We start from the raw sequence: 144,179 nt of genomic DNA, 5'->3' as shown, positions 1-144,179 counted from the left end.
GTAGGCTCTCTCTTCACATTGCTGATAGTTTCCTTTGCTGAGAGAAAGCTTTTTAGTTTGAATCTATCCCAGTTGTTGATTCTTGCTTTTATTTCTTGTGCTATGGGAGTCCTGTTAAGGAAGTCTGATCCTAAGCCAACAAGTTGAAGATTGGGACCTACTTTTTCTTCTATAAGATGCAGGGTCTCTGGTCTGATTCCGAGGTCCTTGATCCATTTTGAGTTGAGTTTTGTGCAGGGTGAGAGATAGGGGTTTAATTTCATTCTGTTGCATATGGTTTTCCAGTTTTCCCAGCACCATTTGTTGAAGAGGCTATCTTTTCTCCATTGCATATTTTTGGAACCTTTGTCTAGTATGAGAAAATTGTATTTATTTGGGTTTGTGTCCATGTCCTCTATTCTGTACCATTGATCTACCTGTCTATTTTGGTACCAATATCATGCCGTTTTTGTTACTGTTGCTTTGTAGTAGAGTTGATGATCTGGTATTGCAATACCCCCTGCTTCGTTGTTGCTACTTAGGATTGCTTTAGCTATTCTAGGTTTTTTATTCTTCCAGATGAATTTCATAATTGCATGCTCTATTTCTGCAAGGTACATCATTGGGATTTTAATTGGAATTGCATTGAATCTGTATAGCACTTTAGGTAGTATGGCCATTTTGACAATATTAATTCTGCCTATCCAGGAACATGGGAGATCTTTCCATCTTCTAAGGTTTTCTTGAATTTCTTTCTTTAGTGTTCTGTAGTTCTCATTGTAGAGGTCTTTCACCTCTTTTGTGAGATTGATTCCCAAGTATTTTATTTTTTTTGAAGCTATTGTGAATGGGGTAGCTTTCCTAATTTCTCTTTCTGAAGATTCACTTATGTATAAAAATGCATTGGATTTATGAGCATTGATCTTGTAACCTGCTACTTTACTGAATTCACTTATGAGTTCTAAAAGTTTTCTGGTGGAATTTCCAGATTCCTCTAAATATATAATCATGTCGTCAGTGAACAGGGATAGTTTGAGTTCTTCTTTTCCAATTCGTATCCCTTCAATTTCTTTGGTTTGTCTAATTGCTCTGGCTAGAGTCTCAAGGACAATGTTGAATAGAAGTGGTGAAAGAGGGCATCCCTGCCTTGTTCCAGTTTTTAGGGGGAACGCTTTCAGTTTTTCACCATTTAGAATGATATTAGCCATGGGCTTAGCGTAGATGGCCTTTATAATGTTAAGGAATGTTCCCACTACCCCAATTTTTTCTAGTGTTTTGAGCATGAAGGGATGCTGTATTTTATCGAATGCTTTTTCTGCATCTATTGAAATAATCATGTGATTCTTAACTTGAAGTCTGTTGATACGGTGAATGACATTTTTTGATTTCCGGATGTTGAACCAACCTTGCATCCCTGGGATAAAGCCCACTTGATCGTGGTGCAATATCTTTTTAATATATATTTGTATGCGATTTGCTAAAATTTTGTTGAGAATTTTTGCGTCGATGTTCATTAAGGATATTGGTCTGAAATTTTCTTTCCTCGATGTGTCTCTGTCTGGTTTAGGTATCAGGGTGATATTGGCTTCATAGAATGAGTTTGGGAGAGTTCCCTCCTCTTCTATTTCATGGAATACTTTGAGGAGTATTGGAATGAGCTCTTCTTTAAAGGTTTTGTAGAACTCGGCTGAGAACCCATCTGGTCCCGGCCTTTTCTTTGTTGGTAGGCTTTTGATGACCCCTTTTATTTCATTGCTTGAAATTGGTTTATTTAAGTTGTGTATGTCCTCCTCGTTCAGTTTAGGTAATTCATATGTCTCTAGAAATTTGTTGATGTCTTCGAGGTTTTCTGTTTTGTTGGAGTATAGATTTTCAAAATAGCTTCTAATTATGTTTTGTATTTTACTTGTGTCTGTTGTGATGTTTCCTTGTTCATTCCGAATTTTAGTAATTTGAGTTTTCTCCCTCTTTCTCTTTGTTAGTGTGGCTAAGGGTTTATCAATTTTGTTTATTTTTTCAAAGAACCAACTGTTTATTTTGTTAATTTTTCCAATTGTTTCTTTTGTTCCAATTTCGTTGATTTCTGCTCTGATTTTAACTATTTCCTGTCTTCTACTACTTTTGGTATTGGTCTGCTCTTCTTTTTCTAGGACTTTGAGCTGTAGTGTTAAGTCGTTTATTTGTTGATTTCTACTTCTTTTTTTGAATGTGCCCCATGAAATAAATCTTCCTCTAAGTACTGCTTTCATAGTGTCCCAGAGATTTTGATATGATGTGTCTTTGTTCTCGTTTACTTCTAAGAATTTTTTTATTTCCCTCCTGATGTCTTCTGTTATCCATTCATCATATAATAGTGTATTATTTAATCTCCAGGTATTGGAGAAATTTCTGTTTTTTATTCTGTCATTTATTTCTAATTTCAATCCATTATGATCTGATAGAGTACAAGGTAGTATCTCTATCTTCTTGTATTTGCTAACAGTAGCTTTGTGACATAAAATATGGTCTATTTTAGAGAAGGATCCATGTGCTGCTGAGAAGAAAGTGTATTCGTTCTTTGTTGGATGGTATATTCTATATATGTCCGTTAAGTCTAAATTGTTGATTGTGTTATTGAGATCTATGTTTTCTTTATTCAATTTTTGTTTGGACGATCTATCCAGTGGTGAGAGAGGTGTGTTAAAATCGCCTAGTATTATTGTGTTGTGATCTATTTGATTTCTGGAATTGAGAAGGATTTGTTTGACGTACGTGGATGAGCCAATGTTCGGGGCATAGATATTTATGATTGTTATGTCTTGCTGATTTATGCTTCCCTTAAGCAGCATGTAATGTCCTTCTTTATCCCTTCTGACTAGTTTTGGTTTGAAGTCCACATTATCTGAGATGAGGATGAATACTCCAGCTTTTTTGCTGTGTTCGTGTGCATGGTATGTTTTTCCCCATCCTTTCACCTTTAGTCTGTGGGTATCTCTTTCTATGAGATGAGTCCCTTGCAGGCAGCATATTGTTAGATTTTTCTTTTTAATCCAATCTGCCATTCTATGTCTTTTGATTGATGAATTCAGGCCATTAACATTCAGGGTTATTATTGTGATATGATTTGTATTCCCAGTCATTTGACTCATTTTTTTTTTTTGACGTGATTTGGTTTCTCCTTTATTTGGCTATTCCTTTAGGCTAGCGCCTCCTGTTGCTGATTTGCATCGTTGTTTTTCATCTCTTCGTCATGGAATATTTTGCTGAGAATGTTCTGTAATGCTGGCTTTCTTTTTGTAAATTCCTTTAGCTTTTGTTTATCATGGAAGGATCTTATTTCATCATCAAATTTGAAGGTAAGTTTTGCTGGGTATAAGATTCTTGGTTGGCATCCATTTTCTTTTAGGGCTTGGTAAATGTTGTTCCAGGCCCTTCTAGCTTTTAGTGTCTGGATTGAAAAATCTGCTGTTATTCTTATTGTTTTCCCTCTGAATGTAATTTGATTCTTTTCTCTCGTGGGCTTTAAAATTCTGTCTTTATTTTGTATGTTAGGTATTTTCATAATAATGTGCCTTGGTGTGGGTCTGTTGTAATTTTGTATATTTGGAGTTCTATAAGCCTCTTGTACTTGGTTTTCCATTTCATTCTTCAGATTTGGGAAATTTTCTGATATTATTTCATTGAATAGATTGTTCATTCCTTTGGTTTGTTTCTCTAAGCCTTCCTCAATCCCAGTAATTCTTAAATTTGGCCTTTTCATGATATCCCATAATTCTTGTAGATCCTGTTCATGATTTCTTACCATCTTCTCTGTTTGGTCAACTTTGTTTTCAAGATTAAATAATTTGTCTTCAATGTCTGAGGTTCTGTCTTCCAGGTGTTCTATCCTATTGGTTATGCTTTCCATGGAGTTTTTAACTTGGTTTATTGTTTCCTTCATTTTAAGTATTTCAGTTCGTTTTTTTTTCAGTATCTCTAACTCTTTATTGAAATGATCTCTTGCTTCCTGTATTTGGTCTTTAAACTGTTGATTGGTGCGATCATTTAATGCCTGCATTTGCTCTTTCATCTCCTCCTTCAATGCCTGCATTTGCTCTTTCATCTCTTCATTTGCTTCCCTGATCGTTTTAATTATGTACATTCTGAACTCCCTTTCTGACATTTCTTCTGCTGTGCTGTCATTGGGTTTTATTGATGTAGTATCTAGGTTTGTTTGGGACATTTTCTTCCCTTGTTTTCTCATATTGGTCAGATGTCAGTGGGACTCTGAGATATTGCAGATTTCCTCTATTGGCTTATAGTGTCCCTGTAGATTTCCAGTGTATCACCTCCCAGCCTTCAGTAGCCTGAAGTCTTGGAGGAACTTGATAATGCAGTGCATCCGAAGAAAGCTGCCCGTAGCCCCCTACTGGTTCCAGGGCTTGGAGCTGGCTCTGTGCGGAAAGGCTCTCACTGTGGGCCTGCACCGTGCAGCTGGCCGTGTGGGGGGAGCCCACCGCCGGAGTGTGAAAGGCTACCTGGGGAAGACTCTAGCTGCCCTGCCCTGCTCTGATAAGCCACCTCTATCTGTGCCTGTCGCCCAGGCCAAGTTTCGCCCAGTGGGGGAGATTCACCCGGTGACTCTATTTTTGTCCAAGTCTTTCAATGCCTCCCCTTCTTGAGTCCTGGGTTCTGGAGCGACTGGAGATGCAGTCACCCTCTAGGCCGCCATCTTGGATTGCCCCGTGGAAAGAGCCTGCGGCCAGAGTGGGCAGAGCCACCTGAAGAAGTCTTTGACTGCCCTGCCCTGATCCCAGAGGCTGCTTGCGGATCGAAGCTCTCCTTTGGCTCGGGGACTTGTGGCTGGTTCTATGTAGAAAGGCTCTCACTGGGCGGTCTGTTCCAAGAAGCTAGCCTTGAAAGGCGCCTCCCACCGCAGGGGGCCGGGCTGCTTGTGTAAGTCTCTGGCTGCCCTGTCCTGGTCCCTGAAGCCGCTTGCGGGCCGGAGTATGCTGCGCTGGCTCCGGGACTTGGAGCTTGTTCTGATCAGAAAGGCTCTGACTAGGGGGCCTGCTCCGAGAACCTGGAGAAGCTGGCTCTTTGGAGAGGCCCAGCGCCAGAGTGCACAGGGCTGCCTGTGGAAGACTCTAGCTGCCCTGCCCTGCTCCAATAAGCCACCTCTAACTGGGCCTGCCACCCGGGCCGAGCTTTACCCAGTGGGCAGACTCACCCATGGCTCTATTTTAGTCCGAGTCTCTCAATGCCTCCCCTTCTTAACTCCTGGGTTCTGGAGCGACTGGGGATGCAGTCCCCCTCTAGTCCGCCATCTTGGATCGCCCCGTGAAAAGAGCCTGTGGCTGGAGTGGGCAGAGCCACCTGGAGAAGTCTCTGGCTGCCCTGCCCTGATCCCAGAGGCTGCTTGAGGATTGAAGCTTTCCGTTGGCTCAGGGACTTGTGGCTGGCTCTATGTAGAAAGGCTCTCACTGGGCAGTCTGTTCCAAGAAGCTAGCCTTGAAAGGCGCCTCTCGAGGGTGGATCTTGTGAGAATCTAAAAGAGATCAGTAGAGTAAAGGAAAGAAACCAGGGGGAAGGAGAAGGGTAGGGAAAGGGAAAATACTGGTCAAATTATATTGTTATATTGTATGCATGTATGACTGTGTGACAACAAATTCAATTATTTGTACAACTCTAATGCACCAATAAAAATATATAAAAATTTTTCCTTAGTACTGACCACCATCTCATGTACTATATATATTTGCTTATTGCTTATTTTCTGCTGTTTTCATTAGAATGCAAGATGTATAACAATTTGGATTTTTATTGTTTTTGTATCTCTAGGAGATGAAAAAGTCCCTAACATGTTGTATGCTCTTAATAAGTAATGATGAATTAATTTATGAATTTTGTTAAAAAATGACTTTTTTGTTAAAAAATAGAGCAGAAAGATCAAATAGAATGCTGTAATAAGAATCTACATTGGATAGGTAGTATTTAGACAAGAGTGATTGGCATGGAAACAAGTGGAAAACTTCAAAATTAATTTTGGAAGTTTATATGATGACTTTGCATGACAGGCTGAATATGGGAAACACTAAATATGAGGAATCAAGAATGGTTGATTAGGTTTTTATCTAGCAATTGCATAGTGTTATGGTATAATTTCCTGAAGTGGGAAAGCTATATATGTTAATATATATACATATATAAATTTATTTATTACTCATGAGAGGATGACTCTGGAAGATAAAAGTTTGAGATTCATCATCATAAAGATGGTACATAGAGGTACTGAGTTTATAAGGTTACCTTGAGTAAGGATATACACTGAGAAAATAGGGGTGTCAGGACCAAGAAATGAGTCACTTTAACAGTGGTAAGGTCATAAGAAAAGATGGAGAAGTCAGTTGGATATAGTGAGCCCAGGAAGGAACTTACTAAGGGAGAGAGCAAGGAAAGTGAGCCAAGGAAGACAAGAACGACTTGGTTGAATGCAACTGAGAGATGGTAAAATAAAGACGTAGAAGCATCCATCATTTCTAGACAATAATAGGTGCATTTGAGGGCTTGGAATAAAAGTCAGGTAAGAAAAGGTTGAAAGTGAATCAGAACTGGGAAGAAAGCACATTTCATTGTGATTTGGGGGGGGGATATTTTGATAGGTAAAGGGAGGTATATGGATGGAGGTAAGGGGACAGCCTTGGGAGTAAATTCTTCAACTGACAGTGAATAATCAGGAAGTTGTTATATGGGCATGAGTTAACTATTTTAAAGAGAGAATGTTTCTATGAGTCTTAGCAATCAAGGCTACTTAAAAACAGTACTTATCAAGATATCTTCATCTTACATGTTTCTAAGGTCCAAAGGGTGATTTCTGAGGTGAAGCAATGATCTGAATCTCAGGCCCTGTGGTTTGCTATCACAAGGAAGTTTTGCCTGGAATCTTGGCTCATCTTGGTACTTACCACATGGCTCTGTGGCTGTTCATCTACTGAATGGGAACAATAGTAGTACCTATCACAAAGGGTTATTGTGGATAATAAAGAGATAGTATCTTCAGGGATTGATCAGAATTATTTGTATTCGTACAAAAAGATGAAACAGATATTAACTGAAGTATACATGATAGAACAAAATTGGTCATAGTGTGGCTTCTATTTCCTGCCCCCAAAACAATGCTAGGTAATAAATGTCTTAAGGGAAAAATTACATTGATCCATTTTTGTGTCCTCAATATGAGCACTGTGCTTAGCTCAGAATGGGATGCTCTTATATGTCTGTTGGATTAAATGTTAAACAATGAAACATAAAGCAACTTCCTATATATTGTAGAATAAAACAGAACTAGATATGACTACATTCATTCTAGCTTTGTAGTTCTGCTTTTGATATACTGTAATGGGCAATGGTTTCCTTACAAAGGACTCATTTAAATGTGTAGCTATTTTTCCAGTTTGCCTAAAGTCATGTAACCATGTATTAGCTCTGATCTCCTTCAAGAGTTTTATTATTATTCATGCATGACTGGACAAGAATAATTTGTTGTTATTTTACCTTTAATCATGTTTGGATATAAACATCTCATTTCAGTCCTGAAAGTCCATCAATAAAATTTAATCTTTGGGGTTTGATTTTGAACATTTTAGTCCTTATCATATGTTCTAAATGTGTCAACTGCAATTCCTGAAGACTCTTTAAAACCCAAACTTTAAACCTGTCATGAAGTCCTAGGAAATGAACCCCAAAAGTGTTTTCAATTGTGACAACCTGTTGGAATCTGTTCTAGACAATGTCTTAAGAATTTGGTCTAGGCATATGTCTAGGCATGTGCTCATCACCTATTCTGTTATTAACTTTCCTTCCTCAGGCCAGCCAAGCTGTTTTCATGGCCACTGCTATTTAAAGACTTAGATAGTTGAATACAAAATAGGATTTTCAGCAGATACATTTCCTCAGTCTGTCAGGACAGGTCTTTAGTTTTGTCCTCCATTGGGAGATACATTGACCTCTTAATAAATTGGATTTGGATTAGATTAGGTTAGATTTAAGAGGAAGGATCTTTTCATTTGAGTGGAACAATTGAAATTAATAAGATGTAAGATTTAAGTTTAGCATTTGTCTTTTGCCCATTGAAAGGTTTTTGCATCTAATAAAATCAAGTTTCCAAAAAATGTAATGTTCTCCAAGAATCAGAAAAAGGGCACTTGCTGCCTTTTACAGAATATTGACATGTCTATAAAAACTATTAAAGAAATTAGTGGGGCCAAATTATGTATAAAGGATAAAGCTATAAATCTTGGATCTGTGGTAAATCTTGGCTTGAGAGCACTGTGGTTCATTAGGTAGAATAGGTTTTTAGAGACTATTACATACATGGCTTAGGGAGGGGGTAGTACTCTTTATATCTCAGATTTATGAGACTGTATATTATTTGGTGATATATACTAACACATTAAAATATTCATACAATTTAATTTCATCTCTAAGGGTAAACTTAAGTAAAAATGTTGAATTTTCAGTTCTGCCTCAAAAAACTAACACAACTAAGCAATCATCCACATTCCAGAAACATTTAATGTACCAATGGTTTTCATTTAAAATACTGAAAAGTGGAAATGTCAATAGTTAAAATAGGGAGTTGGATGAAATATTATGTAATCTCTAAGAGGATGTATAATGAGGTATTTATAATAAGCCAGGGGAAAAGCTCATGTTGTAGTATTAGTTGTGAAAAGCAGTGAATAATGAAAGATAAATAGATCAGAAGGAAATTCACTAACATTTATCAGTGATTCTGTCTGATTTTTTCTTTATAACTTTACACATTTAATTTTTTGTAATTCACTAGAAAAAAAGTGAAATATAGTTGTATATAGAGAGCTTGGTTTAGTGATCATAATTTATCCTGTAACAGTAGTCACTTGTGATAGCCTCTTGATGCAGTGTCTTCCTAAAAGTAGTTTATGTGTTCTTTAAACCCTTTGATCCCATTCCCTTTGAAAGTGGCATGACCTTGTAAGTCCTGGCTTTGCAGCTTTCTTAGATTAATGATTTTCAGATATGATTTTTTTTAATCAGGTGAATTTCATAAAATGCTACTTTTCCACTTCATATCTAGAAATAAATTTGTGTTAAAAGTTTAACCAAAATCTATATCTGAATAATTTGGTTTAGTGGTTACTAAGCTATTGATAATGTTGGACGTTATTAAGTTAATTTTTTTCTTAGTTCCATTATGAATATGACCTAACCATTCTTGGAAAAGTGAACTTCATCTTTATCTGGGATTGATACTGTGTATACTGTGGCAGAATTATAGTTCACCTACTTTCAAAAAAATAAAAAAGGATTTTGTCAGAACGATTGAGTATAAAACTGAGATGCTTCATGGAAAGTCCTATTTATATACTCACCTAATGACTATTATATAATAACCACTATGTCAACTTTCTACCTTTCGTGCATTCAACAAGTGTATAAAGAGTGCCTGCTATGGGAGCAATGATATGGCAGGCACTAGATCAGATATTCTATGAATTTAGATAAATTAAGATTTTAATTCACTAGGTGAGAAAACAGGATACAAATGAAATATATAGTGTCATAGTATATATGCAAATATATTTATGTACACAAGGGTAGGGATTTTTGTCTGTTTTCCCTAGCTCCCAGAAAGTCCTTGGTAAATAGAAAGTGTTCAATAAGTACTTGTCATGTGGATAAATCAGTGAAGTATATTGATTATGGAGCTTTAGGAGATATGTGGATGGCAAGAAGGAGACATTTTTGTTAAAGGGCATGAATGAGACACAGGCAGGGTGGATTTTAGGACAGTCCATTGACTTGGTCTAATTTCCAAGGAGAATGGAAGTGAAGCTCACGTCTGCCTATATTGCCACAGTTTGCTCTCCCATTGGTTTCTCTGCTGTTTATCTCCTGGGTTTTCCATGTTGCAGAGGTGCCTCTCCACTAGTGTGGGATTTTATAGAATAACCTTGTACACAAATTTCGTACAAAGTGATATTTCCTGTTGCTCTTGGTCTCCCCTTTAAAATTTAGTGCGAAAACTAGCCTTTCCATCTTTGTCTGCTTTCCACTCTTTTTGGGAATAAACATGAGCCAATTAAAAAATATATATATATCTTAGGTTCCTAAACAGATTAGAGGACAAAGAAGACTTTTGATTAATTAGAAACAGTGATATGAAGAAATACCACTCTTGTGTATTTATCACAGAGAAATGAAATTATATGTCCACAAAATACATATATGTGTGTGTGTGTGTGTGTGTGTGTGTGTGTATATATATATATATATATTTTTTTTTACAGCAACTTTATTCATAATACTCAAATGTCCTGCAGGAGAATGGATAAGCAAATTGAGGCATATTTCTACATCAGAATGCTATATAGTAATAGAGAGGGACAAACAACTGACACATGGCACAAAATGTTTCTCAAAACCATTACATTAAGCCAAAAATAAAGACACATAATCACCGTATTTGGTATAAAATTATTCTATTTATATGAAGTTTAGGAACAGATAAAACTAATGTATGTTGATAGAAATCAGAAAATTATTGCTGAAGGTTAAAAGGAGGAAAAAAGTGACCAGAAAAGGCACACAGGAGTATTCAGAGATGATGGGTGTTCTGTGCTGTTGAGGTGACATAGGTGGATACAACCAGTTCTTAATACCCATGGATTCCACATGCATGGATTCAACCACCTTGGATTGAAAATATTTGGAGAAAAAGTATGACTGTACTGAACATGTAAAGACTTCTTTCCTTGTCATTACTCCAAAACCAATAAAATATATCAAATATTAGCATAGCATTTACACTGCATTTGGCATCATAAATAATCTGGAAATGACTTAAAATATTCATGAGGATGTGCTTTGGTTATATGCAAATACTACACCATTTTACATAAAGAACTTGAGCATCCCAAGATTTTGGTATTGGTTGGAATCAATCCCCCATGGATACTGAATGATGACTATACAATTTTCAAAATTTATCAAAACCAACACTTTAGTTCTGTGCATTTTGTTTTATTTTATCTAAATTAAACCTTAATTTAAAAAATAAGACAAAAGATAAAATTCTTTGAGAATTAAAATATTTGATAAATATAGCGTAAATAATAAATATTAACTAATTACCTATATCTCAGTCACTGTTCAAGGTGTTAGATATCTAAACATGAATAAAGAGAATAGTACTTCTCTCTATGAATTCATAACCCAGAGAGGAGAACAGATGTTATATAAATATTCTATTTATATAAAACTTTTCAGAAGTGTAATATGTTTTCTAAATATACCTACACGTAAACTATATTACATCTTAAAATTGTATAGTAATCTTAGGTAAAGAATTCACTGCTGTATATAAAAGTATTCTGTCTGCCAATCCTAAGCTATTCTGTGGTGGATGTACTCCAACATAGCCACCAATTGCTCTCCTATCTTGCAGAACCCTCTTCCCCAAACCTGATTTAGTTTGTGTGGCCATTAGCACATGGTAGAAGAGACGACAAGTCCTTTTTCCAAGATTAAAGTATAAAAGGTTGTGACTTCAGCATTGGTCACTGTCTCTCTCTTGCCCCTCCACCTCCTCTGCCCTTTTTCCTGAAAAAGGCAAGCTGACATGTTAAACTTACATGTTGGGAATACTCAGTCAACCATAAAGAAACCTGTGTGGATAGAAATAGAGGCCTGTAGCCATGGCGATCAAGGAAGTACATTGGCTTCCAAATACATGAATTAGCTAGAAAGCACGCATTCCCCAAGCAGGACTGCAGATGCAGATGAGACTGCAGCCCGACATCCTGGGAGACCTTGAGCCAAATCAATCACCTAATCCACTCCTGATTTCCTAACACATAGAAATGGTGAAAAATAAATTCTTTTTCAAGCAGCAAAATATGAGGTATGATTTGTTACACATTAATAAATAACTAGTACATATATGACCTTTTCAAAATGTGGAGGGCTGAAGTTCATGGGTTCATTCCTGGTTGGAAAGTAAACAAGCCCCTTAATTGTTCTGTTTCACTCAAGTACTAATTAGTCAATGACCGACAACAAAAAGACTTCTAAAAGCTTTGTACACATTAATCCTTTTTTTACTCTTTGAGAGTCAAAAGATTCTTAGAAATTTTGTACACTTTAATTTCTAGCTTGTATCCTGTGAATAATTTACTAAAACAATCTAGTCCTTCAAATGAAACTTATGGTATGTATCAGCTGGCTACCAAACTAAAACATGCAAAACCATAATTTAATAAAGTTTAATTGATTTTCAAATATAAAAGGTCAATTTAGCATCATTGAGTTTACTAATGAAAAAGCAAATGAAAATTAGAATGAATTAAAATTAATATTCATAATTAATCTTTACTTTGAGATTCAAAATACATAATATAGTCCCAATTTCTTATAGCCTAGACAGTGCGACTTAGTTTTTTAAAAAAATGCAGAGTTGATTTAGACTGATTTTTAAATTAGTTCAGCAGAACATGAAATTTATGAATAATTGAGATTATTGCTCTGCCACTTAAAAATGACCAGTCTTTGCTTCTTCTTGAATTTTTAAATTTTAAAATACCACCTGTGACAAATGCTATTAACTTATTCTAAACTCATTTTGCATGAAGAAAACAGATCTTTGTGGCTGTCACTGGAGAAATGTAATATACCTGGAAGTGTAAAGATAACCCCTGTCCCCTTCTGCTAAACAGAAACCAAAGATGACAGAGAACCCTGTCTCAGAGCTCCTGAGGGTTTCCCTCCAGGGTTAGAGGTTCTAAAGGAAAAGTTATAAATGCTAAGCTCTGTGGGATCCTTTTTTACCTCTAGGAGGTAGGAATGGGGTTCTGAGAAGTTCCTAAGATGATGTGAAGTTTGATGTCATTCTTCATTTGGTTCTAAACCAGTACTAAAGCATTGACATACACTGAAATCATTTGGCAGTCTGCCACACAAAGATTGCTGGGCCCTAGCCATAGAGAATTGGATTTAGAATTCTAAATTGTAGCACAAGAATTAGTTCCCTGGTAATGCTGTTGCTGCTGATCCAGAGATCACATTTTGAGAACCACTGGTCTTGACTGTCTTTGGGAGAGTCATGGTTGTGTTTGTGACGTGGTGGTGAGGTAGAGAGGAGGGAACTAAATTATATTTCTCAGACACTGGTACACTTTGAAAATGATTTCTGGCCAATGGAATATGGACCTAGTCTTAACTGCCTATTCCTGATCTTACCCCAAAATATTCCACATGGTATTCCTTATTCTTGTTCTTCTTTGGGCGGCTGAATGCAGAGGATTAAGTGGAGACCTTTAAGAAAATCATGCATTCTTTTCCTGTCATTTTGTTCTTTTAAGAAGACTATGGCACCAAAGCTGCCCACAGTGAACTATGTGTCACGTGACCTGAAGTCATGAATTTGGTTGGGCAACAGCACTTCCTGGTTATGTAGAAATGAGCATATGAGATCATGCCCAGGGGACATATGAGTGGTATGAGCAGGTGACTCAACTGCAGCCTCTACTCTTGCTGCACTGCTGCCAGTCTCTTAACCTATAGCCATAGCCTCATCCAGCATTACTTATGACTGGTTGACAGAGGAGGGAAGAACATTTGGCTTTGTTTGTAGGTACTTCTGTGTAACGTCCTGATGGCACTAAAGTGTCAGTTACTCTAGTTCTAGTATCCTCTGAACTGTGTGGGCAGAACTCGAACACTGTTTACTCGTCTGAAAAGAAGGATAGTCAATAATATGTCTATAAAGGGATCATAGGGCAGTTAGTTAACAGTTAGGTTAGATAATAAGGAACTTAACTTTCCATAAGATTGGAGATTTGATGACAAAGAAGTCTGGGGAAAGGGTGTGTGGATAGGGACAGATTAATGACAGATTATTTATGTTATAAGTGAAAGCTCACAAAAGAGAAGCCCTCAGGATGAGGCTCTTGATTATTAAGTAGTCAAGATGATTGGCTCCATGGATGTCAGGCAGCCCCTTCCTCCAGACATTCCTGTGCTTGCTGCATGGGTTAATGAATACAATGGGCTATGCTTCAGGAATGGAAGTTATCATTCATGGACTCACAGTTATGGGCTTACCTTTATCAAGACTGAACTAACTATCATTACTGCGTAATAATGGAATATTGGAGGGGAGCAATGCAGAACCTCTGTTTTCCCAAAAGACAATGAAGAAAACTGACCTTTGAGAGGATAGGGTTGGCTATTTATTTGGGCATAGATGTAAAACAAAAGGGAAAGATTAGCTGCTTCCTAAATTCACTCTCACCTTTTAAACTTCACATTTCTATAAGCCCCAAGCAGAACTTGGGATCATACTCCTGATACTATTTCATTGGTATTTTTGAGGATGTTGAGATTACTGGATATACTGTTTTTCTTCTGGTCAAACTCCAATCTTGGACACCATGTCTTGTTTCTTTTCTTTCTCTTGAATCTAACAATTGGCTAGTTTGAATGGGGAAACTCAGGTAAATATAGAAGACAAATAAGAAAAATATAAGACAAATAAGTAAGGCAACACAATGTAGATCATGAGTATAAAAATTTTCAAGTCAATTACATGGTAGATCATAGCCATATTTTTTCTATTTTTATTATTAAATAACATAAAATAGTCGTATTTATTTACGGAGTACACTATTATGATTTAGTACATGTGTGCCATATGTAAGAATCAAATTGGGATAACTAGTATTTCCATACTCTCAAAATACTTTCATTTCTATGTATTGGGAAACTTCACTAGTTCTTCTCTGGTTGCTTTGAAATGTTGTTTTGACTTGTTATAGAAATACTTTCTCTCTTAACTGTGTTCTGGTGTCTGTTATCTACTTGTTCATTATTGGTCCTTTTGTACCCCCTACTCCTGCTAGTGACCTTGATTCTATTCATTACTTCTGTGTGATCAATTTCTTTAGCTTCTACAAATGTGCCTGAATTATTTCACTTGACATAATGTCCTCCAGTCACATCCCTATTGCCATAAATTACAGGATTGCATTTTTTATGACTGAATAATATTTCATTATATATGCATACCATCTTTATCTTTTAACTGATTCATTCACCACTGATGGATATCTCTGTTGATCCATATCTTGGTTATTATGAATCATGCTGTACTATTTGGTCATTTGAATGAACTTGAATTGTCTTTCTTTAGTAACTTGTCTCTTGACAGGCTGCTATTCCTTTGAGAATCCTTACAAGATTAATTAGATTATTCATGTAACAGTCATGTTTGATCCACTCACTTTTTGTTTGCTAGTCCTGAAACTCCTTCAATAGTATAAAATCAAACTTGCTTTCTCGTTACCTAAATTCTTAGTGGTTTCTAAGAGTTTTAATCCCCCAATATCTCTTAGCCAAATAAAATCCCTTTTTGAGACTAATAGGATCTACCTGGAACAAAATAAATATCTGGTTCCCTCTTGTCTGTCTTTCTGGCTGACTTGCCTCTGGATAGTTAATATACTCTGTTTTCATGGCGCCTGCGTGGCCTTTCTATTTCAGTGCTTTTCTATTTCTATTTTCTATTTCTCTTCATTTAGTCTGATTATCTCATTGTATACATGAGGATAATGAGACCCTCATCCTTATTTAGTGTCCCATTAGGAGCCAAGGCCTTGACATCTTGATTTTAGATCCCTGCAAACTCCCTAACACGCTGCTGCTCCAACATTATTTTTAGGGCATAGAGTTGGTAATTTAAGATTCTAAATTTTATTCAAAAATCTTTCATTATTTTAGTTATTCAACAACTTGAAAAGAAATACATACCTCTAAAAGGCAATTACACATTATTTTAAAAATCTTTTTTTTAAAACTAGTAAAAATTTGCTATGATTTCGCTTTACCTATGAAACTGTTATTAAGATTGTTCCAAGAAAAAAAATATAATTTTATTTCTGTTTTATGTGGAGAAGGTCATTTCTGCCTTTAGTTTCTCACAGATTTTATTTTATTTCTGAAATTTTCCTTAGAATGTTCTTAAAGGCTGTATTATAATGATGTGGAACAAAGATACTTTTTGAAAATGGCCCATTGTTCCGTTACTTTCCATTCAGGTAAATTTCTGATTTGCCAATTAAATAACATGAAGGATAGTTATTGGAGCTATATGTTGTGCTAACTTTGTTTTCTGAGGCAGCAACTGTACTAATGAAAGGAGCTCTTCCTGCAATCTATTTGTAGCTATGTATCAAAGTTGGTTAAGCTCAATGATAAGGCTTTCAGTAATGGAGGAAGTTTGAAAAGTCTCTAGATTACTCTGGGGCTACACACAAAAGTCATATCTGGACATGTAAAGTGGAAAATTGAAACAATTTATGTATCTTGATAATTCAAATAAATGTTCTAACATTTACCTCAATTACCTTGAATCTGTAAGAAAATGTATTCTTATGTTTGAATTAGTCTGAAAACTGCCTCAGTGTTTTATTCCAATTTACATGTCCAGATATAGCTTTTGGGTAATAATAATAGTGATGGCTTCCATTATGTTCCAGGCAATATTAGGTGATTTTCATATATTACTTCTAACCCTCATACCAACTCCACAACCAGGCTTTGTTATTCCCATTTTACCCATGAGGCAACTAAGCTCATAGAGGTTATAGGATTTATGAAGAGCTTGAAATAGTAATTTTCTTTGAAGAAAATTGGTTAAGTGATGAAAGAAAGCAATGTATGTTGTTAAGTCTCAAGAAATGAATAAATGTTAGCAATGTTATTTATCAGTTTGAAAGATCAAAAAGTAAAGTCCAAAGTCTTTGTGCATTACCTAGTCTTCACTTCTTTTGCTTGAAAATGATATGATAGTGATTTCATCTTCTGCTTTCCTTTATTTGTGACCTTAGATCATTATTTCTAGGTTTGTTTCTTTTAATTTTAAAATTGAATTTAATTTCTCAAAGCTTTACAAAAAATAAAAAAGAGACTGTCTGTGTTCCATACAAAATGGCATATGTCAAAATACCAAGTTACAAACTCCTTCTAAGTCAATAATTTGCACAACCCAGCTATATTGGCATGCATTAACTTGCTACGATTTTGACAGAGGCAGTCTGTGTGCATAAATCCCTCGAATACTGATGGGACTGTGATTATATCCTGAAAAAAGAAGAGTCTTGAATACAAATTTTAGAGGGCCAGAAAGTGTTTAATGTCTCATTGTTTGTATCAAGATTTTAAATGACATTCAGGTTGATGACTCTGATCTTCATATCAATGCACAAATGGAACAGAAGATAAAAGCCAGGAAAGCTGTTTTCTGAGCGAAACACTGATTTTGTTCTCATGTTACCAGCAAGAGACCATTTGAGATATTTAAGCCTGAGGTTGAGTGCTTCACATTTGTTAGAGCTCCTCAATATTTGAAATGGGTTTTCCCTTTAGGGAGCCCATCCATTTGGACAAGTGCTACATCAGATCAAAAGACCTGGGAAGAGGTATTTTGTGGACAGATTGAATTTTTTTTTGGCAAAATAACATAGCCTTTTAGCACAACATTGTCTGTTCTCTACTGAGTGTGCTTTCTCTTTTCTTTTCTTCTTCTCCTTTTTTTTTCTTTTTTTTTTAACGGCTGGAGTCTTGTTTTCCAATAAGTGTCAGGCTTTTTTCATGTGGCAAATGGCTAACAGCCACCTGGGAGATCATTTGAAGTGAAAACTGGTGTTATGGGATTTAGTTTCTCAGCTCTAGTTGGAATTGTTTTCTAGTTTGTTAAATGTTGATCAAACTGGTCACTAGGTTGAAATTATTTATCTACCTGATTTTTTGTAGAAACCCAAATATTAATATAAGCCTTTACTTTTTAAAAATATATTTTTAGTTGTAGATGGACACAATATCTTTATTTTATTGATTTATTTTTATGTGGTGCTGAGGATTGAACCCTGTGCCTCGCATGTGCTAGGCAAGTGCTTTATCACTGAGCTACAACCCCAACCCCAAACCTTTACTTTTTGAGCTTTTTGATTATCAGAATATTCTGTCAGAGATGCCTTGGAACTACTAATAAAATCACAACTGTTGTTTTTATCTCTTTCAATTCAAAGAAAGGCAGTGTTATCAGCTTAAGTATATCATCACCTTAAAATAGTTTAGGAGGTACCCTGAACTCGCATTGCTTTTTAAATGTGGAGAAGTGTTAATCGAGCAATCAAAAGCAGTGAACATATTTTATTTTCAAGTGACGATGTTTACCTGTTCTAGGTGAATGTTATTTGTAAGACCCTTGAACACAAATCTCTGAACATGGTCTCTGATGAACCAACAACCCCCAATACCAGGGAGCTAGAGATGGCACAAGGAAGAACGCCACTGGGGAGAATGTTTAAAAATGGAGCTACGGATGCAAAACGTGTTGTATCTGCTTTCCTCTGCCATGAATTTAGGGAAATTCCTGGCATGATTGATTCAGTTTTACCCTGCCATCATTAACAACCATCACCAATCATGGCTACTCATCTATTTCCAAAGTGAAAAGAGATTTGGCCTAGGTGCAGTTGGAACTAATTCTGCTACCTCCCGAGGGATATTACTGGAAGCTTTACAAATACCTGATTCCAAACTACTGTCTTCTGATACAACATAATGGAAAATTGAAGCAATTATTCAGATAATATGTGCACACAGTGCATTTTCACCTCTAGTCCAGTGAAGAAAAGTCTCCATCTCTAGGTTAGAGTCTTCTTTAATTTTTACCTTTTTTTTTTTTGTTTTTATGCTACAACTATTATCTTCTCTGAAATTCTACTTCATTTCTAATTTACATAAATCCCTCTGTATCTTGCCTTCCACAATGCTTAGCAAACATTAGTTATTGGATAACCATTTATGATTTTAATGCTAAATGTTATTTCTGTAGAGATGAAACATACAAGACAGGATCTGGACTATGCTATCTGGTTTCAAATATTGTTTCCTCCATTTTAGTGGTGAGACATGGGACAAGTCACAAAATCATTTTTTTTTTAATCTAAGAGATGGAGATGATAAGATTTCTGGTCTCCAGTGCTGATATTCTGCAGATGTATCTGTGTGCCATTTGTTAAGACACTGAAATGCTTCCATACTGGTTGGTTTGTAGTTGCAGCCTTGAATCTACTGAGTGCTTGCTCTTTTTCTTACTACCTCAGTATACCTTTGCAAAGGGTCATTTGCTCAATAGAGGGCCTCCAGGATCCTGCCCCAGAACTGTGTCCAACATCTATCCTCAGGTCAGTGCCAACTCTGTACCAGTTAATAAAGGTTTTTAACAGTATTCTCTTTGTGAGAGTTGTTATGAAGATTAAAACTCAACTAATATATGTTGATGTGTGTGATAGTATTTGGTGACCTGTTGACGCCGTCCAGCGGAGTCAATTTGGCATGGGAGACAAATGAATAGCAAGGCTTCTGAATTTGGAACGGTTTATTGTAGATTCAGGAAACCCGGGGACTGGAACCTCAAACCTGGAACCTCCAACCTCAAACCTGGGGCCTGGAACTTCCAACCCGGTGCTGGAGGAGAGCCGGTTTATATCCCCTCCAGGAGGTGAAGGGTAGGGCTGACGCCAATTATGCAAAGATTAGGCAAGGAGCTAGCTGCCCAATCATGGTAAAGGTCAAAATGAGCCGGCACGATCAGGAGCACTCAGGAACACCTGTGCACGCATTGTGTGCTTGGACTTAATTGGATACGGCCAATGACAAATCACCTGGGTGTGCTTATGTTAATCAACCTCCTCACCGCCTATGTGATCAAAGCAACCTCTGGCTGGTTGCCAGGGGCCATCCCGGCACCGTCTGCACAGCATAGCCCCCAACAACCTATAAGCACTGTTAAAATGGCCATATTATAAAGAGATGGCAAAACTTCTGAGGTAAGGTAATTATGCCCCATGAACTTTTCACATCTTCTTAAAGCAGGTGCAGTGGATCATCTTTTCATTCATTCATTTCTTTTTGCTTACTGTGGTATGAATTCAAGATAAAATCTACTTTGCTAAAAAAATTCTTAAATGTACAATATGATGTGGGTAACTATAGGTCCAATGTTGTACTGCAGATCTCCTAGACTTCTTTATCTTGTATAATTAAAATTTGTACCCATGAAATAGCAACTTCCAATTTTCCTCTCCCTCTACTCTAGCTCCTGGAAACAACCATTCTACTTTCTGTAACTATAAATTTAAATTTTTAAGATGCTTCATATAAGTGCTTCTGCGTCTGGGTTATTTCTCTTAGCATAATATCCTCAGGGTTAATGTATGTTGCAATGAATGACTGATTCCCTTTCTTTAATGAATGAATAATACTCCATTGTAGGTATATAACACACTTCCATTATGCATTCACCTCTTGAGGGTCATTTAGGATGCTTCCACATCTTGGCTATTGTGAATAGTGTGGCAATAAACATGGGAATGTTAATATCTCTTCCAGTTCTTGTCTTCAGTTTCTTCAGATATGTACTTAGAAATGGGATCACTAAACCATAGGGTATTTTTGGAATCACAAGCATAATGCTTTCCAGCAGGTGTACCATCTTACACCCTCATCAACAATGGACATGAATGCCAATTGCTTCCATCCTAACACTTGTTCTTATTAGCCCTCTTAGAAGGTGTGAGGTGATAGCTCATTGTGGTTTTAATTTGTGTTTCCCTCATGATTAGCAGTGTTGGGCACTTTATGTATCCCATTGACCATTTGTATATCTTCTCTATTGAAATATCTGTCTCAGTCCTTTCCCCATTTTTAACTGTGATATTTGTCTTTTTGCTTTGGTCTGTAGAAGTTGCTTATGTACTTTGGAAATTAACCCCATATACATAATGGGAGTTTGTAAATAGTTTATCCTGTTCTTTAAGTTGCCTTTTCATTTTGTTGGTTGTTTGTTTTACTGTGAAGGAGCTTTTTGGTTTGAAGTAGTCCCATTTACTATTTGTTCTTTTGTTGCCTGTATTTTGGTGTCAAATCCAAGAATCTATTGCTAAGACCAATGTCATAGAACTTTTCCCTCTCTTTACTTCTGGGAGTTTGACTGTATCAGGTGTTACATTTAAGTGTTAGTTTACTTTCAGTTGATTATTGTGCATGATGTAAGATAAGAATTCAAGTGAATTCTTTTGCGTGAGGATGTCCAGTTTTCTCATTAAGCTTAGTTGAAGAGAACATCCTTCCCATTCTGTATTCTTGGCACCCTTGGTGAAGATAAACTGATCACACATGTTTGAGATTATTTCTGGGATTTTATTCTGTTCCAACAGTCTATATGTCTTTATTTATGCTGGTATCATCCTGTTTTGACTACTGTGGTTTTATAATGTATTTTGAAATTGTAATGTGTTACGTCTCTTTGTTCTTCTCTCTCAATGTTGTTTTGGCTATCCAGAGTCCTTTGTGATTCTCAATGAATTTTAGGGCCTTTTTTTCTATTTCTGTAAAAAAAAATTCACTGGGATTTCAATAGAGATTGCATTGTATCTGTAGATTGCCTTGCATAATATTGACATTTTAACAATAGTAATTTTTATGATCCATAAACATGGAATGCCTTTCCACTTGTGTCTTTCTTGAGTCCTTTAGTCAAACAGCCCAAAGTAAATAGATGAAAGGAAAGAAAATAACAAGATCAGACCAGAACTAAATGCCATAAGGAATAGTAAAGTAGTAGAAAAAAATTAATGAAACTAAGAGCTTCTCCTGTGAAAAAATTAAAAAACCTGACAAATCCTTTGCTACATTAATTTAGGAAAAAAGAGAGAATACTCCAGAAATGGAAAGGAGATGATAGAACTAGTGCCTCTGGTAAGAACTGTTATGAACATTTATGTGCCAACAAATTGGGCAGTATAGAATAAATGGATAATTGCATAGAAATATCCCATCCATCAGGTTTAAGTCAGAAAAAAAGAGAAAATATGAACAGATTTTCTGATAGTGTAAAAATGGGACCAGTAATAAAAGCCTTGCAACAAGGATTAGATGCCTTCACAGGTGAATTATACCAATTGGTATTTTTTTCACAAATTCTTCCAAACACTGAAGAGGAAGCACTTCTAAAATTATTTTAGAAAAATAATTTCTTTTAGAAAAAGTCAGCATTACTCTTATACCAAAGCCAGAGAGAGACAATACAAGAAAACAAAACTGCAGGCAAATATCTCCAATGAACATGGTTGCAAAAATCCTCAATGAAATGTTAAGGAAAAATCTAACAGCAAAATAGCAGGATTGCATGCAATGAATAAGTGGGATTTATCCCTGGGATTCAAGATTGGATTCAACATATGCCATTAATCCATGTGACACATCACATCAAGAGACCAAAGAATAAAACCACATGATGATCTCAATAGACACAGAAAAAGCTTTTGACAAATTCAATGTTCATTCATAATTACACTCTCAAGAAACAAAGTAGAAAGAATGTATCTCACTTAATAGAGGTCATATTTGGAAAGCCCACAATGAACATCAGACTTAATGATAAAAAACTGAACCATTTTCCCTTTAAAATTGAGAAAAAGACAAGTGTACTCACTCTCACCGCTTCTATTCAATGTAGTACTTGAAGTCCTAACCAAAGTAAGTAGATACGAAAAATAAATAAAAGACATACAAATCAGAAAGATAGAAGTAAAATTGTCTCTGTTTGAAGATGGTTGTTATTATGGGTTCAATATGAGGTATTTCCCAAAGCCCACGTAAGAGAAAATGCAAGATTTTCAGAGGTGAAATGATTAAATTATAAGAGACATAACCTAAATGTGGATCAATCCACATATGGATTAACTGAGTGGTAACTGTAGGCAGGTGGGATGTGGTTAAAGGAAATAGGTTATGGGATGTGTCTTAGAGGTTTATATTTTGTCCCTGGTGAACCCTTCTACCATGATGTTCTGTAGCAGACCCAGACCTATGGAGTTGGCTGAACATAGACTGAACCTCTGAAACTGTGAACCAAAATAAACTTTTCCTCCTCAAGTTGTTCTTGTCATGGTGATGCAAAGCTGACTAAAACAGAAATTAGCACTGAAGGTGACTAACCTGACCATATTGTTCAGAAGTCTTTGGAGCTGGTTTTCAGGTAGAGAAATTTTTAAAAGTTTGGAAATAAAAACTGAGAAAGCTTTAGAATATGGAGGTCAATAAGTGATTCTGGTGGGAGTTCAGAAAACCAGAATTCTGATAGTACTGTGGACTGTAAGCCTGGGCTCATGAGACTTCAGGGAGGAAGGAGGACTCTATTCAAAATTATACCAAGATGTTATCCATGCCATATTCTGGAAAAGAAGTTGTTTCCATTTTGCTCATGTCCTGACACTTTTTGTGAGGCTGAATTTAAAGGTGATGTACTAATCAATCTGGTGGAGGAAATTTCAAGGCAGCACAGCATGCAGCCTATGACATGGATATTGCTGGCAGCTTTTAGCCAAGTTTACTGTGATGATCAGAAGCAAAATGTAAAGAGGAAGGATTTGAAAAACTTGGCCAGAAAAAGTGCGAATAAAACTAAGGACCAAGGAAGTTGTGGTTGTTAGAGTCATTATAGCCATTCAACAGATACAAAGCAATTTACACAGAGGCAATAGGAAAGATGGTTTGAGGGCTTCTCGGGAATTGGCAAGAATGCACTCAACTCAGGCTCAAGGGTTTAAAAGTAAAACTTTCCTCTGAGAAGAGACCATGGGGGATACTCCGCTTGGACAGGGGGACCTAGGAAGGCTTTTCACCATGCCTAGCCATCCTGGTTTTCAGAGGCTGCTGCAGTCATGGTCCCAGGTGACTTCGCTACTGCTTGAGATGGTGGCAGACCTTGGCGTCAATCACGTGGTGCAGCTTCTGCAGGATTGCAAGATGCCGTAGTTCGGGGGTCATGCAGGCTTCCACTGATATTTCAGAGAAAGGCCTGGAAGGCCAAGCAAAGTAAAGAAGGGCCAGAGTCCCTGGGGACTGACCTTGAGAGGGCTATATGGGAAGAAGTGAGAAGGAAGTTGAAACTGCAGTGGAGATCCCTGAGATTAAGAGATGCTGATAACACGGAATGTCCGGCAAGGAAAGTTGAAGACCTGTGGGGTTCAATGTGCCACATTCATATATGCACATAACATAGTTACATTAATTCTACTTCCCAGTACCCCCTTTTGCCTTCCCCTTCCCAAACCCTGTCCTCTACTCTAATGGTTTCCATTCCATTTTCATGAAAACCCTTTTTTTCCTTTTATTTTATCTCAAAATTCCATATATGAGGGAAAACATATGATACTTGCCTTTCTGCATTTGACTGATTTTGCTTATCATTATTCTCTCCAGTTTTATCCATTTTCCTGAAAATGACATAATTTCATTCTTTTTTCTTTTTCTTTTTAAAAAATTCTTTATTTTTTACAGACTGCAGTTTGATTCATTGTATACAAATGGGGTATATCATTTTCCTTCTATTGTTGTACATGATGTAGATTCACACCATTAGTGTAATCATACATGTACATAGGATAATGATGTCTGTCTCATTCCACTATTTTTCATACCCCCTTCCCTCTCATTTCCTTCTACATATTCTAAAGTTCCTCCATTCTTCTCTCACTCTTCACCCCCAACCCCCATTATATATCATCCTCCATTTATCAGAGAAAACATTCGGCCTTTGGTTTTTGGAATTGGTTTATTTCACTTAGCCTGATATTCTCCAATTCCATCCATTTATTTGCAAATGCCATAATATTATTATTCTTTATGGCTGAATAGTATTCCATTGTGTTCTTTATCCATTCATCTGTTGAAGGGTATCTAGGTTGGTTCTACAATCTAGCTATTGTGAATTGAGCTGCTATAAATTTTGATGTGACTGTGTTACTGTAGTATGCTAATTTTAAGTTCTTTGAGTATAAGCCGAGGAGTGGGATAACTGGGTCAAAAGTGGGTCCGTTCCAAGTTTTAAAGCTTTTTCTTAGCAAAGGATACACTCAATAATGTGAAAAGAGAGCCTACAGAGTAGGAGAAAATCTTTTCTGCATGCACTTCAGATAGAGCACTTATCTCCCAAATTTATAAAGAACTGACAAAACTTTACACCAAAAATACAAAGAACCCAATGGGCCAAGGAACTGGACAGACACTTTACAGAAGGAAACATACAGGTGATTAATAAATATGTGAAAAAATGTTCAACATCTCTAGTGTTTAGATAAATGCAAATTAAAACAACTCTAAGATGTCATCTTACTCCAATTAGAATGGCTATTATCAAGAACACAAATACTAATAGATGTTGGCATGGATGTGGGGAAAAAGGGACACTTTTACATTGCTGGTGGAGTTGCAAATTGGTGCAGCCACTCTGGAAAACATAATTTTATTCTTTATTGCTGAATAAAACACCATTGTAAATATAGATCACATTTTCTTTACCCATTTATCTGTTGATGGACACCTAGGCTATTTTGAATTGTGCTGTTATAAACATGAAAATGTATGTATCATTAAAGTATGCTGTCTTTAATTCTTTTGGTTTTGGCATATTTGGATCATATGGTACTTCCATTCCTAGTCTTTTGAGGAATCAATGTACTGGCTTCTATAGTGGCTGTACTAATTTACCTTCCATTCAACGGAATATAAGGGCTTTTTCCCCTGCATTTCCCTTACCAGCATTTATTGTTACTCATATTTTTGATGACTGCTATTTTGTTAGGAGCAAGATTGAATTTCAGTTGTTTTAATTTGCATTTCTTTGATTGTTAAGGATCTTGTTTTAGTCAGCTTTTTTTGCTGCTGTGACTAAATGATCTGACCAGAACAATTATAGAGGAGGAAAAGTTTATTTGAGAACTCAGTTTCAGAGGTCTTAGTTCATAGAAGGCTGGATTCATTCCATGGGGCTTGAGGTGAGGCAGAACATCATGGTGGAAGAGTGTGGCAGAAGAAAGCAGCTTGCATCAACAGGAAGAAGAGAGAAAGAGAAGAGAGACTCCACTCTCCAGATATGAAATATATACCCCATAGCCACACCTCAACTCCAACCTCCTCCAGCCATGCCCTACTACTTAAGTTAATCCCATCAGGGATTAATTAACTGATTGGGTTAAGACTCTTACAACCTAATCATTTCTCCTCTGAACCTTCCTGCATTGTCTCACATGTGTGCTTTTGAGGGATACCGCACATCCAAATCATAACAGATGTTGAGCATTTTTTCATATAATTGTTGGTCATTTGTACTTCTTTTGAGAAATGTTTGTTTTAGTTCATTTATTGAATGGCTAAATTTTTTTTTGTTTGTTGTTTTGGTGTTGAGTTCTTTGAGTTCTTTGCATATTTTGGATATTAATCCTCTGTTAGAATAGTAGCTGGCAAGGGTTTTCTCCCATTGTTTACACCCTCTCTTCATGCTGCTAATTGTTTCATTTACTGTGCAAAACTTTTTAAATTTGATGCCACACCCCATTTATTGATTCTTGGTATTATTTCTTGATCTATAGGAGTTCTATTGAGGAAGTTGCTCCTATGCCTATACTTTAGGATATTTTCCCCTATGTTATTTCCTGACATTTCTAACATTTCTAGACTTACTCCTAGGTCTTTGATCCATTTTGAGTTGGCTTGTACAGTGAGAGATAGGGATTTAGTTTCATTCTTCTACATATGGATAACCAGTTTTCCCAGCACTATTTGTTAAAGGAAGCCATCTTTTTTCCACTTATGTTTTTGGCACCTTTGCCAAGAATCAGATGACCGTAGCTATGTGGGTTTGTATCTGTGTCTTCTATTCTGTTCCACTGGTCTACGTGTCTATTTTTACCCCATCTTTGTTACTATGGTTCTGTATAATTTGAAGTTGGGTGTTGTGATACCTATGACTTTTAACCAATACATGAAAACATAAAAAAATTACATATTAATGGGATACTACAAAATTTTTCAGAACTTATGTAAATTATATGATGTTTAGATGAGTTCAAGCATATTTATAATCTCAAACATTTGTGTGTGGCAGGGGGCAAGTTTTGGGGGAATTGAACTCAGGGTCTTGTGAATATTTCCTCAAGCATTCATCATTCGTTTTCATGAAACTTTCAAAATCCTTTCTTCTAACTTTTAAAAGTGTATAGCACATTACTGTTGTCAGTAGGCACCCTACTGTGCAATATAGCACACGAGAACTTCTTGCTTCTAACTATAGCCCAGTACCCACTGATCAGCATCTCTCCACTGCTTCCTCTTTCTTACTCACCCCAGCTACTTGTAACCACCATTCTACTGTGTTTCTATGAGATCGTTTTTAGTTAGATTCCACATTTGAGTGACATCATGCAATATTTGTCTTTCTATTTCTGGCTTATTTTGCTTAATATAATGATCTCCACTTCCATCTCTATGTTATCACAAATGACAGAACTTCATTCTTTTTATGGCCGACTAACATTCCATTGTGTTTGTGTACCACATTTGCTTTATCCATTCATCAGTTGGTGGGGCATTTAGGTTGTTTCCATTTCTTGGCTATTGTGTATACTGCTGCAATAAGCATGGGGGTACAGATGTCTTTTCAACAGACTGATTCTATTTCCTTTGGATATATATCTAGTAGCAGGTTTTCTGGGTCATATGGTAATTCTAATTTTTTGAGTAATCTCCATGTCGCTTTCCATTATGGCTGAAATAATTTGTATTCATCAACTGTTCAAGGATTCCCTTTTCTACACATCCTTGTGAAGACATGCACTTTTTAGTCTTTCTGCTAAGAACAAATCTTACTAGAGTGAGGTAATATCTCAAAGTTGTTTTGATTTGCATTTCCCTGATGATCAGTGATGTTGAGAATTTTTTCATATACATGTTGGTCATTTGTATGTCTTCTTTTGAGAAATGCCTCATTAGATCTATTTGCCCATTTTTTCCCCTTCATGTTATTTGTAATTCTGCTATTGAGTTTTTGTACTCCTTATATATTGATATCAGTCCCTTGTCAGATGTATAGATTGCAAATAATTTTCCAATTTTGTAGGTTGTCTCTGCACTCTGTTGATTGTTTATTTGCTGTACAAAAGGTTTTTAGTTTGATATTATCATTTGTCTGTTTTTGCTTTTATTCCTGTGCTTTTGGGGTCTTGTCTCCAAATCCTTTGCCTAGTCCGATGTTCTGAAACATTTTCCCAATGTTTTCATCTAGTAGTTTCATAGTTTCAGGTCTTAATTTCAAGCCTTTAATCCATTTTGAGTTGGTTTTTGTAACTGGTGAGAGATAGGGGTCTAGTTTCATTCTTCTGCATGTGGATATCCAATTTTCCGAGCACCATTTGTTGAAAAGACTGTGCTTTCTTCAATGCATTTTATTAGCACCTTTGTTGAAAATCAGTTGGCTGTAGATGTGTGGGTTTAATTCTAGGCTCATTACTCTGTTCCATTGGTCTGTGCTTGTTTTTATGCCAGTCTCATGCAGTTGTGATTGCTACAGTTTTGTAGTATAATTTTGAAGACAGCAAGTACAATGCCTCCTGCTTTGTCGCTTTTTGTCAAGGTGTCTGACTATTCATGCTTTTGTGAAGTTCTGTATGAATTTTTGAGTTTTCCTATACTTCTATGAAGAATGTCATTTGTATTTTGATAGAGATTGCATAGAATTTGTAAATATATGTGGATAGTGTGTACGTTGTAACAATATTGATTCTTCTAATCTATGAACATGGGATGTCATTCCATTCTTTCATTGCCCTTTTCTGTTTTTCATCAATGTTTTATAATTTTCATTTCAGAAAATTTTCACTCCTTGGCCTGAAATTTATTCCTGTTTTTATTTTTCATGGCTATTGTATATGGGATTGCTGAGCAAGTCTAATAACATTGGTCTAGGCAACAGATTCTTGGATTTGACACCAAAATACAGGCAACAAAAGAACAAATAGTAAATGGGACTACTTCAAACCAAAAAGCTCCTTCACAGTAAAACAAACAACCAACAAATGAAAAGGCAACTTAAAGAACAGGATACACTATTTACAAACTCCCATTATGTATATGGGGTTAATTTCCAAAGTACATAAGCAACTTCTACAGACCAAAGCAAAAAGACAAATATCACAGTTAAAAATGGGGAAAGGACTGAGACAGATATTTCAATAGAGAAGATATACAAATGGCCAATGGGATACATAAAGTGCCCAACACTGCTAATCATGAGGGAAACACAAATTAAAACCACAATGACCTATCACCTCACACCTTCTAGGAGGGCTAATAAGAACAAATGTTAGAGAGGATGGAAGTAATTGGCATTCATGTCCATTGTTGATGAGGGTGTAAGATGGTACACCTGCTGGAAAGCATTATGCTTGTGCTTCCAAAAATACCCTATGGTTTAGTGATCCCATTTCTAGGTATATATCTGAAGAAACTGAAGTCGAGAACTGAAGAGATATTAACATTCCCATGTTTATTGCAGCACTATTCACAATAGCCAAGATGTGGAAGCATCCTAAATGACCCTCAAGAGGTGAATGCATAATGGAAGTGTGTTATGTACCTACAATGGAGTATTATTCATTCATTAAAGAAAGGGAGCCAGTCATTCATTGCAACATACATTAACCCTGAGGATATTATGCTAAGTGAACTAACCCAGATGCAGAAGTGCAAATATGGGTGATATTGCTTATGAGAGACATTTAGAAAAATCAAACTTGTAGAATCAAAGAGTAGAATAGTAGTTGCCAGGGACTTGAGAAAAGGTAAGATGGGAATCTATCAGCTAAAGATACAAAGTTTCAGTTGTTGAAGTTCAGCAGTTTAACTGCATAGCATAGTGCCTAGGGTGATTATCCTTAATTTTAAGTATAAAATGCTGTATTTATACTCAACTTTTTCCTAATGGGTTAAATCTTATGACTGTGTTACCATATGCTGTCATTGTCATTCCTTCACATTAGGGCCAGAGGAAACTGGTAGGGATGATAGGTTGATTGAATAGAATGATTTCAGGGGAGAGTACTAGTGTTCAGGTTCAAGTTATAAATATTATCAACGTATGGTTTTATGTTTGTTATTAATACTTGAATAATTAATTATAAAAAGTTCAGATAAAAGGCTAACCATTTGGTGAAGGATGTTTACAATGTTTGGAGCATGGGATGAGTATTAAGACGTGTTTTTTAGGGTAAGCTGTTGATTGGAATTGGCTATGTTTTGTAATATAATAGGATTAGTATTGAGACTTGAAAAGCAAATTCTTGACCAATGTATTGTCTGATAGATGAGCTAATTGTTCAACTGGACCCATCCATTTTCATGGGTGATATATGGATCAGTCCATTTGCATTTATGAAGCAAAGAGTGAAGATTGCCTATTGGATTATAGCCTTTTCCTCTAGGGCAAAAATGTTTGGTGTTATGTTGATAGCTGGTCTTCCAGTCTCAATGCTGATAGTAAAGGTATGTGGAAGTGGATAGTTTCAATTCTCAAATATGTGGATGTAATAAAATGTAAAGCATCAGGTTAAGAAAATTGAGATACCCAAGAATGGATAAGTTACATTTTCAAACTGAGTGGTCACCCTTGGCTTCTTAGTGAACTTGAGATTTGATTAAAGACTCAGAAGGTGATGAGGTTACCCAAATTGGGAATCCGGTTGTCACTTTATTCTGTTTGCAAAGATTCAGTCTAGGTCCAAGTTTAATCTACACTGAGTTTTATTTAGAGTGTTGAGAAAAATCTTCCTTTGTCCTTAATTTTTTCCCAAATTAAAAAAAAAAATGTAGTTGGATATAGACAGAATGCCTTTATTTTATTTATCTTTATGTGGTGCTAAGGATTGAACCCATTGCCTCACACATGCTAGGCAAGTGTTTTGTCACTGAGTTACAGTCCCAGCCCCCTCAAATATTTTAATGAAAAATATGTTTGAGATTTGAAATACCTGTTGTTTAATTTAGAGCTTTATTTTAATTGTAGAAACTCAGTTTATGTATAGTTAAATAAGAAATTTGAGGAAGGTAGATATACTTCATTGAAGTATTAGCCATAGAGTTTTTTTTCCACATTTTTATTGGTGCATTACAGTTGTACATAATGATTTGATTTGTTGTTACATATTGATACATGCACACAATATTACCATATAATTTGGCCAATAATCCCCCTGCCACAGAGTCACTTTTGAAAATTTTCTTTCTCTTCATTTGTGTTTTAGTTAACTGAAGAGTGTTCTAAATGGGCAAATGAGACATTGTCTCTTCTAACCTGCCTTCAATCTTCTCTATTATCAATGTCCCACTGAAAGCACACCTCAGGTTGACCAGCTGATAACTTTTACTTTTGTTTAGCAAAATGCTATCTTTTCCAATTTTGTCTTGTTCCTAGAACATTCTTAGCAATTAATTTTGACTTTTGCACTTTAAGAATCATTATTTTATGCTGTAGGTGAGTTTTCTTCTTTCTATTTTAAAACCTTGGTGACTACTTAGTTTGGAAATTACCTTGTCCCTAACAAATATCAGGAAATTTTACTGTGAAATGTATTTATTTAATTTGTCAATAACTAATGTAAGGAGAACACCTTCATTTCTTTCCATAAGATACAAAATTTTAAAAAATAGTTGGAAATTTATTACTCTCATTTGAAATTTAACAAGAGAATTTAAAAAAATTTTGTTTTTGCAATGAAGAGTTATCATAGCAAAGCTAAAAGTCAGCACTCTGTAGTTCAGCATTGAGTCATAGATGTACTTACGTACAACTACCATTGGTCAGAATCAGATGAACTTTTCCCTATTGAACAGATTGCTGTACCATAGACACAGTCTTTCTACTAACCCTGTGATTACTAAGGCACACTGTGTAACATGAGATTCCAAACCAAAGAAACAGCATGTATGCCAAATCACACCCCATGTGGGCTAATTTCATTCTTCTCAAAGGTAAAACTATACAAATTCATCAAAGTCAACAAAAAAAGAATTTAATTTGCCTCCCAACAGAGTGGCAGTTAAACTTAGTGCCGGTACTGATATACTAATTTGCACTGCTGAGTGCACAGTGGGTAATTTTTAAGTATTTTTAAGCATTTCATTATTGATCTCTGTTCTTGTGACTGGATAATAGAAAAATGATACATCATTCTGAGTTTTATTCTTGATTCTGCCACATGAGTTTGTACCATTTAATTTCCACTATCTTGTACCTTCCAACCTATTGTATCCTGTGAACCTGGGATTGAGATCAGAAATAAAGAAATTTTAATTTTGACATGGAAAGCTGTATTTTCATAATTATACAATTATTCTTAACCACTAATTCTATATTTTCATTAAATCTTCAGATTTTTGCTTTTATTACCTAAAAAATTTTAACTATTTTTCCTTTTTGCCACTATGTTACATCTCCATGTTTTCATATGTACAACTAGCATCAATCAGAATCTTTCAAAGTCTCATAATAGTTCTATAATTATTTGTATTTCCCAGATAAGAAAGTTGAGGATTAAAGATGTAATGTAAGTGGTACAGTTTCATAAATAAAGTGATTATTTTTTTCAAATTATTTTTATTGTCAGAAGACTTGACTGGAGTTGACCCTGCCCATATGATTGCTCTTGTTCATCCATTCATCATCCTTACCACCTCCAAGCTCCTGGGGAGAGTGGAACAGTTCATCTGTGTGGGGACTTAGATCAACTGAAGACCACTCTTCTTCATTTTATTCTTCTTTGGTGGTCCAACCTAGTCTCTCCTTTACTATCAAGAGGCAAATCTTAAATTAGAAAACCAGAATCAATGAACTTGGGTAACAGAATCTCCTTATGTCCTCCAAATACATAGAACGCACACCTGGTAGAGAGCTGAGACTCCTCAGCACCTTCAAAGCCACTGTTAGAAATGAGTCTCTACACAGCTAGGCCATGTTCACTGACATGTAGCCAGAAACCAGAATAACTTTCTGCATCTCACACATGCTTGTCAGTGGTAACCTCTCAGGCTTTTTCTAAAGGATATAGCAGCCTAGTCATCATCCCAGTTGATGTCTGTTACTGTAGTGACTGACTGTAATACATGACCTATTGCTAGATAATTCCATGAGAACATTGTGTAACCAAGAGTTTCAAGTGAAAGAATAACCTCAGGGTAATCTAAAGAAATAAAGTGCATATTGATTTTGTTGTTTGTGTATGCCAAGAAAAAAGGAACTATTATAAAATCCATGTAATTATAACTATTTCTTAGTTTTAAAAATCTATCAACTTACAAATTCCTTGGCAAATTATTCCAACAAGAAAAATAATTTTCATGCATCTTTGGAAAGAAGATTAAGACATTTATAAGTCAAATTTTCTTGCATAACTACTTTTGCACTTATTTCTTTGTTTAACCTAATTTACCTTCATGCCCATGGATCAATTATAATATATTCTACTTTGAGAAACCATCAAAAACTTCCCTTAATGTTAAAATCTCATGTAAAACTTTGCTCCATGTTCAAGTTCTGTATTACCCACAATTCCAGTCCAACAATCACTCATGCTATACTTCCTATTAAGAACTTTACAATGAGGGTTATTGACTAAAAAGTAAACAAAATATATTTTCATGTCAGAAATGGATTTTACAATTGTTTATGGTTAAGTGACAATGAATAATAAATATGTAGACAGAAATAACATTACTCATTTGCATCTAAGAAATCCAATTATTTCAAAATGTGTTGACCCTATGCAATTATGTTCCTCAAGGTCCCTGAGCCCAGACCATTTAATGCTTCCCAGGGCAAAATTATAAGGCGGGCAAATTTGCTTTCATAGAATTTCTCCTTTCCTTACTCTGAGCAGGGTTCTTCCCCTATGTTTTAAAATCTCTGCTTATTCATTTATTGTCTGTACACTTTAGTATGAGCCCTTGTACACTCTTTTTAGTCTATTTTTAATTTTTATTTTTCTCTATGAAAGTGTTACTGAAGACTGCCTCCAACTGTAGAAAATTGGGGGATCCTGATCTGTCATTTTCCATGTAATTCCATTGCATATATTTAGTATTCATTTAAAACTGTTTCTAACTTCTTTAAAAGAAATATATACTATTTGTTTCTGTTTATTTCCTGATATGCTCTTCTCATTCCAGATTGTGCTCTGCCTAAATGCACATTTATGTACTGTAAATCGAAAGAATTTAATACCTTCCTGTATATTATTACTTCATTAATTTTCTCATCTCCTTTTACATTTTATCTTAAAATGAATGTGCTCTTCCTTTTCTAAAGTTTACTTGGTCCCTTTTTGTTAATTTTGCACAGATCTATTATTTTAAAACATTTTGTTGGTGACCCTCTATGTATTCTAGGGAAAGAATTGACCCCTCTGAGCACATGAATTTGATCATTGATACTATTAAAAATGATGACTGAATATATTTGTATTTTTAAGGAAGTGCATACAACATCAAAGATAAATGTCAATGTAGACAAAACAGAAGTTATTAGACAAAGAAACACATTTAAGTCTGAAAAAAATTGAATTTTAAGTGTTCTCCATTTTCTCAAGTGATGATTAACTTGGCATTACTGCTTATGAGGGCTGAGTAATTTATGAAAAAAAAAAGCCCTTTTTTAGGGCATTAGAAACACAAATGAGATAACCACTCCAATGAAATACAATGAAGTTCTCTTCTTTCTGGAATGTTTCCAAGGTGCCCACTTTGATTTCATGCAGTATCTCAGTCTCCACCCTCAGGCATATTTTGTTCCTCTGATCATTAATATTGATATACATTCATTAATACACAAACTTCTATAAATAAGATTAATTAATTGTCAAAAATTATGGAAGACAAATGGTACACATAACAACAGTCTCAAAATCACCAGGACTTTCTTAGGTTCTCTTTTCAGCATCTCTCTTTCTCTCTCTCTCTCTCTCTCTCTCTTTCTCACACCCACACACACACACACACACAGAGACACTGTCAAAGCAAGCAGACACTGAAAATGTGATAAAGCTCCGTGTCCCCTGTACGATGGAGAGGTGATAGCCCTAGTGTACTCAAATGTAGGTTTTTGGGGGTTAGTAAGATGGTCCTATAAGGGAAGGGATTATAATATCTGGGATGACACAACTCTGAATCAAACTTCTGAGAATGTCTTTACACACATTGTCATATCCTCATACTCATTTGAGATATCTGTTTTGAATTGATTTTAAGAACACCTGAAACTATATTTCTCTTTCAGGACCCCAGTTTCCTTAGACTTCTCTCTCTCTTCCCAAATTACCCCAAGGCACTGTTTTACCCCACATTCTCAGCTGGTACAGCATGGTCCCTGCGATCTCTATTCAGTGTCTCTAAGTAGGTGAATTAGTTCAATCACCCATCCACACCGACTCACATCTTGATCCTCCTGTCTCAGCTTGCCTCATTCACCATAGACAAACTTACTGACCTTCTTGCTGAATGGCCTTGGTGTTTAATATCTCCTATTTACCCTTGTGCCTCAGACCACCTGATCACTAGCTAGATACCTGCCTCTCTTTCCAGGAGGCCATATCCTACTTTCTTGATAAGCACATGTTCTAATAGGAAATTCAATTTGGCAGGAAATGTAGGGAGTTTCAATCCATACATTTCAGTTTGAGTGCTTGTGGTGGGCCACCCTCCCTCCTTGTTATTCTGTCTGAGGTCATAGTCACTGAGCCACGCTTACTGCAAAACCCATCTGAAACCTGCTATTGTTTCTTTGATCACATTGCTCTTATATTGCCTTTCCCTCTAACAGAGAAAATAATTCTGCAGGATCTGAGTTCAGTTTATGTGTGCCTTAGTTTCATAGTACTGGTATTTTGCCCTGATCACCATTTCATGTTTGATACTAAAGTCTTGCACCTTTCTCAGAACCCTTTAAGCCTCAGGAACCTCCTTATGGGTCAGAGGAAAGCTTCTAATGTCCAGCAGCCCTCCCTCTTTTCCCACTGCCAGTGTGGTTTTAGAATATACTACTTTCTGTATTTTCTTATCGCTGGTTTTCTCCCAACTGTTCTCACATATCATACTCCTTCAAAATTCAGTGCTTATGCATTACCTTGATTGTACCTGAAATTGCATGATCCCTTGGCCATAGTTCCTTGCTTTCCCAGATTCTGCTGTCCCCATAAAGATTATTCCCATTCCTGCCCAGTCCTTTGGGTTTGGGGCAGGTCTCTTCACTTCCTGCTTGACCGTCTTACTGTGAGTAATCAACTATAACATGCTGATTAGGTCCTGGACTTGAGAACAGACACCCCAGTCCATATGCTAAAACACAGGTCATGCTTCATAGCAATTTGAATGTTTTATTGAAAAAGAGGCAAACTTCTTTTTATGAATCTCATCAAAGAATAGGATCATCAAGGAAGACCACTTTGCTCTTCTCTGCCATTACTTTGTCACCCTCCCTCCTTAACTTATGCAACTGTTTTCTGACTCTCCCATCTCTGATAATGTCTGATGTCTGAGTATCATCAGTCACCGTTTTTTACCAAATCAATGATGCTCAATTTCTGCCTGGACGAGGTCTTGCTCTCTTCCTGAAAAGTAATTTAATTCAGTAGGATAAAGTCATTCGAAATAGGACAACTGTCTGTCTTCCAGGGCACTGTCTTAGCCTGTCTGTTACCATGTTGTCATTCTTCAAGTTCAAGTCCAAACAGTCTATCATTTAGCTGCCTAAGCTGCTTTGTAGGTTGGAGAAAAGCAATCCCCCTTTCCCGAAGGATACAGTAGTCAGTAAAATGGTGGTTCAGGAAACCTTGAGAATATATCTCTAGAAGATATATTTATCTCCAGAAGAAAAATTGTTTCTCATAATTCTGAAACATATATTCATGAATACTACCTAGGATGTATTTATTAAATCGACAAAGTCTTCAATATGTTCTGACTAGCTCAAATTGTTGTTACAATTATTTTATTATTATATATCATGTTAATTATGACATTTATATTTCTATCATATCAATATATTGATAGTTATAAAATCATGTAAAATTTCAAAACGAGAGAAATCTTAAAAAAGAAGAAAACTTATAAAATGTAGTATCATCAAAAATCTAATACCACCATTGTATTCTTTAAGATGATACAGAAGCAAACTCATATTCTGAATTTATAATAGCTATATGTGTTGCCACCATAATAGGTTCTAAGCTACAGATGGTTTTTATAAAACTGAGTATTTGTGGGATTAGTGTGTGGATATCACCTAACTGTATCTGTGACTTACTTTATATTCTGATTTATTTCTATTCTCTGCTACATTATACCTGTAGCCAATAATCTTCTGAGAACACATCCAAGAAGATGAAAATTTTATTTGTGTTTCTTCAAAGTTAGGTAATCCCTAGGCAATCATATAATGAATTCTTATATATACCTAATCACATAATGAATTAAAGTTGCAGAGTTTACTAATATAGCAATATATCAGTGATAATTTGGTGGATGTGTAGAGTTTGTCAATCTATTGATTTACAATACTTTTAAAATTAAAAATGGTGGCTAGAAATTTTTAAGTGTTTACTGTGTGTATTGGGTATTTTAACTCCATAAACTTGTTTCTTTCCCACAGCTACAGTGAGGCAGATAATTACTTCAAATATTTTACAGATGAAGAAATTGAGATTTAGAGAGATTAAAGGTTTGACTAGATCACTCGGACAATGGGGAGGAGTCCTGGACTCCCCGTGTATTTTACATCATTGAACCACAAACACTCCAAACACAGAGCCAAAGAAAAGGACTCACTGAGAGCTCATTAACATTTGGGACATCTACCAGCTGCATATTACCATTTCGTGTCAGAAATATGCAAACAGTTTCCAGTTCTAGTTAAGAGTTCAACAGAAGTGATTTATGATCCAAGACCAATATCAGGGAGGTGAAATGACTGTGTGTGAAGCTACATGAAGGTATGAGTTTGAATAGCCAGCACTGAGCTGGATCTCATAAATGTCTCATTTCAGAATGAAGCATCAACCCACCAACAGCAGTTTACATGGGGCTGCTGTTAGAGCAGCAGCAGGAGAGCACCTGCCCAACACTGGAAGATAACAAAGGGGGACACAAGGAATAGGTTTGTGCATCAATTCATAACTATCCCCCCAACTCAGAAAAGTCTAAGATAAATCCCACTAAATGGAGAAAACAATAACATTGACTATCTTCAGCATTATCAAGGCCATTAAAGAGATGTAAAAAGCACAAAAACTAACCACATCCATAAATAGTAAACTAGCCTTCAAGAAGTCCATAAGGACACAGTCTTATAAGTAACTAGATCTGTACATTAATTTAATTTGATTGGAAGGAGAAGTACACAAATATAAAACATTAATCACCTTCTCAGGAATGATTTACTTTGCACATAAGACTTCAGGGACATGAAGGCTATTTACTTTTAGTATTCTTCCAATGCCTGTTTCCTTCTTGATTATCAGGGGTACTGCATCTTTATATGTCGATAGTAGATTAGACCTGATGTGGCCTTCCTATGTTTTTGTGGTTTTGTATGGCCAGCATCCACAAAAATTTGTGGATAAATGATGGTAAATCTGGGACTTGTGATAAAGCTATTAGGCATCAGACCTTGGGTCAAAGAGTCTGGTGTAAGGACTGTCTTAGTCAGCTTTTTGCTACTGTGACTAAAAGATCTGACCAGAATAATTTTAAAGGAGGAAAAGTTTATTTATGGGCTCACAGTTTCCGAGGTCTTAGTCCATAGAAGGCTGACTCCATCGTGGCAGAAGAGTGTGGCAGAGGGAAGCAGCTCGCTTGGTGATCAGGAAGCAGAGAGAGGTTTCCACTTGCCAGATACAAATACATACCCCAAGGCCACACCCCTGCAGCCACACCCTACCACTTCAATTACCACTCAGTGAAGCCCTATCAGGGGATTAATTCACTGATTGGGTTAAGTCTCCTCTGAACCTTCTTGCATTGTCTTACCTGTGAGATTTTGGAGGACACCACATACCAAGGACCAAGCCTCATGTAGAAGTTATTGTTTCACCCCATTGTGTATGCATGGGCTTCTTGCTAAGAAATCATGACTTTCATCATAAACATGACATTTGAAATTTCTTGACACGCAGGTCAGTCAGCACACGCACTGTGTTCCAGTTGAGCAAATCACTTTCCCATTAGCAGTGACTGAGATGTTGATCTACTTTATTGGGAACATAATATTTTCATAGTCATCTTGATTTTTAGCCTACTTGGGCCTAGAGGTATAAGGATTTAGGGAAGTAAAAGGAAACTTTCAAACTAAAACCAACTCGAGCTACTCAGGAAATAGCAATCCTATCCACACACACAGAACATTAAGAGTAGGTAACCCACTGGTTAAGTTCCAGAGTACTGAGGCTGGAAGAAAGGTACAGCTAGTGAAATGCCACTAGCATGGTTTTTAAAATTTTACCAGGAGACATACCTCACCAAACTTACTCTTAGAAAAAGACTTACAAGGATTAGTATCAGGTATCTACTTTTTAAAAAAATATTGTTGGGTCATAATTTTCAAAAGGGCCAATTTCAAAATATAATTTCTTAGTTTGGACTTACTGAATCTCAGGTTTCTGGTGGAAACATGCAAATTATGTGTATTTTGTAATGCATAATTTTAAATTTGTAAAAATGAGTCTTACCTCTTAAAATAGAAATATATTGTTACTATTCCATTATTGCTCAAGATACTGTGGCAACTCTCACCGACCATGCCCTTAGAGAATGTGTTCTGTGCTTCTGAAGAGACCAAAAGGGATTCTGAAGATCTGATAGTTAAGTTGAAGAACCATATAACTTTTGTTGATGAGTGTTGTTTTGTATAGTTTATAAACTAACTTTGAAAAAAAAATTCCAAAATGAATTCTAATCAAGTTTTGAGTAATAATAACTTTAATAATAAGTAGTTAGTTCTTAAATATATGGACTTTTTTGAAAGACAGCACTCACTGTTTCTTAAAAATTCACTTTTCAAAATAATCATTCAGTCTAACAGGAAACAAACAGTTACATGAAGCTGAGAGTGCCTAATTAGAACTTTCAAACTACCCTTAGCCTAGAACTAGGGATCTCTTGCTCAAGAATGAAGTCTGTCTCCTGGATTAATACATATTACCCCAGAGACAAGTATTTGAAAGCAGAATCTTCTGTGCTAATAGTTATTAAATTGAGCCCCAATTAAAAGTAGTATTATCAGCATGCTAAAGTTTACATACAATGGAAAACTGCTCATACTGGTCAACATTATCTTTTATAAATATTAAATTGAGCACATTTTGCTTCCCAGGGAAGGAATTCTGGTTTATTCTCACTATTGTAAATAAGTAAGAAAAATATTGCTACTTCCCAATGATAGGTAGGAATATTTTAATATTTTAATAAAAATTTTAAAAATATTTACACATTAAAACATTCTAAAGTGCTTTTCAAAGAGGAATAGAACTAGAATATCCTAAACCACACAATCTGAGAACATCAGGGTCAAAATAGTAGACACGAGTCAGTGTTTGTGTGGATAAGTAATGTCTGCCTTGCAGAAAGTCTAGAAATGCTTGGATTCTTTGCCTAAAATGCATTGAACTGCCTGGGGGCTGTGGGTTATGGACTCTTGGGACTCTTGCCCCTGCAGTACCTATTCTGGCTCCCTGTCCAACTCTGGCTCATCTACTGTCACTAGTGTACCCATGTGTCAGAAGGATTGACTGACACTCGTGTGACAAACACTTGAATTTTCTAATGGAGTGCCAGTGGGAGGGAGTAGAAAACTTCCATTATACTCCTCACTCCATTATGCTCTATTCTGAGCTGGAGCATGACTTGGGGACTGAGCTGAACGTTCATTTGAAAGGAATATATTCAACGCTCAGCATCACCTTGACATTCTTAACTTGGCCCAGGGTATTTGCACGTATTTGTGGGCCCAGCTCTCTTTTCCCATGATGAGTGACTTTTACCCCTGAAAGTACTTCTTAGTGCCCTGGGAAAATAATCCTTGGTTTTCGTGTGCCATTTGTCATCCAGAGCTGCTTAGTGGATAAAACTCCTGAACCTGTGTCCCAGACAAGGATTTCCATGAATGAGCTAACTCTTTAATTGTCATGACCTAGTAACATTGATATTTTCACTGTATCTTGTGATTTTTACTTAACTACTTAAGGATGTAAGTAAGAGAAATTATTTCCACTATTTTACTCATCAGGACATTTGGCACACAGAATGAAGTCATTTACTCAAGGTCACACTAACTTGATGGAGAACCACAGCATCCGATGACTAGCAAGAAAGGAAAAAGAAGGGGAGTGAAAAATTACCTTCATTATATTTTATTCTCTATTCTTAATTAAAAATCAGGTGGAATTAAAGAATATTTCTCTCTTATTCAGATGGTAAGCCCCACCAGAGCAGAGGCCATGCCCATTTTCTCTCTGTATGGTATCTGAGGCACCCAGTCTATGTCTAGTACAAAATATACACTTGATAAATATTTGTGAGACAAATGAATGAATGACCTAAAAAACTTTCCATCATTTTTTCTTATGTGACCTTCATTCTTTGTCTTTCCTACATATGTGCTTAATTTAATATGCTCTAAAGAATTAATGAAAGTATCTGGATCAGAGAAACTTAATACTCCTTGTTGATAAGTCACAGTTTTGTGATGACTGTAATTAGCAGAACACTTTGGGCTAGCTGGGAAATGAATTACTTGAGAGAGTATTTGTCCTCTTGAATATCTGAGGTTTTTGATGAGGAATATACTGAAACATGGAGTTCACATCTGGATGGGAGACCCATACTTCCATTGCTTCTGTAAGAACTGGCTTCTGTAAGGCCTTATGAAATTTTGTTAATTACTCCTGGGAACTAGAATAATTTAAAAAATAATGTCAGGTTGTATGCTGTCAAAGCTGACAACACTAATGGAGCTATATAAGTTATACGTAATGTGTTCTGTAAGTCAAAGTGTAAAATACTTAATAAATAACCCATGGAAGGTCATTCATGCCACTATGTGGCTCCTGAACCAAACCCTGGCCAGCTGGTGGGAACAGTATTCTTTGTAATTGCTTAGAGTTGATATGATTACTAATCCTATAATACCTCATATTTCCATATCTTTTGATCATCTCCTACTTCTTGATTCTGAGATACCATGTTGAAGATCTTCATTAAGAGAATAACAAAATAGCTTCAATTCATATAATTCTTTCTTTTAGACTTTTTGATAGTATCTAGAATTTAAAACCACTCATACATAAATTATTTTTATGATTTGATCTTGATCAATTCATGTAAACAGTGTGCCCTCTTCTCTACTTACAAATGAATTGATAGTCTTGACCCACTTTTTAGAGGAGTCAATAAAAATGACTAATTGAGCATTACAGAGTGCTTTAAAAATATATAATTGCTTTGGAGATAGGAAAAACAAATGACAAATTCTGAAAAAAATATGTTTAGACATAGCTGAATGAAAAACCCAGGATGCAAATAGGGACTTGTTATTGCTAAACAAGGCAGAACTTATTATTATTATTATTACTATTATTATTATTATTTATTTGCCAGTCAATTTTACTAGTTTAAGTAAAGTCCACTTAATTATTAGAATCTATATAATTAGTGATGGAGTAATTACATTTTAGTGAGTGTCAAATCATAAGGGAGTTCTAAAGCCCATTGTGACCTTCTTATGCTATGCTCAATTCAAGACCACCTTTAATGAAATGTGATGATGAAGTAGTTAATTCTCTTGAAGAAGCACTTTTAGTAAATAAATAAGCCACTAGATGAATTTATCATCAGAGGTAGGGGGAGGAAGCAAACAGAGCTATAAATTCTATAAAAACAATTTTGCCACTTTTAAAATCATTTATGGATTATTTAAATTGTGTTTCTCTTATTACAATAGCTTATTACATTTCATTTTGTCTAATAGCAATCACTTTGATCATGTCATTATCAGAGTTAGCAAGTTGCTCTAACGTCTGCCTTACAGTATATTTCCAGTAATGTGAAGGATTATTGGAGTTAAGTGAATGTGCTTTTCTTTTCTATCTCTAGAAAGAGACAGTAATAGAAGTCTGGAGAAGTTCCATTAGTTGAAAATTTATATGTTATAAAAAGCCCACCCCACTCACAATTTAGATTTATTTGTTAACAGTTTAATTTTACATATTCATACATTGTAATTGCCCCCTCACAAATTTTCATGATCCCATTAGGCTTTGGCAATATAATATCAGAGATAGATTCCCCATTTTTTGTTCTTTTGGAGTACATCTGCAGCACTATAGAGATAATTTAGATGATTTCTCATGTGCTGAAATTTTGGAGGAACCGCTGAACTCACCTCATGCCCCATGCCTCCAGCTCTGATTTTAGAGATGACAAGTGGGGAGGATCCTTACCATCCCACTTGCTTTGGATGGTCTCTTGAAATTAGTGTCCATTTGTGCAACTTTTCCTCAGTTGCTTTGAGAGTGAACAAAAAATGTTGTGGCAGGAATCGAGTAGGGGCTTAGAACCTACTTGTGTTAGTGTTTTGCTTTTTCTGGACCTTGTCTGTTAATACAGTGTTTGGAACCTTGATGTGTGTGCATATCTACTTGTTATGTTTTGATTCTGGAATGTATTGAAGGTTTGGTCTCCAATGCAGCAATGTCCAGAGGTGGGTTTTGAGAGGTGATTGGATCATGTCAGCTCTCACCTCATTAGTGGATTAATCTATTGATGGCTGAATGTATTACTAGGAGTTGGTAGAAATTATAGGCAGGTGGGCTATGGTTGGAAGAAACTGGTCACTGGAGAGTGCCTATATCTTGGGGACTCTGTCTTTCCCCTGACCCCTTCAGCATTCTCTGCCATGTGCTGAGCAGCTTTCTTTGCCATGCCCTTCCACTGTGACATTCTCCCTTACCACAGGCCAGAGTAATGAAGCCAGATGACCATGGACTAAAACCATGAACCAAAATAAATCGTTCCTTCTTTAAGTTGCTTACACAGGTATTTTGGTCACAGCAATGAAAATCTAATACACTACTGTAATGCCATAATTATAACCTTGTAGAACATCCTTAAACAACTCTTTGAACATAACTGCAGTTTCTGTGGAAAGGAAAATGGTGCTGTGCTACAGGAGAAAGATATGGGTTTGGTATTGAGAAATTTGGGGGTTTAAATTTCAGCTCTGGATTCATATATAATTAATTTTCTTTAAAATTTCATTAAACCCCTCTGAATCTGTAGTATGGAGATAGTAGTGCAAACCTTATAAAGTTTGTCAGTAGTAAGTAAAATGTGTGAATTGCATGGAATATTAAATATGTGCTCCTTTCTCTCCATTATACTCCCTTGAGGTTGTTTACCAAAAACACAAAATATGAAAGATATTTGAAGAAGAACTATCCAAATAAAAACAACAATAACAATTAAGCTAAACACATGCTGAATATTATTTATTGTGACTAATTGTGGTACTTATCGCTCAGATTTTTGGTGGACAAGGTCACAGGAGAGACACAGATTATATTGTCAGTATTTGAGGTAAGAAAATAAGACCCCTGAACTTTTTCTGGCTAACATTTTAAAAATTTATGGGAATTGTTTGAATTATACTAGGCATATGCTTTTATTAATATTTATGTTATTTACAAGTATGACTCATTTCTAGTAGCAAACAGGGCCAAGAGCAGTACTGCGTGATTAGATGGTGAGACTTCTTGCTGCAGCCTTCCACCTGCCTTTGACTGGAGTAGTGAACTCCTCTGAACCAAAGATGTCTCTGTGTTGATTGTTATGTTTTAATTCTTGCAAGATAATTATACTTTTTTCTCCCATTTTCTCCATCTTGACTGATTTTCTCCAGATGTGAAAGAAGCATGTAAGTTGTTCCAGAAATATTGGGAAGGGATTCCTCAAGGAAATGACCTCTGTTGCACTAGGAAATAATCTTCCTTCTAAACAGTAGTTCTCCACCTTGGTTGGCTCTTAGAATTCATCTGGTTATTTCCCCCATCCCAAGATCTAGGCAGATTCTGTTTTTAAAACACCTGTGTCTGTAGCTCAGTCCTTAGAGCAAATTAAAAGTCAGGGGTGTATTTTTTTTAAATATAAGCGATTTTATTGTATGTTAGTTTGAGATCATTTCTTTTCCCAGTATGTTACTTCCCAGGGGGTTACTCACCATTCTATAAATTCCATACTACTACATAATTAATATGCATTAAATATATTTTTACAAAGCAAAAGCCAACCAAACAAAATTACTCCACAGTTCCTTCAGTCAGGGTGTAAGCATCAGGTCCAACTTGCCCAGAAAAGTAGTTTTCATTTTCTCCTCATTACCAGTTTTGAATAAAGATGAGATTGAAACTTCTGTCTTTGCCATTCCTTGAGGTCTGGGAAAGTAGAGGCCTTTCCCTTCTGTCTTCCTCTGCTGTGCCACTGGGGGAGAATTTATCCCACTTCTTTCCTTGGTCTTTGAACTATTGCAGGTTTATTATTCAAGATATGATCTGCTGTTTTTTTGTCATATGTTACCCTCATCTCCTTTGAAAGAAGTGAGGGGAAAGACAGCTCATGGACTCAAAACAATATTTCTGACCCAAATGAAATCCTGCCACATATGATCCCTTTACTGTTTGTTCTGATCTGCTTTGTGTTCATTTTTTACATCTTTTTGCAACTCTGTTCAGTGATCACAGTACCTTGTACGTCTGCCTTTTTGCAAAAGGAGGGCAGTATGATGTAGTGGAGCAGGATTGTGTGAATCTGAAGCATGTTTTTGTACTTGTCGCATGAACGTGGGTGGTTTTTTAAACCATTTGGTAACTCAGTTTCCTCGTCTATAAAATGGGAATAATCAAGGTACTTACAGAAAAGGTTTGTTGCATCAACTAAGTTAACTTTTTATTGTTGTGACAAAAATACCTGACAAAAACAATTCAGGGGAGAAAAAGTTTATTTTGCCTCACAGGTTCAGAGGTGTAGTCCATGATGGGCCAATTCTGTTGCTCTGGGCCCAAGGCAAGTCAGAGCATCAAGGGGTAAGGAACACTGCTATATTCATGGTGACTAGGAAGCAGAGAGGGGAAGGGGAAATGGAAGATGAATCCTTCCAGGGCACACCCCAGTGACCCTCTTCCTCCAGTCACACCCATCTGCCTACAGTAACCACCCAGGAGTCCATTAAACCAGAATGGATTGATGAAGACACTGTTCTCATAATCTATTCAGTTCACTTCTGAACATGCCTGTGTTAACACAGGAGCTTTTGGGGGACGCCTTATATCCAAACCATGACAAGTTCTTCGTGTTTTAATTTAAAAAGAAATGATAAACACTAAAAGTTACAAAATACTCATGATAAGACTTTGCAATTAAAGTTAATCCATTACATGTTTAATACATTTCTTATGTTAACTTGTGAGCCTAAGAAGATGGGATGATCAAGAAGATATCTTGATCATTGCTGTATCTTCAGCCCCTTAGAAGAGTGCCTGAAGTATGATAAAGGCTTTGTTAGAATTTTTGGATGAGCTAGAAAAAAAAATTACCACACTTCTACAAACACACATAAAAGTATTTTTTACTTCTTCATCAGAGGTTAATTTAGCTTTATATTTTCCTACACAGTTTTTAAAATTCTTAGGGAAAATATACTTATTTTGGAAACTTATTTTTAAATTACAAATTCAGATATGTAATGGTTGATTGTGTCTTCCCAGATATTTTTAAAAATGGGGTAAAATGGGAAAAAAAATGTATGGGTCTTATAGCCCCAGAGTTAGGCTTCAGAAGTACATGGCTACATGAGAGACAAATTAAAGTCATAATACTTAACAGGTTAGCAAAGGTTAGTACCTTTATGCTTACATTTTGTTGTTAAAAGTATTTAATTAAACTTGCACTTTTAGTTTTCAAGGCCATATATACACCTATTTTAAAAGTCAAGTCATGCTCAATTATTAGGAAAACAAGATTTTCCTATCCCAGAACCATCCATTTAAAATTATTATAGCTATTTGTCCCAACTGTCATTTTAGCAATTCTAACTAATATTATTGTGTTATTATTTCTCAATAGAGTATTTTCTGACATTTCCTATGTAATTTCTGCCACCACAGTCAGGATTTAGCTATCTACCCTCCTCATCATTTCTTCCATCCTTCTATTAAATTATGTTCTTAGTGTTCAATCATTTACTGGCTACTTTTCTATGTTTTTTTTTTTTTTTTTTTCCCTGGTGCTGGGAATTGAACCAGGGCCTTGTGCTTGGGAGGCAATCACTCTACCAATTGAGTTATATCCCCAGTCCAACTTTTCTATTTTTAATTTACATATTTGCATCATTTCTTCTTGTACATTAGGTGGGGCTGTCTCTTGATCCCTTTCTTTGTAAGATGAGGATATTAGCACTCACACACTTCTCTTTGGCTCTCCAAGTCTCCCACAGTTGGTCATTCTTACTTTCACATCATCAAGGTTGGTGAAAACATTTTCCATTTTCTAACATACAGGTTTTCTGTATTTTGCCCTTAGATTAGTTTTGAAATTTGATACCTAATATATTCTATATTATTCTGACTATGCAAGAATTATAAATTGAAAAGGCATTTACTTCAAAAGTAATGATACCCAATTTTTCCATTTTCTCTCACTTTTCAGTCCTGTTTTACTACTTTTTGGGTAACATTTTAAAATGTTTAGCTCTTAGTGGGTTTTATTCACTTTTTATTTTAGCTATCATTCACATTAATTTCAAGAGATATTCTTGCATTATTGGATTCCCTTCCCAAATACCATGCCATTTTGTCACTATTTCTTTTTGGTATCCTGTTATCATTAAAAATAATTGTTGGTATTAGGTGTTACTCTCTCCCTTTCTCTGGGGCTTCTACCCTCAATCACCAGCTCATTTTCCTGCTCTCACAATCTAGATTGGCTCTTGCCTCAAACTATAATCCTCAGACTTCCTTCTTGGTTAAGATCATTTTCTTTCATATTTTGTAAGTATTATTATATCATTTTCTGGCATTGAATATTGATGATAAGTCCTCTGTTGGTCATTTTCCTTCATTTGTAGGCAAATTTTAAGACCCTCTGAAACTTTTGGAATTTCCCTTTTATCTTTGGCACTTCAAAGTTTTACAATTTGAAGTCTCTAGATGTGAGTACTTTCCCATTTATTATGTTGAGTGCTTAGTGCACCATTTCAATTCTGAGATTTATTTCCTTCAGTTCTGAGAAATTCTCATTTTACCTTTGATGGTTTTCTTACTCTGTCTACTCTGATCTGATCATCTCAACCGTAGTAGGTTAGACAGTGCACCTCTTAGATGAAGAATTATATCTTTTGTATTTTTCTCTAATTTTTCTGTCCTCCTTTTCTTCTTTTTTGGTAATATTTAAAAAAAATTTAGCTCTCAATGATTTTATTCATTTTCACTTCAGCTATCATGTTCTTTAATTTCAAAAGATCTTATTGGATTTTCTCCCCTATAGACTCTCTGTCCTGCTTTCTCTCTCTGGCATATAAATTGCATCTAAGGATGTTATGTCCATCATTTTAATGTTCTCTTCCACTTCCTAAATTATGAACATTTTTCCTGTTCATAAAACAGAACAACATTTTTCTGTTTAACAACAGAAACAACAACATTTTTCTGGAACAACATTTTTCTGTTTAACATTAGTTTCTCTATTCCATGTTGTAGACTTGCCTTAAATTATGCTTTGCTGCTGATCCATCTATTATGTGCATGCTTGCTTTTCAGGCTTAGAAAGTTGATCTCACAGAAGTAGGAAGTAGAATTAGGGTCACTAGAGAGGGGTTGGGAAGGAGTTGGAAAGTAATTGGATAATGGGGGACAAAACATAGGAAGAGCGAGCTCTACAGTTCTATAGAACAGTAGGGTGTCCACAGTGTATAGCAATCTATTAGGTAGTTTTTAGAACTAGAAGAGAGAGATTTGAAATAGCATAAAGAAATGATAAGTGTTTGAGGGGAAGAAGATGAAAATTTACCCTAATCTGATCATCATGCCTTGTCCTACATGTACAGAAATATCACATTGTGCCCTATGTATACATACAATTACTATAGGTAATGAAAAATAGAAAATAAACAATCAAAAGTATTTCAGGAGTTCTTCGCACAGTGGGACTTTTGATAGGTTTATTTTAGAGCATTTGGGCAGGCAGGTGACTATTACAAGTATTACAAACTGTCTGAATTTCAGAGACTTTCTTTTTTTCTGAGAAAAGAAAATCCTTCAGATATTTTTGTCCAAGTGATGAATGTCTGGGTGCCCAGGAGTTGATAGGGAGAAGTGGGAGCTTGACTTTTAATTGACCTTCCTATTTTTATCACAAGTCCTTTTGTTTTGGTATTTAAAAGAATCCCAGCCTCCACCCTCACTCGGCTGCATGTCTTTTCAAGGTGACTTTGCTGGGTTGTTGCTTCTTTTTCCCACGTCATCATTTTGCTTCATTGCATCCCTTTTGTAGCTTGATTCATTGTTTGGAATACAAGTTGTACCATCAAAGACCCATAAGGCTCAGGGAGGTAATTAAGTAAACGAATAAGAGTGATTCTTAAGAAATAAAAATGGAGCATTCATGTCGGAGAGATTGCCACTAGTACTCAGTTTTACGTATTATGATTTATTCCTTTAAAATTAACTTGGTGAATTTTCTCAAAGGAAATAAACTTTGATCCATATGACTTGGCAAGTCATCTGGACCCAGACAACCTCCTAGGCACTAAAGTCTGAAAAAATTTTTCTTTTTTTTGGTAGGGGATTTTGGACCCAAACATTTCCATCAGCCTCCTCCAAGTTTCCTTAAATGAGCATAGAGTAGGTTAAGCCGTGTCCTTGCCATGCATGAGTGACCTCAAGTCACACAAAAAAAGAAAGTGTAGTATTTCCTAATCAAAAAGCTTCAACATCGGAGGCCCTGAATAATCAAAAAGGCAATAACTCCAGCTTGATTTTATAGTGCCATGGCAGCATGCTTCATGTTTCTTTCTCATTTGGACCCTAGATATAAATTTAAGGCTGAATATTGAGGCATAACTCAGAAAAAGTGATTTTGTATGGTTCTAGGTTAATGCGGTTCATTTATATAGCTTTCTGGTCCTATAACTTCATCCATAGATGGGACTGAGTTATAATATATAACCCAAGGACCAGATGGATGGCATATTCTTAGATGGTCACTTTTAATATCATTTTTCTTGCCAGACCATTAGATAATGCAACAGTGAGTTAACCATTATATTCTCAGATAAGATCCTAAGTACCATGGTTTTCTGATGCTGATTGAAGAAACAATTACTGGAAATTATTAGTTTTGGATATATGATAACAGTAGTAGGGTTTAGCATATTAGATATTGAAAAAATTTAAATATGTTATAAACTTGGAGGAAGGAGTCTGAAGTGATGCTTACAAACCAGGCCAAAAGGATGTTTAATTTGTCACATCATCCTTGTGATTTTGGCAGGCTTATCAGTTTTCAGAGTAAGTGCCAAAACTTAATGGAGGTAAGGAAGTATTAGATTCCATGAGACTTCCCCAAACCACCTAAAATAAAAATACAATGTACGTTAAGAACATGTACTTAACACACAAAGATAATTTTAATAAGTACCAAGTAAACACACACTATGAGAACAGTGTGTTTTCTACTCTATGTAGCTTCATGGCAACTTCCCAACTGCTACTCCCAATCTGATTTCTACTTTTAATTTTCTTCCCAATTTAGAAAATGTGGTAGTGTTATCCTATTATTAATGGAATTATGAAAACAGCCTATAACTATAATTTATATCCATGTCTGTTCCTACAATCTGCTGAGAAATAGGGCATATGGATTTAGAACTATAAAAATATGTTTTGAATTTTTTTTTTTTCAGGTAAGTCTGGATTGCTTGGGGATTTAGAGCAAAGAATAGGTTTTTAAGGTTTACATTACCGTAACAATTCAGCCTGATGCAGATGCCTCTGTTAAACCCATCAAGCTTCTCCCTTGAGCAGAAGAAAATCAAATCAAAGCTTGGCAAACATGAAGTGCATGGTTTACTGCTGTGGGTCTTCACGATGGATATAGATCTCTAAACAATTGATAAAGTTGTGGTGCTCTACATTGATTGCTGAGATGGGCAGTGGTGCACAAAGCAGCCTGTCTTTTTCTTGCCCTACGCTGCTTACTGGCCACTCACAGCCATGTGTCAGATCAATATCCCAAAATGTAAGAGATTATTGGAATGTTACAAACTGAAGCAATTTAAGGGTAGGTTTAAGCTGCTGCAATCTGAAATCACCTCACATTAGTCCAGTGATATTCTAGACTCTCAAACCAAGGAGTGGGGAATGTCAGAAAGGAATTCCATGTCCTTTTCAAGCTGAAGACTAAGTACACTTTTTGTCTGCTTGGTAAGCCATCCAGAAGGTCAAAGGCTTTATCTAATTCGTGCTTTTATTTTGGCATAATAATACGTCTTGACTTCCTTAACTCATTTTATACAGGCCCCAAAGTTGAAATTCTGCTGAAGTTTTGAATTTTTGTAGTTTTTAGTGAAAGAAGATTATTATCTAAACTTAAATTCTGCAACTAAATACATTATACTTGCAGAAGGTTTTATGAAGTATTTCAATGGATTCTCTAAGGCTATACTATAAAGATTCATTTTATCTGTTTAACCTTATGCTATCTTGCCCCACACTAAAAGCAAAGAAATGAAATAATTTGCCAGTGCCAAAGGATAAGTATATCTTTATATTTTTTAACTTGAGTAGCAGATTGTATCCCATACAGTCACCACAGTGTTTCACATCTTTGTAGTCTCTTATTTGATGCTTCTCCTATCAAGATATGGATATCTACGCTCCTTCCCCTTGAGTTTGATCAGGCTTGTGACTGAAGAAAAAACTGATGCAATGTAATTTTTGAAGCTAGTTATAAAAAATGACACAGCTTCTGCTTGGTTCTCTTGGTAGAGTCTTAGAATATAATCATGTTCTAAAGAATATACTGTGAAGAAACCTAGGCAAGCTTGGGGCAAAATCACTGAAAGGACCCAATTGGCAGACCCTTCTCACCAGGCCTGAGAGTGAGCCATCTTGGAAACTGGTATTCAAAGCTTAGCTGAGCACCCTAGGTAACTGCTCTATGATCCAGCAATAAGTCCCTTTGCAGGTTTGTAAGGAAAATAAATGATTGTTCTTGCAGTTTTGAATTTTGTAGAATTTTGTTAGGCAGGAAAGGATGATGGTATTAGGGAATCCCACTTTACCTTGTGGTGACTTAAATTTGGTAGTGTTGTCTGTGTTTCCCTCTTTAACACTGGTAGGCAAATTGTGATCTATAGCCTGAACCTGTCCTGAGACCTGCTTTCTATGACTCATACCAAAAAATGAGATTTTACATTTCTAATGGGTTACTTAAATTAAAAACAAATATATAAAAACTTCAAACAAGCAAACGACAAAAATATGTGACATACATAGCCTGCAAAAACTGAAATATTTACTGTCTGGCCCTTTATATAGTTAACAGATAAACTTTACAGAAAACATTTACCAATCCCTGATCTACAATAATGCTGTTCTAGAAATCTTTTTCTCTTAGGTACTTAGTATGAATTAGCGTTACTGGTTTCATACTGGAAAAGAAGCTAGGTAACAATGAGAACCTGAGAAATCCTTTCAAAGGGCCTTATGATAACCAGTTTGAACTTCAACAACAGTGGTGTGTTTTCTTGAGTACCTTCATGCAACCGTACTAGCTTCTCTATAATATGCAATAGACCATAGTTGAAAAAAATATATGTTATACCTCAGAAACATAAACTGTAGCAGGGAATTATTTTTAAGGCATCTGTTTGAGATCTGCAAATATGTATACTACTTTCTTTTCCACACACATAATTCTGGTACATCTATAATTTCTTATCTGAGGCTGAAATAACATGAATTTTTGGAGAATATTTTGTATACATATATTATTTATTATGATTATATATTGGAACTAAATGTTTCAAAGATTGAATTTGAGCTAGAGAAAATGAACATATAATACCAAGAATTGTAGCATGTTTTCTTCAGTGACTGAACTGATGAAATTGTAAAACACTGTGCCAAAGTCAACTACCAGCTCAGGAGTGTATTAGGCAGCTGTGATGTTCCATGGGTTACTGAACCAGTAAAATTACAAGGTCCATTTAAAAAGTCATTTCCTCCAGGTTGTTGTTTCATTAAACAGATATTTTTACTCTATCCCTCACATCTCTAATTTCAGAGTCAACAATTACTGATATCCAAGCTTTTATCAGTGTAATATGAAAAATAAGAGTATGTTGGTAAAACAGTGTTTGACTTTAGACAGGAGAATAACAGAAATTTTGAGTCCTGCTTACTCGCTTACTCTTTTCCATTGAATTAGGAAGTGGAGATGGTGTCCTGAGGACAAGCAGGAATGGAAGGAATCTTTCTTGCCTGATGTGCAATGAGATAATGAGATTGACACACTCATTCTGTGGACTTTTTTTTTTTTTTTTTGCTTTTTGATAAAAGCACTTAGGTTTGAAAACTAGATATTTGAGTTTGTAAAAAATTTAATTAGAAATATCTTTGGTAATTAATCTGTTGTCACCTTTTGCCAAGGAAATGTAACAATGGAGAACCATAAATATTGAAGACAAGAAATGACTTTCACAATTAGCCTGACTTTAAGTACTGACTCACTGTCCTTTACCTTGATTCTTTGGTGATTTTAGTAAAAACAACATGATGTAGGCTTTATAAGGCTTCATTTAAGTCCTTGATAGGTTGGAAATTGCTGTGGAGCTTTAATTTTTGAAATAGGTTTTCAGAGTAAGGTAAAATTGATGTAATGACATAAAGAAGCAAAACAAGTAACAACCTTTCAAAGAGATTCAACGTAATTGTTACAAAGTGAAAAACCTTTTAGAACTCCCATACATTTCAGTAAGAATTGTGTTGTTTTCCATTATGGTTTTTATAGAGCTTCTGTAATATTGGTTCATAAAATGTGTGTCTGCAGAAATTATCTACGGAAGTTAGAGGTAGCGAAGATCTGCTAGGGCATCTATTTCATTTACAAGCCATCAATAACTAATGTAAGACACGACAATAATGCAACATTAAGGTTATACATTTAAACACAGAAGTCAGGAAATGCAAAAATCAAGGATCTCATAATGACATCAAACACCCACAGTACACAGATAAAATATTTTTGATTGCTAATTATACTGTTAAGTGTTATACCTTAAAATGAAATGCATGAAATATGAACAAGCTAATGTTCCCTTGAGATACTTGCATTTCCTGGCTTTTATGTTTAAATTGGTAACTGACAAAGTTTCATTGACATAGATTTTAATTTTTCATTTCCTTCCTTATTTTTGAAGAAAATGAAAAAAAAAATGTCCATTGATCACTGATGTTGTTCACAGTGTTAAGGGCTGCTCCTAGACTCCACATAGCTTTTGGAGACAGTATTTTAAAATTGGACTCATGGCCAGAATCATGGCCCACTCACTTCAGGATGAGGTTATACACATCTAGTTTGGCACTGTCATTTAAGCATGATGCTGCTTTCCTTGAGTTGACTCTGTGACACATTTGTGGATTTCTAAGTTTACAAAGTAAAATTTGAAGGGGGACATGGGGTAATGATGTGCCCACATCAGATAAATTTTGGTTTGAGGAAAAATTTCAAACAATTTCAAAAGATCACTCCTGATAAGGAAGCTTACAAAGAAGGGAGCGGTGAAGACATGGGGGTGCATATCACAGCAGCACAAAAATTCCTGGGTCATTGAACAATAATACAAGTTTAAATGAGATCATCGAAGTGAGCAGAGACATCAAAGGGGTAGAGAAAGGAGGGACTCAGGAAGTAGATGACAACATTTATTGACACTTATGCTCAAGGCCTAAATATCTGACATGGTAAACAAAATCCTCCCAAATCACCAATAGCGTTAAGTCTTGTAGTGGGCAGAAAAATCGATCTCCAAATATATCTGTATCTTAATCCCCAGAATCTATGACTGTGTTATTATTTAGAAAAAGAGATCTTGCTAAGAGATATGATTAAGTTAAAATTTTAAAATGTGAGATTATTCCAGAACACCTCAGTGCTCTCAATATAATCACATGTGTCTTTATAAGGGAAAGAGGGAAGCAGGAGACTCACAGAAGGAGATTGATGATGGAAGCAGAGGTTGGAGTTATGTGATTGGCAGCTTTGAAGATAGAAAGGGATCATAGCCAAAAAATACAGACAGCCTCTAGAGGCTGGGAAAGACAAGGAATGGTGTGTCATCATTGGAACATGGGAAGACAGTAAAACACTATGTCTCTGATGTACCCTTTCCCATTCCCAAGAACCTAGCCAAGATAAGGGAGCAATGAGAGTAAGTCTGGGCTGGAATGTCCAGATAAATAGAATCTTGAAGGATAAGTATGGTGGGAATTAGGGGAAGTTCGTGTTATCTGTAGACAGCTACTTTCCTGCATGCACATCAAGTTCGTTGGGATGTTGGTTATACAATGGGACAAAGCAAGCTAAGCTGATGATGTCACTGCTTCTGTAACCTGACCTATAAGACTCCTTTTACTATGCTAACTAGTGCAGAGCAAATCACAGAGGAGAGGATAATGCTTGCCCAGCCAGTTGCCAATGGACAACATGTCATGAGAGACAGAGACACAAATTTCTGATAAAGCACTGGAGGCACTCTGAGAAGTGAAGGTGCTGCTTGTCCTACCTGTCATCACTAGAACTTCCCTATAAGCATTTTCCAATAAAGTTTATGTCTCACATCTCATCCCTCAGTGTCTTCTTTGGACTCTCAGCAACCTATACCACCACCATAGCACAACTAGGCTGTGAACAGTACAACTGAATTCTACATAATATTTCATTGTGAATATACGCCTCTTTCTCGCTTTCTTTCTTGTCTTGAATTCAGGGCTTCATGCATGCTAAGCATGCCTTCTACCATTGAACTACATCCCTAGACCATAGCACATTTTCTTACTCCATTCATCAGTTGATGAACCCTTAAATTGTTTCTATCTGTTGGCTATTGTAATGAACATGTGGGTGCCAATGTCTCTTCAACATACAGATTTTATTTCTTTTGGACATATCTCCAGTAGAGGGACTGATGTATCATATGGTAGTTCTATTTTTATTTTTTTATTTTTGAAGAGCTTCCATACTCTTTTCCATAATTGTTCTACTTATTTAAAATTTCACCAGCCTCCAAAAGGAATGCAACCTACTGACACCTTGATTTGTACGTCTATAAGATTCATTTTGACTTTGGACCTTCAGAACTGTAAGAATAAACTTGTATTGTTCTAGGCCACTATATTGGGGAATTTATTAAAATAGCAATAGGAAGCTAATATATATCTGTATGTTTTCAATGATAATCTCACCTTACTTTGCTTAAAAGATGCCATCTATTGCAAGACATAAAACTAATTTTATGAGAGACTTTTGAAATGTCAGGACAAAATCAACTGACTTCCATCTTACTCCAAACACGAACATTTATTTAATGAACTAACAACAGCTTACATTAATCAATGCAATTATACATTCCTATCTTTTTCAATATCAAAACAAAATTTGCAGCCCAAGTTTCCTTTACAGTCAGTTTCTAATGATTCTTCTGATTTTCTGTGGGGTATTAGAAATTATAGTTTGATCTTGACATTCTTTTTTTTTTATAACATGTGCATATGACTTCTTTAGAGATAGATATAGCTAGATGTTTGTTTGCATTTCCTACTTGTTAATTCATAGTTCTGTTCTTTCTTTAATTGAATTACATATTGCTGGGAGTTTAATAGCTCCTATTGAAAACCTGGTAGAAGCATTTGTCAGCAGCTGTTGGTGCTCCTGTGAGTCCTTCATGATGCATGAATCAGTCATGTTATGCTTCACTACCTTTAAAAGTCTTGTGATTTATTCTGAAACATTGACAATGTCTTTTGCCTCTAATTGCATTACCTGGCTGTGGCAGTCTTCTGCATATGGAATCTGCCTCATAGGCCTCATAGTGTTATCTTTTCTGAAGACATTTGTGACAATTAGAGGTCCATATTTCAGTGAAAATGAAAATGCATCTGATGCTACTGATGCAAAGAACTCAAATGAGTTAGTGAACACAACTTTTATGTAGCCCAGTTTTCTAAATCAGGACCAAAACAACTGGCTTACATCTTACTCTTCTGCCATTCAGATGAAAAGATTATTTGATTTGGATGATGTTTAGAGACATCAAACTATGAATAAACAACCATTTGCATCATGGAAATATGGTAACATATGAATAATAACTAATATATCACAATCTGAGTGAGAGAATACAAGTAACTGTTATGGTTTGGATGTGAGATGTCCCCCATAAGCTCATGTGTGAGACAAAGCAAAAAGTTTTAGAGGAGAAATATTGGGTTGTGAGAGTCTTAACCCAATCAGTGAATTAATTCCCTGATAAGGATTAACTGAGTGGTAACTCCAGTGGTAGGGTGTGTCTGGAGGAGGTAGGAATTGGGGTTGTGGCTATGGGGTATATTTGTTGTATCTGGAGAGTGGAGTATCTTTCTGCTTCCTGATCACCATGTGAGTTCCTTCCCTCTGCCACACCATGATGTTCTGCCTCACCTTAAGCCCTGAGGAATGGAGTCAGCCTTCTATGGACTAAGACTTCTGAAACCCTGAGCCCTCAAATAAACTTTTCCTCCTCTGCAGTTGTTCTGGTCAGGTCCTTTAGTCACAGTAGCAAAATAGTGACTAAAATAGCAAATTTCCCAATACCATAGGGTTAGCTGGTGGAAGAGGCAGCATTTAGATGTAGCGGTGCTGGCTAAAGCCTGGACTTCTGACCATTGCATGCCCCCCACCCCCATCCCCTTTCCTGTTTCTGACTTACACTGAATTTCTCTGTGGTCTATGAAAATGCCATTCTCCTCTGAGCCTCTCCTATACCTGGCAGCTTCTCAAATAGAGTAACTAAGAGACTGATGTAAAGTTAATTGGTTAGAGTCCTGACCCCACACTTAGTAACTACAAGTCAGTGTCCTCATTTCTAAAATGCAGATTATTTAGTTTATATCTCATAGTTTTGTGGTGAGGATTATAGAAGATGATATAAGAAAAGCTTTTTATCAATAATTACAAGTACACACCACAAATGTAGTATGTTTAATAAGAAGGAGAAGGGGAAGAAAATAAATTGATTCACGCATTACTTTCTTTCAAATTCTACCATTCCTCAGAGCACATTTTTCATGTCTTTCAATTTGGTTGTGGTCATAAAAAATTTCTTGGCCATCTACTCAGTCATGTTCAGTTCTAGCTTCACTATCATCAGGGGAATTCATAGTGTACAAGAATGCAAGAACAGAGTGTAATGGGAGACTTCCATATGGGAATCAGTGGCAGATGACTGGTGAGGGTTCTTTCCCTCTCTGTTTTCTCTTTCATCTTACTGCTTTGATTAATGTAATGTTTGGGGAATATCTTCATGGCATAGACTCATAGAAGGCCCTTTCTGTGTCCCTGAATGTTGCTTGGAGAAAGAGGGCTATTTGGAAGACTCTCTAATCAATGTGTCAATCAGTTTTGCCCTACTGCTCAAAAACACACTAGATGCCTAGCTAATTGACACATTGAAAGTGATTTTTTTTTTTTTTTTAAGGTTTAAAGTCTCAAAAAATTTAAACCAGGAGTATTTGGTCTTCATGATGTAGATTCCTTCTATTCTATCCCCAAAGACATATCTCAAGATCAGGGAGTCACACATCTTGCCTCTCCTGGATGAGAAGATAACATTATTGGCTACCGACTCCAGATAACACCTCAGCCACATTCCCATGATCCAAATACACACTGGACCTCAAGGAAAGTACAACAGTTAATTACTGAAGGATCTCAAATGACTTCATGTTTTGTTTTCATTGGGTAGGCTGCTCCCTTCAGTAATCGCCAGGGTTTTGGAATTCTCACATTTACCGAGTATACTTCCTCCAGGTATTTGTAAAAACCTTTGCTCGTTCTAAAGATGTGGTAAACTATGTGATTTCTGCTTCAAAGCTTTTTATACACCATTGAGTTAATGGAGAGAGATCACATCCAGACTTGGGATGAATTTGTGCGTGCAAGTGCATCCACGCATACTTGATACATCCGCACAGATTCAGCAGGAGCCAAGAGGAAGTGTGATGCCATTTAAATAGCAGCTCTGATTTTAGAAAAATGTTGGAAATTAGTAAGACAAATTGCAAAGAAAGGAAGAATCTTTTGAACTTGGGAGAACCACTGTTTTCTCTATTCTCTGACCTTTGGTATATTATTTATCTAGTGGGTTGCAGTGAGCTTTAATATTTGAGAAAGGTCATAGGAATAGTCAGATTCATGTACTGTATTTGAATAATGTAGGCAGCAGAGGTCTAGAAAATTAGTGTATTTAGACTAGGAAGTGTGATTTCCAACCCTGTCTCATTTTTACCCCTGACTTGTTGTCTGACCTGAGGAGAGTCATTCTCTTCTTTGTCTGTCAATGGTGATAATGAGATCTCTTCTTTCCCTTTCTAATATAGATGTTGTGAAGAATGCAATAATCTCCTATCTGACCTTTACCCTTCATATGCAGCCTTCAAATTCTACTTCTTCTTTTTCCTATTCATCTTCTTTTTTTTTTCAGTGCCAGGGATCAAACTTAAGTCCTCACGGCAGGCACATGATCTACCACTGTTCTACACCCTCAACCTGAGATACATCTTCTTAAAACATTGCTTTGCATTTTAGCTCCCTGTACAAAAATTCTTTTTTTAATCATGTTATTTTTTTTAATTATTGTTTTATTTTTACAGACTGCATTTTGATTCATTGTACATAGATGGGGTACATCATTTCATATCTATAGTTGTGTATGATGTAGATTCATACCATTCTAATGAGACCTTTCTCTTGGTATAATATCCATGGTCCTCCCCATTTCAATCCCAAGGAATTGCTGATCATATTCAATGTGTTGGACAATATACTGTGCATTTTTAATATTAACTTTTAATATGCAGACCACCTTGAGTATAGTTATTAGCAAGCATATCCTTTTAACTATAAAGAAAATGAAATCTTTAAAAACACAAGCTGGAAGTTATGTCTGTTGGAGTTTTGTCTCATTGTCCCTCATGCATATTTGTCCCATAGCTACCTAACTTGTGACTTCAAACACATGCACTCACACACATATACACACACAGACACATTTTTATTTACTTTATATTTGTGCCCAGCTGTTTTAAAGATACACTGTGGGACAATAAAATCTTAAGTGTATAACAACATTATTGCCTTAGAAATGAAGAAAACTAAGAACTATGAAAAAGGAAGAGGAAGCAAGCATTTTATCTCCAGAATGTTTCTCCAAACCATTGCTTCACCAATTTTGCATGGATGTCACTCTGACCCTCTTTCATGGTCTGCTGCAATGGCCTTCTATCTTGAATCCCCACTCTACTCCTACTCCTACACAGTGCATATTCCATACAGAGGGTGGAGTGACTATTTTAAAAATAAACCATGACACCTGCTTACCATACTCTACTGGCTCCCATGATATTTAGGATACAATAACGCTCTCTACCATGACCTTCAAGGCTATATGTGTCTGCTCCATGTCCCATTTCCAATTCTTGTCTCCTCTCATTCCTCACTTACTTCACTTTAGTCCTCAGGGCCTTCCTTTGGCTTCCTCAGTACATACAACTTGGAGTGTTTTGGTTTTGTTGTTACCCAAACCTGGTACCTCTGACCTAGATCTTCATATGAATGGCCCTTTCTCATCATTTAGGCCCCAGCTCCTAATTTGCTAGTTCTGCATTAGTATATGTAGAGCTATACCATTCTTTTTTTCATGTCTGCATATTTATCACATGGATGTACATGAATTCAGCTAATATGTACTGATAGGCATTTAGATTCTGCCTATTCTTTTGCAATTATAAAAAATTTCAACATGAATGATCACATATACATATTAATACATTCTAGGGAGAATATTTATAGAAATAATTTCCTAGATTTCAATACGGGATTATTATTTTTGGTAGATCTTGTGGATTCAAAATGTTTAACTCTAAAGAAAAATATCAGTGAATGGAATTTTTAGAATCTAACTAAGGTAGTCATGATATACAGCTTTATAATGCTCCAACTTGATTGAAGGATAGAGCTTAGAAATCTTTGAGGAGTAGATATCTTCAGTGACTTTTCTTGATGTGTACTTTTCTCAGTAGGGTTTTAGATAGGAAATTTTATTCTGAACAAATCCTCTCACATTTCCTGTTGCTAACTAAAGGATGAATCATAAGCTTAGTGATATTGGAATAAAAATGAGATTTGACTCCTGCTATGCACTTTGGGAAATCTGAGCCATACATTCCTTAGATGGAGGGTCCTGAGTTTCCCCGTGGGGGCCAGCCAGGGCATCATATACAGAAAACCCATTTTCTGCCTTCTCCCTCTCCAGAAAGACTAGCACCAAGGTCTCCTTCTCCAGAAGATTCCTCTGACTCCCTCTGAAAGATGGTCCTTCCATTTTCATGAGTTCTTCCACACTTACTGGTTATGCTACTTACTAGGTCCTTAAAATGTGCTATACATTATCACTTATTATTTATAAACTCTTCTATGTCTTGTTTCCCTCGCTTAGATTGTGTGGTGCTCAAAGGTAAAGACCCATCCTCTTCTTACTTCTAAATCTAATAGAACAGCTCATACATACTAGTACAGGCAGCATTGCTGCTGATAGGATCTGGGCCTCTCCCCACTAGTAATCCAGACTTGGGGCTGATCTCAGGTGTGGGATATTTTAATTCCATATAAATTTCATATATTTATGAGCCTGTGACCTCAGCTTCATTAGATGTTTTCTAAACAACTAAACATTTTTGGGGCAAAATTTCCATTACAATTCACTGTTAAGCTCACTAACAAGCTATAGCCCTGGAGGAAGAAAGCACCAAAAAGTTGCCAGTGAGAGAAAATTGGAGTTATTTGGTCATTCTGTATACCATCTCAGCTATAGCATGCTTCCTCTGTAATGAGCTGTCTGATGTGTATATATGTGTATCTCAAAAGACCCCTGGAATCAAATTTCTAGATACAGTCATTGTTGATGTTTTCAAGTCCTGACATAGTGACATTTGACAGGGGTGCACAATTTTTATGATGTACACACAATGTGAGAAAGCTTTTGTTTTGATACCTTCTGAATATTTTGCATATTATAGACATTCAGTTCATTTGATTGACAGGTTGTCTTCAAAAGTTACCTTGGAAGACTGTACAGATTTCTATTCTCCTATTTCCAGGAGGAAAGTGTTGCAATATTCTTTGAAATGGGGGATTGGAAACTTAGGTGTCATGAGTCGTGACAGGAGCCAAACCAGACGATTTTGTCCAAATTTTAATTTAGATTTGGTCTTTGATGCTAGTAATCAATGACTTGTAGTTCTTTGTTATCAAAAGAAAATCATTGTGTAGACTGAAGACTGCTTAGTACAGATTTGGCATAGCTCCCTTGTTTATGAGTAGCTAGGATTATTTGAATTCTCAAGCTGTTACTGCTTAATATTTGGCACATGATTTATAGTATAGGGGAGATAAAAACTGAAGGGGAGATAAAAATAACTATTTAGCCAATTTAAATTCCAGGAACTTATTCTTTTTTTGGTCTCAGTTTAGGTTTGCAAGTTTGGATCTACTGAAATCAATTTTTACCAAAGTTAAACTTAACAAACTAAGGTCATTCCATAATAAATGTGTTGTAAGCAAAGACAATTTTTCCTCTAGAGATTTGATTGCTTCTCTTAACAGCTCTTAAACCAATAGGCCTTTATACACATAAAAATATTATATGTAATTTTAAAGCCTCAGTATATTATGGCATTTCTTGGCCCACAATAGGTCTATAAATGCTTTCTTGTGACCATAATTATAAAATTTCTACAGACACTCTTCTTTGTGTAAGCATTTTATTGCTCTTTTTTGCTTGTGTGTTTGAAGTTCGTAAGAAGATTCCTTTACTCATGTAACCATGTCCCTTTTACCATTCTCTGATTCACTGAGCATTTATTGAGCACTAACCCTTTCCTATATGATAGAGAACACCTCTGCTTATAAAGTAGTTCCACTGTCACCAAAGCTTGAACACTATGCAAACATGTTAGAAAGACATCCTTATGGATTTATCAGGACTTGAAATGGGGTACTCTATGATAATATTTAAACTGATTATACTTAATCTGTGAATCTTAGAAATAGAATATATAAAGACCAAGTCAGTAGTAAGGGGGCAGGCTTGGTTTATTTGGTTTATTTAAGGCAGTGTGAAAAAGTAGATACAACACTGCAGTCTAAAGACACCCTAACTATGCAGAGTTGTTCATTTGGTGTTTCTAATTTTCTGAGGCAATTGAATAATATTTGATGACTGTGAGAAAGCTATTTTAGTGCCCTCTCTTTATTCAAGGAAAGACTCAGCGGTTAAAAAATGTCAAGTAATTTCCTTTAGGTAGGGCTGTGAGAGGGTAATGTCTTCAGTCTGCATTGTTAAATGTCACAGATATGAGTGGATTGTGATCATGATCTTCACATTGACAAAAGAAGTGTGGTTGTGGGATGATGATACAACTAAAATAATTAACTTTTAAAAAATCTTTTATTCTGGGAAATTTCAAACATAAAAAGTAAATAGTATTATAAGACTCTCTGTGCCCATCATCCATCTTTAAAAATTCATCAATATTCAGTCATTTTTGTATTATCTTTGCTTCTACCTCAACTTCATTATTATTATTTATATTCCAACTTTTTGAGAAATAATTTATAGAACAGCACAAATCTTGGCCTATCACATTTTCACAGCTAAGTGTACCTTTGCGACCCCACCTGTCCCATGATGTGCAGTGGAATTTATATTTATTATTTTGGATACTATACATTCTGTAGGTTTTTTGGTGGGAGAAAGGTCAATTCTCCCTCCATCTACTTCCTAATCCTTGGACGTCTGTGTCTTATATGTGGACTTGAAGGCTGATTGAGGGTTTGCTTCCAAAATAGTAGCAAAATATTTAATATTCATCTCAATTATAGACTCTCTGGAATGCCCTCTTTGTGCCTCTGTAGGGTATAAGTGGAGCTAGATATCAAGAATTGGAGGAGGCAGGAGCAGAGTAAGAATCTCCAACTTCCATGTAAATCGTCAGGGGTTTTCCTTTGTTAAAAAACTGCTTGGAATTAAAATGAAATTATCTGTGTCAGGCTTGTATCTAAGTGAGGAAATATTTGGTTTTCCTTTGATGCCTAGTAACCCATTTTTGAATTTTAATTTAGGAACTTAATAATATCACCAGATTCCTGTAACCTCTTAATGAATCAGGAAGTAGATAAGATTGTAGTTTATTTCAGTGTGTCTTAGCAGGCATTATGCTGGTGTGGTTGAGTGGAGTGTGGGGCAAGGCAGTACCTCTAGGGTGTACTGGTGGCTGTGAGCAGCCGTCTGTGTGGTTGAAAAAGGAAATGCTCTTCCTGCATTTCCTTCTCCTGCCTTTGCTCAGCTTCACTAGTTCATAATACAGATCGCTGCTGATGAACAAGACCTTAATTCTATGTATGAGATATTCACAGTATTTCTTTCCACTGATGGCATGGGAAATTGCAAACCAGTACAAAGATATTTAAAAAATGAAGTCAGAATTCTTCACTCGTTGCCAGGATATTATTACTTATTCATAGTCAGTGGTAATTTGTGAAGCTGATCATTATAATTCTGCAGAAAACTGCCTGTATTCCTGTGTCACTCTTGAAATATTCAAAATCCAGAGCTTCAATAAGGGTGCTCCTCATTTACAAGGTTAATTCTTCCAATAACAATGTCTACACTCACACACATTTCAGAGCTGTGAATTTATCGCACAGGGCACAAACTCATTGGATATGCAGTGTAAATAACCTTATTAAGAATGCAGTGAGAGGATATGCATTACTGTTCTGTTGGGTCAGAAGGGTAAACACAACAAGAAAATGAGGTATTTACCACTAAGTAGTCCAACTGATTTATTTTACTGTGCCTTTCTCATTTTGAGCCTTTTAAAGTGTAGGCTGCCTGAGTAGTCTGCCCTCATCCACGCATTCATTTAGAAATTCTAAATTCTACAGGGTACGGGGACTGTCCTGGAGGATAATGCCAATGACTATGTGTTAACCTGAGTTACAATTGAGATGGATGTTTCAGGTAAAGGTGAGCCGATAGTAAATCTACTTTTGCTTTTGTGCTCCAGGGGTTTCTGTTAGGATTTGATAGAGCATATGATGAAGAATTTCTCCCTGCCAGTATAAACAAAACTCAATTGATCTGGACCTAAGCGGTGACAGGTCTAAGTAGAGGCCAGAGCCAAGACAAAGCAGGATATACTCACTCTTCAGCTGTCTCCTAGATATGGTCTGTATTTCCAGTTCAACTCTAAGTGCTTTGATAGAAGAAAGTTCTCTACTTTGCTGTCTAAAGATGGCACCTGGGAGCACAGTGTGAAATGGAAAGAACTCCTTCAGTCAAGAGGTTTTCTGAGATAGAAGATCCATTTTATGTAACAGGAAAATCCATATAAAGTTGTAATATCCTCAGGACCATTCCCCTAAGGACCACTTAGCCTAGCACTATATGCATTGCCCAGTGCTTGAAACAACAAAATATGGTTAGGTATTTTTAAGAAAGAATCAGTACTTTTCAAGGTAGTAACAGCTGCTATGACATTTCTGTACCTTAAAAGTATGATTATAGATGGCTATTTGCTCTATTATAAATATTGTAAACTAAGTGAACTCTAGAGAAAAATCATTTGGTTTTATGATGATACCAAAGTAAGAGTCATACTGAGTGCATCTTATAATCTGTACATTTATCAAATCAAATAGCTTACTGGGGTACTCACTAGGCTCATTTTTCTGGGTTACAGGGAAAGGGTGGAGCATCTTCCTTTCCTGTGTTTACCTCCCTAAGGTTCCTTTTGGTTTACCTTATCTGATTTACCTGCATCTAAGAAGAAAGGTGATTTCTCAGTTTTCATCATTCTAAATATCTGCCTCCTGGAAGCAGAATTTTAGTTATCTAAATAACTAATAATAATAGTTATCTAAATATTTGAGCTAAATCAGATAGCTATGCTGTCAGTAGCACAAAGCAAAATAAAAGGTATCCAGTAGAAGACTTGGAGTCATGTGGTAGAAGGAATAGAAACCTGAAATTCTGGATGATCGTGTACACATCTGTCAGGAAACTGTGAGTTCAAATGCATGAAGATAAATTTCACTAAATCAGATCTAAAGCAGTTTTATCAATGTGTCAACTCCTTACTCATTTTAGACTCCAAATATCCTTCCCAACCCATAGGCCTTAGTGGTGCTGAATTCCTTTCTAAACTCTTACTAAATTGCTTCTTCAGTGATAGCTTTAACCAGACTGGCCAGTCATTCTAATTCTGAATATTTTTAAAACTCTGAACTGTTGGTGAGATAAAATTTTCTCTTTCTTTGTTCCATTTGAGTCCTTTAAGCAACGTCTGGATTGAAGGTGAGGTGGTGCTTTCTCCTCTCCTTGCTCATGCACTAACTAGCCGGTGGTGGTCTTGGACACCTCCCCACTTGGGGTTGCAGTTTTCTCTTTGTCAAATGGAAGAGCTGGGCTATGTAATTGGTAAATTCCTTTCAGTTTGAAAGGTCTGTATTTCACACCTTTTAAAAAATTCATTCTACTCCTCATTTAATTACATTATCCTTATTATGATAATGAACTGTCCCCTGAATTTGAAATACTAGCACTGAATCCTAGAAATGTCAATCTGAGATGGGAGCTGACAAAAGCATCTGGTTCCCTGGCACCCACATATAGCCTTTATAAATGATAACATGATCAGGTGTGGTGGTCATGGAATTGTATGCTGAGAATCTCCCTTCGAGAAAGAACTTGTTGAATTGCAAAGAAAAGTTAGATGACGATCTTTAGCTATAGACCCGTAGGTCCCAGTTTATCCTGGCGTGTCTTAGTGGTGTTGTTGAAGTTACATTGGGATGGTTGAGTGGAGTATGGGTGTAGCAGTTACTGGGGAACACTGGTAGCTGGGAGCAGCAGGCAGTGTAGTTTAAAAAGAAAATGCTTTTCCCACCTTTCTTTCTCAAACTGTATGCTGGACCACTTCTGCTCAACGTGAGACCAGTCCAATCAAAAATCTTTGCTCCGGAGCTCCCTCTAGCGTTAGCTAAAACTTTTTTTTTTAGTCTGCGGCACTCTAGAGGCTTTCCTGGCCCATTTCTGCGTTCTCCCTCCTCTCTTTCCGTGGTTGTCAAATTTGTGCTGTGTCTGAAAGCTTTTCGTGCGCACCTCTGCTCCTCCACCTTATCTTTCACAGGCGCTGTCCACCACCTATTTCCCAACCTGACCCTCGTGTATGCTGAGCTCCATCTCGGCATCCACTATACGGAGTAACTGGACTGACAAGTCATTTAATCATGCCAGGTTAGAAGTAGAAACTAGGATGTAATGAAAGATACATTTTCAGGTTTATTTGAAAAGGTCATTTCTGGTAACATTTCTTCTGTGCAGTCTATTTTCTCTCACAAAACTTGAATACTTTTGGAAATGGAAGGGACCTTACAGACCTAAATTTTGACTTTTTGACTTTTGTCTACTAAACTAAAAGAGCGTCATGAATTAATTTCCTTTGAATTGATAAGTGGTTGAAAATGCTGATATTTGGAGATTAGCACATTTCATCGCAAAATAACATGTCCTTTTGGGAAATTAGATGAAAGGCTAAAGGCTCTCACCTGTCAAACAGGGCAACCTGCCCTAGGCATGCTAGAGACAGGACTGCACAATGTTAGGCTCAGTTCAGTGTGTACTTAGGACATGCCATTCTCAAGTCTGGTTTACCCAGATGTCACTCTTCTGAAGACTCGTGAGTATTTCAACCTTAATACAGTTTGTCTTCTATCAGATATATTTAGTTGGCCCCTTCACCATGCGTTTTGATCTCTACACCCTTATTTTCAGTATCAACATATTTGTAGACAATATTTTAGGAAGAATACTTCTCTAAATGGTTAATTAACTACATTGCTTATGGGTAAGTCACCTTTTAGAAGTTTATATTTTGCTTACTCTTTCCTCAAATTCTAGGTACTTTTAGCTAAATTTTTTTTTTTTTTTTTTTTTTTTGGTGGTGGTGTTGGGAATTGAACCCAGGGCCTCAATCACTCTACCAACTGAGATATATCCCCATTGGTTAACTCTTTATGATAGAACTCTAAAATATATCTCATTCAGCAGTTCTTAAAAATACATTACCTTTTTTTAACCATATAGTTTAAAATATTTAAAGTTTAAAAAATTATGGCTAATTAATTCTAGCCAATTTCTAATCCACCACCAGAATGCAAAGCCCATATTTTCCTTTGAGTGAAATCTATATGCATTGCATCTACTAAATATTTATGGTGTTAACATGTTTCTTTTATTTCTATAATGAGAAGATCAGTTTGAACCAACTGTGCAAATACTATCAGATGTAAAGCTCCATATTAACTCCACCAAAATGAGGAAGAATATTTTCAAAGATATTTTTCAATATCTAAGTGGATGATGCTTAACAGGTCCACTCTGTAGATTCTGTGGAGTGCATTTTGGGAGTAATTCATCTTAAAATGCCATTAAGTTGCAGTCTTTCTAAGTTTAAATTGTTCCCAGTACTCATATAATAGAGATTGAGAATTACTAAAGTGTACTCCTGAAGTTTGCCAGTTAATACATGAGGCAGAACTCTCAGGACTTAATTGCATTTTTTTGTATGGAACTCTGGGAAGGACTAAATTTGCTTTTTGAAAAAAGTTTTGGTCAGTTCTTCAACTGAATAGGAATGCTCATAGATGATTCAATATTTGTATAAAAATAAATCTCAAATATTGTCAACTCTATAGCTAGTAGCTAAATCATAAGGAAATCAGTTTGTTAAAAAAAAGTCTTCATTTCAGGCATTTATAAAAGCCTTGTTTTTCAAATATATGTACATATACCATCCCTTAGGAGTCCATTTGAGATGAACGATTATTTTTCTAAAATTTGTAATCTCTTTTCTGTTTTAACCTAAACCAATAGAAAGCATCAAATGTATTTCTCCAAAAATTATTTCAGTAATTGATTCATTTATTCATTCACCTTGTGTTTATTGATTGATTCTGTACTATGAAGTCTTCAGGCACTAGTCATAAATGACCCTACATTCATGTGCCACCATACCCAGTATCATCAGGTAATGATAAGAACTATGAAAAATAAAGTCGGTGTTAACTTTGTAATCCTGTATTTTCATTCTGAACACCGACACAACATTTCTGGAGCAGAGAAGATTTATTATTTGTTTATGGCAGATAATAATGGGCTGGTTTCCACGTGCTCCAACATGCATCGTGGAATGATGCAATGAGACTCAGCTATTGCTGCTTATGTTTTGGGTCTGTATGATGACGAGTTATGGTAACAAGGAGCGTGGAAGCCTGAGGGGCTGGGGCACATAAAGGAAGTCTAAGAGGTGAGATGGTATGTGCTTGGTTGTATGTCACAAATACACAAATCAACTGCTTTTAAAGAACAAAGAAAAATGATTTGTTTATTTTTCTTCTTCTTCAGGCAACAAAGCCTGAGGGCAGACAGTCCGGATCTGTTTGGGTTACGTCCTGCTCTTTGCCATTTTTAGTGCATAGCCGTTCATTCTCCTTATACCAACCCCCTCCCCACCATCCACTAAAGCAGTTCTTGCCCTTCTAGATATCTTGTTTCAATTCGAGGAAGAAAGAACAGGAAAAGGTAAAGAACAAAGGACTCCTTAAATAAATTGGCCCCATTCTTCTGGAAGACAAACTGAAAATCCAGATCTAAATAACTGCCCTTTATACCTCTGCCCAGAATTTGAGATTTCATGGGGGCATGCGAAGTAGTAACTGTAAACAGAAATATTAACTACCAAGTTAATTTGCATTCTATTAGAAAGGATGGTGAAGTGAATTGACACTTGGGCAATTAAAAATGTTTGGTACAGGGATGATTTCTGTAGAAACTGAGAGTCCAGACTTAAAAGAAAGAAAAATTCTCAGAAGATCATTGAGAGATTTACAGGAAAGAAAAATTCTCCATCACTTAACCCTTTTTGCTCAACTACTTTTTCTTTCTAATGAGCAGTAATGACAGTCCTTGGAAGAATGTCTGTGTTCTTTATTTTATATAAGTTGCTCTTGTAAATACTGTTTATTTTTTAGTGAATGATCTTTTATAGACTCTGACACTAAATTCCTTTTTCATTGCTTGACTCTTGCCTTTTAAATTTTTCATAAAACCTTTATGTATTTATTCTTCTTACTTATAATAGCCTTAAATCAATTTGGAAGGAGGTAGAAAACAATAATCCATGACCAAAAAAAAAAAAATGTAATAATACAGTGAGCTTGAGGAAAAATATATTTGATTCTTAAAAGAGTCATCTTAAACAAATATCTTGTGCAGTGGACCTTGGGGTACTCAATAAACAAAATTATATACCTATTGATAAAAACATACCCATGCATATTACTGGTCAAAATATTCCCAGTATTTATACAAAATAAAGTTGTGTTAAAACATATTAAATATATTCACTCTATCCCTTAATTCCAGTCTTATATGGAGTATTTGTTATCTGATTCTCCTGAGTCTTTTTTTGTTCATTTGCATTTTTTTACAGTAGGAGGAAGATACACCTCCTTTGAAAAAAAGGGAAATTCCTTAGGGGAAATACCAATAAATAACCCTTAACAATGGAATTTCCATTTCTTGCTAAGGTAATGATTAAAAGTTGACTTTTAAAAAGTTTCCAGGAATATCCCATCCTGATTTTTAGGTATGAGCTCATCTGTGGGTCCACGTCAAATGAATCTTCACAAATGAGCTTTCATGATCACTTGGGTTAAATGTGCATGTTAATCAGGCCCAGAGAATAGGAGATACTGGACAAAGTTAAGGACAAGAAAGTTACCAAGAAGGTATGAGGCATGGTTTACACGAGTCTAACAACATTGTTTAGGTTTTGCACAAATTATTTTGGGGAGCTCATTATATCTGTATGAAACTCATTTTCCAGACTGCTGATTATATTCATAAAAACAATAGCTTTAGTGTTTTCTCTCCTGTTTTAATTCCATGTTTGATAGGTTGGAGAGCCTCCCATTCAGTGTGAATTATGTTTCCTTTTTCATCTTGATTATATATTGATCTGATTGAATATGAGTATGTGGAGCCATTACTGCAATCTGGCTTTTGGCATTTATACACTGGGCATTTATAGATGTACTCCCACCCTGAGGACATTCTACTTTTTATATTCAGATAATGAGTAAATATTTGATTTGAGTGGAGTTGAGAATCAGTGCTGGGCAAATGCATACGTTTCTTTGCTTTTGCTTATAACAATAAAGCGTTATTAAAATCACTGTAATTTTCATCTCACATTTCTTACTGAAGTCTGAAATAATTCCGAAGTTCATAATTCTGCAGTAGAGTTGTTTTCAGAAAATGAAGAGAGTCTCAAAAATTCATATGTGCCTTTAATGCAACAGATTGGTAGCTACTCTAATATTTCATCCACACATACAAAAGTCATTACATCACTCTGTTTCTAAAGCTTGTTAGGCTCCTGATGGCACAATGAAGTAATCTTTCAACAACCTAACACTGAGATTCAGAAATGGTGAAATCAGGAAGCCACTTAAAGTTTAATCCCCTCTCTATTAAGAATCCTTTTGGAGAAACATAACAGCTGCTGTTTGGCACCTACAAGTGCATGGGAAACCTGTTGGCTGGAAATTGACCTAGGTATCTAAGAAATGAATGGATTCCTTGTTCATGAAAGGCTAGCTACACATATCTGTGTTCAGAAAGAGGGTAGGGGGATGGGAATAATGTTCAGATAAGAATACCAGTAGGTTTCTATTACATCTCAGATTGAAATAATGTTCATCTTCCAAAAAACATCTGGTAGACTATGTGAAAAGAATTATTTGATCCAATAATTATTAGTGCAAAAGTTAAAATTACTTTTTCAAAAAAAATATTTTAAAGGTCCTTTTCCCTAAGATTCGTGACTGCTTGTAAATATTCTTCTGGTACCCTTAATATGTTCATCTGTGATCAGTATGGACATATTAAGGGTACCCAAAGAATATTTGCAAGCAGTCACAATTTCCAATACGACAAAATGGTTGTAAAAAATTGTTTTACATAGACAAACTATTTAACTCTGAGTTTCAAAGATGAGAGCTGGAGGCAAAGTAGATTCAACTTCTCCAAAACTGAGAATATGTAAAAGAATGGCTTTGCCTAGGAGTCTTAGCAAATGGTCTAAATCCCTTTGGAGTATATGAACTCAATACTGATTTGGCATTATTTATTCAAGGGGGTTGGTCTCTTCTAAGGATTTACTACATGGGTAAGAAAAAAACTGTCCTTCAATTTGAGCATTGTAATTTGTGAAGTATGATTCAAAAGAGAGTTAGTTGGTTATTCATTGGGAAAAACAGTAACAACACTCACATTGACCTTTGTAGGTATAAACTCATTCCCTTACAGCGTCCTCTTACATGGATTTAACTTCTAAAACTGGGCTTGGAGAAGCAAGTAGGATTCCATCCTCTGTATTTGAGATAAAGCTGACCTCTCTCTGAATGAATCATCAGCTAAGGATAATGAGTCACTTCAAATCAGATGACATGTATAGTGTCTAAATATAAGTTCCTTCATTTTGGGTGCCAAAACCAAAAACTAGAATGAAAAGTCTTTAAAATGATAATACAAGAGAGATTCAGTTTGGTAGCAGTATGTATAAAATTAGTTTGCTCTATTAGGATTCTCTAGAGAAACAGGACCAATAGGATCTCTCTCTCTCTCTCTCTCTCTCTGTCTCTCTCTCATCTTATTGAAATGAAGTTTTAAGAAGAAATTGACTCATTTACTCATGATAGAGCAAGATGTCCAAAACATGTAGAGCAGACCTGGAGGCTAGAAATTCAGGTGGGGACTGATACAGTAGTTTTGCCTTTGAAATCTGCAGAACAGACCCATAGGTGGGAACCTCAGGACGGGTTTCCTTGTTGTAGAATTGCTTCTTCAGGTAGTCTCTGTCTTTGCTTTTAAGGCCTTCACAAAGGATTAAGCACATTCCCATGATGGAGGGCAATCTGCTTCACTCAAGTTATTGATTGTCAATGTTAAACACATCTAAAAACTATCTTCACAGCAACACGTAGGTTAGTTTGACCAAATGATTGGATTCTGCAACTTAGCCAAGTTGACACTTAAGATAACCACCACACTTGCTTAGCAAAGATTTGAGAGGCATTGAATTTGGAACAAGAAAGTAGTGTCACCTTTCAACTTTATGTTGTATGCTCATTAGATCCCACCTACAGGTTAAAGAAACAGACATTGAACAAAAAAGTTGCTTCACCAGCTGTAGGATACTTAGAAGGGAGGATATTGAGGAGAATTTAAACCTATCATAAGAAGAATAGTTGAGCTGGGTACAGTGGTGCACGCCTGTAATCCCAGCAACTCTGGAGACTGAAAAAGGAGGATCACAAGTTCAAGGCCAGCCTCAGCAGTTTAGTGAGGCCCTAAGAAACTTAATGAGACCCTGTCTCAAAATAAAACAGGCTGGGATGTGGCTCAGGAGCTAAGTACCCCTGGGTTCAATCCCTGGTACAAAAAAAAAAAAAAAAAAAAAAAAAAAAAGAAGAAGAAAGAAGAAGGAGAAGAAGGAGAAGAAGGAGGTGGGAAGGGAAAGGAGAATAGTTGAAGGAACTTTTTTGAAAAATTGAAAAGTTGAATGAAGATGACAAAATAGCTGTATTCAATTTGATGTTTGGAAATATATAGTACTGTCAACATAATTTGCATTATTTCAAAGATGAAGAACAAGTATCTATGAAAGAATGGTAAAGTTCACTTCAATATAAAAGTGGATCTTCTAATGGGTATAGTTGCCCCAAAGATAAAATGGACTACTCTATCACCAACTGACCAGTTCTCCACTGTAGGAGATTTACAAGCACAGACTGTACAGACAGACTGGTTTCACTAGTTAGGGATTAAAACACACACACACACACACACACACACACACACACATACACTTGCACATGTGTGCATACATACCCATATATATATAAATATATATACATACACACATATGTAGGCACATATGTACATCTATATTTATATATGTGTATGCTTGTGAGAAAGAGAAAGAAAGTAAGAGAATGCACATGGATGGATGGATGGTAAGGGAAGAGTCAAGCATCAGATGGGGATTGAATTACTTAGATGGCTTCTCTGCAATTCAAATCATTTTTCAAATAATTATGACTTTTACTTGACATTTGAAGAATTTGAAGCTTATAAATAAGTTTTACGTAGCTAATAAGATATACAACTTCTGCTAGACAACAACCAAGTTATCTCTCCTGTGGTGTTTATTACATGTAGTTTTAATCAAGAATAAATAGATGCATAAATAAGCATTAATTAATGAATTAAAATAAATATCCTTATTCTAGAGTTTGCACTGTTATAAAATTGAAAAAAAAAAACCTGCCTATACATTTAATAGTAAAATTTCCAAGACTTGTTGGTTTGCAGGTTCACAGGACATGCAAAGGTCTTCTGATGTTTGCAGATTCTCACTCCTGGTAAACCAACTTGAAAAATTCATTATTTGTTGCTTGAAGCTTACTTTTGTTTAATTGCCTCTTTACTATTTCTTGATAGTTTAGTGGTTTATTTTTAATTAATAAATGGTTGTTTTTTTCTTATAAAAATAATATATTCTGATTTTTTTTTTTTTTTTTAGAAAACTCCTTTATGGATAATGGTTTCTTCAGAATTTCTTAAACAATCAGATGCGGTGGTGCACACCTATAATCCCAGTGACTGGAGAGGCTGAGGCAGGAGGATCATGAGTTCAAAGCCAGCCTCAGCAACTTAGTGAGACTCTAAGCAACTCAGTGAGACTCTGTCTCTAAATAAAATTCAGAAAGGGCTGGGGATGTGGCTCATTGGTTAAGTACCCCTGAGTTCAATCCCTGGTACACCCCCCAAAAAATAGATAAAAATTTGTTAAGCAAATGATTGCCCTAAAACAAAAAATATTTGGCATTTTTCATATACTACATATCCATATATTTCTATATACATTTCATATATATATTACTCTCATTGCTATATTTAAAGTGGACTATCAGGAGGGAGGATGAAGGAAGAAACAATATTTTAAAATGATAGAGAAAAATCAATTATCACCGTCTATTCATGAGGAAAGGTTCAGTGAGTAGATCCTTTCCCATATATATGGCCTTCATATTCATAACCTGTAAGATTCTCTAGGTCAAGTCATGTGTTTGATAAATTAGGAATTCTAAATTGGCTAATTTTATTCTTCATTTTTCATTATTTGTTCTTTCTCTTTAATATCTTTCTCAATGTGTCAAAAAGTAGCTGTAATATCATAACCAGTCTATTTGAAAACTGATAACAAGACTACCCATTTGGAGTTTCTTTTCCTTTAAGATGTGCTACCTTTTATATGATTAAAATATGTACATGAAATTCTGAAGTTGGGCCCATGGGCATTCAGAATAATGAATCTATAAATGTGCACAGGAGATCCTCTCTATAACTCAAGAGAATGCCACGGCTTGCTAATTGGGTAGGACTGTTCAAAAAGAACAAGATTTTTTAGTAGGAAATGGTCCCCTTCTTTATTAGTAAGAAAATTCCATTAACTTGTCAGATTTCTAGGTAAGATGGCAAACACTGACTTCGGTCCAAAAATGTGCAACATGAGATAGTATATCAAATCAGGGTGATTTTAAATAAAAGCCTTCAGTGATTTTTTTTTCTTGAAAAAATGGAATTTCTAGAAATGGAGAGTCAAGAATTCCTGCATAGCAAGTCTCCTTCAAGGGGACAGCCACTGCTGCCTTTGGCAAGTTTTATGCTCTCAGTTTGGTCATGGTTCTTCCTTCCCACTGGTCTACCAGGTGACTCTCATTACTTATTTACCTTACCTTCCAACCTTTGTAGTTCTTGATGTTCGTTTCCTGTTCCAGAGAAGAAGTGATGCTGAATTTAACTAAGGGGGTTCAGGTCAAACTTCTACCCTTTAGTAGACATTCAGGAATGTCTACTGAAAGTATTAGAGGAGCCCTTTTTCTAGCACAGAAGTTGCTTAGAATCCTTAGTTTTAAGAAGAATCAAGCTGTCTTATTATGACAATAGAGATAAGATTAGAAGAATGTTTCCTACCATTATCCAGTTTGTGGCTTTCAACAAAGATTTGCTGGAAACAGAAACCACAGTTTCAGTGCTTTTATTGGCAAATAGGGCAATACTGGTGAACTGGTACAGTAATTGCAGTTTTATAGCCATCAACACTCCAATTTACAATTATTTTGAATTTAATGCTTTTGATTAGGTGTTTCCAGAAATAAGTGTACCTAAGTAATCCAAGAAACAAGGAAATGCCTTACAAATCTAGGGATGATTTAAAAGCTTTCTTAAAGTTATTTATTCAATATCAGTTACCTAGTAAAGCTAGTTCCTGGAATTGATCATTTGTAAATAAATAACTGCCAAGAAATTATAGTGCTACAAATACTGCAATCACCATGAATTCTTCATTGAAAGTATCTAGAATACATCAATAAATCTTGTACATAAAGGAAATATCTAAAAATATCTAAAAAGGCAAACAGTGGTTAAAATATTATGTCATGAAAGAGATACAATATATTAGTATCTCTCCTGATGATTTTAAAATAATAAATTCAACATTCCTTTCATAACATTTTCTCCTTTTGTGGTAAAATAATACCTACAATACAATAAAACTTTAGCTTTATATCTGCTGGCTAACTTATCAGCTAACAACTTATATTGATCAAAAAGTAAGACTAATTTATTCAGCTTTCAGACTCTTGAGGTTAGAAATATTTGGTTGGATTGTTGATCTGAGAAATCGTTACACTTATGTATGACGCTTGTTTAGACTTTCTTTCAAGTGTGACTGTCTATTTTTATAATTTGTCTGCAGTACTGCATGGCCTGAAATTCCCTTAAACCTTGAGCCAATTTATCTGTGTGTAATGAGAGTACATGGGCTACAACTTATTTTGTAAGTGACTGTAAAACCTCTCTCTCTCCTATAATTGAACTCTATGTAGGAATGTCCTTAGATTGTGTCTACAAGATACATACATGCTAACTGAAAAGTAGTAAGTTGGACTGGGCAGGTGGTGGGGGTGGGATCTATTTTGATCAAAATTACTTTCTGGCTGCTATTGTAACTGATTCTTTCAATCCAAATACATATAATTTATACTTATACATAGAATATATATATGTGTACACACACACACACACACACACACACACACACACACACTTCTTTATGGTTTTGAGTTTGAGCCCATTATAAAGCAAAAAGGAACTCTGAAAGTAAGGCTACACATTTGGATAGATGCTACTAGTTCATCAAGCTTTGAGGTTTAGAAATAGAAAATTTTGCTTTAAAGACCAAATCCATTGCTTTTCTAATGTTGAAAAGATGCTTATTTTGAATGATATAAAGGACCTAGATCTCCTATAAGCAAGATTCTAAAGCTTTAATGTATTAGCTATGCTTAATTATAGTATCATGTGAAAGAAGAGCTTTCAACTATCATTTTCTAGCTGGAGTAATCACTTGAGGGTTTAGTTCATGACTTTTGAAAGATGTTGGGAATGAGTCATCTAATTTGAGGAAACGGGTGCTAGTCAGGGTGTCTCCTTAGTCTAAATTCAACCTTGTTTAAGAACTAAAGGGCATTGGCCACCTTTCCTCTGACTGTGAGTGATTAAGCCCTTTCCTGGACAGGATAACTACTCAACTTTCCACTTCTGGGGCTATCAGCTACTGATGAATATTTTATATGACTAAAATTATTTCCTCATAGAGGCGTATGATGCAGGAGCAACTAATTGACTACTTGGCCAAATAAACAGCTTGTACCACAAGAAATCCCATGAATAAAGGACTCAAAATTTACAGATAACTGGTGGAATTTTCTCTTGAAATTTTGTGGAATGTATGATATTGTTGGCCACATTTTTTTAAAAGTAAAAAAGCAATAAATAATGTCAGCTACTTTATCTAAACTATTTTTTTTTCCTTGCTGAAAGCCTCTAATGGAATTACTGTCTTTTTTGCTAACCAACTCATAGAGTATGTGGGTAGTGGTATTCAATATTTATGAAATATTTGTTTTCTCACAGGACTGAAGCTACTGATTTTTTCTATAAATGACAGAATTTATTAATTGCTGCTTCAACCTGTTGCATTTTTGTTTTAAGCTTTAAAATGGCAGAGGACATTGCAGGCGAGCATTTAAAGTAGAACCTGAAACATCAGTTGAAAACGTGTAGCTTGAAAGCTTCATTATAGAGTAAAACAGGCACATGTTTTGGAGAACCAGGAAGAGCTATGGTTCCTGTCAACATAATTAGGTAGACCTGAAAGAGTTTTCTTAGATTGTTTTTAGTAAGAGTTATTAACTCAAAAAAGGAAGTTTACATTACTGGTATTTGAAAAAATCAGTACATTCCTGTGCCCCATATTTACTCAGGGATAGAACAGTGTTGTTTGTTTGTGGAGGTGACACTTCCTAAAAAACAGAAACCTAGATTTGTTTGGTGTATAAAGTGCCCAACTCTTTCTGAACACTGAGCAAGAGATACAAGGCAATGTGAATAGCCTGTGGCTATTATTTTTTTAGTGGTTACATTAGCTTTAAAATCACTTGCTGTTTAGGGAGTTTGGTTCAGGGGATTGACTAGAAATCTTAAGAGGCTGAACTTGGGTTTTCATCTTGGTTCACAATAGCTATGGGCAACTTGCCTCTATCACAGAGGTAACTGAGAACGTAAATGTTGTTAAAGTACTCTGAGCCAATTGAATAAAATGAAATGTTATAAAGATATAGGCCGGTGGTATTACTGATGGAGCACTGTGCCTTTTCAGGGTAGCTATTATTATTGAACAGCAGATGGAGTAATATAAGCCCACAACTACAGACTTCAGTCTGTACAGTTATCCCTAAATACAAGAGCTCACAAAGCTTGGCTACGACTGACGCATCTTGAAAAGTGTTCCCTGAGGTACCTCAATCCCAGCTTCCCTCTTTATTTTTCCAATGAGAAATTATATCAGCTATTCAAGAGGAATGCTTAGGTGACTTCTAAACTGGGTTCAAGGCTCCAAAGGCTGGTGGGGGTGGGAGTTGTTTAAAAGCTCCCAAACAAAAGCAGAGATTAAAGCAGACATTATGCAGCAGGGTCAGGGTCACTGTCTAGCTTACTCTTCACAATTGGGTCCTGTTGGTTTTTTTTTTTTTAATTTTTATTTTTTTTGCATTGATGCCCTCTTAATCATCATTATCCCAATAAAACCAGTTTTCACAATGACATTCCATATCCCATTTTCATCACTACATGAAATGTGCTATTGAAAGGGCCAGGTATCTTTCACAAAACACAACAGGACATTGATAATGGTGTAGATTCTCTCCCAGCCCAGTCTCGGGCCTTATTTCTTACTTTATGATTTTTTTCTAGAACTGCAGGTTTTCCCTCATCAGGTTGCCGATGGGTCGCTTCACACATACCCCTCAAGACTTCTGTACAGTATAAAATAGAAGATCAAAAGGAGGTGGGGAGAAAAAGGAGTATGAGAGTGAAATGAAAATAGAAGAGACATAGTTGGAAAGAATCAAAGGTCTATAAAAGAGGAGCTCAGGTTTCATGTTGGTGATGATTAGTCTTGCAAAACCTTCTCAGACCTGTGGAAGCATTTGCTTGTCTAAAATTCAGCTTTTTTCTTTCTTTTCTTTCTTTCTTTTTAAAAAGAGACTTTTCATAATGAGCAACTCTTCTCTCATTTGAAGGTTGGAATCTTTTCTGAAAAAGTTTGGTAAAGCCAGGCATTTGAACACGGTCACACGCCGTGAACCAGGCACATGGAGGACAGCTGACTCCAAAGAACCAGGGATTTGGGTAAGTGCCCAACTCTAAAGCCACCTAAAATGATTGAAAATACTGCTTTTTTTTAGTAAGCATGGAAGACTCCTTTTAATTTAATAATGTTTTCTTAAATCACACAAGGCAATCTTTGGTAAAACTCTTCTAAGTGGTTGTGATTCCAGCGATGGGTGAAGACTTGGGCCGGGAAGCCTAAAAATAGCAAAAGGAAATGAAAATATCTTCCTGTATTTGGGATCTGAAAGGAAGAAACCCAATTTTACTTTGTTAACTGCAATCCATCCTAAATACCTTGATGAGATTCAGAAAAGTGGATTCCACAGCTACTTTAACTTTGAGGTTAGCTTGGAGTCAAAGATTGTGCAGTATTTGCCTTACTGTTGTATTTCCAAAATAAATTCTACCTACTGTCCATTGCCAGTCAGCTACAGCCCAGAGATATTCCATTAATGGAAGCAAACAGACAGTTTATATTGGAGATTTCTTATCAGGGTTCCTTTGCACCAGAAAACCTGGCTGGGTACGGGTGGCATCATCTCTAATTATAAAGATGATATGATAATTGAAAATAATTGTGGCCTGATTTTCTGTTACTCGAAAATCATTTTAATGATTCACCTCATATTGTTAGAATTGATACAGAATATCACTTAGGAGTATAATATGGGAGAAGTCACCATGACTGAGAGGAAATGCTGGGATTTTCAATTCTTGGGTGATCTCTAGGGTTCCTTCCACTCCAATGACTCCTTCTATTTTGCCTTTGGTAAAACTAGTTGCCTTTTGGTGTTTAGAGGAGACCTCACTTCTCAGAATCATGTATTCAAGATAATAATCTTTTTGGTTCTCATGATTATGACATTATTTGTTTTTCTTTGAACTGGCTTCTTATGATCAATTTCAAGGGTTAAAAAAAAACAGTTCTAAATTGTTGGTTTAGATAAATTTGGTAGCAACCACAAAGAAGTGGATTAGTGGAGTACCTAATATTTTTAATACATAATTGGAAAAATATTATTTTATTTTTCAGTCACTAGTTTTACCTCATTGTGATGTATTTCAGAACTTTTATTTGAACTATTGCTCCTAGTTACAATTTTTAAATGTCCTAAAGTGAGTTTTTATTCCTTTTTACTATTATAATACTTAAATATAAAAATCTAGAAATATGCTGTATGTAATTTCATTTTATATATTTTTAGAAATGTTCTTGAAATAAAATATAGACATCGTTATTCTTAACAGACACAAAATATGGGAATAAATTCAAGGTAGACATTGCAGCAAATTATGCATTTCTTTCAAGATAGTTAAGGCTTCCCCTTCACTCTTTAAGAAGACCTACAAGATGCAGAGGTATTAAACCACTGAATTTTTCTGTTAGAAAGTTATATTTTAATGGTAATTTTTGATCCATTGAGCCATGAGTCCAAATAATTTATTTAATTAGGGCATCAAAGAGTAAATTACAAGATTTATGGTCTTATATTCTTTTCAGTAGGTTGAGTAGCATTAAGTTCATTAGCAGAGAATGATAATCCTTTGTATCATTTAAGCACATTAGTAATGTTTGCTTGCAAGGAGTTAATTTTTTTGTTGTTGTCGTCAATTTATCCAATCTGTGCATTTTTTCCCTTCGTATTTAAATTGGAATGTAAACTAGGTCAAGATTATGGATTAGACTTGCTCTGCTTTGCTCTTCTTTGTCTTCATTACAAAATGGCATGGCTGGAAGACATACACAATAGCATTTCTAGGACAGAACAAGGCTAAGTATTAGGCTGAATTTTATAGATTCAGTTATTGTTGATTATTATTAGGTATCTAAGTTGATTTCAAGTGAGAAGTTACAGGTTTTCCAAATTCTCAAGATTTCAATGATCAGGTAAAGAAAGGTATACCTTACAAAAGCAGCCCATCAACTTTGCCAGTTCAAGGACACCTTTCCAAATGCTGAGTGAGCCATGGTAAGTATTTTGTTGTTAGTAACCAGCGACCTTTACTAAGGCACAATAAAATAATAAAACGATGGTATTTGATGAAATAAATCCACTCAGAAATGTATTAAATGTCTTGTACTACAGAGATGCTGTATGTGTTAATAGTCATATACTAAATATTTACAGCATCTTCATTCAGCTGTTCCATAAAGGGCCCAAAAGTAAATATTTCTTTGTGGAACTGTTGCAACTACTCAAATCTGTTGCTATAGCTCAAACATACCCAAATGAGCTATATTCCAACAATATTTTATGTATAGACACTGAAACTTGAATTTTATATAATTTTTACTTTTCAAATGAAATGCTATTCTTCTGCTGATTTTTTCAAACATTTAAAAAAACATGAAACTAATTTTAGCTTATGGGTCATACAAAAATAGGTGGTAGGCAAAATTCAGCATGCAGGCCATAGTTAACTATTCCTTTGGTTTAAAGCATTTATTTTCTAAAACTCAGTATATAATACAATAGTACATCAAAATTTACAAATATACATGGATTTTGATGAATATTTTTCTTGAAAAATAAAAAACATCTTTTAAAAAAACTGCTCAGTCATAAGCACATCAAAGTTAAAATTTGATTATTAGGACAATTTTAAATAATTTTATGTTGCTATATATGTGAAAAATCCAGATGCTAAATGCAAAAACAAAGATTTTTAGTTTGGTTAAGACCATTGAGTCCAAATGAATGTCAATGGCTTTATTTATTTGTATAGTGAAGATTCTGTATAAAATGAAGCTAAGTTGAAACTTTCTCTAACATTATAGTCATTAAACTAAAAATGGCATCATTCAAAAGAGTAAGACAGAATGAGTACCACTTATTGTCATATATTAGAATTTAAAGTATGATAATTGCTTAAATGTGATTAACTGAGAAATAGCCAGAGTTCATAGAGCTACACTATCTCTCAGTTGAACATACTATCATGACACTACAGAATATAAATCTTCTTTACATTACATGAGTTATACTTTCTAATTAGACTGTTTTTTCTTAGATAAGAAATATTATGGAATTGGAAATAATTCATGACTAACATTTTATTTCAAATGCAATTTATCATGATTTGGATATAATTAGTTACAGTAATTGCATAAGTTAAAAAGTTACTAATCTATATAGATTTTAAATCATTCATAGAATATACACATTAAAAATCATGTGTATTTGTGTATTATATGTATTTGTGCTTGCATATTTGAATTCTGACACAGAAACTCTAGAAACTCATTTTGAATAAGCATTAAAATTAAAGTATAGTAATGTATTTCTGGTTTCTAAAATTCCTTGTTTTATGAGTTCAATCAAAATGTGTGCCATCATTTTCATGGAGTGAAAGGTGACACAAAATTGTGCTATTTTTAACTTATAAAAACTGACATTATTACAGGGCATAAAAAGTAGTAGCTGAAAAAATTTTAAAAAGTGAACCAAGTAATCAAAACCATTTATAGAGCATAAAAATACTCCCAGAACATTAAAAACATGCTTGACCAATTAGGCAACTAAAGTTAAGCACTTTTTAATTCATGAGTTTTACATACAGAGATAAAATTTCAAATCAATATCCAGATACCAAATCCCATTTCCTTTCATATTAAAACATATAAAATCAATATAAATTATTTCTAGTGATGGGTGAACAAAAACAATTTTAATTTGATTCATGTTGAGAAATTTTAATTTTATTAGTGATAGAATATCTATACAGGAAAGGATTATCTTGGTCAGAACTAAGTGTCTATCCATTTAATCATCAACCTTTTGATGTTTATGGTACTATTCGTTTGGTAACATGATAATGATTCATTAATAAATATTTCTTGAGACTCTACAGTGGATCTGGTACTTTGCTAGATCCTAAATATCAAGATTAATGTATACTTATATTGTCATGAATTCTACAGATTTATTAGGGGAGAACAAAGAGTAGATTCAAGTCAACGAGGCTGATTTTGCCTCCCAGGAGACAACTGGCAATGCCTGGAGACACTTTAGGTTATCATGACTTGGAGAGGGGAGAATGTTCCTGGCATGCAATGGGTAGAAGACAAGGATGCTGTTAAATATTCTACAACAAGGAATTGCTTGGTCCAAAATGTCAATAGTGCCACCTATGAGAAACTGTCTTAAATGGAGCACAATTTTAGAACTGCTGTTATAGAATATAGACCTACTTTGGTGGGAATGTAGAAAAGGAAGTGGTCAATTCTACAAGAAAGAAGGGTTATTTTGATGGAGAAATGTCTTGAAAGAAGAGCTATGTGTGAGCAGACTCCAGAAGCTGACTAGAGAGACAGTCCTATTGAGAAAGGAAGCTGGGAAGAGCTGCTTTCCAGGTTGAGGTAGCAAAGTGAGCAAAGAAATGGATATGAAAAATAACCTCTTATGGGGAACTATAGAAAGTCTCTAGTGGATAGGATAGGTATGAGTGAATAGATCTAAGATTGGGCAAATGAATACGAATCTTTCTTTCTCTTTTGCCATGTTATATAGTTGGGGGCTGTCTCCTGAAAGGTGTTGGAAATGATGGTGGGTTTCAAAGGGGCATGGCATAATCAGCAGTCTGTTTATAGTGTTCATCATCCTTGGTGTGATGTGTCATACAAAATCCTTTATCATTAGATCAGAGAAGAGCCACAGGGGATAAGGTCTACTAGTAGGAAAGGATTCCCTACTACATCTATGAATGTTTTAATTTTGATTCAATAGCTTTCACTTTCTACGTCAGAACTCTATAAAATAAAATTTAAAAATCCATTTCTAGCGGGTTCATACATGCTATATGGGACTGACTGGCTAACTCCTGCTCAGACTAAGCTGTCTTGTTAGTTAACGTCAGGAGCATTGTCATTTCTTCAGAGTTCTGTTTTTAGATTTCTTCTGTGGAGTCGTGGTAGGGAAATGAAATGTGCTTGTTAATTTGAAAAAGACAACTAGAAATGAAATCTCAATGAGCTAAACCTTGTTCCTCTGACTCAGTACTTCTTAATCCTACACACTTATTAGAACCACTATGGGAGAGATTTAGGCATCTGTTTCTTAAAACTCCTCAGGTAATTTGAATGAGCAGTCAGGGTGGAGACCACTGTGTTATTTTAGCTCAGAGAACTTTCCTATGGATAGAGAAGATTAATCTCCCATTTTTATTTGGCTTCCTGATGATTTTTATAAGATTTTTCTTCAGTTAAAAGTTAAATTTGGAGACTGTAAATTTAGCTCAATGGTAGAGTTCTTTACCTAGCATACCACGCATGAGGCCTTGGGTTCGGTCCCTAGCACCACAGAAGAAGAGGAGGTGGGTGGGGAAGAAAAGAGAAAGAAAGAAAGAATTGATCTTTATTAAAAATTAAAATGAATTTGCATTTTCTGACCATACACAATTCTCAAAGATTAGTTTTTTCTGATACGGTTACCGAACAAGTGAGAGTTGGACTATTTCTTAGATAAAATCACATGATGAATGAGTTCCACTCAAGTAGCAGAGAGAACTAGAGATTTAAACATGGAGTTTTAAACAGAGATCCTGAGTTCAAATAGGTAGGTCTTATTTGTACTACCCAGTGCTGTGGCATATAAGTGTGGTGCAATGAGAGAGAGGCTGGGAGTTGGTCTTCCTATAGCTCATTCTCTGTCCTTTGGCTACAGATCACACACACAGCTGCCTTCAAAATGGGGGTTGCTAAAGTGGTACAGAGAAACTGATTGTCCTGGTGCTATTACATCCCTGCAAAAAACAAAACAAAACAAAACAAGCAAAAAACCCCAAATGCCAACCCTAATCCTTTGTTGACTCAACAAATAGTTACTAATTATCTGCTCTGTGTAAGCCTTTTCTTTGCTTTTTTTTTTTTTTTTCATCTATCAGGAAACTGAATGAAAAACATTTACTGTGTTTTAATTGTCATGTTGCACCACTGAGCAAAAGAGAAAGCACTGCTGTTTTAAGTTGTCCTCTTCTCTTCAGTCTCTTGACTATTTTCCTTTGCATCTTCTTCTTCTTTTTTTTTTTTCTGCCATCAAAGATTTCCATTTGTGAAAAAAATTTTCTCTAGAAATGAATTCCCTTCCAGGAAACTTCCTTTTTTTCTCTTTCAATTCACAAACCAGGGTCTTATCTGTATTCCCACTACCTCCTTGCTATTTATATACTATGTATAACAAACACCCTTCTAAGACATAAACTCATAAATAATGAATCAGACTCTATAATCCAACTTTGAATTCTTACCCTGATCTTGGGAAATTCACATTCCCTCCACATTTTTTTCAAGGGCAGTTCAGTATTAGAATGGTAATTTCTTCTTTCTTGCCTTTTTTCAGGTCAGTCAAAACCTATTGGTAGGTGTGGAGATTCAGTTCATGGGTATCATGTTCTACCTTGTTCTAAACTAGTGAATTTCAAACTTTTTGCCTGTGACTCACTGTAAATATTTTACATCGTGATCTAATATCTACACACATTCATAGGCAGCACATATATACATATTCACAAAATAGTACACCGCAGTGATCTCTGAAATTTTCTTTCTTCCATTTGTTCCTGTTCTATCCCATTCTACTCTGTTTCATTAAAATTACTGTTTTTGACTGGCTAACTGAATATTCTAGCACAATATTTATTGTGAGATTGTTCTGATCTAAATCCATGATCCTCAGCAGGGTTTGTACAACATCCTCCAAGGGATCGATAAAACTCTCCAGTGATGTACAGATAATTTGAAGGAAAACAAAAAATCTGTTCTTTCTTCCATTGCTTTAATTTGTTTGTAATGAAGAGAGCTAAGTTATTTTAATTTTCCAATGTTGCATTATAGGAGAAATTGAGGTCATTTTATGTTTTTGAAAGACCTAATCCCTACTCTTCTTCAAGTTCCATTTAGGTATCATCTTTTTCGTGTAACTGTCCAATGAATGGATCAAACTAAACACTCAATGAAATTCATTTGGAAATTAATTACCTATTGCTGAGTAACATCTTTAGTGTAAGTCTTGGGGCAAAGACAATTTTGTCATGATAAGCCTTGGTTTCTAGATAGTTCTCCATAAAACAGGTGGGGTATCCATGCCTATAAGGATTTATGTTCAAATTTGCAGACAGCCCCGCTTACTAGTTATAATGCAACATTACCTGCAGTTTCATCCACAGTAACATCCCTCTGTTCACTTCCTTCCCATTTCCCTTCAAGGTCTTTTTCCCTATGACTGAGATCCACTGCTTGGATGACTTACTTTGCTAACTAGGGCCAGCAGCATTTCTGGTACTTGCCTAGGGCTTCAGATCCCAGAGGGCATTTTTGGTTGATGAGGCAGGACTGAAAGTTGTGTTTAGAGTTATGTCTTATATTCTGAACTCTGGTTATTACAAGACTATAATTTTGTTACAATTATGTTCATCTCATCTAGATTCAAAATCTCATAAGCCACCTTCCTAAGAGCTAATAACTCTCCTCTGTTTTGGAACTCTCATCCTCCAATCCCTTGACACCATTGACTTTGATCCTCCAACTTAGTCTGATTTCTGCATCTTTACCTAATCCATCTAGTTAAAAGATGAAATGCCCTTTTACCAAGTTCTGTAACCTAGTTATATTTAGTAGTCATTTAGATTATGTAAGTTCCCATTGTATCAATAAGAAGAGAGTTTAAGAAAGGTAAAGTGAGTTAAAAGACACCATGATTAGAAAAAGTTACCTGTTTTTGAATTTTTATTATAAATTTCAAATATACAAGAGTTGAACTAGTCTAATCTTTAATATCTGGCCTTATTTCTATACACATACATTTTTTAAAAATTTGATGAACAATTTTAAGTCACAAATACTGCTGCTACTCAGAAACAAAAGTAATTCTTACCTTTTAATCACTGACTTTTAAGTAAGTTCTTGATACAATGGCCATCTCCAGTGATCCATGAATGATTTTTAAGAATCCAAAAAAATAGTAACAAAATGGTCCTAAATGAAGGGTTTAATGTCAAGGATTCAAATTTTAGGTTCTCCCTGATTTCAACATTGCTTTTTAAGTAACACCTTTGTGTATAGACATAGCTAACTGATCTAACGGGCTAAAACAGTTTTGGATCTGATTTCATCATGTTCATAAGCACCATATTCTGTGGATGTAATTTTTTATTAGCACACAGATAGGCTCCGAATATTAGAAATTATTATTTCAGGAGCTGATTTTGTTATCTCCTTTTATATTATTTATAACAATCATGCAACTATTTGGGGAAAACATTTGGCCACTAGGCATCTATTCCCACACCTAAAAAACAAAGGTGGCTCTGTTTGCTTCTCCGAATTCCTCAGTGTGATGTCATAAAGGTTAATATTACATCCCCTGAAACAGTTCGACAAATAATGAAAGAAATCAGGAACTTTAATGAAAGCAGGGTTGAAAATGTATTTCAGGTGGAGTAAGATATTATTGTAAATTATCAACAACTTGTTTTACTGCATGATAATTGCATCCTAAAGACTTTTGGGAAACAAAAATGTAGCCATGCAGATAAATAAATTAAATTATAAAACCAACAATAATTTATTATTTTTTCTGCACAATTTTACCATTTTCATCTGTGAAAGTAAGGACCAAACTGTCTCAAAGTGGAAGGGAAGATGCTTTTCTTTAGTACCACTGAGATTAAACTGTGAGATCTCTTGCTGATTTTATTTCTGATAATGAGAAGTGGATATGAGGGTGCTACCTCATAATTGAGGATAGAGCATGAAGGCAATAGAACATCTCCAAAACTTCCTTGATGCAGGAAAGTTTAACTTCTAATAAGGAAGGTGATTTTTTGAAAGAAGTCCCTGAGGAATTTATCATTATTTTCTCCTGCCGTTGTCATAGGCTCTTGATAGCTGGCATCATCTCAGATATCCTGTAGTCTGAAACTTCATTTAGAACATGAGGTAACTGATCGTAAGGTCCACCATATGACTTCCCCAAAAGCACACAGGCAATTGGTGACAGAGCCTAAGATAGACCATTGTTATATCTATTCAAAGGTGTGTGAGTACATGTGACATTTGTCATATTACACGAAACACAGACAACACAAAAGCAAAACATCAACCTCTAGAGGAAGTTGTTGGGAGGCCAAGTCACAATTTCTGATGGTAGAGCATTTTTTTTCCTAAGAAATCTTTCAAGACTCCTATTTTTATAGAAGTTTTAATATTGTTTTAATATTATTAATGCAATTAGTTAAGCTGTTTCCCTTTTGAATAAAATCTGAGAACAGAAACATATCCTCTGTGCATTTAGTGAAGTCACATCAGACTAGCATTTAGCATTCACAAATTCGACTCTCTTTTCTTAGAGGGAAAGGAAGGACAAGGCATTTAATATTTTAAGTATGCATAGTCCTTGCTTTCATTGACTTTAGTTCCCATGCAACTCCTTGATATATAATCAAATCTAGTATGTGATTTTAGTGTTTAAAGATGTGAATTTTACATTGAACATGGCTTCTTAAAAAAAAAAAAAACACTACTTATTCTGTGTTTACTATGAGTTATTTATGATGCCCTACATTGAGTTATTGAAAATATATTCTAAAAGTTTTAAGGATTAATATTCAACTAAAGTTATAAATTCCCAAGCCCAATTATTCCTCCAGATTTAAAGTTCAAATTATGAGTTTTCTAGAATTTTAGAGTCATTTTTAGGTAATTTTTAAAATCTTAAATATGTAAGTACTTAATTGAGATTCTGAAAAGGACATCCAGTATACTAAGTTTTTATAGGGGATAGTTAAATATGTTTGAAGAAATATAATTATTTGTTACAACAAACCATCTCAAAGTGTTTAGGTAATGCTTGAAAACTAAAAAATTAAGTTTGCTCTATAAATATCTCAGTACTATATGCAATCTTGATAACATTTCAATTTTATATAAACATTGTAAAATTTTTACTTAGTTACAGATTTTAAGTCAGAATTTTTTATTCTAACTTGTTATTTAAACAGGTCATATTTGAACTAACCAAAATACCAACATGCATATATTCTTTAGCACAATGAAGAGTTTCTCTAGTTTTTGATTCTCCTAAGTACTTCTGTGCTTACATATTTCTGGGGTCAAGTGATGGTAATTTCCCTGAAATGTATTTATCTTCTAAGCATCTTGCAGCTTTTACTAGTCAAAGGTTTTGACTGGCATAATGGTTGGTTTTCTTTTGGCAGTCATCACACAGCATAACTCTGTTTGTAGCCTACAGGGAGACTTGATAAATTAATTAAATAAGCTCTCTTAACTCCTCTTACACAACCTAAGTATCTAACATCCCTGAGAATCAGGTTACACAGTACCTACTTTTTCTCTCTGCAACCTCAACCTTGCATCTTTTAACATTTGAGTATATTTTGCTTTTCTTGACTCTTAAGATATTTGAATGTCTTTTCATCCAGCTCAAAGTATTTCTCAGTTTTTCAGAAACTTTCATTTTCTTATAGCAGTCTTCTCTGACAGGGACCACAGAATTCTTACTGATATAAAATGATATCTGAGCACTGGAATTTTATACACAGTAAGAGATAAGGAAATGGAACGACAAAACTCAATACATAAAACTTTGCTTTTAGTTGTATCATATCTCTATCCTTTTCAATTTTTTTTAGATGCTGGATTGTTGAAAAACTATAAAATACATTTTGGATGTGTTGGAAAAATATTGACAGGTAACCGATAATAGATACTATTGTGAATTAATGTAATTTTCTTGAAATTAAAAATGCCTTAATGATTAAATGGAGATTCCTGTTCTTATAAGTTGTACACAAAATATTAATGATCAAAATGTCTAAAATTTATTTTTATATGACTCGACATCCACCATTATGACCACAATGAATGGATGGAGTAAAATAGAAAGATAAGAAAAGTAGTTATCTGTTTGAAATTTCCGTAACTCAAAGCTGTGTTGACTGTAGTGGTTCCAGCTTCTGAGAATAAAACACCAACAATGTTGGTCCCCGTTTTAGCTTTCAGTCACTGTGACCAAAATACCTTCCCAGAGCAACTTAGAGGGAGAAAAGTTTATTCTGAGCTGGTGGTGTCAGAGGTTCAGTCCATAATTAGTTGACTCCATTATTCTGAGATGAGGCAGAACATCATGGTGGAAAGGCATGGTGGAGGGAGGTTTCTCAGTTCATAGCAACCAAGAAGGATGAGGTGGGGGGGAGAAGATGAAGAAGAAGAAGAAGAGGAGGAAGAGGTGGTAGGGGGGAAGGTGGAGGAGGAAAGAAAGGAGAGAGAGAGGAACTAGGGACAAAATATACAATATCCAATGTCATATCACTTCCCTATCCCTTCTTCCAGCCACACCCCACCTGCCTAGTTACCTCCCAGTAATCCATTCAAATTATTAACCAATCAAATGAATTAATTTACTGAGTAGTTATGGCTCCCATAATCTAATAATTTCACCTTCTGCATTAACACAGTAGATTTTGGGGATATATCACATCCAAATCATAACAATCCCATTTCTAAAGATAGAGATCTCGTTTTAGGAAGTAAAAACTGTGAAGATCTCGTAAGAATCTGTGTGTTTCTGTATGAGATTTTGTACAGAAATTTAATTTATATCTTGTATATACCTAAATGAAGTTTTTGTTATTTCTTTTTAAGTAAACTCAAATTACATGAGTCTGTTTATCTGCCCATGGTAGGAAACACTTAGTATTGCCAAAAAAGCTTTGTTTTAAAATTTAGCTTCTTTAGGAAATAACTATTAAGTCATTGCCAACATTTTCCTCAACTCCCTTCTAATTTTTTCATGTTTCACATGTGGAAAGGGAAGGTAGATAGATTGCAGAATGTAGATTTAAGGGCACAAACTCTGGAACCAGGTTACCGGGGATCCAATGCCATTTCTACCACTTCCCGTGTAAGTGGCTTGCCCCCCCTGTGCTTCAATGTGTTCATCTGTAAAATAGGGACAATTATAATACCTATCACGTAAGTTTTCAGTGACATGTAAAATGTAATATGGCTAAATGTGTAGAATAGTGTATTGCATGTGGCAAGCATCATATATATTAATTATTTTTTTTAAAAAATTATATTGTCCTGGCATTGATGAAGGTATTTATTTTATTTACCATCTTATGGTCCTAACTGACCTCATTGGAGGCTTCCCATCAACTTGGCCTTTAGGTATCACCAACGCCATTATTGTGTCTGCTATGGCTGACCTAACTTACAGTCTCTTTTTTCAAAATGGGGAAGGTACAGTGATTTATCTCTTCCCCCTCTAGAGACTTACACCTCCTACCAGTGATTACACACAATTTGGTACTGCCAGTCCTTAGAACTTCTAACACATTCCCAGCTGTCCCCTGACCTTGGGCCTCCATCCTGTACCTAGCCACAACTCTTGGCTTCTCAGCAAGGTATAAAATATCTCAATTTTCTATTATCTCTCTCTCTCTTGTGGCATTATGTGAACTTCTAACTGTAGTCTCCATGCCAAATGGGAAGACTACAGGGGATGCTCCCAAGTCTCCATCTAGATCTGTCCATCTCCATTGCCTCTCAACTCTGACTCCCTCAAGTTGGCACAGGTAGCTTGATAGATGCTTTCTACAATGTTTCAGACAAAAATCAAGGCATATGACCCTTTGACTTACAGATTCTACTTATTTAACTGGTTATTTTTATCTCAAGTGGGGGCCAGAAAGAAACCTTTTTAAAAAGATTCTAACCACTCTTGCTTCTCCTTTCTTCTCTAAGCAGCTTCATATGGGAAAGAGCACTACATGTATGACATATTGTGTGGATTTTAGTACATAGTCTGTGTTCAGTCTTCCAAGGCTTGCTCCAAGCCCAGATATTAGACAGCCAAAATACCCTTTATCTCCAGCAGTCAAAAATCATGGGCCTTTATGTCCGTTTTTCTGTACTTTAAGTTTAAAATAAGACTCTTTGAAAGTTAAAAATAGACAGTGTTTTCCTTTTCAGATAGGATCTGATCTCATTTCCCTCAAGAGGTTGACAGCTAAGGGGTTACAGAAATATCAGGAGGAAACCCATTCAAAAATATTATTATATTACTTAGGAATTCTTCACAAAGGAGTAGAGTTTAAGGAATTTCAGGGGTAATTTTGGCAGTGTGGGTAGCTGTAGGACATAATTGCTCTTTAGGATGCCATTCCTCTGAGTGTGTCAGGAACATTCTCCTGTCAGTATTTTTGTAACACTCTTAAGTGAAAACCAACATAGACTCACAACTTAAAGTGAGATTGCTATACTGCCTCTTAATATGTTTCATCTTTATGATAGCTGTGTTTCTGTTCAGAAAAAATAGGTTTCCATGATGTTGCCCTAATTCCCTGGTATCTTGGTCCCTTCTTTAAGGAAAGACCTTGATCTATGTTCTGTTTACCTGTCTGATCAAGATATAAACTTGAAAGCCATTCTTAACTCCTTTCTTTTGCTCACTCTTCACTTCAAATTCAACACAAAATTATGTTATTTCCTGTTCTGAGTAATAGTTTTTGTTTTTTTATTTGTTCTAATTAGTTATACATGACAGTAGAATGTGTTTTAACACATAATACATAAATGGAGTATTTTCAATTTCTTTATTTCACTGCACCTTTGGAATTACAATCCTAGTCACCTACCCTAAAGTGTTGAATGGTTCCTCTTTCACTCTATTTAGGAAAATAATGTGTCGGGGAATCTCTGTTTATACCTTCAGACCTATCTCATGTCCCTCTCCTCTCTGCTCAGGACCATGTGCCTTCTTTCAAGTTTCACAAAATATTTACCATTCTTAAATTTGGGGACTGATAGTTCTGCAGTAAGCCTTACCTAGAGGGACCTTTTTCAGTCTTCATCTAACTCCAAACAATCCTTCAATCCTTATCAACTATGGAGCTTCTTAGAATATCTCTCTCTGACACCTCCCATTTAAATTAGCTGATAGGGCCGGGAGGGAGTATAACTCAGTGGTAGAGCACTAGCTCAACTTGTGCAAGGCCCTGGTTTCAATGCCCAGCACTGCCAAGAAAAATAAAAGAAGTTAGGTTATACTGTTAAACTTTCTTGAAGCACCCTTTACTTTTCTTCCATACCATTACCAAATGTATTGATAAGTAGATTTTTATGTGTATGATTAATAGTTTAATGACTGTCTCCTTCTTTCACCTGTAAACTCTGTGATGATAAGGACCATGCTTGTTTTCCTCAGCATTGGGTCCTCTGTACCCAAAGCCTGACACTTAGAAACTGCTCAACAAAAATATGTAGAATAGATAAATGAGGAATGGATTTATGCAGGGATTTCAAATAGTGGAATACTATTTGACACGAGGTTATATTTTCATTATTCATTATTGGTATCCACAAATATACTTTTGATTATTGGGAAGTGTGTTATATTCAGCCATAATATGTCAGCATGGTGTCCAATGTGATTGGCTACCCTCTGGGCTGTGCCTTCTCAGATATATTTTGTAAATCATCTCTATTAAGAAAGAAATATTTTCATTGTCAAATAGTCATACTAATAGTCAACTGTCTAGTTAGAGGGGAATGGACATTTAGATAACTAGTTAAATTATCATTTTATTATTAAGTTGTGATTAATCACACATCATGAAGGATGAAGGAAGTCAAGGTACTATAATACACCCTCAAAGTTGTTTCAGAATAATAAAGCATGTGAGTATCCTAAAAAGGAACCTAGTGAATTATTATGAAAACACTTTCAAAGTGAGTAGTTCAATCTGTCAGTTCCCCTACTTCCCCAAAACTAAGGTACTAGAATAAATGTTCTAAACTACATACTGTAGATTATTTAATCATCAGATTACTTGAGGAAACCCTCCATAGAAAGACAGATGGGGAGGGCAGGCAAAGGGAAATAAATGAGCACTCACTTCGTGTCAGAGAAAATCGAGGTAGGCTTTTCCCTCAGGAGCAGACTTTAGCATTCATATTTCCTCGTGGTATAAATCAGCATCTTCAGAACCATAACATTTCTGAATGTCTTTTTGATGGCTAAACATATTTCCTTCTTTAAGGCATTATTCTGAAGGTACATGGTGTTTTATTCTTTGTTTAGCAAGACAAGGGCACTCTAAATTAAATAATGTTTATATAGATAATAATGGATATATCAGATGACAATTTTATATTTTCATTTTCTTTTAATATATATGTTGCCTTTAATGTCCAAGAGCAACTTAGAAATAAAGAATATAGAGCTTTAGTCTAGGAACCCCATCAAAAACCATGTTTCTTTATTAAAGAGTTATGGTCTCCAGCACTTTAAAACTTGTGATTTTGGAGAGTAAGCCAGTATGTCCTTTTTCTCCAGAGGGAGGACTGTGTAACCCCTTGACGCTTAACTCGGCAACAAAGTTGCCTACCTGTGAAGTGGCAGTTACTCTTTACTTAGGCTTGATGGTCACTGCTGAGGCTGGAGGAAGCCTTCATTTCTTTAACTTAAACTTTGATCTCCATTGAAAGCACACATTTCTTCTTCTCCCTTTTTCTGCGAGTGTTTTGAACAACTTTCAGTCACTTAAGCCTTAATGAATTGCTTCTGATCTTTCTTGGATGGGTGATACAGAAGCCCTGGGAATGAGGCTATGCCTTCTGCAGGGACCTCACATCTGTGCAGAGAAGCTGGGTGAAAATGCAGAGGAAGCCAGGGAATGAGAGGGCTGGGGCATTACCAATGCCAAAGAACCCGTTTTGGATTTTTGTGAATCTATATTTTTGTAAACTTGTCTCTAATTTTATAAAATCTGCTTTAGGTTAGTTTAGGAAGTAGTTCACCAGGAGCCTGCCCTCGGGACTCCATCTCCTCTCTGGTCCCTTCCTTTCTCTCTCTTTCTGCTTCCTGGCTGCCATGAACTGAGCAGGGTAACACTCCCACACCCTTCTGCCATGATGTTTCTTCTTTGTAACCAGCTGGCCAAGGGCTGAAACCTAATCTCCAGAAGCTGCTTTTGTCAGGTGTTCGTCACAACAATGAAGTGCTGACTACACATATCAGTAAAGTAGAGAAAGGAGACTGGGGGCCGGGGAGGAAAAGAAAGGGGAGGGAAAAGGAGAGGTACTGGGGATTTAAATTTGCCAAATCGTACTCTTCTGTTGTGTGCATGTAGAATATGCAACCACAAATCACACTATATTGTATAATTATAATGAATTAATAAAAAGGAAAAAAAGGGAAAAGAAATGATGTTTGGTTTGAATTTTATATTTTCCTCTCAACTGTAACAGTATCCTACATGTTGGCCTATATGAAGGCAATACTATTAAGGGACCATGAAACCTTGATAAATTGTTGAGTCTATTTGTCTCAGCAAAAGTTATTTCTTGAGTAGATAAAGATACTTTTGAACATGTTCACTTTTCTTTCAGGTCACAGGGGTTCTATTTAATAAATTACTTTTCTCAGGCACTAAGAGCCACCCTTATTCATTTGAAAAGGTTAATGCAGCTTTCCAAAGTGTCTGAGTTATTCCCAGAGAACAATTTATGCACTAAAAAAGTCTTTTTTATTTGGTAAGTGCCTAAATAGGAAAAAATAGTGAAGTACAAATTCAAGACAGAAGATCTGGTAGTTTATAATTGAAGATTTTTCCTCCCAAGATTTATTTACATGAATTGATTATATATCTCTGGTTATCCCAGGTGAAATTTCAATACTCCTTCCCTTCCACTCAGAACATCCTATTATTCTTCTTGTTTTATTTTTATTCATAGTATTTATCACAAATATACTCCATACTTTACTTACGGAGTTTGGTACTTTCTGACTTCTCTCACTGGAATGTAAGTCTTTTTATAAAAAGTTTTTTAGTTGCTTTACCTCTGCCCCCTTGACAGTGTCAGGCACAAGCAAGCATTCAATAATTACTTAATAAATGACTGCAAGAATAAATCTACATTGATCATTTCACCAAGTAAATATCAAATTTCCATTTGATTAATGCTGCATGCATCATTTTCTGGAAGGCAGTTTCACACAATGGTTGGGGTGCTTTCTGGCATCACTGTGTTTGGCCTTGAATCCTGCATCTATCACTGACTGCTTAGCCCTGGGAAAGTTACTTAACTTTTCAGGAACTTTGTTTTCTTTATCCCAGAATAAAGAGAATACAATTACCTGTTTCATGATTATAAAGTAGGCATGAAGTCCTTAAAACATTCTGGTAAGGAGTCAGTCCTTAAACATCACTAGTATTATCATTAAACCAATTCGTGAAAAGAAAAATATTCTTTATGCACTCATTGCTTAAATGAAATAAGTCATGACACTTATGTAGATACTAAAAATATTTTGCCACAATCATCTGAATTATTTAGTTCAAACCATATTTAAAGCCTACATTATTAATATAATTTACTTTCTGAAAATCAGCATGGCATTCATATTATTTATTTTATTTAACAAACTCCAGTGAAGTCAAACAGAGTAGTGTAATAATTCCAAAGGTCAAGCTCTGTTTTGAATTCTGCTGTGCTATTTAGTAGGTCTGTGACCCTAGGCAAATCAATTAAAACCTTTAAACTTCAGCTTTCATATTAGTAGCATGAGTAAAAATAAACTCTATGTAGTAGTTGAATATTAAACATCACACTGTGCCTGGTATATGATAAATCTCAATAAAGAGAAGGTTAAAAGATTATAATAAAATGCAGAGAACAATATTTATACCAGAATTGTATTAATGTGTATAAAATTGAGTGAGTTGAAAATGAAATTGCATTTTTCAGACTCCAAATCCAATCCTACATAAATAATTTAAAATTCATATTTTGGAAGAAGTTATCATTGTACAAGGAAATTTGAATAAAAAATGAGATTCTATTTGACAGCAGATCACTTAGTATATGACTTCCTTCATATTGCTAAATATAAAACACAAAGCCCATCATGACCAGTTTAAGAGATATGGTTGTCTCTTTAAATCAACACTTCTGAATTTTTAAAAAATTCAACAATTTATATACCATCCTCTTTTTCCTCCCTATTCTAATCAATTTAAATTTATGAAGGTCCTATGTAAGAAAAACAAAACCCTTATGTACACATATCTCCAAGGTTATTATCTAAGAATGTTATTAATATTGTATAAGATTGGCTGTGTTAGGTGGTCTTGTAAATCACTGTTTGCACCCAAGCAGGAGTATTGGTTGCTGCACTTAGATATAGTGGAGAAGACGGGAAATGCTTCTGCTGAGATTCTCTGACAAGAGTTTGCTAGAGCCACAGTGGAGACATGAGGGTCTCAGTTCATCACAGAGAAGACCAGTGTATCACTAAGCTTTTTACCCAGATTAGGATTGGAATAGTTGTGTCTATAATTGCACCTGTCCAGGAACTAGGGAGTAACCAGGACACTATGTTTGATGAGTGTAAAGAGTCTTAATATGGTTCCCAAGTCCCAAGCAATTATTTTCATTTCAGGAAAAATTTAAAAAAAGGAATTTTGGTAAGGTAGTACCTCCAAGTTTGCTATTATGTATTGAAGCTTGGGTTTTCTATACACAGACAAAATAATGGAAGTAGGTTGAGCATGGGAAGTTTTTGAATTAGTGGTTCATCACTTTCTTTTAACTAGTAGGTAGAATACAAATTAAATGTATTAACTGAAAATTCCATAAACACTACTAACATTATATAGAATCAAAATATTGATACTGCCCATATAAGAGATGTGGATATCTTTTAAAAATTCCTGTTACTGTACCTTAACATTAAAATACAAATCAGTATCAATATCATTATAAATCAAATAATGTGATTCAACTAATAAGGGCTGTTCCTAGCCCATGGGACTTCTTTGTGTCTCAGTCTAGCTCCAGAGCACATGACTTGGCCAAAGGAGCTTTGGCCTAGTCACTGTCCTTTCTCTTGGTTGTCCTTGTGCAGTACACAACTTGCACCACAATATGTAGTGGCCCTGAAACTTAAGATTTCAATGCCTTTACATTCTCAGACTATGCCACCATCTTTGTGAGTTCAAAGCTTATAAAGTCTTATGATCATAATCTTGACTTTCATATGATAAGCTAAAGAATGGATGAAGAATGATTTGAATTCATACTGGCTGATACTAAAATCAATATATTTTCTGTTAGAGCAAGTTACCTTGTACTAATGCCTCTTTGTTAAAAAAGAAAAAATGCTTATTAAAAGTTTTAGTCTCCATGACAGTGCTGGAACTTCTGTGCAAAGTGTGAACGAGGGAGGCATGCCATTTTTGGACAACCTCAATTCTCTTCTTAAGTTGTAAGGCTAAGACTTTATTCAGACTCTCAGTAAGCTATTTTAATTAGCATGAGATTTCCATCAATCTTCAATAACACACACACACACACAGACACACACACACACAAATATAGTATCCAGTTTAGTCTATAATAATTTTTTTACTGTTGTCATAATGACAAATTAGGACCTCCCCCATTTTTAATAAAATAATTTTTCCCTTATAATGACCAAATTGTAAAAGGCATCTATTTTAAAATTGCATGAATGGCATAAGAATGTGTTCATTCATTTTCAGTAGAAAAGATTAAGAGTACAAAATTTGAAAAACTAAATTAAAAAAAAAAAGAAAAACAGTTGAGGTGACAAATGACAACCCAAAGAATCCCTAAACGTACTTGATAAAAGATAATGTTTAGGTAGCTCATGCAGTCAACTTTATCAGAAAGATCTGGAGTTGAATTGTATTTCCCTCATTTGTTTTCCATGTTACTTAAACTACTGAAACTCATTGTTCCCTCTGTCCGTGGAATGGTAATTCCAACCTCCCCTAATCATTATAAGGAATATAAGTGAGAGCCTTTGGGTAAATGACCTGACATACCTTGAGTGCTAAGTGCATACCCAGTAAGTGTTTTCCTCTTATGAGCAAATATAAAAGCTAAGAAGTATTTCCATGTATCACAAATAACTCACCAACTTACATCTCTGGCCCTGAATCCTTAGGACACCACTGTATGCTGGGAACAACAATGTGGGTCTCAAAACTCCAGCATCCTCTGGGGATTAATGGAACCCATCATGAAGACCAGTGGCAGGGTACAGAGTAGATATTAGATATGTGTGGGTGCAGAATTCAGAACCAAGCTGCTCACTTCCCTAGGGGTCTTCCAGAGACTCCAAAATGTCAGGGCTGTCTTATTCTATTTTCAGTGCCTTGAGGAACTAGACAATAATGGTATAGATGTGGTCAACAGAAAGCAGGTGTGGGTCAGCCATTTGTGTGAGCCTTCTGTTTATGGCCTGTCCCAGGGGCTCAGAACTAACCAGACATGTCTGTTCTTCCCAAAGTCATTATGCTTGTGACTGAGAAGTATGCTATGATGTCAAAGGGAGGAAGCTCCTGTTGAATTAATTTTTTTCAGTCTATTTTTGAGAGTAAACTCCTGCCTTCCTTTCCCACATCCTCACCAAAGTGACTTTGTTCACCAGGAACTTGTTATTCTAAATGATGACACAGAAGCAAGATGTATTTCCTTCCTTTTGCTAAAGACTTGATTAATTATCCAGGGCAGATCTTTAAGGACAGCTAAAATCCTATTTTCACCCTAGAACCCAAGCTTTTAAAATGCACTCAATTTTTTGCATAAACCTTTATAATTTTATTTTCTTGTTTTTGTGCATAGACCAAAACCACCAACCTGAAAGACATTTTTCAGCAGACAAACTACGCTGTGAGAACGAGTTGGGCCCTTCTGGAAGATGTTGTAATGAATGAGGCTAATTAAAGGGTACCCAGGAAAATATCTATTAAATATTAGACTGACTGGTATTTTAAGTATTAAAGACAATTTCCATTTATTTGTTCAACCTACTTTAACACTTTTAAAAAACAATTTCCACCACTTTATCCTGAGTTCCATGTTTTCACACATCCACATCAGAACTTATTTCTCATCAAGGGCAATTATTGGAGGACTATGATCTTCACCAATACTGTTTCCCTGTTCTCCCTTTTGATTTATCCATGTATTTCCTGAGAAAAATCATACCCAAACTCTTGATTTTTGAGAGGCTGGAGTAGTCTTGAATTTCTTTGTTTAGAGAATTTTTTTTTTTACATTATTTGGTCAGGAAGAGATTGAAAATTCTCTCAGAATTGTGAGTTGAGTGTTGGAATCCTTTGGCGTGAAGTATGTTGATATTGCAAATGACCAGTTGTCTCTAAATTGGTGAATCTGCCCAGCTGTGCTGCCAGATGTTTGGTTTGAGTTCTCCCTATTTATAGTAAGTTTTTCCTGTTTCATTATGACTTATACCTTAGCTTTTCTAGTACAGAAGTCAGAATTTCTCACCCTTAGAAAACTGAAGCCAAATAATGAAAATAATATTAAAGTATTATAACCCAAATCTCTGTTTTCATTTTTGTTAATTATTTCTGATAATCCATGAGACCTTTAGTGAGCTTTGACTGCATGGAAATTTGAGTAAACCTTTATCATTTTATTTTCTTTTTGCATTCTGTGCATGATCCCTTATCCAAAAGTGAATTGAGATTAGCTTTGGTCCTTCCAGCACCTTGGAGTGAAGGCTGGTGATGTCAACATGATAAATAACTCTTTTCTAGGTGCTGCAATGGAACAAATATGGCTGCTGCTGCTTCTAACAATTAGAGTGCTTCCAGTATCCACTCAGTTCAATGGTTACAACTGTGATGCCAACCTCCACAGTAGATTTCCTGGTAAGTTGGAACCTAATCTATTCTCTAATTGCTTCTGAAAGGAGTGATTATGTTCCAATAGTAAATCATTAAAATACATGGGGAAAACAGGGGTCTCTCCTTTTGCATTAAACAGATATGAACAAACGCAAATGACTAGAGACATTTTTCTGGAGTTGTAATTTATATCCACATTAACATACAAAGTGTTCATCAAAGTTAATATTATTATAATGGCTGTTTGCAAATGTAAAAAAAGATTGACTGGTAGGTAGTAAAATTGGGAGAGTCTAATTTCATTCAAAAATTTGCCTGATGACTTTTTTCATAAGTTATTTTGATTTTTAAAAATTACACTTATCTGCAAATAGATTTATTTAGGAATAATGTTTAAGAAAATGATTATGAAATATTTGTGACACCCCCAAAACACTCCGTCAGTGAGATGTCAGTCAGCATTAAAGTACACAGATTAGTTGCAGGATGAATTCACAGAAACCCATTAAGTTGTAACAGACATGAGATTCTGACCATAATGGTGAACATGTTCCCCAGCTTCCTAAAATCTGCACTCAGTGAGAAGGTTCTGCACATTGCATTAAAGTATTTGTCATTTAATATTAACTAGAGTTATAGAACCATGGTTCAACACTTACAAAATAAAGATTAGAGAATCAGAAACTACTTTTCCATGTCTGCCATGAAAACTGAATACCTTGGGCCATGTTGTGCTTTGTCTAAATCTGTGCTTGGAGCATGGTAGCACAAAAGCACACCTGCATGAAGCAAAGGGAAGGGAGTTACAAGTGAGAGTGCTACCTCGGAATAAAGCCCAGCTTGTATCTGAATGTTGTCCTGAACCCAGGCCAAGTCCAAGTTCATGGCATGTGCAGTAACACAGAAGTCACAGTGGAGAGTGCTTAAAGGTAAGGCTAGACAGTGTGCGAAGTCAGGTTGCTTATGGTTTTGAATATCACAAATTAATTCTTTCCTTACTTGTTTTTATTATGGAAAATTTAAGCATATGAAAATGGAGATTTTTTTTAAAAAGCCTTCATACTTATCATCTAACTTTATCAATTATCAACAATTTATAAATTTTATTTCTTCTCTCTTTCCTCATCACTTCCATCCATGAAATATTTTAAAGGAAATTCATTATTCATGCTCTAGTGTGTATAGCTAATGGAAAAGAAATTTACTTCATGTATGCATCCAATATATTTAATAATTCCTTGATGTCTGCTGATACTCAGCTAAGCTGCCTCTCATTTTGTTGCTTGTTTGATAGATTTCTGACATTGGATTTCACTGATTGCAACTCTGAGGTATCACTCAGTATGCTCCTCTTTGACTGTGTGGTCTAAAAATTAATTAAAGCTAGAGGTTTGAGGAAATATAGGTTCAATTGTTTTGGCAAAAATGTTTTGTCTATCATATGGTATAATGAAAGTGTTCTGCTTTCATTTTGTAGACAGTGCAGAGTCACTGAATCTTTTTTAGAGATATGTTTTAAGAGGCTTGATGTGCTCATATTGGTATGAATCTACATGGTGCACAACCATAGAAACAAAAAGTTGTACCCCATCTGTGTACAGTGAATCAAAATGCAGTCTTTAAAAATAAAAATAAAAAATAAAAAAAGAACAAGTGAGAGTGTATTTAGTCATCTTCTGGAGTCCATTATTCCAAGTAAAGCACAATTATATGTTGGGGAAATATAATTGGAAACAAAATCTTCTCCCAATCCCCAAATCCTCTCTATCAAGGTGGTAGAGAAAGAAAATACTTCTATCATTGAAGAAGCATTAAACTCAGAATGTCATGAACATCACAGGCAATCACAGGTAAGAGATTGCAAAGACAGGAAAATCTCACCCTTTTATATAGCCAAGCAGATGCAGCCCATTACATATATGTTTTCAAGATAAGCAATAACTGGTCTTCAAGTAAGAGAACTTGACAGCACCATTTGTCACACATCCTAAATCCACCTGGTAATTGGGGTGACCATCTGTGTTAGCTTATTGGTTTTATCCAGTAGAAAAATTAACTTCTTATGTCTTTATGATAGGAGGTAGTTTTGTATTTTTCAGCAAGTCTTACACTGATGTCAGGCTCCCACATTCTCCTAGAAACTGGGAGATGGGGGTGTCATTTCCCTTGATATTTACATTTCTAAGAGATGACTCCCAGGTTCTTGAGAAAGACATCACTGGATCATAAGTTTTATGAAAGTCTTATCTTGTTTTCAAAGGGATTTATATATATTTCAAAGAAAGGAGAAAGTACTTACAAATTCTAAGATCTCTAAAGTAAATGCTTTAAGCCAAGAGGGGGGAGAAGTTTCTTATTTTCAACAGGGAAAGTCAAGCCTCATATTTTAATTTGGATTTTTCTTTCAAATATTAGCACCTTTAGTAGTGTCTGACTCAAGCAACAGATATCTAAACTTTCCTAACACATATACAAAGATACCCATCATACATGTTGTTACAATTAAAGATTTGAATTTGGAAAATAAACTAAAATCCAAATGTATTAGAATTTCCAGAAGAGAATTTAAGTTTTAGAGATATTATTTAATACCCATTTTTTTTTTTTTTGCATGTTGTTTTTTGCAGGAAGAACAGAATGAACGAATAAGCCTAAAGGTTAATTGCTCATTGCCCTCTTGACTTTTGGCTTCTGTTCCACTCAGGATCATCCGTGATGTCATTAGGAGCTCCACAAGCTGCTCAGACCTGAGCAGTGAGACAGAATGAGAATGAGTCTGGGAAAGGAAAGGGGCTATCTAAATGCAAAGCAATGTTAATAATGAGGAGAGTAATCATCTCACCCTATCTGACCTTTGCTGTTTCGTGACATTAGAATTATTTTCTTTAATTTCCATGGCATTTATTCTTGGACCAAGATAACCCCCATGCTCTAATTTATTTAAATTTAAAGAGATACCCTCTAACTTTAAAGGTAGTTAACTCTTGACTACCCAAGCTAATAGCTAGGAGAAACCCTCATTCTTCACTGAAATTATAGTTGTGCTCTTCCCTGAATAACATTCAAAATACAATTGACTTTCAGAGTACCAAAAAGCTATTTTGTCAGGTAAAATCTACATATCAATGCACCTGGCCTCTGTAATTAATGGATACCTTCTGGTAGTAACCCCTGGTTTTGGACAGTAGTGGTGTAGGAGACTTAGGCTAAACTTACAGATTTCTATAGAGGTATTTAATCATACAGGTGTGACCAAAGGGTAAGTGGATTTTTGGTGACAGGAATTTAAAGGCCTGACACTGTCTTATGATGAACTAAAATGTTATAAGAAACCCATTTTAAGTCTGTGCTTTATATCTTGTAGTTTGTTTTTCATTTAAAATAACTAATAAGGAAGGAAACAATATGCTCCATATGTTGAGTGGTAGGCACATCACAAAATTCCCTCTTTTACTCTTCTCAACAAACACACAATGTCTTTTTAAAATCTCTCTTCAGAGTAGGAAACTGAGGATTAAAAATTGCTTCTAATATTGCAAAGCTAGTAACTGACAAAGATATAAAGCCAGAATCCTTGTATCAAATGCTTAAGCCTAAAAATAAACTTTGAATGGCAGTTTGAAAAAATAACATAGGGATGGAGAATCACAAAGAAAACTTCCATGTTAAAGAACCTGAAGTCATCTAACAGGGAAATTTGTTTTCCTTTTCAAGACCTGGTTGACTAAGGGAATACATGGTAATACCTACTAATATTTCAGTAAAACAAAAAAACAAAAAAAGAGTTCCAAAGGAAATAAAACTGAGAATCACTGATTTAATGAATAGAATTCATGTGTGGGTTAGGAAAATCAACTAATTTTCTGTTAAACTTTGCTTAACCATTGCATTTTTCTTTGCCCAAAGATGAAGTAAAAGCAGATAATGAAATAATTGTCCCAGGGAATATATTCTGGCCCTTTGTGTGGACAAGAAAGGCCAATTCCCCTGACTTCATGCTCAGTAGCAGTGTTTTGGTGTCTAAGTTGTCAGGAGGATGCCTACTTTCTACCTTGCACCTGTGACTACAATTTTTGTTGAGATGAAACAGAACTGATTCAGGCAGCAATGACTGATCAAATTCTGAATAATCTACAGTGATAAAGTGCAGTGAAGAGAGAAGTTAGTAAATTCAGTGACTAGAGAATTCAAGGTCCATACCCTACTTTATTTTAATGAAACTATTTATCGAATTAATTTTATACTTCCTCTGTATAGGTAAAACACACACACAGACACACAGAGACACACACACATGAACACACACACAAACATATATATATATATATATATATATATTTTTTTTTTTTTTTATTTATTTTATTTTATTTTTTTTCCTGCCTGAAAAAGTTGACCAAACTTTTCTGGTTCTGAAGTGTGGAGCAGTTAGTATGATTTTAAGTCTGCAAAGTTTGCCTCAGACTGCATTCTTTTAGCACTGGAAACAACAGCTTGTATTTGCTAACGAGAAACAGATGTTGTGATGAAAAACTAAGGTGACAAGAAACCTGTTCAACATAGAGCGAAAGCTTGAATTCCTAATCCACTTCAAATTCATCAGCTGTTGGTATTTTGTGTAGATGAAATATCAATACCCCTTTAGGACTTCTTGCTGTTTTAGTACCGAAATCTCAATCTTGTATAAAAACTTGGTGGGTGGAAAGATAAGTTTAAAAATGAGTTAGAATAATGCACATAGCATCTGTTCTTAGTCAATTTGTAAGCTTCTGTAGTACAAATATCACCATGCTCATTTTAGAAATAGAAGCAGAAAATATGTTTAAATTATTCTTAGAATCTACTAAGATGGTATAAATTAGTATTAAAATATTTATTGGAGCCCAGGAAGTACATTATTGCCATATGAAATTTTCTATGTCACTCTTCAGCATACAGACATTTCCTCCTACTATACTGAACAGGCTATTGTTTATACTATCAGTTTTTACAACCAATATTCTTTTAAATACCTGTGGAAACAGTGTATCATGTTCGCATAATCCTTGCATCTGAGAGCACAGTGCCTCCACCTGCTGTCTGTGGATCCCCCAGGGCCCCCTGTCTCTTTTCCTTTATTTCAGAAGTCTCCAGGGCAGCATCTTACACATGGTCAGGAAGTAGACACTTCCTGGGGACCCCTTGGCTACAGAGGCACAGGCACTACCTTTGCCACCAGTGTTTGTTGTGAAACACTCCTCCACTTGGCATAGTGGGTTTTTGAAGTGGGCCGTTCTCCTCACCTAGTTTTTAAACTGCTGTGATTTGTGGAATGGGGTAGAGGTGCCAATAGGAGAAGACTGAACTCTGTTGCTCAGGTTGCCATGAGAGCACTGAAGTAGACTGAGGCTCCATCTCACAGAGACTTTTATGAGATCCCTTTCATTGAGATTCAAAACCAGTTAGTTGTCAGATAAGGAAAGGAGTGAGGCACGATTAGTGTCTCTCTCTTTCCTGTCCCTTTACAACTGAACTTGTCTCTCTTGTAAGCATGTGATCATACAACTAGATATTTGATGATCGTGCTTAACCCCTCCAAGTGGAATCCACCTAAGGGTTTCTGTTCAGTCAAAATACATAGTTGTGACTTACTAAATCGATTGACTGAAAGACTTGTAACGTAGTATCTCCCGGGAGTTTGTGCAAAGCAGAAACTCAGGGCCCCACTTCACATCTACTGAATTAGAATGTGCATTTTTACGAGTTTCTCCAGTGGTTCGTTTGCACTGTCAAGTATGAGAAATGTGTTTAGAGCATGGTCCTCACAATGGTCTTGCTTGCTTTATGAATGAAACCACAGTGTTTGTGCCATCCCCTGCTGCCCATCATGCACTTGTTGCTATTATTGGTGATAGAAATCAGCAAGATATATCATTGTTAAAGGGAAATGTTTAAAGTCATGATTACAACTAATGTAACCATAACTAGTTACCAAGACTAATACCAAGACTTTAGTTTTTTAACTAAAATATGTAAACAAATTGCAAACATCTGCAAATTTCCTAGCATTTAAATGGAGTTTTTCAAACTCACAAAACATTTGATGATTAAGAATATTGATGTTCGTTTCAAAATTTAAAAATAGAGGAATCATCTCAGACAGTTGGCAAAGGAAATATGAGCTCTGGGCTGTCAAAATGAACCCACCTCAACCACACATATATTCTCAATGTGAATCTTGGAACTTGATATTAAAGAGTTAGACATGATGAATACTATTTATGAAACAATCGTAGTAAAAGTATTTTAGTAAATATTTGCCAAGCACCATTAGGTACTCTGGTGAAACCCAGAGTTCTCTATGAGTTCATAATCTAACAAGGAAAACTAATATCTACTCCCAGATAAAATGTAAATGATATAGTAGACTCACAATTGAAGCGTTATGAGTTAGGGCACGAGAGGATGATTATATTCCATTCAGGGAACATCTCACTGAAGGACAACTTTGTTATGATTTTTCTGGTCTCAGCTTATTTCTATTTTTACCTGAACACTTTTATGGCTAGTTTCAATGTTGGTATGGTTAATTATTGATAATACTGAGTATCTGATGATTCTCAAATTTATGTTTCTTGCTCTGTTCTTTCCCTGACATTTTATACTCATATTTCCAACTACCTGCTCTACATTTCTACTTGAATGTTCCTTAGTCTCTCAAAAACTAAACTCATCAACTTTCTCATCTCTGACTTCTTTAAAAACAGAAATAATTCACTCAAACACCAAAGTTAGAAACCTGACCATCAATGACACCCCTTCTCTTCATTTCATGTTTTAATCAATTTCTTATCAAATTTAGCCAGTTGGAATTACTTCCTTCCTTCCCAACAATCCCCTCCCAAACACCTCTTTCCTACCAAGACAGGATTATGGATATGATGCTGTTCACAAGCCTTTTACCATTTCAGTATCATGCTGTGTTGCAACTGGCATGTAGTTTACATCTTGAAAATAAATAAAGCCAATACTCTCTAGCCTAGTGCAAAATGCAAAGTTGATGACACTGATTTTGTATGTTCAGCTCTTGTGCGCCCCCTTTTTATAATGCAGATTGACCTTCAACATTGCTTTTCCTGCAGATGCTTACTTTCTCAAATTGATAGTGAAGGAACACTTTAAGTCAAATCTGGGGGTACTGACATCTTTGTATTGAAGAACATACCTGTGCAAATTGTATGATTAATTGAATTGCCGTGTCATTATTCCATAACATAATCAGAAAATTTAAGCCATCTGATGCTAGTGAAAGTGTACGTATCCCATTTAACAGTACTGAGATGAGATGAAAATGATTCTATATATCAAAAGCTAGTCAACTCTAGCTTCATCAGAATGTTGCTGGATTTAAGCTAGTTGTCTGTGAAATTGTTGAAAGGTGGAAGTTAGATCTGCTTGTCAGATAGATGTATGATATATTGCAAATATATTGTCTAAAGATGAAGGTGGGAATAATGTTTTTAGGAATAGGACAACTGGTGATAAAGAAGTTGTATAGTATCTTTACTTACATATATGGAGTGGGATCCATCCCCTTAGAATCCCATTTACATGGTAACTTTATTCTATGAATCTCAAATGCAGAACACATTTTCATACATGATAAAATAGGTGGTTGGCAGCATGACAGCTTATTTAGAATTAGCATAATTTTTGAAAATCTGAGACAGACTATACCATTTCCTGATGGATAGGTGAGCGGAGTAAAGAACATTATTTTTACCAATTTGATTATTATATTCTGAATACTTTTATAAAAACAGCTTGGATAAAATATCAGGGAAATACATTACCATTTTGGCAATATAACTACGTAAGCCCTTTAAGCAGTTCTGCAACTTCAAGGCACTTGGTGTTTTTATACCTAAAATATTAAAAATCATCCCCTAAAGATATGTATTCCTTTATATTTTTGTCATTAATTTGTACTCATTGTTTAATACTCAAGTATTGTATTAAGGAATGTAACAACTCAGGTCAGTCATGGACAGTAAAAGACTCAAAATATTTAGCTGTTGAAAGCAATGGTTACCCAATCACTCTGAAAAAATATCTCTATTTTTGGCAGAAATTGTTCTTTGGCAATGTGAAATATCATTGTTTTCCCTCAAAGCCTCCCAAATGGTAAAGTGGAGCTGAATGGATGTCTTTAGTATCTACAACAGGAGAAAAAAAAAAAAAAGGAAAAAAAGTGTGTTTTTCTTTGAAGGATAGTAAAAAGTCTTTTAGAAAACTGATTTAGAATGGATTTGAACAGATCTCTTTTCTTACACTGAAAAAAGCCTTTAATTTGTGACCATGTCTTCAAGTGGGATCAGCCTGTAGCAGATTCAGTTCCACTGCAGGGGTTACAAGTCTCCAGTTGTAAAGCCGAAAGCAGAAGAGAGCTTTACATCTAGATACAGCAATCATCTCCATTTGGTAAGGTATTCTCAGCATCAGTTCATCCCATCAAACAGAGGTGAGGAAGGTAAAGTTTTGGGCTGGTTTAAGTTAAGAATAAAGATACCTCTTTTCTGTGACATATTTATTGATACGTATTTGCTTTATCATGCAGTGCAATGAAACTGGTTCACTGAACCTAAAGCAAATTCTCAGTCAACTCTCTAATAGATGATGATTTGATTTGACATTCAGGTAAACATTTTGTTACCATGAAGAGACTGTTTTTTTAAGACCATTTTGTAAAGGTTTCCTATGATCTTTCCTGTGCCTGCAACACGGTCTCGTTCCCTGCCATTTTTTTTTTCCTTTGCATATTAAATCCTAACGAAAATGGAACTGTCTGGCTCCCAACCAGCCTGAGCATATTTCATTATTCACACTGTCCCCTCTGAGTTATAAATTTTCCACCCCTTTACATAGCTGACTCCTTACTGATACTTCAAACTAAGATCAATGCCATCTTCTTCAGGAAGGCATTCCTAACCAGTTGGTCTAGGCGAGCTTGGCTTTCTCTGTCACCCGACAGCTCTCTGGTACAATCTTCTGTCAATGTGGGCCACGTTAATGTGTGTCCTCCTTGACTCGGATTCACTTGAGTACAGGCACAGGACCACTACTTCTCTCTTTCTTTTCCTGATTCTGAGGGTTGAACCCAGGGATGCTCTGCCACTGAGCTACATCCCCAGTCCTTTTTGATTTTTATTTTGAGACAGGGTCTTAATAAGTTGCTGAGGTTGGTCTTGAATTTGCAGTCCTCCTGCCTCAGTCTTCCAGTCTCTGGGTTTATAGGCCTGCACCACTGTGCTTGGTTCTGAATGACTAATTTTTGAATCCTCAGTGCAGTCTATTGTCCCAGTAATTATTCAATAATTAATTAAATAATTACTCAGTGGAGTGCATCAGTGAATATAATAGCTTTTTTATTTTTGCCTTCTGTGACTTTCAGTTTACCAGACAAATACACAAATGTTTTTTAAAGCAGTATGACAATGTAAAACAAAGTGGCATACTTTATGGGATCAGGGGAATCTTTGGGAAAAGGAAATGAAATCTGAGATCTGAGAGAAGAGTAGAAGTTACTTAAGCAAAGTTTGGGGATAGAGGAGTGTTCCAAGTAGAAGATATACTGTTTGACGATCTTGTGCATAAAGCTGTATTATGGTTTTTAAAATGCTCACAGTACTTTATTGAGGATATATATATATATATATATATATATATATATATATATATATATGTAGTAAGATGCACCAATCTTAAGTAATTTTCACCATCTTAATGCAGTTTGAAATTTTAACATTTGTATATATTTGTATTATCCCACCAAGATCAAGATGTAGAACATTTTTATCTCTCCTCAATTTTTTCTTGTTCCCCTATTTGCGAAAATTCCACCCCAGGAGACAACCACTATTTTGGCATCTATCACTCTGTGGGATGCTTTCTTAACAACTGAAGAACATTCCGTGTAACAGATACAGGGAGCAGGGGTGGTAGAAGAGAGGTGAGAATTCTGTGATGGATAGGTGGCAGATCATGAAGAATCTTGAGAACCTGGTTGAAGATGGGGACTTTGACCTAAATGAAAAGAGTAACTGTTGGAGATCTGAGTGAGAAGTGGACATAACTGCATCAATGTGCTAACAACTATTCTAACCAAAGGGGTTGAAAGTGGAAATAAAGGCACCAGTTAGGAAGTTAATGCAATGTTCCAGGGGAATGATAATGATAATGCACCCAGGAATAGCAAGTAGATGGAGAAAAATCAATTAGTTTATGATGTATTTTGAAGTTCATAGACACTCAAAAAGCATTTTTTTGAAATGAACTAGACTGTTTTAGGAAAGAGTATCGTTTCAAAATTATGGTTGCACTGAAACAGTTAATGTTGCTAAAGGGTATAGGGGTATTCCCCCAAATTTAAATGATATTTGTTATATTTTTTGGTGATAAAATGTATTTATAACTAATTCATTTTATTTTTCTACTCACAAAATGAATGTTGCTTGAAATTTTCCATAACACCTAGCCTAGTATTTGCTTTTTGTCCACGAAAAAAATTATGTCTTTCTTTATAGGTAATTATAATGAGTTTAAAATTATTACCAAACATAGAAATTTATGTATAGACTCATTTACACCCTCGAAATGTGACTCATTTTTCTGGAAAAAATGTATAGAGAAGAAATATTCCTAAGAGATATGATATTGGATACTTTTACTTTTAAATTAGGGCTGAATTATTTAAGCAAATTAATTCTAGGCTAAAAATCTTGAATGACATTTACATATTTCTTCGTGAACATCCTATCATTTGCCAGAAATATGTTTTATTTTGTTTGACTTTCCATTTTTGAACAATCAAGGTAAATTCTCCAAATAATCAGTTCTTATTTGTTTCCACATTTTGCAAAGCTGACTCTTGTTTCAGATTTTTTATTTAATAGGTAAAGCAGGGTTAAAAGGTGGTGAGGTTACTGTTTTGGGTTTTCTAGCACTGCAGTAAGAGAGCACAACAAAGGTGACTTAAAACAATAGAAATTTATTGTCTCATGGAGTGATTTACAACAGTGGAAATTTATTGTTTCACAGTTCTGAGGCCAGAAGCTCAAAATCAAGGCAGGTCCATGCTCCCTCTGAGAGTCTGGGGAGCATCCTTTCTTGTCTCTTCTCAGTTTTTGGTGGTGTGCCAGGACAATCGTGGGTGTGCCTTGCTTCTGGCTCTTTGGCTCCAACCCTGTCTTCACCTGGTGCTTTCTCTGCCTGGTCTCCTCATACTACATTCCTTTTATAAGGAAATCAGTCTTATTCAATGGGAGGCTGCTCCACTCCAATATGCCTTTCTTTTCATTTCACTGACAAAATCTGCAACAATGCCATTTCAAAGAAAAAAAAGAAAGAAAAAAAAACCAAAACATCTGAACAAGGAGGGGTTGGAATTTCACTATATATTGGGGGGAGAGGACACAATTCAATGCATAGAAGTCAACAAACTGGCAAAAGCGAAATATTCTGCCAGCAAAGAATCCCAAAGTCTCCATCATATGTAGAAAAATAATTAATAAAGGTATGAAAAGCTTGTGTGTGTGTGCATGTGGGTTTTTGCATGCATGTGCTCTTTTCTACAGACTTGGGATAACTCTTATCATTGATAAATCATGGAGTCACAGAGAATCATGCAAATTATGCTTTATGTTTCCTGCCTACTTTATTCCTTTTTTTGAGGCATGCAAGTTCATTAGCAAAATTTTCTTAGAGCATGGTATGCATTTTTCTTCACAATATCAGCACCCTATTGCTCATCCTTTTTATCTAACATGATTTAATGCAGGACAAATAAAATGGAATTCCTCTAGATGGCTTTTGTTTTTACATCCTGGATGAGATGAATTATCAAATACCAAAGTGCCTAGCAATTTGGTTTAGGGTGGATTTTAACTGCTTCTTTCTTCATTTGGGAAAATGTATCATTTGTACTGAGTTTCAGTCTAGACAGGTGATCTGAATAATTCAGTTGGTCTAGTTCTGAATTTCCTCAGTAACCTGATTTTTTTCCACTCAATTCTTTGCAACAGTACTCGACTGACATTTAATGCACACCCACTGAACAGCAGGCACAAGAGAACAGAGGTGAACTATAATCTCTACACCCAAAGAGCTCTTCCGGAATACCCCAATTTTTCCTGATCACTCTTCCTAGTAACATGCACGTTGGATTATGATGTATTCAAGTCTAGAAATGAGTTAGACTATGGAGATGATAAATGTATCGTAGGTTTGTAAAAGTTATTCGTTTACTCTCCACTGTGCTTCTGGGCTTACTTTTGTTTTTTATATGTGTTTGTTTCAGCTGAAAGAGACATCAGTGTCTACTGTGGGGTGCAGGCCATTACGATGAAGATTAATTTTTGCACAGTGCTTTTCTCGGGATATTCTGAAACAGATCTGGCACTGAACGGAAGGCATGGGGATTCCCACTGCAGGGGGTTCGTCAATAACAACACCTTTCCAGCAGTGGTCATTTTCATCATCAATCTCAGCACCTTGGAGGGCTGTGGAAACAACTTAGTGGTAAGATTAGTGTGACACTGTGTGCTAGGTCTGGGGTCATACAAAAAAAAAGTCTCACCATTTCATAAAATAATCAGAAGCCCAGTCTATCTTCCAAGAAAAAATGGTGATAAAACTAAACACATCACTTTCTTTTAACTTGGAAGCATGCAATCCCAAGTATACAATTCCCCTTTTTAATGTGGTTATGTTTATAGGCTGTTGAGGGGCCCGAGGTCAGCTGTGCTACTCTGAGCATCATTCTTTGGGGTGAGTGACATGGATGGTCATTCTCTACAGTTTTGCATTAGTCATGTACTTCATGGAAGTGTCTGATCATGCAGACAACGTTGCAGTGAGTCTGGCTGTGAACCACTTGACCTATTGCTTTAGTGACCTTGTTCTGACCCCTTAAAGATAAAATGAGGAATTTGGACTCTTCTTTTACTCTTCCCTTTCCTGTTCACCATTAAATGATGGACCTCAGTGCTTTATGCAAGAAGGCTGTCAATGTTGCTAGTGTGAAGTTCTTCCTTGTGTGGGATTGCCCTTTGCATTTCACAATGTTTATCATACACACTCTTCTCAATCATTTTGCATATCAAAACAGTACTTTGAACGTTTCTGTCCTGAATGAGAACTAACAGTCTACACCATTCATTTATTTATTCATTTGTTGAACACCAAAAATAGAATTTTCATTCCAGAGAATGAAAATTAATTAAAGCAAATGTATTGTGATGGGGGTATTAGTCACAGTGAAATTCACTTGGTACTATTTTTCACTTTCCTTGTTTAGATATTGGTAAATCCTACCAAAGACAGAAACTGGGATATAATGGTGCATGACTGCTTAGCCCAGTGAAGAAGGAGGGCTTGGCTTTTACTCTTCACAATTATTATTTGGGATTAGAAGGGAAGGCTTCATTATTCTGAGGGCATGGTTTCTAAGATTTGGCGGGGGCTGGAAGATGGGATTTATTTGAATCTCCTTCTTTATCTTTTCCCAAAGGGCAGTTAGAATATTGTGCCCATGACTGCTTTCAAGCCTGCAGGTTGGGTATTGTTGATTCTTTTTATTAAAAACGTTTATTCATCTCTCCGAGTTGTGTGTAGAGAGGTTATGAAGTGGGCCTAGGGGAGAGAGAAGCAGGTTGATTATTGCATGTCTTGTCTCCTCGTGGAGGGAGGGAGCCTGTCTGGAGACCCGCAGCATTCCCCTCCTCCCGCAAAGCCTTTCCTTCAAGGATTCAAGTCACCTTGTCCAGCTGCCTAGAAAATAATCCAGGAGAAAAGCCAGGACAACTCTTTCTTTCTGGTTGTATTTTCACACTGTTTTTAAGAACTGGAGAATTCTGATATAAAAATTACTGTGTGTGTGTGTGCGTGTGTGTGTGTGTGTGTGTGTCTGTGTGTTTGTGTGTCTGTGTGTGTGTGTTTGCAGACAGAATAGGTATACTCAGTAAGCCAGGCAAACAGGGAGAAGAGGGGAAGTTTTGCTTATTTTTCATATTTCGACTTAGATGTCACCAGCTTTGGAGTCTATTCCAAAGGCGTTCTTCCATGAGAAAAATTAAGTAGACTAGTAAATTACTGAATTGGAATGAAAATCTTTTCATTCATAAGCATTTTTGCCCCATCCATGAATTTGCTATATGATTGTCTCGATTTCCCCATGTGCTGTTAGGCTCACATGTGAAATTTATCTAACCTATTGCTGAAAATTAAGGATTGCAGGTATCAGTAAGATCTGCTGAAAATACCAATTGGGTGCCATATTGCATTTGTCATGGGGGGAGAAGCAACTATATCCTTCTTTGGTCTTATGAAGATCAGGAATATTGATTATTCCTAAATTGGAGGGTCTTTGATTTTAGTAGGATTGGATAATCAAATGAAGGTTGAGCAGTCCCAAGAAAATACACACAAAGACCAAATCTTCCTCTGACTACTGGGAGTTCATGAACTCTTACCCTAGAAAGGAATAAGAATCTCTATGAACCACAGAGGAAGACCCTGGGAAGAGTATCCTTAAAAATTTGTGACTTTTATTCATGTTTCAGAAATTATTTGTGAGGCCCACAGTAAAATAGGAAGTGATCAGGGCCCAGCTGGTCCTGCCCACAAAGAACTCAGGAGGACAAAGGGCACTGCCAAGTGAGCAGACTGCTCAGATGCTGTATCTGCTGCTGTGATTGAAACAAACCCTGCACATGGGGGAGTTAGGGACATTAACCTGGAAAGATGAGGTCTCGTGGAATAAGATAGCATTGTGAAGTGGGGAGGGGAGGGCAGCAGAAGGAGTGTCCACAAAGGCCAGAGCAGCAAGAGCCTTGGGACAGCAGCAACATTATTAAGAGTGGGAGTTAGGAGGCAGGACGTGTACGTGGAAAAAGGGCGCAGTAAGGACTGTGCACGTTATGCCAGAGTGTCTTTTATTTGCTCATTTTAGCTTTCTGGATATATAATCTTTTCCCCTTCTCATTAATGAAATATGGGTCAGTGTCTGGAAAATATGAAGGTTCCATTTACTTAAAAGATATACTTAATCACTTATAAATAGCACTGTCGTATTATTGAAAAACCGCAGCACGTTACAGTTGAACCAGAAGCTAGAAATGATTTCATCTAATGTTTTATTTGCATATCAAGTGCCTAGATTTATATATAACCACTTAATCATTGAACTTGGTCTTCCATTCTAACAGGTGTCCACAATACCTGGTGTCAGTGCTTATGGAAATGCAACTTCAGTACAAATAGGAAATATTTCAGGATATATTGACACTCCAGATCCACCAACAATCATCAGCTACCTACCTGGACTTCTTTACAAATTTAGTTGTAGCTATCCATTGGAGTACCTGGTTAATAACACCCAGCTTGCTTCGTGAGTTCGTGTTTTATTCTTGCTTTCTCATATTATGCTTGAGTTTGAGTCATTTCTTATTTTTGAGAAGCTTATAAAGTTAGCAGGATTTGTTGAGAATAGTCAAACTGAAACAATATAATGGAAGCCGTATTTAGTCTAATATCCATCCACCTATCTGTCTGCCTGTCTTGGATTTTCCTTGTTCCATTTGCCTGAGAACCAGGGGTACTTAAGCAGTTCTGAAGGCTCTGTGGTGCCTCCAATATGTAGGATATTTGGTTGCTACGTTATTGAGTCCTGCCTGTGCCCTCTTTCTGCCATATACTTCTGCTGCTCCAGGTACCAGAGTCTCCATGACTTTTGCAGAGATGCACGAGCACCTGCAATTCTCCAGTTATGGTGGCATGACTTACAGACAAAGAAATCTAGACAAAGATGGAGGTTATTGCTTATAGATGTATTTATTTATTATTTCTAAAGTACCTACTCTAAGACATGGTTGTGTCTGCATCACAATATAATTACCTGGATTTGTCAAATATTTTTTTACAAAATGGGATGAGTGAGTGAAAACTTTCCTCCTCCAATTTCAGGATTTGATACTATAAAATCCTATTTAATTATTACAAGGGAACAAGGAGGTCACATTTCTGTTTTGGTTTAAAGCTATTCATAGCTGATTTTAATGGCATCGTGGTCTAAAGCAAAACTTCAATATGAAAAGAAGAAAAGAAAGGCATTGGTCAAAAGATTACTGATGTAGAAGGAAGCATCTCACACTCTGTCCTCTGACCCTCACACAGAACACACTCCTCAGCTTTACTATCCAGAGATCCATTCATTTATTCAATCAATATTTATTATACCTCTAGTTATTTACCGGTGTTCTAGCAGTGAAAAAAGTCAAGCAAAATCCCTGATCTCAGAAATTTCTAATGGAATTGATAAAAGTGTATTTGCATCAGATTCAAGTTCTCTGAAATAGTTGAATTTTTTTCTTTTTTCCTTTTGCAAAACTTTTCACATATGTAATACGAAATAAAAAGATTACTTTATAAATAGAAACAATCATAAGGGACAATCTGTCTTTACTTGGCCTCCCTTGCTGTTTGATTATTTATTTCTTTGATGATTTCAACAGTACACCTACTCCAGGCCTACCTAAAAGAATGTCAGACTTACTCAAGAGTTTTATTGCCTGAAATCTAGCATTCAGGTATAACTAAAACTTTTAATTTAAAATCCCATCAATGCTTTCCTCTTCTAAATCTGTTTTAGGTCCTCAGCTGCTATTTCTGTGAGAGAGAACAATGGAACATTTGTCAGCACTTTGAACCTGCTCCTTTATAACGTGAGTTGATGGGTGAAGGATGTTATTTTACCTTTCACTCTTGTGAGGAGCCATTTATGTGAATTGCTTTTATATAAAAATCTATTGAAAGTCACATTAACCCCATTATATTTTGGTAACGTTTACCCATCTTTACAACTATTTTCATATATCTTAGTCATAAAGGTACACTAAAAATTCCATTAAACTTTCTAAACATTGATAAATGATTTAAATTTTATATCATGAATGAGTCTGTAATAGTTTATCAAACTTTCTACATTTCTTTGTATATTTTTATTTATGTATACATCTGTGTGTACAGCTGTGGTCAGGGTCAAGATTTGGGGAATAATACTTTTGTGATACAGATGTATGGAAGGTCTTAAATGATACTTTTCTTGGAGACATACTTGGTGATGAATGTGTTAATATTTTCAATATGGGTTTTAGTGATGACAATTCTATCACATCCAAAATAATTTGGATTGACGATACAGCATTGTCTAAACTTTTGTCATGTAAATATCGATGGTGGCAGCAAAACGTGAAAAATACATGGATTTCTATTTATAACTGTAACATTAATCCCCCAAATGATATTTTCATGTTGATTAAAACTTTTTATTCATACATTTTAAATGCCTGATTTAAATATCAATTTTTCAATCTATCAACCAACATTTTTGTAAATTATGAATCTGATTTTTGCATTATTATTCATGTCATCATGGCACTGAGTTATAATTCATGCAACTGATTTAAAAGTCAGTGCTTTATACTTTGAATATAATGAGCTATAAATATTGTAGTAGGACATTTTCCAAAGGCATTTAAAAAAATCGTGTTTATAAGTTTGTATTCTGACACCACAGAGTTCTAAACAACAAATTAAAATGTGTTGGAATGAAGATTGCCTTTCTGTCATTTCTAAACTTTCCTCTGCAAAGAGAAGCTGCCAAGTTGCTTGGTTCTATAATACTCAGTAAATATGTGCCAATATTCATTCCTGATATGGCCAGATACTTATTCTATTTATTATTAGCAAGCAATATTTATATAAATAACCTTAAATTGGAATATTTCTATTGATTTATAAGTATAGTCTCTGAGGTAGAATTGAGGTAACTGGTTTAGATTCAACATTCTTTATTAGAATTGAGATCAAGATGAGGATTCCCAGTCCTTTAAAAAGTGGAAAATATATCCACATGGCATTTAATGATACCCTTATATTCTGTGAAATTAAACTATCCTTTCACTGAAAAAGCAGAATATCCAAATGTAGAAGTGTGGCTTTGAGGACAGGTTTTTCATTAAGTTCTTCCTTTCACTTTAGCAATGGATTGTAGCCCTGTTGCTAACATGATATCAATTCAAAGTTTCTGGAATCTTGATGCTAATTAGAAGTCTATCATTTAATAATAACCTTCATATTTTAAGTCTATGGCAAGAGGTAACCAATTTTTGATTTCAGATTATAAATGAAATAGGTAGTGCCAAAATTCTCATATTTAATCAGTTTGCAATAAATTATTATTAATGGTTGAATTAAAAAATAAATCAAACTTTAAAAGTTCTTTACTAATTAGATATTGAATAAAATTCAATCATTTCCTACAAATTTAAATATTTTTAATTAATGGATTTTTTTAAGGCAGTTTTAGGTTTATGGAAAAATTAATCAAAAGTACAGAGCTTTCCCATATACCCCCTTGCCCTTGCACACAATTTTCTCTTTTGCTTATGTCTTGTGTCGGTATGAAATATGTTACAATTGATGAACCAGTGCTGATGCATTATTGTTACCTAGAGACCATGGTTTACAGTTAGTTTACTCTTCCTATTAAATGTATTGTATAGATTTTGACAATCCTTTAATGACATATGCCCATTATTGGTGCTGTCATACAGAAGAGTATGCCCTTAACTAGTGTTTTAACATAATACCTTCGTAGTATTTTACCATGTTGGAAGAAGTTAAAATATTAGTAATTCGCATTAGGAAAAAAAAAATTGAACTTTTACTAATTTATCCCAAACCATATTTATTACTTTTCTGGAACAATAGCATTTAGTTATTTACCCCCAGGAATGAGGGAAAGTTATATTATGTGCTAAATACTGCATTCTTATTCTCTGATTTGTCATTTGAAGAGGAAAAGTTCGACCCAATTTGAATGTAGCACAATTTTTTATTCCTATGTTTACTAGAATACAGTAAATGTACTCAGGAAAATTATATTTATAAATAGCAATAATTTATTGTCAATGAGATTTCCATATATTAAAGTTGTTTTGAGTTGAACTGTGCCCTTACTTTTGTGCAAGGTAAAAATGTTTGCTCCTCTTTGGAAATAGAAAGTGAGGATGACCTGCATTTTGAAATGCACCTAAATCTTAGACTCTTCTGAGTGGGTCAAGATAGCAAATATGAAATAGGGTAGTGGTAATTAAGGATATTTTTTAAAAGTTTGAGAAAAACTAAAATAGATACAATTGATTTTAGCAACTTGGTAGTGAAAATCAGAGTAGATAACTACACCTCTTAGGAGCAATTTCAGGAGGAAAAAAATCATGAATCATGATTAAAGTACAATGGGATCACAAATCATTTCCAAATGGTTTCACAGTATATTACTTATAAAAAATAGTAAGCATTCTTTTGGACAATATTGATACAAATGCAAAATGAAACAGCAGTCTAGTTAACATTAAGTGCAGTTTACTTAGAGACTTTGGAAAAGGGAACCAGAAAGTTATTAAATAAATATACTAACTATCTGACATGGTTAAAGGAATTGTCATCATTTATCACAGAAATATAGGAAATAATTGGAAATACAGAAAATAATATGGAAGGGTCACCATTTCCAAGTATAGCATATATTTCCTCATTTATCTGGCTTTATTTGGGGATGAAATGTTACAAAAGCAAAGCATTCAAATATTATTATTTTAATTTAAAAAATTTGAACTATGCTGCTCTCATTCCAGCCTTCTAAACAGAGTACACTCGTATTTTTTCCTTCTTTGATGATTTGGAAATTTAATAGTGAACATTAAAAGTGTTCTTTTGCTGCAAAACAGCAATATATTTAGAATCATTAAATTTGGGGAAAACAATTATTCTGTAAGCTGAATGATTTGGTTGCTTCGATTTTGAGGATTTTCAGTTTTGCATTTTCTGTTCTTTTTTTCATTATCAAATTATAGATGTCACTTTTTAATATCTAATTTACTGCTTCAATTTATTAAGGATTGGGAAGTGATATAAGTTAACTCCCTAGAATTGGTCTAAAATAGACCTTTCAATAAGTACTCACCAAGGAATTTGGTGCAGAAACTATGGCCTGTATTTTGACAACTCAGAGACTATGTTGATCTGTTTTTTGGTTTTCAATTCAATTTCAGTAATTTCAAATTGCTAGGTAAGTGGGGTAAATACAAGATTACCACAGGTTTAAGATATACCAATTCAAAAGGAAGGACTTAAATCAAGGCAGATATAATTTAAATGAGTATGAGCTTCTTTATAATCTAAAATAATAAAACACTAATTTAGATAAACTGAACATTGGCCATTGAGTATTAAACAAACCAAATATAACCACTGACCATTTGATATAATTTAAATATGATGAATATTGGCTAACATATATAGATAAACTATGGAAATGGAAAAGATTTATGTATGGAAATCAACTTGTTACATGGATATAGTTTAAGAGGAGTTCTGCTAAGAATCAGAATTAAACAAATCTTTTTTAGAAGGTGGTTGTGTTGATTTACCTGTTCTTTTTTTTTTTTTTTTCTATTACACTGTTTTAAGTGGTAAATGTGCTATTGTTGGGAAGGTAATGATAGATTGCTTATTATTTCATTATTAGGATTCAACCTACAGTCAGCAGTTAATTATCCCAAGTATAGGATTACCTTTGAAAACCAAAGTATTTGCAGCTGTACAAGCCACCAATCTGGATGGAAGGTATTTTCAAACTTATCTTTTGCTGCCTAGAACATGTAAGGCTCCTGAATCATAAAGTTAGCTCATTCATTTTTAAATTCAATTTAAACACTACTGTCTTTGCCACACCATTTAGGCATGCTAATAAAAGAAAGAGCAAATTACAAAGTCCAAGGGGTGACACTCATTTTAGGTCATTAATTGGAAAATAACAAGGCTTCCCATAAAGAAAGGAAGGGAGTAACTGGGTCTGGGGAAATCTTCCGGGGTGCTGAAATTTTCTATTTTTTCATCAGAAAGATGATTAACCAGATAGACTATGACTATATTGTGGACACATTTGATTTGTGTGCTTTTCCATATATATCTTTATCAACAGACAATGGAACTTTCCTCACAAAGATCTGGGCTGAAATTATATTAAACATCTCTTCAAGAACAAAATTAAGTTTAATTCTTAGAAAATTCAGAGTAATCAAAACTAAAAGGGAACTCAAAAGGCGAAGCTATAATCCTGTCCTATAAAAAATGTAACATGAAAATGGTTTATTTGAGGTTTCTCCTATATTATTATTTAAACTGCATTCTGAAGAGATTGGTAAAAATCAGAAATTTGGTTCTTCTTTCTTTCTCTCTAATCATGGATACATGTGATTCTTTAAAATTGTCTTACTACATGCAGGATGTTTTTCCCATATTCATGGCATTTGCTTCCCATTTCAGAGATGTAATGAAGTAAGGTATAAACTTAGGCCCGATCTGGCCTTGTGCAGGAGTATTTACCTTAACGGCTTTCTGAAAAGCACCTATCATTAATTCCCATTCCTACCCCACTGATTCTGACCCATAGTTTATGCAACAAACTCATTTGTTCTACTTGTTATAATATTTTCTGTGTTAGAGACAGTAACTTCTGAAAACAAATGAACCTTGTTCATAGTGAAACATTAACATCTGTGTACCTGTGTAGTTCACTTTGGGTTTCCTTCCTTCAGATTTTAACCACTCAGTTGCCCTGTAGTGTATGTGTGTGTGTGTGTTGTGTGTGTGGCATTAGCCTCAACCTACTTGATGTGGGGATGACAGTTGCAGATTTTTAAACAGCTTGAGTTTAGAAGAAAATTTTAATAAACAAGAAGCTTCTGCAAATAACAATAAAATCTATTCCATGGTTATGATAAGAAGTTTGTTCATATTTATTTCCTTTAGATTAATAAACAACACTCAAAAGAGGATTATGACTCTATGTTTGCCTCTCTCTGCAGATGGAATGTTTTAATGGATTATTGCTATACAACCCCATCAGGGAACCCAAATGACGACATTCGATATGACCTTTTCCTTAGGTAGGTGTCTAAGTTGTGTATAGATGACAAATATCTAGTTATAGATCACTGAAATGGAAAACCTAGATCAGATAAACAAATTGCAGGATACTGTTATAGCTTCTGAATTAAAAAGTTTTTAATTTTGAACTTTTAGTCCTTGTAAAACTGTAAGTACAAAAGTTGAGAATGGTTTTCAACACAAAATGCTGATAAAGCTATTGTTGGATGAGAATTGTAAGTCAGTTAGGTCCACCAAAAATGTTTTATTCATGTTTAGGAGATATGGGAATATTTCACTGTCTTAGGAAAAGCATGGCTGGATAGTATTCGCAATCAGAGAAAGGCAATGGGAGGGTTATTTATCTGCGGCCAGACCATCTCATCAAATGTCAAAAGAAGAACAAAATTGAAGTAGTGGTCTGGATAATTTAGGCCCTCAAATGCTTTTTCTCATTTATCAGTATTTAATATGAAAGTATATAATATAGCTACCACTCCTTTTTTTTTTTATCAGAACCAATAACTTCATTTCCCAATAGACAGTGATAGAGTGAATGTAATCTACATCTGGGAAAAGAGGACATTGATCATAAAGTCATTCAATCATTCCAGTTCCCTTTCAGCATTTGTATCTGACAGCAGAACAGAGTTGAGAGTTAAGCAATGTCTTCTAATCAAGCTTATAAAATGCAGTTGGCTCAGATCACTGCAGTTTATTGACACAAGATGGGAGTAATATAATGAGAAACCAAAAGAATATGTTTTATTGGCCAACCAATGTTAAGATGATGTTCAGAGGGTATGGCCAAACTGACAGTCTTACATATTCTGTTGCTAGAAGTGTTGACCTGGGCAAGAATTTTTGGGAAATAAAATGTTAGTATGCATCAAAAACCTCAAAAGATTTTATATTGTTTGGACCTATTTTTACAAATTGAGAATTATATTTTATAATATTTGTGATATTCTCATCTATCAGTGTTATTTAAGATAGTAAAACATAGGAATGAACTGTATATTCAGCAATAAGAAAATGGCTAAGAGAATTATGGAGAAGCAGCAAATTCAAAGTTCACACAGTTACTACAATCATATAGTTATTTATTAAATGGAAAAAAATAGCTGGTCCTATTTTACCCTTTCCCTTTTTGTCTTCTTGATACTTCTGTCCTTGGAAATATATAATTCTTTAAAATTTAAATGTATTAAAATATGAAAGAGAAGAATCAGCATATGTAATTATATATATAGTAGGCCTTATTTAGATGATAGAAAAGACTGTAAGAAAAAACACCAAATAGTTCATACTGGTTATTTATACATGGTAGGATTAGCATACTTTGTTTTCCAAAGTTTCTACAATGATCACATATTGATAATCTGGAATATGCTCATTAGACTTCCAGTGTGAATATGGTGGCAGCTTAGCCTTGAATCGTCTCAGTTTTCTTTTTATTGGAAACTTTATAAGGTAGAATAGATAACTAAAAAACAAACAAACAAAACTCCATTAATGTCATTTTTAGTGATGTTTTAGTTAGCTCTTTCGCTGCTATGACTAAAAGAACCTGACCAGAAAAACTGTAGAGGAGGAAGAGTTTATTTGAGGGCTCACAGTTTCAGAGGTCTTAGTCCATAGAAACTTCGTTTCCTGGGGCTTGAGGTGAGGCTGAGCATCATGGCGGAGTGTGGGGCAGAGGGAAGCAGTTCATGTGAGAACAGGAAGCAGAGAGAGAGAGTCTACCCACCAGATACAAATATATACACCAAAGCCACGCCCCAAATCCCACCTTCTCCAGCCACAACCTACCACTTCAGTTACCACTTAGTTATCCCTATCAGGGGATTAAATCACTGATTGGGTTAAGATTCTCGAAACCCAATCATTTCTTCTCTGAAGCTTCTTGTATTGCATGTGAGCTTTTGGGGGTCACCTCACATCCAAACCATAACAAGACAATCTAAGACAGAAAAAGAAACCTACAAAATTTGTGTTAGCAATGATAAAAGATGTAAAGATGAGGAGAAAATTGTGCCTAGAGCCTCAGAATTCATTAAGTGGCAGATTTCACAAAGTGGCAGCAAATGTGCCCTTATAAAGGTGAAAGAATCGCCTGAGAAGTTGTCCAATCCCTGGGGGCAAAGATGGTGACAACCTGAGGAACACAGGGCTGATGGCAGAACCCTCTGAAATGTTCAGAGTCAGAGAAATCTCAGCTGCACAATTGCCACACAGCTAGACAGTTTATCTGTCATAGTAAAATAATTCTTTGATTTGCAGGAACCCCTGAAGAAGCTCATTACCATTCCTTGTTTTCTTAGGAGGCCTTTGAAAATGGCAGGTCCAGGGATACCCAAATCTTTCAAATGCAAATGTTAAACAAATACAGGCATTTCCTACAGTATACCAAAGCACTACAAGAAAAATGTTGGAAATAGCAAAAAAGAACTTTAAACTCGCCAGAAAAAAACAAAACAGAAGATTGTCAGTGTATGTAAGATTTGTAATTTAGCATTCTAACATCATTTTTTAAATAATTAAAAGTAATCAGACTTATTAAGATAGAATTATGAGAACTCAGGTAAGTAAAAGGAAAGAAAAAGGTAAAACCTTAAGCATTCAAAAAGTGAATTTGGAGAACCTAAGAAGGAAATAGAAAAAATAAGTACATGTAGAAAGGAAGACACAGTTAGAATATATTCAAGGGAGCACAGATACAGCAGAACACACAGCATAGAGCACAGAAGGGAAAGTAAGAAATGCAAATAAAGGGAAACAAATATAAAGGAAAAGATAACAGGAATTAAATTACAAAACATACAAATAATAGGTAGGTCAAGAAGGTTCAATGTATAGTGTGCATAATTAGAATCCCCCCAAGAAACTAAAATAATACAATAAATTATATATAATAAATTTAATATATATATTTCAGGAATAGTTATTATTAGATATAATTCAGGAGTAGTTTCCTAAATCAAAAGAGTGAAAAGATGCTCCGGGTGAAATAAAAGATTTCTTAAATGTAACCTAAGGGGAATTCAGAAAGACAATGTCATAAATACAGTAAAAATTGGACACTAATTTCTTTCTCAAGAAACTTATTCTGATGGTCCCAAATGAAGTGTGGACAGAGAAGATCTAAATGATATTATCAATAACCTATATGTTGAGAGGTCATAATTTAAAACAATACTAGAAAATAGAACGTCCTTACCACTTGGAAATCTGAAAGCTCATAACTAATACATAAAAAACGGATATAAGCTGGGGCGGGGGCTCAGCGTGGAACAAGTACTTGCCTCACATGCGTGAAGCACTGGGTTTGCCGGATCCTAAGCACTGCATAAAAATAAATAAATAAAATGAAGGTATTGTGTCCATCTACAACTAAAAATATTTTTAAATGGAAATAAATTAAGAAGTAGATTCTTTGCAAAAAGCAAATCAAGTAGAATCCTAAGCTAATGTAAGCAAGAACAAAAGGATAAGTGGCAGGTACGTAATAGAAAAATAGCAGTGGAGAATCAACATGAAAACCAGGAAGGTGTGGCCCCATCGGATGTCCTGGTTAGAAACGGCTCTAAAATTGTTAAAGGAAGGTAATAGTAAGTAAGAACAGGCTTGCAGACAAAGGCTACAAAACAGGGAAGCAACAGATCTCAGAGCATGTGACAATTTAATGTCGGATAGAGGGTAGTACCACAGATCCTTGTGATAGGGAGTTTTGAAAGGGTTCTGGACAGTTGATGACCATGAGAGAAACAGTAGTATCAGATCTATACTTTCACAAAGTAACGGTGTACTCTAAAGAGATTGTTAATTCTAGTGTCCAAATACAGTTTTTAAAATGATAGAATAAAGCATGCATGTGAAATACCCCTAAAACTTCAAAGTAAAGCCAAACAAAAAGGTAAACCAACTTTCAATTTATGTATCAGGTCAACAGCCACTCTTCCTAATATGTAACAGATGAATGGATAAAGAAACTGTGTATATATACACAATGGACTATTATTCAACCATAAAGAAGAAGAATATTATGGCATTTGCAGATAAACAGATGGAATGGGAGAATATCATGCTAAGTGAAATAAACCAATCCCCAAAAAAACCAAAGGCCAAATATTTCCCCTGATAAGTAGATGATGATATACAATGGGGGTGGAAGGGTGGGGGGTGAGAGAAGAATGGAGGAACTTTAGATTACGTGGAGGAAAATGAGAGGGAGGACAGGGTGGTGGTATGAAAAATGGTGGAATGAGACAGACATCATTAGTATGTACATGTATGATTACATGAATGGTATGAGTCTACATTGTGTACAACCATAGAAATGAAAAGATGTACTCCATTTGTGTACGATGAATCAAAATGTAGTCTGTAAAAATAAAAAAAGTAATTAAAAAAAAGAATGTGTAAGAATCAGAAAGAGAATCACCATACCATGATAGAATGTGGGCAAAGGATAAAATCAATTTTCACATAAAGAAACATCAGAGCTCTAATGTATATGAAAAGACATACAAACTCATTCGCACCTAGAAAAATGTAAGTTAAAATTATACATGATAGTTTTGTTTTACTATCAAATAGAGAAAAATCCAAAATTTTAACCAGGCACTTTGTTGATGAAGCACTGAATAAATGAAGACCGTTTTCATAAATTGCTGCTAAAGTTCAAAATGAAACAACATTCAGAGGGGGCACTGTGGCAATATCTCATAAATGGTCTTAGAGATGTATTTAATAGATAACATTTTACACATGTACAAAATGATCTGCTTGAAGGCTATTCACTATTGCTTTGTTATTAAAGAGAAAATTATTTAAAAAATAATTCAAGTCTACCTAAACAGGGCACTGATTAAGTAGATCCCAGCATATGTGCTGGAATACTATATAACTGTGTCATAGGAATGAGGCGACTCTAAATATTAATATGGAAAGAGCCCTAAAACTATCATTTGTTTAAGGAGGTGAAAACAATAAGAATATATTCTTCTGTTTCTATTTCATATAACCTGGGAGAATGCAAAAATAAGCAACTATATTTGTAAGGCTTTGTTTTAAATATGGGATTATGGGATGGTTTGGGCAGTGCAAAGATGGGGATAAGATTTTCACTACTTATATTTGTTATTATTTGGATTTTTAATCTATGGAACCATAATCTTCCTAAAATTTGACAGTAATATTATAATCAGAAATTGTATTTAAATTTTATGATCCAGATTACTCTTGTCATAAATATTGAATTAGCTTATGCTCTTATTAAATATCTGTAACATGGAATAGTTCTGTTAGCTCATAATGTAATGGGATACCTTTAATACTACAGAGACTAATTTACAAGTCCCAGTAGATTGGTACTTTGCAGTGATGTCCTGTTTTCACATTCCCTATATTGTAGCTGTGACAAAGATCCTCAGACCACTGTCATTGAAAATGGCAGAAGCCAGCGAGGCCGGTTTTCATTCGAGGTGTTCCGATTTGTGAAACACAAGAATCAGAAAATGTCCACTGTCTTCCTGCACTGCGTTACCAAGCTCTGCAGAGCTGATGACTGCCCCTTTCTTATGCCAGTAGGTTTTTAAGAAACTTCATTCTGAATTGTTGGATTGATCTAAGCTGAAAGGTTATCAAATGTCAGGTTAGAATCTCTGCGTAGAAAGTGGACATGCATTTGGTCTAACAGACTGAAGTAGGATTTAAATATCCATCCGGTACAGAGCTATTGAATGTCTACTTTGTGCCAAACATGACACAGGAGATACAGGGACAAAGCGTTTATGAATTCTGAATTCAATTAGCTTATCTTTTAGGATCATGAAATTGAGAAAGTAAGAAAGACAACAATCTTATGTGCAAAGCAGACAAACCTATGGGTCTTAGTAAGAGGCAGCACTCATCATTGTGACAAGATGGAGGGAAGAGATTAGGACTGGTGAAGGAGACAAGCCCCAGATGTGACTCTGAAGATGGATGAACCCGGAAGGGGCAAAGTCAGGAGTGTAAGAGAGCCTCCATACCAAAGGATGACCAAAACCACACACACTAACACAGGGCAAGCAGAGACAAGATGCTGGGAATACCAGGGAGGGTTCTGGCTAGTGCTAGAAAAGTGGATTAGAGCCAGATGTTCCAGGAAGCCGTTAGAATAAAAGTTAAAAGCTACCAAGGTAAGAATCTGAATTGCATGTAGCCGCCATTAAAATAAAGATCCAGTTAGTAGTGAGTTAAAAAAAAAATTCTAAAATTCTCTTCTGACAGGGCCCCTAGGGTTACATCAATATTGGGGAGAAAAACGCAGGTATTTTTTTTTTGAAGTAGCTTTAATATGTTTATATTTATGCTCAGTTCATGCATAAATAGGAAGCTATTTCTTTACGCACATTGATCTCTTTGGTTTTGCCTAATTATATCGGATGGAGGTAAATGGAGAGTCTGCATTACCTTGGGTCTGTGCTGACCAACATTTTAGGGAAGAATTTATTAAAGGCTTGAGAGAGATAAAAGTTAAAAAGTTTGATAAACACAGCTCTTTTTCAGGAGAGCCATTGAGCTATGTAAATTAATGAGGCAGTGCACAATTGCCGGGGAAGGAAATAAGAAATGTGGCCCAAGCCAGGATAAGAAGCACTGTAGCAGTTATATACAAAGTAATTAAATAAATGCACAGAAGGAAATGAATAAAATTAAACATGTGGTATCTCTTCCAAAAGAATCTGCTTTCCAAATGGCCATAAAGAAACAATTTTGTGCTAGTGTTGAATTTCATTTGTTTTCATTAACACCTCAGATTTGTGGCCACAGAAAAAGGAGAGATGCTGGGAGGAAGACGACATGGAGCCCCCAGAGCACTTCCGGCAACGCAGTCCTCTCTGCTGGCCCCATCATTACCCGGAGCGGTAGGAGAGCCCTTCGTTTCCTATGTAGTAATAGACTGTTCCAAAGTGGCTTCTAAGGAGAACACAAAGTGGTTCCTAAACAGCACTAATTAACTGTGAGACAAGATAAACTGCTAAGCAGCTTTAATTTCACAGTAGTTTCCTGTTTAGTCAACTTTCACACGGAGGACAATATTGTCCTCCCTACATTTTTTCCCTTCATGTGCGCTCTTGCTCTCTGGATGGATCTCTCTCTCTGTCTCTCTCTCTCTCTCTCTCTCTCTCTGTGTCTTTCTGTGTCTCTCTGTCTCTCTTCCTCCCTCCCTCTTCCTCTGGATCTGCCCTCCCCACCCTGCCCTGCTTGCTGTCCATGGCGACTCCCTTGCCATCTGCTTTCTGGTTGGAGTTGTAGGAGGTTCTGTCAGCAGGTGGGTGGACACGGAAATGTGAGGTCCACACTGATTCTGTCTGGTCACTTTTTCCACAAAACTACTCCCTCTGGACTTCGGAAACCCTTTTCTTAACTCGCACTCCAGGAAACTTGGCTTTGTCTTGTGTATTGTCTACGTCTTTGTAAACAGTCCTATTAGATGCTCCTTAAGTTGCCCAGTTGGAGTACTGTCTGTTTCCCTCCAGGATCCTGTACATGATGTACCCCATTCAGTGCACTCATTTATGCTCATGCATTTCTGTGAGTGTGAGGGCACAACTGCTTGTATACATACATTCTCAGTATACAGATGTCTGCACACATGTGGACTCACATGCATCCATACACTCTCTACAAAGGCATGCTGGTTTAAGTCAGTGTGAACCCAGCCACAGCCAGATAGTTTGGATAAAATAGACACATAAACAACATTGAAGTTAGAAAAACTGATTCTAGATCTAGCTTTTATCCCCCTTAACAACCTATGTGTCTTAGAATTTTACTTTTTTCCTCTGGGCAAATAATTTTTCATGTTTAAAATGAGGAGTTTTAAAAAGTAGGCATCGAGATTCTTTATATTTTAATAGTTCCAAATTTGTCTCAAAACAGAATAATTCTGACTCAGATTATAGGCTAATAATGTTTTCTCCATTTTATATTTGCTGTATAACTGATGCTGTTTCCGTGAGATTTTCTTTTCCTTTTCCCTTACGCTGCCCATCCCCTAGTAAAAAGAAAGTTTGCCTGAAGTAGGCAAATAACTAAGTAAGAAGTGGATTTGGCCTAAAAATGTTCAGACAATTTCTTTAATTATTCACTTTACTGTGTTTGTATAGGCATAACCTTATTTAAAAAGAAACTAATAAGCCTTTTAAATAATGCAGAAGAATATTAAATTTGAAAATTTGAACTTAGTCCCTACTCTCTGAGGGTTTGGTGTGTACTTTGAATGGTTTGAAAATTACTGTTTGGGGGTTTGTTAAAGACCCAATTCTTAACCTCTATCTAGCTGTAAGAAATTGTTCATAGAATTATATGGATGAAAACTTAGTTCTTGTTTCCAATAGTTAGGAATACTTTGGGGTATGCAAAATAAAGAATATTTTTATTTGTGTGGAGCATAACTAGAGTTAGTTTACTATGAGAAAAGAACCTTAAAAGAGACATGTTTTCTGTCCAGCTCAGCTAGATGGTTTTATTCTTGCCCCCTTCTTACCTGGGACAAATTTAAATATTACAAAATTTGAATAATTTGCTAGCATAAGGTAATTCTTAGAAAGACTCTCCAAAATTCTAAGACCCCCAAATCCCATAAAGTTTACTAAGTAGAAATCTTTAATTCCAGCATAGCAATTCTGCCACCCAGGTTTGTAGATTTCACTTGTCTTATGCTGTCTCATGTCCACCTGCCAAAATATCTATGCTAAAATCTCAAAGAGCTAGCATGATGATGCCTCCAATATCCTGCTTGGATTTTTTGCTTTCCGGCTTCTCACCTGTCTCCTCCTCAAGGGTGTCACCTATTCACCAACACACTACGGTTGCCTCTGAGTCCCCTCGGTTTTCTTCACTGGCAAACCACTTGAAGGATCATGTTAAAGTCATGTGGATCTCCTTGTGTCTTCTTTCAGTCTCCTTGGATTTAATTTTTAACATTTTGTTAAATAACAGTAGGATGGTGTTAGGATTTGAATATGAGGTGTCCCCCAAAAGCTCCTGTTTTAATACAGGAATATTTGCATGTGAAATAATTGGATTGTGAGAGGTGTAACCTAATCAGTTCATTGTAATCTGAATGGACTGACTGTAGGCAGGTGGAGAGTGGCTGGAGGAGGTGGGTCACTGGGGGCATTACCTAGAAAGGTTCATCTTCCCTGTGGCCCCTTCCCACCTCTTGCTCTCTGCTTCCTGGCTACCAGGAATGAAGCCAGAGCCCCTCCAACCTTGCCTTTCCACCATGATGTGCTGCCTCATCTTGGGCCCAGAGTCACATACTTGGCCATCTATGGACTGAGACCTCTGAAACCATGAATCCCAAATAAACTTTTCCTCCTCTTACTTGTTCTTATTGAATATTTTGGTTACAGCCACACCAAGCTGACTAAAACAGATGCTCTTCACTTTTTGATGATCACTATGAACTCACCGCTTAGAGGTCTACATATAATAGTGTTTATATTGTAATTCTATGGATATAATTGGGTACAATTATGAGTTGCATAATATTCATACAATTTTGTTTTAAATTTGCACAAGAACATAGAATTCAGAATGTCTATCCACAGGAAAATCCTATGTAAACTTAATGTTCATCTTAATAACCAAGGTTACCCTCTTTCCTTTCTTTCAGTGTATTTTTAGCTTAAGTCAGCTAGAATTTATCTCTCCCAGGTCCTATGGCAAATTTCACATGGACAAGTCCAATTTCAGGCTTGATTTGTTCTCTTCAAATTTCTCTAATACTTGGAAGTTTTGCTCCATTTACTCATCAAACCACGCCTTTCCCCTAGATACTGACTGAGGTCAAGTTTTCTAAGGTTCTTAAGCCCCAGAACTCCTATTTTTAAAATGCAATCAAATTTATTTGGTTATTTTTACCCAACAGCGTTGGTTGATCCTTCTTTGTTGTTGTTGTTGATTTAGGAAAATTTCACATTTTTCAAAATGCAAAAATTTCTGTAGTGTTCTTATTTAAACTCCCAAATAGTAAAACAAACTAAAGTAGGAAAATGCCTACTGGGTACAGTTCTGACACAAGCATTCGGAATCAAAAATACCTAATTATTTTTCAACATAAACTCCTATGGAGAAGTCCAAACCAAGTTCTTGTTCAACTGCTATCATTGAGTTTTATGGGGGATTAATAATTCATATGAAGGGGACATGGTGGCACCTGCCTATCATCCCAGAAACTTTGGAGGAGAATCCAAGTTTGAGGCCAGCCTGAGCAATTTATCAAGACTCTGTCCTAAGATTAAAATAAATAAATAAATAAAAGGGCTTGGAAATGTAGCTCAGTAGTAGAGTACCCCAGGTTCCATCCCCACTAACACACACACACACACACACACACACACACACACACAATAAATGAATAAAATTTATATGAGCATATTTATTTAGCCCCTTTGGGGAACAGGTTCCTGCTGGGAACAGGACACAGATGTGACCTTCAGGGATCTTAGATTTCAGAGTTAGACTAAAACAAAACAACACAGTAGAAAATTAAAAGTTCAGGGATTTGTAACATGAAATACATGGTTCATTTTACTACATAGGTAATTAAAAGATTTTGTAAAAGTAGTTTGCTATAGAGAAGAAGGGAGTGATATTTATTGTTCTGCATCTATTGTTCTGCATCTATCTTTGCACTGATGTTTATATTTTTCATTTATCTTTACTTTTTATATGCACTTGGCAAGACCAAGTGGATGCGTGAGAAAATGGAAGTGTGTGATGACAAAGGCTCTTGGGCAATGTCTACCTGCCCTTTCCGGGCAGGACATGACTTTTCTTATAATGATGCAGACACAGGAGGATGTCAGAAACAGCCACCAGATGTAACAATTCCCTTTACTTTTATCTGTGTTCAAATACAATTTCAAACTCTATTCTAATACTACATTATTTGACTTTGACCCTCTGCCAATGGTAGGATGCTTTTATTTTTTCACTTCTGAAACCTGAAGCCAGTGTGTTCATTTGGCCTGGGAGTATGTGTCCCAGCACACAGGGAGATTTTGTCAATGGCCTCCTGGGTGACATCTAGGCTATTATTTCTACAGAAGTTGCCAGTAATTTTGGAGTAGAGGAGATATCTGACTAGTATTAACCTCACATGTAGAAAACAGCGGGGAGCCTGTCAAAAATACTTTTTCCTTATTTGACACTCTTAGTAGAGAGGAGCTTTCTATTCTTTAATAATAGCATTTTTAAAATAATTAAGTGAGTTTTTTTTTTAAAGAAAAGTTTTAAAAGAGAAATTTAGGGCATTGTATATTCTTTTCTTTTCCAGTGAAGCAGCTTATCTTGTGAAAAGAACACATAGATTTTTTTGGATATTGATCATAGTCCATTCATTCTGTCTATTTCCATGAGAAGAAAGGTCTCTATAGAGTAGTGTTGGTTGGAAGTTAGGACTTTCCTGAGAGTGTCCTATAATGAATATTTGTGCTATTTTTCTTTTTTGTCCTATAGCAATGCAGTGTACCATTCTAAGGTGTTCTATGAATGAGTGCCATATTAATTTTGTACACTTGCTTCAAGATCAGACAGCAAAACTATCATTTCTGCCAAGATTCATGCATCTGAAAAGAAATGGCATCATATTTTTATAAATATCTCACCAGGTTATCCCATTAATTACTTCAAATACTAACCCTGGTGTTTATAGCTTGAGGTGTTCACCTCCATAATCAAAAATGTTTTCTACACTTGGTCAATTTACATTACTTTTAAAAAAGGACAAAAATAAAACTTTGATTTAGCATATGTTTGCTTTGCCATAGAGACTGTGACAGATGGAAGTTTCTTCATCTGTAAAATGGGGGTAGCAATAATATCTAAGCCATATGGCTATCATGAGGATTAACTGTGATGACATATGAAGTAGCACTTTGTAAAATGTGTGACATTACACATGCATTAATTGTAATAATATTTATACTTCAGAAATAAACAGCTCCTGTTGGTTCAAATAACAAACAGACACATAAACACCCACATGTTAACACAAATATGAAATTTACTAGCTGTATCAGCTCAAGGGTTAATAGCAGCATGATTACAAATTGAACAACAAATATTGGGAAACCAAGTGAAAGTGTTCATTGCATCTATTATTATGTTTGCCAAGGAAAAATGAAAAATCAACAACTTCAATCTTGTACTTAGCAGATGCAAATAAAACTACAACTTGAGCTCAGGAGTCATATTTTCCTTTCATTTAGTTATTAAGTGTGAATTTATCTTCTTGGAACTTAAAATGATGTTTTTGCAGATAATGTTGGGCAAATTGGCAATACTTAAAATAGAGTGACTCTAAATAATGAATATTTCCCTGTAACAGAATAACAAATGGCAGGCTATAGGGCCATAAAAAATGTAATAGCTGTTAACAGTTACTGCCCCCACTAACCTGACCAGAAAGATAATGATGAAACAAAGTTGGCAGGAAAGAATACAACACAATATATTTTGTGATTATATTTGTACACTCAGGGTGGTGGCAGGCTGTGGGCTCAGGGACTAGACTGATGATGAAATGTAAGACATTTGGAACAGAAAATGGGAAGGCAGAATGGTTGAAGGAGGGCTTTCATTCACACCTTCCTGGTGGACCTGTGAGAGGAGGTCAAGGGAGATGTAGGTAAAAATTTTTTATGGAGTCAGAATTGACAAAAGTAAATATCCAGAGAGAATTTTTCACTTCTCTTATCCTGTTTTTTTCCCCTCAGATGAGACTCCAACCAACAATTCACAACTTGGTAAGATAATTAACATGTATTATAAATGAAAGTGCTATGTTTTAAAAATCTTTTGGTGAACAGATACAAAACTGTAATCAATTAAATGTAATGAGCTCTAGTTTTACAGATTTGCTCTATTTTATGTGACAGTTGACTGAGGAGTTTTGAACACCTATGTGATCTGTTGGTTAATTTTTATAGCCCTTCACAGTTTTGGGGGAGTGTTCTTGATTGTGATACTGGCCTCTAACTCATGTAATTCTTTGGGTATTGGGTTGAATTACAGCCAAATAAATTATAGCATAATCTAGTGTCATGCTATTATTGTATAAGATGCAGGTGTTTTGCAGGTACAGATTGAGAGAACGTGGGATACATGATATGGGGCCTTTACAACTATTTGTTGTTACTTGCAGGCTCCCGGGATGTGCCTCCCTTCCAACTGAATGCCATCACCAGCGCACTGATATCAGGAATGGTCATTTTGGGAGTCATGAGTTTTTCCCTTCTCCTGTGCTCACTGGCCCTTCTACACAGAAAGGGACCCACCAGTTTGGTGTTGAATGGCATAAGAAACCCAGTCTTTGAATAACTGTGACAGGTTCAACTCTGGGAAAGCTTCACTGACTATTGTGTGTGTCTGCAGTCAGTGTTCTTCTGAGTTGAATGACAGGCAGCACTTGATATTTGTAGGTGTGATAGATTACACGGTGTAGCTTACCAGCATGATGATAGTGAAATAATTTTTATTATATTTCTATTGTCACTTATGAACGTGGTCAACCCTATTTTTATGGCACTAATGGACATACTGACAATAAGTAAAAAATATTCAAGACTTAGATCTTACAGGATCAGTTGAACTTCATTTTATTTCAATTTTCTTTTGATTGTTGGTTTGAGAGACAAAAGTGAGGCACAGAAAAAAATGGAATATGTTGCATTTTTCCCCCTACACATTAAAACCCAATACAGTGATACTAGATTTGTATATTTGGTCCTAAAAATGACAGGTTTCCTTTGTTTTATTTTACATAATTCCAGCTTGGGGGTATATATTAATTGGACTGGCCAATTTGGACACCTGAGATTTAACTATTCACTTTATGACCTCCTGTGTTTGGGGTTGATTTTCATGTTTGTCAACATGCACTAAAAAATTGTAAGAACGATAAGCCAAACTCTTGGGAAATGTATCTTAACTTGGGTCATTCATTTGTGTAGAAAATAAAATAATGAAAATAATTAACTTCCAAAGGATACTAAGTGGCCTAAATCATATTAACTTGAAAAGAAATGACTGTGATGAGTTTTCTCTCCTGGTTCAGCTGAGACATCAGCATCCTTTAACTTTCTTCACATGTAAACAATTCAGCTGTTGTTGCAGCTGTTTCTAGCAGTCAGCAACCTTGCAAAGGTTATTCTTTTTGCATTTTGTTTTGTTTCCTTGTTTGCAGTTCTGTGGACTGAGTGCAGGGCCTCGCACCTGCTTGGCATCTGCTCTGCCACAGAGCTGCTCCCCCAGCCCTGCAAAGATTATTCTTAATTTAAAAATTATTGCATGAGTAAATAAGTCACGTTGGTGGGAAGAGGACATTGTCACCACCACATAAGCTTGCTGTTCCTTTAAGGGTTTCTAACAAACTATATTCCTTTCCTGCCCTCTAGAACACATAGAAAATTTACATTAAGTGTAGTTTGCAAAAATTTATTATATTCTATATGAAAATAAATGTGTCTTTTCCCCCCAGTTTTTAATGCCAGCCAATCAAATAGTCTAGAGACAACTTCTTTTAAAGATATCTTCATATAGGTGTCGTGATCGCCATGGAATAAACAGTATTTTCCTATAAGAGTACACAGTGAGACCATTTAATACTTTATCAGTTTAGCAAAAATTAAAAAAGCTAACTTTTAAGCAGTCCATATTTTAATAACAAAATCAACCTTCTATTTGTTTAAGTTATTCACACAATGAAAAAAATGAAAGTTCAATAACAAAACCTAAACTTAGCATTGCAGCTACTAAAAATGCCGTGGTAACTAAAAATTGCTATAATAACTAATTTTTATTCAACATTTGTGACTCATTATTCAGGACTTATTTTACTATGCTACATGCAAATAATTATGCAATTTTAGATTTACTTTACATGAGTGTCTACACTGAGTTAATAATTAAATCAATCACCAAGTTAAAAACCACTTGTTCTCCAATTTTCCTGACTGTTTCAGGGCAAGTGTTTATAGTATGATAATCAGCTATATAATTGCCTCAACTTTTCTATTTCAAGGTGTAGACATCAAGTGAAATGGAATCTAGAAAGTCTCTGGATAATTTCTTCAATATTTAAAAAGTTTAAATCAACTAAAAAGCCAATCTCTTCTTCCATGTACTTCAAACTATCTTTGAAGTGACTGTTCTGAACTTTTATCTGTGTTAATATGATTAACTGACTGCTACTAATGTGATCTTATATGTACATGGATAATACTGAAATATTCTGGTAAAGCTATTTCAGATACCTTAAGTGAATTGCCATTGATCTGAAGATTAAGTTCTACGAATAGGACATTATATCATTAAAGCTAGTTTGTCAGTTTGGTTTTTATGTTTTGGGATGGCTACTGTTTCAACTGTTGACCTTTTAAATTCTATACTCCATTTGATAGAACTGAACAATGGACACATCATTTTGGAAGCAACTTAAGTCTCATATTATTTTTTGCCACCCTTTGATCATAAGTGGGAGAATCAGAACTGTAATGAAATAAACCAGGTTTGTTTCATACAAATTTGTTCTTAAATAAACCTGCAGTTATATGTAGTATTTAGTATGAGTGAATTTTCTGGTTAATATAGTGTGAAAACCTTACAAATATATGTGCAAATGTCCCTTCAGTTTTAATACCTCAAACTGTTTTTATTTTGCACTTCAGGGGTAAGGTCTGATGACATGTAAAAGATGATTGTTTAATAAAATAATTACAAATGAATATTTTAAAAATATTGGTCTTTTTTTAATAAAAGTTATCTTTTTCTTACTGTCAATATCCTATTCTTACTTTCATAAATTTTGAGAAGATTTAGTGTAAAATAAGCTGCCTATTTCAAGGTTGGTGATCTCTGCAGGAAGATGAAGTCTTTCCTCTCGAGATTGAGCTTCATGGCCAAGACTATGTGGGAACAGGGCCTCACATCATTCAAAGAAAGGAACTACCCTTTACTTTGGGCTGAGGCTCTGACTCAAATGGAGCCAGCAATTTTAACACTTTGGTGGATACAGTAAACCTGGAAAGACACATAGCTCGCTTCTTCCCAGAGTTTCACAGGCTCTCATAATAGTAGGGGCTAACTGTCATGCTTGTCCTGGGCCAGGGTGAGTCGGGAAGTGACACAATGTTGAATAGAATCCTTTGCCTGATGTAGGGATAACCCGGTCTTATAGAAGTGGGCACTACTCTGAGCACTTGAATATCAGCAACTGGCTTTGGGAGGATCACAAGACGTGTTGGTTCATGGGGAACCTTCTCAGCAGTGGAACATGTAAGGCCACTTTATGAAGCCTCACAGGTGGCAAACTTCAAGGAGTGAGAGCAGAGCAGGAGAAGTTGATGGGAGATTCTTGCTTATGAGCACATATGAGGCATTGTTTAGGGAATTTCCAAAGCACTTAACAGGAGAGAAAGGATGAAGGTGTTCACAGATATTTTGAGACTGAGGTTCTTCAATTATTTACAAGGGAGGAAATAAAACAATACAAATTTGTAATTCAAAAAACAAATTTAAAAAATACCTGGTAGTAAACAAAACAAATATCTGGGTGGTGAAATGGTGTACTGCTGTATTAGGGTTCTCCAGAGAAGACATAAATTATTTACAACATATAACATATATGTGTTGGACATGTATATTACAACATATAACGTATATGATATCTATATATATTATATATATATAGGCATATTGGCTTGTGTAATTATGGAGGCCCAACAGTCCCAAATCCTGCAGTTGGCAAGCTAAAGACCCAGAGGAACTCATAGTGTGGTTCAAACTGAAAAATAAAAAAAAAGGCATACTTGAGACCCAGGAAGAATTGATGTTTCAGTCAGAAAGGAGGAATTCCTTCTTACCCTCTTACTCACAGGAGCATCAGACTTTTTGTTCTAGTCAGACTTTAGACAGATTGGATATATCATACTGCTAAAAAAAAAAAAAAAAAAAAAAGCAAATAAGGAATAAATAAATAAAAGTGTCACCAAATTTTGCAGTATAGTTGAATATGTTTTTTAACATTTAATATGTTGATGTGAAGATTCATGAGCAGAGTCTTAATTTACATTAGCAGAGTAATATGGATCAAATGAAAGAAAGGTTTATGAGTTGGTGGGCCGTGATGAGTTCTGAAGTCATGCCAAATTATTCTACAACATCACGGCAAACGGGGTTCAAGTAGGCATGACCTGGAAGTACCCACTGGATCCTCATCTACAGGATTGCATGGAGGGTGCAGGTATCAAAGGAGAAAAGAAATAATATTACCAGTGATGACACATCAGAGCAGTAAAAAGCAAACAACAGGATCACAGAGATAATAGTGGGCAAATGCAATAGGAAACTGCTGGGGATGGAGAGGAGAACCTGCTTCTTAGAACTGGCTTGCAGCAGGAGACCAAACCAGAATTGTTGATAGCTGTTACCCACCTTCTGCATGATGTCAGCTTGTCTCCTTCAGAGGCCCAATGTAAGTGGAAATTGGATTAGAAAAAACTTAACGTTTTCACACTTGTGAGAATATCTTGCCTGATAATTCATTGACAAACAGCATCCGTCTCTGCAAATTGGAAAAACACCAAAAGAATTAAAATGGCCTTGATTAGTGCCACTATTGCTGAAATAAAAAAAATAAAATTGGTTTTGGTGGCTTTTGCTCATGGTACTACATGCAATATTCAGAAATCTCTGCTCAATAGTCTTTATTTACAAAATGCTTTGTATTTTAGGCAGAATGAAAATGAAAACTCAGATTGTTATCTGCATAGTTCAAACCTCCAAACCCTTTGCCTTAAGTATCTGGATGTTTCCTTTTTTACTTTAATTGGCAACATATTTACCTCAACTCTCCTATTAATTTCTTATGTAGAAAAGAGAAGAGCTATCATGACATGAATCTTTGGTCAAAGGCAATGTGGCCCAGATTTCTAGTTTAGATTTGATCAGGCGCATAGCTTGCATAGCATTGCCCAAAGCAGAATCTGTTACTGAGTGAGCCTGCTGGTTCGACTAATCAACTCATACTGGAAATCCTGGGAGAGTTGCGTTTGGACAATTTCATGCAACTCTAACTCAGAGTTATACAGGTCCTGAAGCTATGTCTCCTTCTGAATGTAGTTTTGGAACTTATTTTTCAAATAGTTGTGAAAAATTGACTAAAATGAAAAATTTCTGTAGAGCAAGTATACTTGTTTAAAAGTAATGTTTACTACTTGGTAATTAGAACTTACTTAAAGGCTGTTGTTTTGCTCCCATGTATATGTGGTAAGTCAAAGAAGATGGCAGAGAATAATGTTGAGTGCCTATTGTGAAAGAAATTGAACCAAATAATCCCTTTTTTATCTGGGAAAAATCCTGATTGCTTTTTTGGTGTCCCACTTTACTCTCTAAGTACAATACAGAGCAAAGGTGATTCACTATCACTTATTAAGAGATTTATCAAAAAAAAATTCATGCTTTCTTTTCAGTTTGTTGGTGAATACCTACCAAGCATTTCTTTAATTTCACAAATTAATCATCAAAATGCTTGTATCATTGTATCATAGATGATTTCAGAAATTCTCCTCAATATTTTTTTTCCTTTCCCATAAATAAAATTGATTGTGGTGGAAAATTTATGTGACTTTTGTTTTGACATACACCTAATTTGAGTTAGTTTGAAAAGGGTAGAAGTGGGGTTGGAGAAAAGAGACTAAGTAGATGGCAAAATGGAAGAGAATTTAGAGGCATCTCTAATCTTCCCTTTTGAATTCCTTAAACTTTTAAATTTACAGGAAAATAAATGAAGTGATACAGCAACCACAGAAGTTCTACCATTCTGGATTAACAAGTATGCATATTTTGTTTTAATTGCTTCAGATATATAAAAAGAAATTTGCATGTAAATTGAAGTCCATTTTTTCCCCCTTTCTAATTTAGTCCTTTTATCTGTGTGCCCAGAAAAAATCACTGTCGTAAAGCTGGTGTGTTTTCTTCCTATCTATGTTTCTGTGTTCAGTACATTTGGATATTTTCCAAACAACAAATAGCTTTATGTTATCATATTGTGTATTTCCTTATCATATAGCATGTTTTCTTTTGCACCTTGAGTTTTGAAGTCAACAACTTGTTACTGAAATCTTCTCATTCTGACACATGAATTTCTTCTGTAGAAAGGAAAGATGGTTACCTTAGCACCTGAAGTGACCTGTCCTTGCCTACTGACTTGATTCTTTGTTCCCTGGTTTTAATACCTTCAGGTCGATAGGTGTAGGCTGCACAGGCTGGTTGCCTTTATACCTTTCTAAAGTAGTCATTTATAGATCACCTCTTTTTCCACTTTGAAAGATAAATATTACAAGGTGTTAAAAACTTATATTGCTTTTCTTGTAGATTGTCAAAGAATGTTTATATTATAGTCCCAGATTTCCTGACCCCCTTGAGAGATAATGGAACTGTAAATAAATAACATTAAATTCCTCTTTATCTTAGGAAACAGTAACAATATCACTTTTTCTAGAAGCCTGTGAGTAATAAAATCTGCAGTACAATTGAAATCTAAGTACTGCTGTGCTAGAGGATTATATATTTCAACAATTTTAAAATTTTTTTTATTCTACTCAAATATAAAATTTTGGTTAGTCTATTTTAATTGTAAAACAGTGACAGAAAGCAATACCTTCATAACATTCAAGTTTGATCTCATATTTTTTTGTATAGTTGGTTATTAGGAAAATTATGAATCAACTTTTCACTCAACTTTTTCTATAAGTCATAGTTTTAATCTATGTGTAATAGGAAGAAAAAAATAGGAATATTTGTTATCTGAAATACTTTTACATTTAGCATACATGATAAGGACTTCGGAAAATAAATGTTATTTTCCTAATTTTACTTAGAAGAGTTTGATTTACATATTCATTTGAATATATTTGAAGAACAATATGCCTTCCAAATTTGATTGATTAGTTAATTCACATTTTAGAGTCATCACTCCTTTACTGTCTTATTTCCCTTGACCAAGTTCTCATTCACCACAGGGAACATGACAGAAATGAAAAGGATGAGGAACTACAGATTCGATAGAGTTGATCACAGTTCTTCACATATTGATTAGTGTATATTAGTG

The 144,179-nt window shown here is 35.5% G+C and overlaps 1 protein-coding gene across 1 annotated transcript; it reads left to right on the top strand.

Moving 5' to 3' along the window:
• The first annotated feature begins 90,933 nt into the window (after window positions 1-90,933).
• Window positions 90,934-137,389, top strand: Zpld1 (zona pellucida like domain containing 1). Its single transcript, XM_047565321.1, has 11 exons — window positions 90,934-90,982; window positions 101,891-102,004; window positions 114,312-114,532; window positions 117,220-117,401; window positions 118,662-118,734; window positions 122,604-122,701; window positions 123,946-124,026; window positions 129,423-129,594; window positions 130,812-130,920; window positions 136,786-136,815; window positions 137,214-137,389. The coding sequence occupies exons 2-11, from the start codon at window positions 101,899-101,901 to the stop codon at window positions 137,387-137,389; spliced, it is 1,248 nt and encodes a 415-aa protein (XP_047421277.1). The 5' UTR covers window positions 90,934-90,982; window positions 101,891-101,898.
• Window positions 137,390-144,179: the final 6,790 nt, after the last annotated feature.

Source organism: Sciurus carolinensis, chromosome 9, assembly GCF_902686445.1.
Source record: "Sciurus carolinensis chromosome 9, mSciCar1.2, whole genome shotgun sequence".
NCBI lineage: Eukaryota > Metazoa > Chordata > Mammalia > Rodentia > Sciuridae > Sciurus > Sciurus carolinensis.
This window is presented reverse-complemented; position numbering and strand designations above follow the sequence as displayed.

Bases quoted from the DNA above. Each gene is read 5' to 3' on its own strand.
- Zpld1 (XM_047565321.1), top strand. From the start codon at position 101,899: ATGGAACAAATATGGCTGCTGCTGCTTCTAACAATTAGAGTGCTTCCA. The intron at 117,402-118,661 runs GTGAGTTCGTGT...AATCTGTTTTAG, and splicing joins AATAACACCCAGCTTGCTTC to GTCCTCAGCTGCTATTTCTG. The intron at 129,595-130,811 runs GTAGGTTTTTAA...TTAACACCTCAG, and splicing joins ACTGCCCCTTTCTTATGCCA to ATTTGTGGCCACAGAAAAAG.